This window comes from Silene latifolia, chromosome 10 (genome assembly GCF_048544455.1).
Source record: "Silene latifolia isolate original U9 population chromosome 10, ASM4854445v1, whole genome shotgun sequence".
Classification (NCBI taxonomy): Eukaryota; Viridiplantae; Streptophyta; class Magnoliopsida; order Caryophyllales; family Caryophyllaceae; genus Silene; species Silene latifolia.
Genome location: NC_133535.1, coordinates 41,926,593 through 42,070,771, shown reverse-complemented (window position 1 = coordinate 42,070,771; position 144,179 = coordinate 41,926,593). Strand labels below are relative to the sequence as shown.

The 144,179-nt window shown below is 39.5% G+C and overlaps 6 protein-coding genes and 2 non-coding genes across 9 annotated transcripts; 5 read left to right on the top strand and 3 right to left on the bottom strand.

The window, feature by feature from the left end:
* Nucleotides 1-9,510: 9,510 nt before the first annotated feature.
* Nucleotides 9,511-9,617, bottom strand: LOC141610144 (small nucleolar RNA R71). The gene has a single exon (XR_012528041.1). It is a non-coding gene; the product is annotated as a small nucleolar RNA R71 (small nucleolar RNA).
* A 40,367-nt stretch (nt 9,618-49,984) lies between these two features.
* Nucleotides 49,985-54,877, top strand: LOC141605548 (ABSCISIC ACID-INSENSITIVE 5-like protein 5). 2 transcript variants are annotated; one of them, XM_074424368.1, is made up of 6 exons: nt 49,985-50,164; nt 50,418-51,836; nt 53,231-53,302; nt 53,387-53,416; nt 54,507-54,574; nt 54,730-54,877. In XM_074424368.1, the coding sequence occupies exons 2-6, from the start codon at nt 50,676-50,678 to the stop codon at nt 54,758-54,760; spliced, it is 1,362 nt and encodes a 453-aa protein (XP_074280469.1). In that variant the 5' UTR covers nt 49,985-50,164; nt 50,418-50,675; the 3' UTR covers nt 54,761-54,877. The 2 variants fall into 2 exon arrangements, with proteins under 2 accessions (XP_074280469.1, XP_074280468.1); XM_074424367.1 differs by having other exon boundaries at nt 54,727-54,877.
* Nucleotides 54,878-55,357: 480 nt separating this feature from the next.
* On the bottom strand, nt 55,358-57,265 carry LOC141605546 (molybdate transporter 1-like). The gene has a single exon (XM_074424366.1). The coding sequence runs from the start codon at nt 57,113-57,115 to the stop codon at nt 55,688-55,690; it is 1,428 nt and encodes a 475-aa protein (XP_074280467.1). The 5' UTR covers nt 57,116-57,265; the 3' UTR covers nt 55,358-55,687.
* A 2,358-nt stretch (nt 57,266-59,623) lies between these two features.
* Nucleotides 59,624-63,028, bottom strand: LOC141607504 (uncharacterized). The gene has a single exon (XM_074426859.1). The coding sequence runs from the start codon at nt 63,026-63,028 to the stop codon at nt 59,624-59,626; it is 3,405 nt and encodes a 1,134-aa protein (XP_074282960.1).
* A 25,119-nt stretch (nt 63,029-88,147) lies between these two features.
* On the top strand, nt 88,148-88,231 carry TRNAL-CAA (transfer RNA leucine (anticodon CAA)). The gene has a single exon. It is a non-coding gene; the product is annotated as a tRNA-Leu (tRNA).
* Nucleotides 88,195-91,497, top strand: LOC141605545 (uncharacterized). Its single transcript, XM_074424365.1, has 2 exons — nt 88,195-88,536; nt 90,619-91,497. Exons 1-2 carry the CDS (start codon nt 88,398-88,400, stop codon nt 91,281-91,283), a joined length of 804 nt encoding a protein of 267 aa, XP_074280466.1. The 5' UTR covers nt 88,195-88,397; the 3' UTR covers nt 91,284-91,497.
* Nucleotides 91,498-91,852: 355 nt separating this feature from the next.
* LOC141605544 (putative pentatricopeptide repeat-containing protein At3g15130) lies at nt 91,853-94,218 on the top strand. The gene has a single exon (XM_074424364.1). It carries the CDS (start codon nt 91,977-91,979, stop codon nt 94,056-94,058), a length of 2,082 nt encoding a protein of 693 aa, XP_074280465.1. The 5' UTR covers nt 91,853-91,976; the 3' UTR covers nt 94,059-94,218.
* A 4,268-nt stretch (nt 94,219-98,486) lies between these two features.
* On the top strand, nt 98,487-98,939 carry LOC141607503 (putative mitochondrial protein AtMg00860). Its single transcript, XM_074426858.1, has one exon. It carries the CDS (start codon nt 98,487-98,489, stop codon nt 98,937-98,939), a length of 453 nt encoding a protein of 150 aa, XP_074282959.1.
* Nucleotides 98,940-144,179: the final 45,240 nt, after the last annotated feature.

The following is a 144,179-nucleotide window of genomic DNA, read 5'->3' as shown; positions in this document are numbered from 1 at the left end:
GGACCTTCCTTATTGGAAGACAATGTTTATAAGACATAATTTGGATGTAATGCACATAGAAAAGAATTTCTTTGAGCAACTAATTGACATGATCATGGATGTAGAAGGTGAAAAATGTGATAGCATTGCTTCTAGAAAAGATTTGCAGAAATTTTGTCATCGTCCCAAATTACACATTCGCGGCGACGGGTCTAAGCCAACATCCATTTTCACTCTCGACAAAGCTAAGAGAAAAGTATTGTGTGAGTGGTTACAAAATTTGAAGTTTCCTGATGGGTATGCATCAGATTTTAGTCGATGTGTTGATCTTAAGAAGCTGAAGTTGCAAGGCTTGAAAAGTCATGATTGTCATGTATTCATGGAGCGATTATTACCCGTTGCTTTGAAACACCTCGTGCCGACAAACGTTTGGAATGCAGTTGTTGAGATTAGTCAATTCTTCCGAGATTTATGTGCCTCTTCAATATGTGTTGATGACATGATTAAATGCTGGAAGAGCAAATACCACGAGATATTGTGTAAGCTTGAAATGATCTTTCCTCCTGCATTTTTTAACTCCATGGAGCATCTACCGGTTCATTTGCCATATGAAGCCAAAGTTGGGGGACCCGTCCAATATAGGTGAATGTATCCATTTGAAAGGTAATTAAGATAATCTAACTACTTTTAAATTAAAATTAATAATAATAACTAATCTATTTATTATATGTTAACTTTATTATTAATAAAACTCATCATTAACTTTTATAGGTTTCTTAATCATTTGAAGAAAAAAATTGGTAATAAAGCTAGGGTGGAAGGTTCTATATGCAATGCTTATTTAACGGAAGAGATTGCAAACTTTTGTTCTCTTTACTTTGAAAAACATATAGAAACCAAAGCAAAAAAACTTGAATGTTGAGAAACCGGATGAAGTAGACGGAAGTTTACCCGAATTTTTTCAAACTCAAGATGATGAAGGGTGTTCATCAAAGGGGCAAACAAGATATTTGGATGATAAGGAGTATAATCGTGCCCACCTTTACGTGCTATCTAATTGTGACCTCTTGAAGTCATACGAAACACGATTTGTTAATGATTTCATTTAGAGGAATCCTAATATAAGTAAGGATGATGTTTGGGACAAACATGAGGACCAATTTCCATCATGGTTTCAGAAACATGTAATTGAGTTGAATATTCAAGATGATTTGATAAGAAGTTTGGCTTTTGGTCCTTCAAAAATGGTAAGAACGTGGAATCGATACTCGGTTAATGGGTTTAATTTTCAAACATTCAACCACGGTAAAGGTAAGGCTAGGTGCAATTGGGGGGGTTACTATTTCTTCTCTTGATGACAACGAATACTATGGTATAGTTGAAGATATATTTGAAATTAGTTATAGTGGACGTGACCGAGCTTATAAAATTGTCTTATTCAAGGTTGATTTGGAAGGATAATTCGTATTTGGAATGAGAGTACATGAACAATACAAGCTTGTAGAAGTGAATCGTACTAGAAAATACTCTAAGTATGATCCATTTATACTTGCACATCAGGCTCATCAAGTGTATTTTTCTACTTATCCAAGCACAACAAATGATAGAAATCAAAATGCGTGGTGTGCAATCTTTAAGACAAAGGCACGGTCACAAGTTGATATAACTTTTTTCCAAGAAGAAAACGTTTCAAATGAAACGCTTTTGTCTCCACCCGATGAAATCAACTATGAGCATGAGAATAAAGATGGTGAAGACATGGAAGAGGAAGAATATTATGATGTGGAAGAGAGACTGGCGGGGGAGGATGAGGCGGAGGAGGAGGAGGAGGAGATAAGGGAAGAAGAGGAGGAGAGGAGGGGGGAAGATGAGGTGAGGAGGAGAAGGGAGGAGGAGAAAAGAAGGAAGGACGAGGGGTTTGGAGATGAAGATGATTATGATGATGATGATGACGATGATGAGGATGAGGAAGAGGATGAGGATGAGGACGAGGGGTTTGGAGATGAAGATGATTAAATTGGTATAATTTTGTATTCCTCAAGAGTAAATTATTAAAATTTAGAAGTCTGTATAATTTTCATTTATCATTATTTGTGTTAATTTTTATTTGTATTCTTTGCAGATGGTTTGGAGCGGGTCGAGGTAGGAAGCGTGGAGGCGGCTCAAGTTCGGATAGAGTACGCGTCCGGAGGAGGAGGAGGAGTTTGTGCAGGAGGATCCGATGCGGATGAGACGGTGACGGTGAGGAGGCGACGCTACCGACGAGCCAGCACGGGTGCCGATACGGTACACTTCGGATCATCGGATGATTCTTGAGCCGGCGGGATTATGGTAAGTTTTATTCTTTATTAGTCTACTATTTTTATTTTTATTTTTTTATTTTTTTTGTAAAATAATAATTGTTTGTAATTTTACATGTTCAAAATAAATGCAGGTTTATGGACGATTGCGTGATACGAGGTGTCACGAAAAGCACGAAAACTAATTTCGTGGGTCCAATTCCTACATCGTGGACACAAGCTTCTAATGCACAAAGAGAGGCGTGGTTCAATAACTTTCGGGTATATATTTTCCGTAATTCTTTGTTTTAGAAACCAAATAATTAATTTTGATAAATTTTTTAAGAACCAAGGTTATACTTTTATTTTATACTACTATGAAATTTTGTCGCTTTTTTTTTGTAGCTATCATTTGCTTGGTCACCGTCTCAAGAACAGAATGTCCGTAACAGGTACAATGACGTTGGTACTCGACGATATCGGGACGTGATCTGGAAGGTAATTAGGCGCCCAAAGAAACCAGATCACATGAAAGGTATTTAATTAACTTGTTTTGTTATTTGTATTAATTAGCATATACTCTCTTATATTATAAATAATATCAGTAACTTATTAGTTATGATTTCATATGTGTAATTGCAGGTGACAAGTATGAAGGCTTAATAAAGCATACCAAAAGTGAAGCTTTTCAGAAGAAGTCTAAGCAAGCATCCCTCAACAAAAGAGGAGGAAAGGAAGACGCCGTGAACGAGCCTACTCATTACGCGGGTTCACGGTCGTTCTGGGATAAAGTATTGGGTGTAAGTTTGTCTATTATTTCACACTTTTTTTTGTTTTCAATGCAACATGTTTATTTTATGTTAGATTTTTTGTTGATTTTCTAACATGTATGTTTTTTTTTTCATTCAGAAAGGAAAGAAGAAGTCAAAGCCGATTGCGACAGTGCGATCGGAACCTGTTTTCGGACACGTATTCCGGGTTGACCACAAAGGGGTTAGAACTTGGACTAAGCCAAAAGACAAGCAATTATATGTAAGTTTTCCCTAACACTTAATTTTTGTTAATTTATTCTCTTTTAAAATGTCGTATATAAGGTGGTTACCATATTAACTTACAACCATTTGTTTAATATTGTAGGAAGCATTTGAACAAGAAAAAGCCGCCAATCCAGAAAAACCGGATAATGACATATGGTATGAGTTGGTGGATGGCTTCAAGAAAGGGCACGTGTATGGTACCTGAAGTTCAACACCGGCTTTCTATGAGAAAACGCGTAGAAGATCGACTTCAACAATTCCCAGCAACACGTATCAACCGGGAATTATTAGTCAACTTCAAAGTCAAATAAGAGAGCGTGATGAACGTGATGCCAAACGTGATGAAGAACTTGCCAAACGTGATGAAGAATTCCGCCAAATGAAGGAAAGAATGGAAATGTTTGAGAATTGGTGGCAAGGTTGTAACCCCGGACCTAGATCCAACTACGATCCAAATGATCCGCATGGTCCACATGGGGGGAGTGGAGCCGGTGTTGGCTTCCAAGTAAGATGATTTTAGCATGTAAGCTTGTAAAACTTGAACATTAGAATAGCTTAGCTTGTAAAACTTTCATTTTCAATATATGAAATGAAGTTTGAGAAAATGGGAGGTGTTGGGTTGAAATGTATGGTGTTGTGTGTGTTGAAATTTGGGATGTATGGTGTTGTGGAACATCGGTTTGTATGCAGGTTGTAAATATTTGGCTAGCAATGAAAACGAAAAAAACCACCAAAACATACAGTGGCTTTGGCGACTGAATTGAGATTTGGCGACTGAAATTCAGTCGCCAATTTGGCGACTGATTTATGGTAGTCGCCAAAATGGCGACTGAAATTCAGTCGCCAAATCTCAGTTCAGTCGCCAAATTTCCTCAGCCAAACTGGCTACGTCTGTAACACCCCCATACTCCAAGTGCCTTACCAGGACCACCCAGGTATAAGGACGTTACCATCTTAGTTACCCGAGGCAATGATAATCAAATAAACAATGAAGAAACAACATTTAAATAGAATTACTTAGTGAAAGGTTACAAACTCGAAACCAAAACCAAAAGTACAAATACATGTTCTCAAACTAATCATTTCATCGATCTAATCGAAATGTTATGGAAATACTAAGCTACGTGCGAAAGACTTCTATCATCATATCGTGGCCATCCCAGCTATCCCAGTACTCATCTCATACCTGCTCAAGATCTGCTCACCATCCCCGAATGGATCACCGCAGGTTTTAAAAACATTAAATCGAGGTCAGTACTATTTACACAAGTGATATAATCAACAGTACAGCAACAAAACATCTCAAGCAATCATACACAATCAGGCACTCCACTCCATCTCCGTCACCGATCGTCCCCTGGACGGCCCGCCGATGGGGGACCGCAGCCGTTCCCACCTAAGCCCCGCTCATCATACCGAGCGATAACCCTGTCCCATTAATGTGCACATCCCCTTCCGTGGCGGGTTCCACGAAGGGCGAAACTAGGGCGTGAAGCCACTCCCGCAAGTGACTCCACTCAGCCGAGAACGCATCTCAAGAACCACAGACAAACAATCACAATCACAATATCAACAACCGTCTGAATCAACCAATTACACTAATTATAGCACAATCACCACACATTATGTAAGTAATACTGAGTAGGGAAATCCTACCTGGAAAGCACAATACTCAGACGATCTCACAGCTGATATCAAAAAGCTTCCTCTACGAATCCTCCTCCTAATTATACAAACACATAATCACTACTATGCACATGACACAACAAAATCCCCAATTCCCAATATTAGGGTTTAACTAACTTTGGAGAAATATAATAAAAATGGTATAAAGGTCTTACCCTCGACGCAAGGATCACAACGATGTAAAGAAAGGTGAAATCCGACCTTCCAAGCTCCGGGATTTGCTAACAATGCGATTAAGGTGATGAACGTAGTTTGCTTTCTCTTCTCACAGTGATTAGGTTTTGAAAAGTGATTTAGAAACAATGACGGAAGTGTTTTATACTTTAATCGCATTATTAACAAAACCCGACAAAACAGCCCCCGTAAACCGGCTACTCGATCGAGTAGCTAAGGTACTCGATCGAGTGCCCCCTTACTCGATCGAGTACCCTAGTTACTCGATCGAGTACCCAACAGTCGAAACTATTTTATTTCGCAAAACACCCTTACTCGACAGAGTAAGGCCTACTCGATAGAGTACCCCAAGACTCATAAATACGGAGTATTACAGTCTTCCCTCCTTAAAAAGAACTTCGTCCCCGAAGTTCAAACCACAACAAGACAAAGACTCCCAATACGCACTCCCGACTCAACAACCAAAACAAAACTCAACATAAAACATGTTACTAACTCGAACTCAACCCGACTCAAACGACAACAACCATACCGACACAACATAAAAAGGGTATAAAACTTCTTAAAAACTCTTTGCGATCATCTCCTACCCCCCTAAAAGAAACAAAGTTACGTCCTCGTAACCAAACATACCTGATCGAAAAGGAAAGGGTAGCGCTCTCTCATGATATCCTCTGCCTGCCATGTAGCTTCCTCAGTCTCGTGGTTAGACCAAAGGATCTTAAGCAAAACTGTCTCACCACTCCTAGTCTTCCTAACCTTCCGGTCAAGAATCTGCTTAGGTACCTCAAGATACGATAAAGACTCATCTAGCTCTAAGCTCTCTGCCTCTAACACATGTGACGGGTCACTCACATACTTCCGCAGCTGTGATACATGAAACACATTATGCACTCTCTCTAACGCAGCAGGTAAAGCCAGACGGTAAGCAACCTCCCCAACACGCTCTAAGATCTCATAAGGACCGATGAACTTCTGACTCAGCTTGCCTTTCTTCCCAAATCTCATAACCCCACGCATAGGAGACACTTTCAGAAGAACTTTATCCCCAACCTGAAACTCTATATCTCGGCGATGTAGATCCGCATAACTCTTTTATCTATCCCGAGTTTGCTCTCATCCGTTCCCGATCATCTTAATCTGTTCAACCATCTCATGTACCATCTCGGTCCTAGAACCCTTTGCCTCAAAGACTGTCGTCCCAACAAATCGGACTCTGCATCTCCTCCCATATAAAGCCTCAAACGGTGCCATGCCAATACTAGTGTGGTAGCTGTTGTTGTAAGAAAACTCTATCAAATCCAACCTCTGTTCCCAGCTACCACCAAAGTCCATCACACAAGCTCGTAACATATCTTTAAGAGTTTTGATTGTTCTCTCGATCACCGACTGTCTGTCGCAAGATGAAAAGCTGTACTCATCTTCAAAGTTGTTCCCAAAGATTCCTGCAACTCTTTCCAAAACCGTGATATAAACCTCGCATCTCTGTCAGACACTATGTCCTTAGGGACTCCATGTAACTTAAGCACATTCTTTCGATAAGCCATAGCCAACTGTGCTTTAGTCCATGTATCTTTCATTGGAACAAAGTGAGCTGACTTGGTCAGTCGATCCACTATCACCCATATCATGTTATTACCCTGTTGACTCTTTGGTAAACCCACGATAAAATCCATAGAAATGGATTCCCACTTCCACTCGGGTACCTCTAACGATGAATCTTACCTTGTGGTGTCGTCGCGTTTGTTCCCCTTTAACTCTGGCATGTCAAACAACGGGCCACGAACTCAGCTGTTTCTTTCTTCATCCCAGGCCACCAAAACGTGTTCTTCAAGTCCTTGTATAGCTTGTCTCCGCCTGGATGTACTGAATATGGTGTACAATGTTGATGTGACCATAATTGGCGCATATTTAGCCCCCGAATTACCATTGTTTCCATGCTTTTTAGTGCCTATTTGGGTCATTTCTTATCTTTAGTTCTTTGTTTTGCATATTCTTTGAGATTTTGATCCCTTGGTAGGAAAGGAGTAAGAATCTTGCATTTTCATGGCAAAACAAGGCTAAATTGATCGTATTCAATGACCAAGCATCAAGGAGAGACAAGACTAGAAGGCCTTTGTACATAGCATAGTAGAAGAGCATTGTTGAGAAAGGATCCTTGAGTCCCCAAGGAAATCCCCAAGGATTTTATGAAGAAAAGGGAAGAAAAGAAGAAGAATTGACGCTGCCAGACAATCCGAACGGATTGTACACAATCCGCCTGTCCGTCCAGCCCAATCCGAGCGTCCCGCAAAGGAATCCGCTCGGATTCCCCCTCGCCAATCCGAGAGTCTTGCCCAAGGATCCGCTCGGATTCCTCAGCCCAGATCCGGCCGTCCCGACTCCCATCCGCACGGATTTCAGTACAGCACGTTTTCATTCTTCAAAGCTACGATTAGAGAAGCCCTTCTCTCAAGAAATACCGGAGTCTCCTTGCTCAACTTAAAAAGTGTAATTACTAGTTTAGCCCTTAGTTAACCCTAATGCATCCTCCCTAATTTTCACTATAAATACCCCATTAGTCTAATTAGAGGAGCATGTTCTTCTTATCAATAATTAGTGTAGTTAATATCAATCAAATCTCCCTTTAATATTGTAATCAAGTATTAATCAAGTTTTAATCCAAGTTTTAGTTCTTTAATCTCTCTCTTGTTCTTCCTTTATTTTGGGTAATTGAAGATTATTTGGGTTATTATTGGGAGATTGACAACCTCTCAATCTAGGATTCAAGTACTTCTATTATTCTCGCTTTATTATTGGAATCATTAGTAGGTATAATCTCTTAATCCCTTTTTAATTATTGTTAATTACTTTCATTTATTCATCATGTTTCATTATGTTAGTATGATTGACAACCTTTCTAGCATGATCAATATGATAATGAGTGAGTAGTCTCTTAGCTAGGGTTTAATGGGTGATTAGGGGAAACCAACATGGGGAATGATTCATGCTTAAATCAATATGCTTTCATATCTTATTTGCTTGCTTGTTTTGATCTTAATACATGCACATGTTATATTTAATGAAATGCTAAGCCTATGAATCCTTGCATTTACTATCATCTTCTATCCTTTCAACTTGACTTGTAAGACATAACCCAACTCGAGTCTTGTTAGACCATGCATGTGTTGAGTAGGAAAGATTAAGTCGACTTGTAGGTGTTGTACAATCTAATCGATTCGGTTCCGGGACCCAAACTTTCCTAGGATTGTAAGATATAACCCAACTCAATCCATCACAACAATAATTTGCTTGCTTATAAATTGAGAACATGTTTGTATGATCATATCCCATGAATCCCCTATGAACCCATGACATCCTAGTGCCTTTAATCAATTGTTTACACCCCTTATTTTATTCATCTTGCTAGTTTATTTTCATTGCTATTTTAGTTTAGTAACCTTCTACATCAACCCAATTTGTGACACCCCCTAGACACTACTAGTTACAATAGAATTCTCATTTCAATACCCGTCCCTTGGGATCCGACCTTTACTTGCCTCTTTACTAATTGTAGAGTTGTTTGTGAAGTATAAATTGTGTTTTGTATCGACCATTGACCAACGACCACATATGCTTAATTGTGAACACGAAATGGCCTCGATCAAAAATGGCGCCGTTGCCGGGGACGGTGTTTAATTGATTTAAGATTTCTTGTATTGTTTTTAGTTGTGTCTTTTTCACCTTGGGGAAGTAAAACTCCTCAAGGTTTGTTCTAATTGTTTTCTAGTTGTTTGATATTTTGCATGTCTAGAAGGTTACAAAGAGATTTGTTACCTTTTGACCGTGAAATCGAAAGAACCTTGACGAATAATAGGAGACTTGTTAGGAGGAATTTGGGAGGTGTTGGTGAAGTTGTTCAACCCACTAGTGAGTTTGTCAATCCTTTCGCAATAGAAGGAGAAGAAAACCCATTAAACAATACCACACAAAATCCACCTACAATGCCTAAATTCTCGTCACACTCTATACCCACCGAGGAGGATTTACCAAATGGTACTCCTACACCACAACATCTTACCGGAAACTTTATTGCCAAGTCCGCCTTCATCCAACTAGTTGAGAGGAGCCAATTCGGGGGAATGCCTAGTGAGGACCCTCATTCTCATATGGAAACCTTTTGCGATTATTGTGAAGCTATCTCTCAAACGGGCGTGACTCAAGACCAAATAAGATGGGTCTTATTTCCTTTTTCGTTAATCGGCACCGCAAAGCAATGGTTGAAGGGCCTTGATAAGGCCACCCTTGGAATAGATTCTTGGAAGAAGCTAGCTCTAGCTTTCTACAAAAAATTCTACCCACCGGAAAAGACTAACATGCTAAGAGCTCAAATCACGGGTTTTAAGCAAAGGGATGAAGAATCTTTGTATGAAGCTTGGGAGCGGTTCAAAGGTATTTGTCGCTCATGTCCTCTCCATGGACTTAGCGAATGGTTTTTAGTGCAACAATTTTGGAATGGTTTATATGAAGATTCAAGGAACATTCTCAATATGGGATCAAATGGAATGTTCACCGAAGTTGATGACAATCAAACATGGAACAAGATTGAGGAAATGGCGGTCCATAATTCACAATATAGTAGACCTCGCAAGGCTACTAGAGGAGGAAAGTATGAAGTGGACTCCGTTACTCAATTGGGTGCTCAACTTAGTGCTCACATTGACACAATCAACTTGAAGTTTGAACAAGCTATGGCTAGACTTGAGGAAAACTCAAAATCATCAAAGCATCATGTCAATGCCATGACGACATCCTCATCAATCCCAAGCGGGATATGTGAGAATTGTGGAACCTTGGGTCATGACTCAAGTGAATGTAGGGGAACAACCGAACAAGTTAATGCTTTCCAAGCTTACAAAAGTGGTACCCCTTATTCAAATTTTTACAATGAAAACACCAAGTTCCATCCAAATCTCTCATACAAAAGCCAAAATGTTCAAAACCCTCAAACAACATACACTCCACCACCCATGAGAAATCAAAATCAAAGACCCTTTTACAATCAAAACCAAGGCTACCAAAATCAAAATCCATACAATCACCAAAATGACCAAGGTTTTGATGTCCAAAAAGCGGTCCTCCAAATGCAAAAGAATCAACAAGAATTTTTCACCCAAATGCAAAAAGATAGCCAAGCAAAAGATACCACCATCAACAACATTCTAGCTCACACCAAGATGTTGGAAACACAATTGACCCAACTAGCATCTTCAAGCTCACAAAGACAAAAGGGGCAATTACCACCTCAAAGTAATCCCCCTAGACATGAAACGGTTAGTGCCATTCACTTGAGAAGTGGTACAAGATATGAAGCACCGAAGAAGCAAGTTGAGAATGAAGTTGTGAAAGCTAGTGAGAATGAAGTTGTGGTGCAAAGTCCCAAAGAAGGGGAATCATCAAAAGAAGAAAGTTCAAAGAAAAATGAAGACAAGGCCAAAGAGAAGGAGCCCATTGTGATTAGACTTCCTTTTCCAAGTCATCAAGCCAAGCCCAAATTTGATGATCAACTTGGAAAGTTCATGGAGATTGTGAAGAACTTAGAAGTCTCAATTCCTTTCACGGAATTAATCAATCACGTTCCGGCCTATGCAAAGTACATGAAAGATATCCTCACAAAGAAGAAGTCGATCCGGAAACTTGAGACTATCGCCTTCACTAAGGTGAGTAGTGCAATACTTCAAGGGAGTTCACCTCCAAAGTTAAAGGATCCGGGAAGCTTCTCAATACCGTGTACCATTGGCGACACAACGATCAACAAAGCCTTATGTGATCTAGGGGCTAGTGTGAGTGTCATGCCGTACTCGGTGAGTAAAAGGTTGGGAATGGGAGAGCTTAAATGCACCAATATCACTCTTCAAATGGCCGATAGATCGACGAAGACACCATTAGGGATATGGGAAGATGTCCCCGTGCGAATTGGGAAGTTTTTCATCCCGGTAGACTTTGTCATTGTTGATATGGAGGAAGATTCCAACATTCCAATCATCTTAGGAAGACCTTTCCTACACACCGCGGGTGCGGTGATTGATGTGAAACATGGAGAGCTCACTCTAGAAGTGGGAGATGAAAGCATAACTTTTAATCTTGACAAAACCATGAGAGCTCCTCGTTTGCATGAGCCATGTTTCATGATTGATCATTATAGCCGGAAGGATGAGAGGAAGAAATCGGAACTCCAATGGAAGAAGAAAATTGAAGATGCTCCATTCAAAGAGCAAGTGAATCGTGACAAGGAGAGCTTGCAAAGCTCATCAAAATCAACCAAGGAAGAAGATGATGGCCTCATTGGCCAAGAGAAGAAATTGGGAGAGTTGTCTCCATCTAAGCAAGAGATTTTCAATGATCAACTCAATGAAGTTTGTGGTCTTTGGGACGACGAATTTGAAGGGATCTTTAATCCCTACATTGGGCATGCCATCGATCATGATCAACAACAAGGGCCACGGTCTATTGAGGACCTCTACCATAACAATGAACAAGCTTTTGATTACTTCTTCAAGGTGTTGAGCAACATCAACAACACCTTGAACATGCCCCCTTGACATCTCATCAAGAATGAGAGTTTGGTGGAGTCCTCCCTAAACCACCACTTGTAAATATTTCTAACTCCCTAACTTACATTTCAATTTTTGTATTGCATTTTTTTTATCATTTTTGGATTTTTATTTACTTTGATCAAAATAATTGTCATGAAAAGAGAGAAGTGAGGGAGGGATTAACAATTTTAATTGATGTGTAGTGCTTTACCTTAGTGTGGGGATGGCAAATTGCCTAGGCTATTCATGCCTTAGTAGTGCCCCCACAATGAAGAACACAAGATTTGAAAGAAAGAAAGAAAGAATGATAAGGGAATGCGTTTGTGCACGGATGAAATCAATCCGTGTACACAAGGACCAATCCGAGCGGATTCCGAGAATCCGCCCGTCGAAGAAGATCCGAGCGTCTGCGAGAAGACGCCCGTCTTGGGCATCTTTGAAATTGCAAAATTCTTGATCTGTCAAAGAATCCGAGCGGATTCATCGGAAAGACGCCGTCTCACGTAATCCGTCCGTCTTTCAAGAAGACGCCGTCTTGCAAATCAAGAAAAACAAGGAAAAATCTCGGACTAGAATCCGTCCGTCCTGCACGAAATCCGCCCGTCCCATCACAGAAGAATCCGAGCGGATTCCCCAGAATCCGCCCGTCTCTAGGCGGGATTTTGAAAATTTTGAAGCTGTAGAATCCGCACGGATTGCGCCCAATCCGCACGGATTTTCCCTGCGTCTTGAAAAATCTCGACTTCTTTAAATACCACCCCACCTTCATTCATTCATTCATTCATTCATAAACACTACCCACAACATCAAAACCCTCATCCTCTCCATCTCAAAAACAAAAACCCTCAACAAAACTCACCAAAATCAAATCAAACCATCTTTCAAACAACAAATCAATCACTCCATCTTCAACAACAATCAAAACCAAGCACAAAATCTTCACCCTTTGAGTCGATTTTTGTTCTCATAAAGGCAAAGCCTTTCACCTTCAAAATCGATTTGGGCATTCTACAAATTGAAGATTTTTGACTCTTTACTTGGTTAGTTCATCAAATGGCAAGAACAAAGGGAGCAACAAAGGCAACAAAGGCACCAAAAGCAAAGGCTCTCTCTCAAAGGCAAAAAGCTCTACAAGCAAAGAAAGCTTTGGCAATGGTGGTGTCAACACCAAACTTGGAAGTGCAACAACAACAAACTTCTATGGAAGCATCACCTTCTACTCCGGTAATCGATCAACTCTTGCATTTTCCGGAGGTAACTTTCATTTCCGATACCCATAGAAATATATTTGTCAAGTTTGCTATGAAACAAATTCAATCCACCAAATTCATATGTAAAGATGCTTTGGAGAAATTGGGTGTTCTTGAACAAACAAAAGCCTTTTTCAATGCCATGGGTTTGAAGAAATTGTTTGAAATGAAGGAAGTAACATACCCCTCCCTTGTCTTGGAATTCTTAAGTTCTTTAAAAGTGACAAAAGTTGAGAATAGGGAAAATATTGAGTTTCGTCTAGCTAACACTAGTAGACGCATTACCTTTCCGGAATTGGGTGAAATTTTGGGTCTTAGCGATGAAGAGAAATTTTATAAGCAATATGGGAAGTATGACCCCGAGCCTCTTTGGGAGGCAATCTCCGGGAAGAAATTTGAAGATTTTCATGCTTGTCGTGCTCTTTTGGTCCATCATTCGGGCATAAGAGTATGGCACAAAGTTGTGGGAAATACCATAATTGCTAGGAAAGACACCAATCATTTCACAGGACTCGATTTTATTCTCCTTGAATCAACTTTGAATATTGGAAGAATTCATACCAAGCCTTACAATTCTTTGAGGCTATTGGTTGATAGATGGCTCCATGTAGATAGTGGGAAGAAGGGTACAACCGTTATTGTTAATGGCGGCCTTGTCACGGTCCTAGCCAAGCACTTTGATCCTAATTTCAATAAGGATAGCAAGTACAAGGCAAAGGAAGGTGGCCATCTTATTGATATGTCCATCATGATTAACAAGTTCAAGTGGGTTGCTCACAATCCCCTTGATACCAAGTATGGGTGGCTTACTAGTGAGGCTCGATCATTCACTTTACCCGCAAAGATTTGTCGTCTTAGTGTCCACCGGACCAACTATTTACTTCCCCTATCCAAGGAAGCCGAGTACATCATTCAACAACAAAAGGGTGATCATGAAACCCCCTCCTCTTCCATTGTTATACCGCCTTACCCCTTTGTGTATGAAGAGTTCAAACCGCAAGGAGTTGAAATTGGGAAAGACTATGTCACTCTTCTTATGCAAGCCATGCACAAGCAAGCTTATGAAGATCGGAAGAATGCATATTTGGCTCAATATCCTCCCCTCTTACATCTAGCTAGGCAAGGACTCCTTGATCCATCTTGTCCTTTGCCTAGTTGGGCGGATAAAGAAGCCTTGTTTCCGGGTGCATCTAGGGACGTGGTGGAAGACAATGAGGTTGTTGGAAATGGTGAAGAAATTGATGATAATATTGAGGAAGAAGCAAGTGGAGATGAAGAAAGAGATGGTGAAGATGGTGAAGATGATGATGAGCAAGAAGATGGAGAAAGTGATAAAGAAAGTGCCAAGGAAAGTGGCAATGTGACCACTTCTCATGAGGGAAGTGATGATGATGATAGCATGATGGAAGACTAGCCTTGGAGACTCCTACACTCCCATGGTTTGTCTATATCTCTTTGTATTTTATTTCATTTTGATCATTGTTAGTTTAGTCCTAGCAACATCAAAGGACTCACACCTCGGTTCCATTGAGGTGTTCTTTATTGTTCCCATTTTTGAAAATCCAAAATGACAATCTAGCTTCATGCATAGCATAGTGTGTGCATGAACTATACCCATGCTTTGACATTAGCAATAATGTCTTATTTGGTTTGGGGAAGTTAATGCATACACAACGGGAGGTAATCTAAATTATCCTCTCCGTCATAACAAAACAACATGCATCATGTAGTATAGCTTAGTGTAGAATTGCATTTAGTATAGAAATCATGCATCATTTTTGCATAATTTCCATCATTTTGGCCATTGAGGACAATGCCCATATTAGTGTGGGGATGAGAATTCTAACACTTAATTTCAAAAATCATAAAAATTTGAAAATTGAAAAACCAAAAACAAGTTCATTTCCTTTGTATATATTGTCTTGTATATATTGTGTTTGTTTATCCTTATTCACTTTGATTGACTACGCCACATCCGAGACATGAGGATATTGAAGACCGCATGGTATGATCTTTCCAATCTCCTTTTTCCTCTTTATGTTAATGACTATGTGGCTTTATTTTGATTGATGCGGTAAAAACAATGTGAACTTAGGACTTGCATTTAGTTTATTTGGCATATTAGTTGGTAGAATCACATACATTAGGATGTGTATATGCTAGTTGCATCATGGCATGTAGTTGCATGTTAGAAAAATTTTGCGAAACCGTCTATTTGGGAAGCTTGACAAGTGTATATAGGCCCTAGTAGATGCTTTTTATTCTTAAGACTTTGCTTGTTAGAATACTTGTAAAACACCCTAGGATGTGTCATGCTAGTATCCTTTGACCCATGGTTTAAGGCCTAGTCAAGAATACCTTGCGGTGTGATAACTCCTTCGCTACCGTTTATTCCAAGGTGACCCTTGAAACCATGCACCCATACATCCATCATCCATGTTCTACCATACATTTTTGTCATCAAAGGGAATGGGCACAAAAAGAAATCAATTTGAGTTCAAAGAAATGAAAAGTGAAAGAAAGTTTGCAAAAATGCATCAAATGAAAAGAGGAGCAAAAAAATAGAACTCCTAAGCTTCAAATACAAGGCACCCTCGTTACTAATTGGGGTGACTTTGAAAATGTTCAAAAGAAATGCAAAGAAAAGTTGAAAGTTGTCAAGCGTTGAAATGCCAAAAAATCAAAAAGAAATGGCAAAAAGAAAGTGTTCTCAAATGTCAAATGCCAATGAAATTGGGGGGAAAAACAAAAATGAAAGCAAACTCCCAAAATGAAACTCAAATATCTATCGATCCCTTTATCCATCATATCCATTTTTATGCATGGTAGAGAGGGGACGACCCTTCTTCTTGTCTAGGCAAGAGGGGGAATTCCGCGATCCTCCAGTGTTTCTAACACCATAGGGAGTCTACTCTTGACAAAAGCATTTAACGATTGAGGACAAAGGTACCCTAGCTTGACACCTTTTGGAGGTGATTTATTGGTATCCTTCTAGGCCTAGTAGTTTGAACAAATTGCATCTATGAAGGATTGTGTACCCTTGAATTGCTTCCCTTGTAGATAATTTCCGCCACTTAGATGAGGAAAGTGGCTATTCTTTTTGTAGATGCATCCATTATGTGATTTTTGTGTGCTTAATGTTTGGATGTGTCGCCATTTTGGCAAGACCCACCTTGCCTTGCAAGAAGGCATCCTACCTCATGGTTGTCTTGTTGTGAGTTGAAGGGGCGGAGTGAGACCCGCTAATTGTCTCATATCGGTTATTATTATTAGGTTAGGTTAGTATTGGTCCTAGTCTTTGTCACCTCTTTACTCGGGACGAGCAAAGGTTCGGTTTGGGGATATTTGATGTGACCATAATTGGCGCATATTTAGCCCCCGAATTACCATTGTTTCCATGCTTTTTAGTGCCTATTTGGGTCATTTCTTATCTTTAGTTCTTTGTTTTGCATATTCTTTGAGATTTTGATCCCTTGGTAGGAAAGGAGTAAGAATCTTGCATTTTCATGGCAAAACAAGGCTAAATTGATCGTATTCAATGACCAAGCATCAAGGAGAGACAAGACTAGAAGGCCTTTGTACATAGCATAGTAGAAGAGCATTGTTGAGAAAGGATCCTTGAGTCCCCAAGGAAATCCCCAAGGATTTTATGAAGAAAAGGGAAGAAAAGAAGAAGAATTGACGCTGCCAGACAATCCGAACGGATTGTACACAATCCGCCCGTCCGTCCAGCCCAATCCGAGCGTCCCGCAAAGGAATCCGCTCGGATTCCCCCTCGCCAATCCGAGCGTCTTGCCCAAGGATCCGCTCGGATTCTCCAGCCCAGATCCGGCCGTCCCGACTCCCATCCGCACGGATTTCAGTACAGACGTTTTCATTCTTCAAAGCTACGATTAGAGAAGCCCTTCTCTCAAGAAATACCGGAGTCTCCTTGCTCAACTTAAAAAGTGTAATTACTAGTTTAGCCCTTAGTTAACCCTAATGCATCCTCCCTAATTTTCACTATAAATACCCCATTAGTCTAATTAGAGGAGCATGTTCTTCTTATCAATAATTAGTGTAGTTAATATCAATCAAATCTCCCTTTAATATTGTAATCAAGTATTAATCAAGTTTTAATCCAAGTTTTAGTTCTTTAATCTCTCTCTTGTTCTTCCTTTATTTTGGGTAATTGAAGATTATTTGGGTTATTATTGGGAGATTGACAACCTCTCAATCTAGGATTCAAGTACTTCTATTATTCTCGCTTTATTATTGGAATCATTAGTAGGTATAATCTCTTAATCCCTTTTTAATTATTGTTAATTACTTTCATTTATTCATCATGTTTCATTATGTTAGTATGATTGACAACCTTTCTAGCATGATCAATATGATAATGAGTGAGTAGTCTCTTAGCTAGGGTTTAATGGGTGATTAGGGGAAACCAACATGGGGAATGATTCATGCTTAAATCAATATGCTTTCATATCTTATTTGCTTGCTTGTTTTGATCTTAATACATGCACATGTTATATTTGATGAAATGCTAAGCCTATGAATCCTTGCATTTACTATCATCTTCTATCCTTTCAACTTGACTTGTAAGACATAACCCAACTCGAGTCTTGTTAGACCATGCATGTGTTGAGTAGGAAAGATTAAGTCGACTTGTAGGTGTTGTACAATCTAATCGATTCGGCTCCGGGACCCAAACTTTCCTAGGATTGTAAGATATAACCCAACTCAATCCATCACAACAATAATTTGCTTGCTTATAAATTGAGAACATGTTTGTATGATCATATCCCATGAATCCCCTATGAACCCATGACACCCTAGTGCCTTTAATCAATTGTTTACACCCCTTATTTTATTCATCTTGCTAGTTTATTTTCATTGCTATTTTAGTTTAGTAACCTTCTACATCAACCCAATTTGTGACACCCCCTAGACACTACTAGTTACAATAGAATTCTCATTTCAATACCCGTCCCTTGGGATCCGACCTTTACTTGCCTCTTTACTAATTGTAGAGTTGTTTGTGAAGTATAAATTGTGTTTTGTATCGACCATTGACCAACGACCACATATGCTTAATTGTGAACACGAAATGGCCTCGATCAAATGTGCCTCTGCCATGATTGTCTTTTTCAGCTCCTCATCATTAGGGACACACCACCTACCATCAAACCTCAAACTACCATCTGTGTGAATAGAAAATCGGGACACTGTCCCTTTTTTTACTCCAGCTCTCCACTCAACCATCTTAGGATCTAAAGCCTGTTTACCTCGAATATCATCATAAAGATCAGGCTGCACTGTCAAATCTCCCACAGCATCTTCTCTCTGAATCATATGTATCCCAAACTTCCCCACCTCGTCTCTCAACCTCATCAAAGATAGAGCTGTACACAGGGAGTGTACACTCTTCCTACTCAAGGCATCTGCAACGACATTGGCTTTCCCTTCATGGTAGATAATATCCATGTCATAATCGCCAATCAGCTCCATCCACCTCCTATGTCTCATGTTCAACTCCTTTTGAGTGAAGATGTACTTGAGACTCTTGTGATCCGAAAATACCTTAAAGGTCGCCCCATAAAGGTAATGTCTCCAAATCTTGAGAGCAAACACCACCGCACCCAACTCTAGATCATGTGTAGGGTAGTTCTCCTCATACGGCTTCAATTGCCTAGAAGCATAGGCAATCACCTTACCATTCTGCATCAACACACATCCCAACCCATTCTTTGAGGCATCTGTATAAACCTCCAAGTTCTCAATCCCTTCAGGCAATGCTAAGATAGGAGCTGTGGTCAAATGCTCCTTTAATGTCTGGAACGCTCTCTCACAACTCTCATCCCAACGGAACCTGTTCTCTTTCCTCATCAACGCTGTCATAGGTCTAGCTATCTTGGAGAAATATTTCACGAACCGTCTGTAGTATCCAGCTAAACCCAAGAAACTCCTAATCTCAGCGACATTCTTTGGTGCTTCCCACTTTGTCACTGCCTCAATCTTTGTCGGATCCACAGCTACTCCCTCTTTAGAGATCACATGCCCCAGAAAAGCAACTTTCTCCAACCAGAACTCACACTTGGACAGCTTAGCATACAACTCATGCTCCCTCAAAGTCTGCAACACGATCCTCAGATGCTCCTCATGCTCCTCCTTAGTCTTAGAGTAGACTAGGATGTCATCGATAAACACCACTACGAACTTGTCCAAAAACTGTCTGAAGATTCTGTTCATCAAATCCATAAACACTGCCGGTGCGTTAGATAACCCAAACGGCATCACCACATACTCATAGTGACCATACCGCGACGTGAAAGCTGTCTTTGGTATGTCCACCTCTCTAATCTTCACCTGATGGTACCCCGACCTCAAATCAATCTTAGAAAATACTGATGCGCCACTCAACTGATCAAACAGGTCATCTATCCTTGGCAAAGGATACTTATTCTTCACCGTCACTCGGTTCAGCTCTCTGTAATCTATGCATAACCTCAAACTCCCATCTTTCTTCTTCACGAAAAGAACCGGTGCTCCCCACGGCGATACACTAGGTCTAATGTATCCCTTCTCTATCAGATCATCTAACTGCTTCCTGAGTTCCTCCATCTCTTTAGGACCCATCCGGTACGGTGCCTTAGAGATTGGCCCCGTCCCCGGTTTCAACTCAACGGTGAAATCTATCTCCCTCTTCGGTGGCAACCCCGGAATCTCGTCAGGAAAAACATCGGCAAACTCTCCCACCACTGGTATCTCATCAACTGTCGGACTCTCTATCCGGTCATCTCTCACATGGCACAAGATCAAAGGACATCCCTTCATCAGATAAGACTTCAAATTGATAGCTGCAATCAACTTAACTTTGGGTTTGAATAAAAACCCACGATAAGACACACTAACACCCTTAGGCCCTCTCAAAGACACTTTCTTTTGATGACAGTCTATCTTAGCTTTATACTTTCCCAGCCAATCCATCCCGACTATCATCTCAAAACCGTTAAAAAGAAACTCTAGCAAGTCTACAGGTAGATCAACTTGCCCAACTATCATAGACACATCTCTAAACAACCTCCCACAAGATACAGACTCTCCCGAAGGTATAAAAACTTTCTCACTCACAGACTCATATACTCTCAAACCCAACCTTTTACCATGACTCGACGATACAAACGACTGGGAAGCCCCTGAATCAAACAAAACAAAGGTATGAATACCGTTAACAAGAAAGGTACCGGTGATAACATGTGCATCCTCCTCACCGCTTTCTTGTCCATCATGAACAACTTTCCATGGTCTTCCGTCCACACCTCCTGGACAAGATCTTGGCCGATGTGGCCGGCTTAGCACCCGACCCCCGATTGTTGTTGTTGTTCGTAGCTGGTTTCTGATAAGAATTACCGCCATTGCGGTTACCTCCACCCGATAGCTCGACTTCCCGGTTAGACCATGACCCACTTGGTCCATGTTGCTCGCATAACTCGTGTAGGTCCCCGAGAATAGCTTCCCGAGCTGTTTCCCGAAAAGCTTCAGGGCATACTTGTACACTCGTGTCTCTTGTGGCCCACACCGCCACGCCCAAAACAAGTCATACCCCAACTACCATTGCTACCCACACGGCCACGCCCGAAGGAAGCCCCAAAGACTAAACCCCGATCCAAGAGAAACCCTTTAGCTTGATTGTGGTTGCCTTTCTTGTGACTAGATTGGCCACCACCCTCACTCTCAGCCTTTCTTTTCTCACCGCCTGCCCTCTCCTGAGCCATCTCTACTAACCTCTCAGCTCTCCCAGCTCTCTCATAAGCTTCCTTAACATCAGTAAGGACTCCTACAGGTAGCGTATCCATGATCTTAGGGGTCAACCCCCTCTCAAACCTCAGTGCCAGGTTCTCCTCACTCAAACCCATATCCTCAGCATACCTAGACTTCTCATTAAACTGCTTATAGTACTCAGCCACAGACATGTCAGATGTCATCTTAAACCCATCGAACTCCTCTCTCAGCTTACTTCTCACATGCTCTGGCACAAACTCTTTATTCGTGGCCCTGCGGAACTCATCCTAAGGTATAGCAGGTAAGCCTTGGTTGGCATACATCTCCCTAGCACTCACCTTCACCTTATCCCACCACTCACCAGCTGCCTCCCTCAGGTAGAACGCAGCTTGCTCTACTCTCATCTCATCAGGACAATGAACCAGGTCTAGTATATTCTCCATCTCACGATGCCAGTTGTCAAGAAGGTTTGGTTCCCCGGTCCCTTTGTACTCCTTTGGGTTGAACCTAGCTATGTAAAGGCTGATCTTAGAGTGATCAACCTCCTTATCCTTATTCACTTTCTTTAAGGCCTCAGTAAGAGCATCCTGGTGCTCTAACATCTTAACAATATCATCCGTATTCATAGCCTCAGCTCTCGCATAGTAAGCGTTTCTCTTAGGCGGCATCTTGAAGCTATATATAAGAAAGAGTAGACATAAACACGTGCACTAAACCTCAAAACACGAAAACAGGCTACCCAGGTGACACTCGATCAAGTGCCCCAACCTACTCGATCGAGTAAGAGGCTACTCGATCGAGTGCCCAACATACTCGATCGAGTACCTCGACTTCAGAACACAAACAGACCTTCTGACCTCTAACATACTCGACCGAGTAGCCAGGCTACTCGATTGAGTGACCCCCTACTCGATCGAGTACCCAGAGTTACTCGATCGAGTACCCTAAAACTCGATTCTGGTTGCAAAATCATCAAAAACCCACCCGATCAAGTCAGTCCCACTCGATCGAGTCATGCTAACTCGAATATGCTACCCGCATGCTATAACATATTCTAACATGTAAAACAACTTATAAACACGATATTATTTCATAGCTAAGCATACTATGCTACTCAACTGCTCATATGATTAACAAACAATTATATCATGTTATCAATGCCACATAGTAATCACTCAACATGCTTCTCATTCCAACACAGTTCTATATATATATATATATATATATATCATCAACCTTTCGTCCATATTCTCAACTTCTACTTCAACATCCAACATTTACAGCACACCTCATCACATCCACACACAAGCGAACAAACAACACATACGACTTAACAGATATTCCCCCCATGTGACCGGTTCAAAATTGTAGGGCGAGTTCGCGACTTTAGGACGTCTCCCAAGCCTTTGCATTAGCTCCTACAACCTTTACCCCGGGTTAATTTTAATTGACTCCCTATATTCATTGGGTTCATTGGTTACAGGTTTCAGGATCGTTGCTCTGATACCATTTTGTAACACCCCCATACTCCAAGTGCCTTACCAGGACCACCCAGGTATAAGGACGTTACCATCTCGGTTACCCGAGGCAATGATAATCAAATAAACAATGAAGAAACAACATTTAGAATTACTTAGTGAAAGGTTACAAACTCGAAACCAAAACCAAAAGTACAAATACATGTTCTCAAACTAATCATTTCATCGATCTAATCGAAATGTTATGGAAATACTAAGCTACAAGCGGAAGACTTCTATCATCATATCGTGGCCATCCCAGCTATCCCAAAGACTCATCTCATACCGCTCAAGATCTCGCTCACCATCCCCGAATGGATCACCGCAGTTTTAAAAACATTAAACCGGGGTCGTACTATTTACACAAGTGATATAATCAACAAGACAAAGAACAAAACATCTCAAGCAATCATACACAATCAGGCACTCCACTCCATCTCCGTCACCGACTGTCCACTGGACCAGCCGCCATGGGGGACCGCAGCCGTTCCCACCTAAGCCCCGCTCATCATACCGAGCGATAACCCTGTCCCATTAATGTGCACATCCCCTTCCGTGGCGGGTTCCACGAAGGGCGAAACTAGGGCGTGAAGCCACTCCCGCAAGTGACTCCACTCAGCCGAGAACGCATCTCGAGAACCACAGACAAACAATCACAATCACAATATCAACAACCGTCTGAATCAACCAATTACACTAATTACAGCACAATCACCACACATTATGTAAGTAATACTGAGTAGGGAAACCCTACCTGGAAAGCACAATACTCAGACGATCTCACAGCTGATATCAAAAAGCTTCCTCTATGAATCCTTCTCCTAATTATACAAACACATAATCACTACTATGCACATGACACAACAAAATCCCCAATTCCCAATATTAGGGTTTAACTAACTTTGGAGAAATATAATAAAAATGGTATAAAGGTCTTACCCTCGACGCAAGGATCACAACGATGTAAAGAAAGGTGAAATCCGACCTTCCAAGCTCCGGGATTTGCTAACAATGCGATTAAGGTGATGAACGTAGTTTGCTTTCTCTTCTCACAGTGATTAGGTTTGAAAAGTGATTTAGAAACAATGACGGAAGTGTTTTATACTTTAAACGCATTATTAACAAAACCCGACAAAACAGCCCCCGTAATCCGGCTACTCGATCGAGTAGCTAAGGTACTCGATCGAGTGCCCCCTTACTCGATTGAGTACCCTAGTTACTCGATCGAGTACCAACAGGTCAGAAACTATTTTATTTCGCAAAACTCCCTTACTCGACAGAGTAAGGCCTACTCGAGAGAGTACCCCAAGACTCATAAATACGGAGTATTACAACGTCACCCAAATTTGGCGACTAATACCAAATTTGGCGACTGAACTTCAGTCGCCAATTTGGCGACTACCTCAAATCAGTCGCCAAATTGGCGACTACCATATCAGTCGCCATTTTAGTCATTTGGCGACTGATTTTTCAGTCGCCAAATTTGGCGACCGACTTTAGTCGCCAAAGTTAGAAAAGGCGACTAAGGTCCGCGACTGACGTTTGGCGACTGATTTCAGTCGCCAAATTGATTTTGGCAACTGATTTCAGTCGCCAAAATCAGTCGCCTGTTTTAATTCTTTTTGTAGTGGTATCTTGTATTCAAAGCAAGATGTCTCGTGCCTTTTGGTTGAAAAGGAGATCGAGGTTGTAAATCATTGATCCATAATAGGTTGATCATTTTCTTTTACCAACGATTTAAGTTGATACTAATGTGTTCACTTAATAAGGTAAATAGAGAAATCTTTGAAGAAGTTCAAAGAGTTCAAGGAATCACGATTTAGTCGTGATAGGGGTTATCAAACTGAAGACTTTGATATAAGCCAAACGAAATGTGATATAGTATCACAGGTTAATCTCTCGTAACACGCATTATGGGATAATATGTGGCTGGATAAAGAATTCAAACGCTATTCGATATGGTTTGGACTTTAATCAAGTTACCTTGAGTTACTTGATCCTTTTGGGGAATTTATCATTTTTGTCTAAATTATTTTCCACTAAATCTAAACGAATTATATGAGATATGAAATGGTAATGTACCATGTTTGTAAGCTTACACAAGAAACAAATACTCACCTTTCCCTTTCAATTATCACGAGTACAACAAGTTTGTGGCTCGTGAAGCTGTCTTTCTAAAATACAAGTTTATTTCTAGAAGACAGAGTGGGAGAAATTATTAAAGAGCCACAAAGAATGCTATGTCGCTATCAACCGGTCTTTCTTGGCTACATGAGACGTTTTGTGAAAGACGTTTTTTCAAAACCTAGGAGGTTAAAATCATCACTCGTTGAAGATGATGAATTAGTGTTACTTTTAGAAAGTAAATAGATTGTAACTTACAAAGAAATCATTTGATTCAAGTTGATTACTTCTAGAAAGTAATGGACATATGACTTACATGAGAATGTTTAAGTCACAACTCAATACAAGGCTTAGAGCCATGAAAATCCGAAATTAAAGGCTTGATTAGTTGCAAAGGGTTTTGCACTAATAAAGAGAGATTTCAAAGCTTGATTGGTAGCAAAGGGTTTTACACTAGTTGAAATGCTTAAGTCTATTTGGATCTTCTTAGGGATTGTGTTTCATTATGAAATACATAGCGAGTGAATCTAAAACCCACTTCTTCAAAAGAAGGAATGTATTCAATACATGTCATGAGTTTTATAGATTCTTACAATCCTAAGATAATGTGAAACTTAAGAGAGGGTCTTAAGTAGCACATCAGTGAGTTGGAATCAATGTTTTGATCATATTATAAAACTTTTCTCGATAAGTCGAGAAGTTGTGTTTATACATGGAGTTTAGTGGGAGTTACGGAAATTTTAATTAGTCTTATATGTGGATGACATATTGATCATTGAGAATGATTTAAGACTTTGGAGAAATATAGTACATCTTTAATATCCGGATTTATGGAGATAAATCTACATGATATTAGCGTCAAATAAGAAGTCTTATGTTTATAAGATTCATGACTAGTTCAATCAAGTTGAACATATTTGATTGATTCCATTCGCTTCCGCTGTCGAATCAATTAAATAGGAAATGATGTATAACACTTTATATACTTTGAGTATGATGAATTGTTTCAAAATCGAATTCAAGAAATAATTACCAAGTAGCCATATTGATTACCCTTAAGTGCTTGCAGAAGCATTAAGGATATAATGCAAAGTGTTTTTGATGCAATTTTGTGTAAGGGTATTACACAAGTGACAATTGACAATTGAGATTGCGCATGGTTTCTGATAAAACCATAATCAAAACACATTAGGATGGTTAAGATACCATTGTGGCCATGTTAATTAAGAAGTAGATTTTCTAGAATCGTTCTAGGCAATAAAGAACAATGAGAAATATTTACAATGGAAATTGAGTACACTTGCAATCATGGGATGTGCAAGAAGGATGAGTCCTGCACACTGTGAAAACAGTGGGAGCTATTCTAAGGCTAGAAGGCCTATCTCTTGATTGGATCTCGACACGTACTCAGAAAGTTTTGTAATGCAAATGTATACATTACAAAGGAAAACGAGTATGTAGTAAGGTTGAGTAAGGTACAAGAAGTTGATAAAACCTACTAACCAAAGCCTTCTCATAGGCTTAACATGATAAGTCATGTCATTTCAATTAAATTGAGATGAACAACTACATTCAAGATCAAACTGGATTATATAATATGAAGTAGTAATCAGACATTGACTATTCATATGTGATAATCGCATTTGTCGTTTGAGTTTTACTTTAAAACTCATTTATTATACTTTGTTACATCCAAACGGGTTGTAGAGACAACAGTTAACCCCGTTAAAGTGAACCCGGATTAACATGGTATTCGCCCATAGTCACTTGTATGAGGTGACGTCTCGAAGTGACTAGAGTGTGATGCGATTGATGGCAAGTTCAAGTGCCATAGAGTCATGTGTAGATACCTCATTTCTGCACCTCTCGCAAACCACCCGGTGATGATTGGGCCGCATGTTTGTTACGCGGAATGATTTGTGACAGTTCGTAAGTTTATCATCAAGTGATTGCTCAAATACTGATGTCTACCTCTTAGTTGTCATCTACGTGCCGATACGGTCGTTTTGACAGTAATTAGAGTACATTTGGAGTCCGGGCCTAAAACCGTCTTCATTTTCTGATAACCGTTAAATCCCGAGTCAGAATGTTCTGGAATGTTCCGGATATTTCTATTCCATATTTTATAAATATTTCACAATCTTTAAATCTTTGGTAAACAATTTCTCGTAATATTCACACAAAATATTAAGGAAAACCGAATTATTCCGTCCTTCTATAACTCAAACACGGAAATCTTTCTTCCGCAGGAGGAAACCACTTGGGAACAGACGCAGCAGGTGCTGCGCCTCTTCCAAGAGACGCAGTGACTGCTGCGCCTCTTCCCAAGTTCTTTTCTGCGTAATTTTCGTATCTTTTTCATATCTTTCCGAGATTCACTTCCAAAGACTCTCCGAAACCCTAATTCCTTCACGTGATTAGTATAAATAGGAGCCTTCGCTCCTCATATTTCTCACGCGAGTGTCCGCCCTTCTCTTCTCCCTTTGCATTCTAGACCTTTGTTCTTACTTTTTGGGGTCTACGTGCTTGAACTTTCGACCACGTAAGCTCGGATCCTTCTAAGTACCGGCCTCGTTTGTATGACCGACGAATTTGACCAACTCCACATCAATCAACTTAATTAATCTAATTGTTTTCCTCTTACGAGGACACTTTTATATTTGCATTATAGTTCGAGTCGAGCATCGCTAATCGATAACTTAGTCCTTCTCGTTTCGTCCAACATGTAAGTCTGAGGGTGTAAATCTCCCTTTTATTTATTGTTATTTATCTTTTTGTATCATCACTATTGTAAGATTTATGTCGAAAATACCAATTAAAACCGATTTCTAAAATCGTGCTTTAAAACCCTTTTTTACGGATTTCCAGAAGACAACCCGTCGAGAAAGGACGCAGCAACTGCTGCGCCTCTTCGAAGGAGCGCGATTCTCGCCTGCGCCTCTTCGTGAGGGGCCGCAGCCTCGCTTCCTTTCTTCTTCCTTCGTCCTCTGTAATTCGTTCAATTTTTATTTGTTTCGTTTGTTTCTTGTTAATTCTTTGGCATAATAGTATAATAATCTCACATGTATGTTATTTATCATCATTAACACGTTGAATTCATCTTTAAATCCGACTTAAATCCCTTATAGTCTCATATTTGCGGGTTTTCGTCATTAAATTCAATCCGGGTTGTAGAAATTCGATTCTTTCATATTGAGTTTCTGGAATTCGATCCTTTGATATATTTTCATCTGTCTATTGTCACATGCATCGCATGTTCATCATTAATTTGTCATTAATTCGTCATGTTTAACCTATTTCATTCACTCCTGTCACTAATCAATCATTCGTTCATGTAAATAATTCTTTAATCCGTCTCATCCATGTTTATTGCTTTTATGACCATTAATCACATGTAAATAATCTGTTAATTACTTTCATCCGAGTCGAATATCATAATTAATTCTTAAACTCACCGATTAACATTAACGATTTGCGGTTCGGCTACGGCCCAGAACTCACCCTTGGAAAGACGCAAAGAATCGCTGCGCCTCTTTGCAGGGCGCAGCTCTGCTGCGCCTGTTCCAGGATGAGTTCTGTCTCTGAACTCCGTTGTTGCCTAACCTAGTTTATTTAGCTTACGTATAATTAACTATTATTCATATTATCACCTTCTGATTTGTTCGTTGATTCATTCTTTTATTCGTTTTTCCAAATTATCCGTTTTGAAGGTATTTTCGACATAAGTCGCTTAACTCATTGTAATTATTGTAATTCTCCTATTGCATGTATCATTGTATCTTGTATCATTTGTATGTTTTCACATGTAATTGAACATTAAATCCTACCTCGACATTAATTGTATGTTAAATTACGTGTCAACCGACTTTGCCTAATTCTCACATGCTAGGATTAAAACTTGGATGTTGCATTGCATGCATATAATCGACGATATATCGAGTATAAATGATGTCCCTAATCATTAGTAGAGGCCGCTATCGAGGCGGGCGGGATTAGGTGTTCGATCAAAAGAGCTTCCTAATACGTACCCTTACCCCTTACTCCAGATCTCTGTGAACATCCGTGTTCATTGGCATCCACGAGAGTCATTCTAGACATAGAATGCTAAGGGTAACGATTGCTTGGTGTTCATGTCTCTACTTTGTGTCTTGACATGGCACGAGGTATTCGAACGGTTCCAATTTCCCATAAAAATTGGTGGCCCCTCCAACAAAAATGCAAACGCTTGTTCTCTTCCTCCCAAGCGCCCCCGTGGGCCCCCCGCTGTCCACATCATGTGAGATGACTAGTCGATCACACAGGCAGACTGTTAGGAACACTTGGTCGGGCAGTGACCGCTTATAGAGTTCTGGCAAATTTATATAGCCTGGTCGTGGCGAGAGCTACTATAGTATTCTAATGAGTCGATTCTTTTGACTAAAGACTGTTCGCCTAAGATGCTCACACTGTCCAGCTGAAGAGCGTTCACGTCCCGCCGGTAGACACCGTGAGAGGAGTGCTTGCCCCTCGTGCGACACATCACCCAATCCCTCACAACGGGATAGGCCTTCTCCAGCGGCTCCGTCCTCTTGGGCGAGAGGCTCGGAAAGTAGGAGTACACCCACGCCTGTGAATCAAGATAGTCAATAAACGATCTTTCGTAATTCGATAAGGAAAAGAAGTGATTATTAGTCCAAATGAAGGTTCTAATGGAATATGTGTCCTCCGACAATAATGCGATCACAATTGTCGATCATAATGATCACATGTTTAAATCTCATTTTAAGAATACATGTGGGATGTAATATTTTTACAGTCAACTGGTCCACACATATCGGTAATGATTGGCTGACTAGAGTTTGATATTACTTTCGTGCGACGGTGGTGATCAGTTGATCCCCTTAGGTCATACCTATAGGGAAATACTCTTAATTGATTATTTAATTAATCGTATACCGATACGAGTTAATTAAATTGCTTAAAATTGACGGATGATTTTGTGAGTATAATTAACGTATCTTATTGTAATATGATTAAATGAGACACGGTCTAAGTAATCGAATTGTTTTATTACTTAGATGAAATTATTGTTTACAGAAACAATTGAAACGGAATGAATAAATTGTTATAAATACAGAATGTTGTAGTTTATAATTCGGAAACACTTTACGGTACAAGTAATTATGAATTACTAGGTTAATTATATAAGTGACATATTTTATTAATATGTTGATTTTTAATTGTTAAAAATACATTTGATATACCTAATGTCATGAAACATGTTACATGTGACAAATTGACAACTTAATGTGTAAAATGGATTTTCCATTTTACATCATATGTGCCGAAATAAGGAGGGAGTATTAGGCTTATTATTGTGTTAATTTTTAGTGGAAAACACAATCATGAAAGCTAACTACTAGCCATGCAACCCTATAGCTTTTGAGAAGAGCAACTATTGCATGCATAGGCTCCCCATAAAGCCCCCCCCCCCCCCCCCAACCGGTTTTCCATGTGAGGAACCCATATGGTTTTCTCTATTATTATTCATTCATTTTAACAAAAACATTTTCTAGTGTAAGAAAGGTGTTTATCTCTATCTTTTGTGAAAATCCTAGAGAAATAAAACTCCATCATCTATTCTCTCTAAAACCGAAATACATGAGAGAACAAAAATTATTTTGTGTCATATTTTAAGTAAAACTAATATTGTTACTAGATCTAAATAATATTGGTTATTATGAGTTTTCCTTGGGTATATGCTTTTGGGAGGGATTCTATACTTGAATCCTTGTTCTTCCATTTGGAGAGCTCAAGAATAAGTGAGTAGGAGAACTCACTTGTGCCCATATATCCGAAAATCATATGGTGAGATAACGATTTCTTCACTTATCTATTTTTAGTTTGCATGCATAAGATTTGTAATTAATTTTATGACTAAATTAATTTTGAAACATATATGAATATGTTGAGTAATGAGATATAGATTTCTAACAGGTTCATACCTCCAACAGTAGTCCAGGGCCGACAGCACCAGGAGAATTCCCCTTCTCCATAAACTCCGGACGAACCATGGCCCTCATGAAGCGGATGATGACCGCAAAACCAGCAGTGACCCAGTCTCAACGCCCTAGGGAGCTCAGGTCAGAAAGGAAGGGAAGAAGCTTCGTCGACAGCCTCTCTCCCTTGTCTCCGAGGTAGATCGAAGACAGAAACCACCAAAGCCACAAACGGACCCTATGCTCAGCTGTACAGGGAGGAGGAGCCGTCTCTCTCCCGTCGATCACCACCAGCGCCGGGGTCTTCCCCGTAAAGTAGTCTCGGACATAAGAACTAGGCACCAAACCAGGCACTGTAACAGCCTTCGGTGCCAAGTTCCAGCCGATCAACCTCCTAGCCTCGGCCGAGTCCACCCTCATGGTAGTCTCTGGCCACTCCACCACCTCGGTCCCGCAAGGCAGCCCAGAGATCATGCCGTAGTCCTCCAACGTGACTCCCACCTCACCAAAAGAAATGTGAAAAGTGGAAGTCGTATCCCAGAATCGGTCCAAGAAAGCGCGGACCAGGCTAAGGTTAGCCTGCAGCTTCCTCTTCGCGATATCCCTCCAAGCCTGCACCAGGGCGCCGAACGCTCCCCGTTCGATCATGGCCCGCTCCTCCGCCGACAGCCTCTCATAGCACTCCATAGCCGTCGTGTAGCCCGAGAACGATCTGATGTTCCCGGCCTCCTATTGTGATTTGAAATAAAAGCTATCTTTAGTTTGAATGAAATTGGAAAAGAAATTGGAGCAAATGAAATGGAAGAGTATGAGTGATGAGTAATGAATTCAAGGATTACCAAACTCTTCACCGCCCTGTAGGACAGGTGACCCTCCGCAGCCCAAAGCAAGTGCCTGCTGTCCCAGGTCTAAGCCCACGCAGGTGCTCCCCTCAGCTGACGACCTCCTCGCCCCACATTGGCCCGTCTCGGGGCCTCCTCCTCCTCAGCAACCTCCTTCTCGAGGATCTCGTCCTCAGCAAACTCCCCGGCTGCCCTAGCCGCAGCAAAAGCCTCCTCGAGAGCACGAGAAGCATCAACAGCAGTGTCTATCTTAATGGGAGCCCTCCCAGAAGTAGAAGCCTCGTCACCTGCAAAATTAAAGTAATTTTAGGCCGCGTCAAGTGACGACGAGCCTTGATTAGAGGATTTTCGAGTTTTAGAAGCCCAAAATCGCTCTTTTCTCGCCATCTTTGGAAATTTTCCCACGAACCCGATCACTCATGTGGTAATTTGGGTTAGGTCAAGCCTAAGTTGAAGCCTAGTCATGGGTTCGAGTCGAAATTTCGGCAGCATTTCGTTATAACGGCGTTTATGCCCTAGAAAAGTGTCCTGAAAAAGCCGTCACAAACCAAAATTCCGAGATGGTAGAAAGTTTACCCATAATCCAAGGATTCCAAATGTTAAGTTTCATCGCAAATGGGCAAGCCTAAGGCCATTTTCGAAGCGATTTACGGTCTAGCTGTGAAACCGTCTCAATTTTACTTGAATGCTCAAAACTCAGCGAAAATTCGAAACGAATACGTGGTTATGATCCTTATACTACCAATTAGCCATTTACATGGTCAATTTTGCATGGCCAGATCATTTGGGAGAAAAGCCCCAAATTTTCGACATTTTAGGGTTGAAAACCCTAAATTTTGTCGATCCAATTCGTCCATTATAGAAGATTAATGCAAGAATGATATACATACATCGATTAGTCATGGCGAATGTAAGCTTTTGGATCAAATTTTGGCGGAAATGGTTGAAGTTTGAGAGAGAAATTGATGATTTATGTTACGACGCAAATGAATGAAACCCTCTGTTTCATCGCGTTTTTACGCAGAAAAGACACACTAAGGAATAGACGCAGCAGGTGCTGCGCCTATTCAAAGAGACGCAGCTCTTGCTGTGCCTCTTCCTTAGCTTCCCTTCATACGAATTTTCAAAAATTCGTTATGAGTTCGTTATTTGTTGGCCCATCTTTGGTGCGCCTCTTCCCCGATGTCATTTTATCTTTTTGGTCCGTTTGACGATAATTCTTCGTTCAGACCCGCATTTCTAAGCCAACAATAGACTGTTATGCATTATTTATTGCTTCAAAGGCCTTGCTTGTCACAATGAGCAGGTATTCTTTGACAGGTGTTTCGACACGCCTCTATTATATTCCCCCAGCGAGAGTAAGCGGATAGACAATCCCTCTCGAGACATGGAGATAAATTCCTGATAAAGTTTCTCCAACGAGAGTTCGCGACATACAATCGTCCTTCTCGAGTTCTTCTGAAGTTTGTTTGAAGACGACCCAAGCAGATTTCTCCCAGCAGTTCCCGCCTGTGTCCTGCTACCCACGATATTTCTTGTTTCCCCATGGGAGTTCGATAAAGGTGTCGTTCTCCAGAAGTTCCCAGACCAGCATAGTTCTTACACTCAAGCCTTAGTTACCCCTCAGTTTGAAATCACATTTTGGGCCTCCTTCCCGTTGATGCTTTCCTTTGGGATCCCACACCCTAGCACAATCCTTACTTATCTTTTAGGTCTTATCCTTTAGCTCCTACGCTTATCCTTTAGCTCCTACGCTTATCCTTTAGCTCCTACGTTTACCCTTAGCTCCTATGCACCTCCGGAAACGTCTCTCAAGAAGTTTCAGGTATGATCTCTTCTTATGGTTGGCGAGCCTCCTTACGTAGTCTAATGGACTTTAAACGACCCTCCCCGATAGCCGACAGACTCAAAAATGTTCCCGACGACAGGTCCTTGGCTCAGACCCCTTGAACCGCCACGCGTCGCCATAGTCGTCAGGTTGTAATCTTCGATTGACCTGATGGCTATACTTTGACTTTCGCCTTGTCCAAGCCTCAGTCAAAGTGGGGGCTCTGTAGATACCTCATTTCTGCACTTCCCGCAAACCACCCGGTGATGATTGGGCCACATGTTTTGTACGCGGAATGATTTGTGACAGTTCGTAAGTTTATCGTCAAGTGATTGCTCAAACACTGATGTCTACCTCTTAATTGTCATCTACGCGCCGATACGGTCGTTTTGTGATAATTAGAGTACATTTGGAGTCGGGCCTAAAACCGTCTTCATTTTTCGATAATCGCTAAATCCCGAGTCGAATGTTCGGAATGTTCCGGATATTTCTATTCCATATTTTATAAATCTTTCACAATCTTTTATTCTTTGGTAAAGAATTTCCGGTAATATTCATACAAAATGTTAAGGAAAATAAGATTAATCCGTTATTCCATAAACCAAACACGGAAATCTTTCTTTCGCAGAGCAAGCCACTGGGGGAACGACGCAGCAGTGTTGCGCCTCTTCCAAGAGACGCAGTGACTGTTGCGCCTCCTCCCAGGTCCTTTTCTGCGTATTTTTTCGTATCTTTTCATATCTTTTCGAGATTCACTTCCAAAGTTTCTCCGAAAACCCTATTCCTTCACGTGATTAGTATAAATAGTAGCCTTCGCTCCTCATATTTCTCACGCGAGTGTCCGCCCTTCTCTTCTCCCTTTGCATTCTAGACCACGTTCTTACTTTTTGGCGTCTACGTGCTTGAACATTTGACCACGTAAGCTCGGATCCTTCTGAGTACCTGCCTCGTTTGCATGACCGACCAATTTGACCAACTCTACAATCAATCAACTTAATTAATCTTAATCGTTTTCCTCTTACGAGGGCACTTTCGTTACATTCGAGTCGAGCATCATTAATTGTAAACTTAGTTCATCTCGTTTCGTCAAACATGTAAGTCTGAGGGTGTAAATCCTCTTTTATTATTGTTATTTACCTTTTTGTATCATTAATGTAAGGTTTATGTCGAAAACACTTCTTAAAACCGATTTATAAAACCATGCTTTAAAACCCTTTTTACGGATTACCAGAAGATGACCGTCGAGAAAGGACGCAGCACCTGCTGCGCCTCTTCGTGAGGCTGCCGCAGTTCCTGCTTCCTTTCTTTTTCCCTCGTCTTCTGTCAATTCGTCGTTCATTGTTTGTTTTCGTTTGTTCTTCAATTGTTTGACATAATAGCATAATAATTTCACATGTATATTATTTATCATCTTTAACACATAATATTCATCATTAAATCCCGACTTAAATCCCAAGTAATCCAATATTTACGGATTTTCGTCATTAAAATCAATCCGGGTTGTAGAGATTCGATTCTTTCATGTTGAGTTTCTGGAATTCGATCTTTGGTATATTTTCATCTGTCTATTATCATATCCGTCATTAATTTGTCATATTTAAGCTATTTAGTTCACCTATGTCACTAATCAATCTTTCATTCATGTAATTAATTCGTTTACGTTCGCCTCATCCATGTTTTGTTGCTTTTACGACCCATTCGCATGTAATTAATCCGTTAAATCACTTCCATCCGAGTCTAATATCGTAATCAATCCTTAAATTCACCAATTAACATTAACGATTTGCAGTTCCCGCTTCACAGCCAGAACTCACCCTTGGAACAGACGCAGCAACTGCTGCGCCTCTTCCAGAGGGCGCAGCTCTGCTGCGCCTGTTCCAGGTTGATTTCTGTCTCCGTACTTCCGTTCTGCCTTGACCTAGTTTAGTTAGCTTACGTACTTAATCAACTATTAATCGTATTATCGCCTAATTCATGTTCGCTTATTCCTTTATTTTGTTCTTTCTCAAATTATCCGTTTTTGGAAGTATTTTCGACATAAATCAATTGAATCCATTGTAATTATTGTAATTTTCATTATTGTATTTTATTGTATTTCTTTTATTGTACCATTTGTATGCCTTCATATATAATTGAGCTTAAATTCCTACTTCGACCTAATTGTATGCTAAATTAATTGTTCACCGACTTAGTTAAATCTTCACATGCTAGGATTAAAACTTGGATGTTGCATTGCATGCATATAATCGACGATATATCGAGTACGAATAAATTCCCTAATCATTAGTAGAGGCCGCTATCGAGGCGGGCGGGATTAGGTGTTCGATCAAAAGAGCTTCCTAATACGTACCCTCACCCCTTACTCCAGATCTCTGTGAACATCCGTATTCATTGGCATCCACGAGAGTCATTCTAGACATAGAATGCTAAGGGTAACGAGTTCTTGGTGTTCATGTCACTACTTTGTGTCTTGACATGGCACGAGGTATTCGAACGGTTCCAATTTCCCATAAAAATTGGTGGCGACTCCACAAATGCAAACGCTTGTTTCCCAAGCGCCCCCGTGGCCCCATGTCCACAGGTGGGAGCTGATTTCCCAGTAATACAGGGCATAAGACGGCAAACCCCGCACTCAGCTGGGATGTCATGGAGGGATTCCTTGGGAGGCTTGGCCAAACCAAGGTGGGAGGCAAACAGGTCCATGGTTAAAACAAAACTGGTGTTCATAAGACGGAACTGCACCGTCTGCTCAGTCGGCTCGTATTTAAATGAGCTCATGAACTCCAAGGTCAGAAAAGCATATGAATGCTTCCGCAAACGGTATAGCCCAGTGAACCCCGAAGTCTCAAAGATATGACGTACATCTATTTCAGTCCCCAGGTCCTCTAAAAGAGTGGTATCCACACAGCGAGTCGGTCTCATCTTTCGGGATTGTAAGGCTACAAACCTTTACCGTTGTGTAAAGTCTACAAAGACCACAGAAGGATACTGTGCAGTGGTACCACTGGTCCACTACCCTCCCCAACTTCGGGTGGGAAGCCCTACCCCTCTTACTTTGTCCGGTCCCCAAGTTTAGTCTCAGATCTGTTTCAACATATTATTTAAGTACACCAACGCATATGCACCAAAACATGCTAATTACACAAATTAAGCCATGAAAGAATCATCTAAGTACACACTATCACCAACAATTTCCCAAATTACAAATAAAATTTCAATTCCTTATATCTCAGACGGTCTCTACAGCTGTGAAAATTTCATCATAATTAACACGAATTAACTCAACTATTACAATCTTTAGGACTTAAATCTTCAAAATACATCCATGTACAACACAAATCCCCAATCATATGAGACGAATTTCAGTTTAAGGCGCTTTTAAGACGGAGTTTTAAGACAAATTTTGAGGTGGAAATCACAAAAATTAACTCCCCACATGATATAGACAACATACATTGCCCAATCTTTCCCCTTTTACATGTAATAAGCAACCAAAACTCACTTCAAGTTACCAAACCCTAGAAATTTCGATCACAAGCATTTGCAATTTCTATTCGATTTTTGTATTATAAACAACAATAATCATAGAAGGGAAGCATCTAGATCATATTACAACAATTACAAGCAAATTTTCTTCCATATGAATCGATTTTTCAGATTTTCTATCAACCTAATTTTCTTTTTAATTGATGAAAAGCATTAAAATAGGAAAGAAATCATACCTTAATCAAATAAGAAGTAAAAGCACAAATAAAAGCTATGAAAATCACCAATTAGATCACCACAAACACAAGAAATCAAGGGCTTGAGAGAGATATAGGGGTTAGGGTTTGAGAGATTGTGAGGAAGAATAAGAAGAAAGAGTAAAGAAAAGGGGTTTATGAACCCGTGAGATTGCCGGTACTGTAGCTTACTCGATCGAGTGTCTCGGGTACTCAATCGAGTGCCCTCTACTCGATCGAGTAGGCGCTATTTGATCGAGTATTCGTAGGAAATTCCTACTTCCTCGACGTCATAGCTTCCTAACTAGATCGAGTGAGGTTTACTCGGTCTAGTAAGCACTCACACTCGGTCAAGTAAGGTTGGGTACACCGTCGGAATAACGAGGTTAACTGAAGATTCCTGCAAAACAACATCACGTGTCGATTCCAAACCGAGTTCGGAAATCGTCACCGGTTATCATATTCATTCACATTATACCATTACTACTCAATTGTACCACAACGGTTTCACCAACTAGGATACATATCATGTTATTCTATAACGAACTCCACACAACATAGTTTACCATGCTATTAAATCATTCATGTATACATTTAACGCATTGTTTCATAACTAAACCTTTGTTTACAATTCCGCTAATAAAATTATAATCACATTACTCTAATCACTCCTTTGACATTAAATTTACAGGTATTATTCAAGTGTACTAGCAACATAATTATGCTTCAACACAAACAATTAATCTACTCAAATTAACCACGTCACCTGCGGAAGGTTTCAACCATTCATATATTACATTCACCCTGTTGGGAAATGTGTCCTCAACAATAGTGCGATCACATGATTTAAATATCATAATTAAATCTCATATAAAGAATACGTAAGGGATGATTCAATTATATAGTCAACTGATCAACATTAATCGGTAACGATTGGCTTGCTAGAGTTTGACGTTACTGTCGTGGGACGGTGGTGTTCAGTTGATCCCTTAAGGTCACACCTAAAGGATGATGCCCTTATCTATAAAGTTAATTAATTGTATGTCAATACAAGTTGATTAATTCCTGAAAAAATGAACAATTTATTTTTAATAAGAGGAAATATGTATCTTATGTTAATGTGATTAAATAAGATCACATTTAGTGGATTAATATGTTAATTCACTAAATTATGTTGAGGTTTTATAAATGTTTCGAGGTAGAGGTAATTAGTTATTTACATTTACAAGAGGTTGTGAATTTAACTAACTAGCTATTATGGGACCCATTATATGTTGATATAATGATAAAATATTACTCAATAAGTTGAGTGAATATATGTTTATTAATTTGTGTCATAATTGTTGTATGATCAAATTAATATTTAATTATGTAAGATAATTAAACATAAGACTTATAAGCATTTGTGGGACAAATATTATAAGACAAAAATGGACCATAATTAGTGCATAGGCACCGATTTTTGGAGGTCATAGGACACTTGTCCTATGTCTTCTATTTTGTCTAAAAAGCTTATGACAACCACAACACTTGTCATGCTCACTCTACCATATATGAGACTATCAATAAAGCTTTTGAAAAAGAGTTTTTGAAAAGAAAAATTGCTCTTATTAAGAGCATAGGGGCCGGACCACTTTTGTGGTTAGAAGAGCTTTTGTTCTTATTTTTCTTTCTATCATATTCTCAAAAGATGAACATGCAACAAAACCTCTCTCTTGTTCATAGTTTTTCCTCTAAAACTTGTGAAGTTTGATTCAATTTGTTCATAAAGATTACTAATATTATTAGTGTAATATATGAGTATTAGTAATCAATTTTAAGGTAAACTACTAAACAAATATCTAGCAAATATTATTTAGTGGGGATAAGGGATAATCTTGGGTGCAATCAAGAGGAGTGACTTCTATACTTGAGGTCTTGGAGGATCATCCTATTACTCATCATAGCTCAAGAACAAGTGAAGGTAGGAGACCTTACTTGTGCCCATAAAACCGAAATCAACAATGTAAGGGAGATTGTTTTCTTATAAATCTTTCATTTTGTTATGCATGCACTAGATCTAAAGAACATATAATTAACAAGTTAATTTGTTCACTATTAGAGGAGTCTAATAATAGGTATATGAACCTAACACACCCGTTACTATTTTGATAATTCTCATTATAATTCTACAATTCTTTAGCTATCATTATTATCACCATTATAAAACTTACAGATTCTTATAGGAACTACCATTTCTAACAGCTTGAAACAAACACAACCATCGCCACATTCCATATCTTATCACACGTTTCTAACCCTTTTCACACACACACACACACACACACACTTCTATCGCGCAAAACGTTTCACGCTTCTCATTGGCATCACCCATACCTATTAGTTCCATTAGGAACTTAATCACATATGACTCTAACATGACCCTGACACACATACTAACTTCATCAAAGACTCGACAACAATAAATTCTAACATAATCACCATACACATTAGGCACATAATTGCCGACTCAACATTCCCATACCCAGTGAATGGCTTAAGCATAGTGGGGCCAAGATTTTGAAATGAGGGCGCCTTCTCACCCAAAATCTAGCATCGGCTGGGACTCCCAATATACATACACCAGGTTCATTTTATTAGACTCAATGCGTTCATTAAGTTCACTTGTTACAGGTTCCAAAATTGTCGCTCTGATAACACTTTGTGACACCCCCATATACAAAGGAGCCTTAACAAGACCTTCCCTAGCATATAAGAGCATCACCATCTCGGTTGCCCGAGGTAAGTAATCATCAAAAGTCGATAAAAGAACATATAAAGTTATTTTACAAGTGATACAACCCAAACATCGAAAGGAAGATACAACTCGTGAAACTATATACTACTACTGTCGATACTCGTGAAGACTCATCCCTGCCAGGACTCCAGCTACCATCCAAGACAACACCTGCTAAGACAGGCTGCTCACCATAAGGGATCACGGCGGACACAACAGAACAAACAAGACAACCACACAAGGTCAGTAACTGAGGTATGACACAACAAACAATACCAACACATTACAAACACAACCAAACACACATACACAGTCACAACCACTCCAACCAATCTCCGTCACCGATCGTCCTTTGGACCAGCCCGCCGATGGGGGACCGCAATGATCGTTCCCACCTAAGCCCCGCTCATCATACCGAGCGAAAACCCTGTCCCATTAATGTGCACATCCCCTCCCGTGGCGGGTTCCACGGAGGGCGATACTAGGGCGTGAAGCCACTCCCGCAAGTGACTCCACTCAGCCGAGGACGCACCTCGAGAACCAGAGACAATCAATCACACACAGGTGCAATACAACCACAACTAACAAAACAGTGTACACCAACCGATTACCATATATACTCAGTCACACGGTCACAACAAAAATACGACAACCGACACACTAAACAACCAACAGAAACTGAGTAGGCGAACCTACCTTTAACCAAAAGCAGCGATTCCTCGATCAACCATACGACATCAACCAAGCAAGAAATCCTTATACAAACAGCATACAAGCCTATTACTACCAAAACAACCCTACAAGGAACAACCAAGACAAAGATGATGATGACGACATACCTACGCAACTCACAACGGCGTTAAGATCGCTACCCGACTCAAGCAACTCAACCTCAAGGCACTAGCATCCTCAAAGGCTCCCATGGAAGGTATTTGGTGAAGGAAAAGGAGGGAGGCGACCTATAGATCTGAAGGAAGGAGGCGAAAATGATATGCGGTTTTAACAAAACATGATTATAAACCCTCGCTGAAAAGACGCTACTCGATCGAGTAACCCACTTACTCGATCGAGTGGCCCCTACTCCATCGAGTACCCATGCTACTCGATCGAATAGCCTCTACTCTATCGAGTACCACTCACTTCTAAAGGCAATTATGGCACAAGGTAACTCTGGCGCGCATCACTAAGGGCTTTTACCTGCTCCCAAGATTGGTCAACGGGTCCTTAAAAGGACGGGTATTACACATGGAACAAAAGGAACAACACCAATAGCTATTGATTTTCCCATGAAAAATCAGAATGACAACAACTCAAGTAAAACATATTTTTCAAGAAACAAACCAAATCTTTGATAATCTCTATTCACTCAATGGGCTGTTTTTGTATTTGTAAAGTAGTTGGGAATATAATGAACTCACAAAGGCTAGAATCTACCCAAGATTAACACAAGATGGAATTGTGTTATAACCTAGCTCTTGATGCCAAATTGCAGCGTAATGGTGAAGGTCTTATGTTTTGAGAGACTCAAAGCTGAAAACATCAAACTATAGGGCTGTTTAGAATCAGAGTAGTAGCACTTTAAAAGAAGGACTAAATTCTTGGACAAACAAAGGAACTTGAGACTATTTTTGCGGGATAATTTTATGGAATAATTTGCAACAAATAAAAGGATATAATTATCAACTTAATTCCTAAGCAAGCACAGGAAATTAGGCTAACAATTTGGATAACTTAGGCTGAAATAATCAAGCAAGCACAGATTATTTCAGTTTAAGCTTAACAACAAAACTCAAACAAATCACGCAAGCACAGATTTGTTTAAGCCTTGCCACCAAGTCCGTAATCAATACCTAATCAAGCACAAGGTATCACTAAGCCTGACTCTTAACTAAGCAAGATGCACAAGTTAAAGAGATTCAATTTTGAGAAAATTCTCAGTTTTCCATTTCAACAAAATCTGCCTTTTACAATGGAAAGAAGGCTCAATATATAAAGCTCTACAACTAATCTCTACCCTTGAAATAAAGCAACATCTAAGGGCTCAAAAGCCTTACAAAAAGAAGTTCAAACTTTCAGAAAGTCTTCTAATAAGAACAAGTAAAACTGATGCAGAAACAGGCTGCTGAAAACTTTGGAAAAGCAACATTAAAGTAGTCTTGTCCCTTTCCTGAAATAGCAAAACAACTTTGGTATCTTCAGGCTTGTGTTGGACTTCTTTGCTGCTTGTTTTATGCCTTGATAAGGACCTCCATGACCCTTAAATAGCTCTATCTTGAGATTGGGAACCAATTATTTAAAAGTAAGGAGAATAATATTGATAAATAAGAACATCGTTGGCTGCTCCTTAAACTGGACCCTGAACTTGTGAATCTGATAGAGGACTTCCCGAGCCTTCTTTGCTTGACCTTTCTTGGAGTTTATTGTAGCTTAGGATATTAGGAATGGTGAAAAAAATAAGCTGGAGACATAATTTGAGCAGTTGCCTTGAGAGCTCAGGTCATTTCATTGATGATTCAGAAACTGATTTATTCATAACATTTCAGGATTCAGCCTTGTCTTCAAAAATTTGTATCTCTTGATCCAATTTGAAATAAATGGCTTGTGATGGCTTGAATGAAAGCTAAGGATGTTAGCTTCCATTCCCAGAAGGAATTAGCCCTTGAAGTGGCCTAGAACTCGAGATATGATTTTCTGACTAAGAGCAAGTCAGAAACCAACATTCAGCATTCATCTTGCATAGCTGCAGTGACTTTGAAAAATCATAGCTCATAGCTTAAGAAGGTTAAAAATATCCAACATATATCAAATGAAAGCTAATGATGTGTGCTTTCTCTGCCAAAAATACCCAGTGGATTTTGAGTTATTCAAGTCTGAACACAGACAGGTCAGTTTCAGAGACAACATTGCATTAAATCATGACAGTCTTTGAAGGCTTATTGTGAAAAATCCACACATTGAATATTGTTGATTCCAACTCCATAGGAAGTAGACTTCTTCAAGATTTTATCCATGTAAAGAACAAAAATGTTCATCGTCTAAATCTCAAGATATAATCAGTTAAAATCCGACCCGAGATTCTGAAGTGTTGGAGCATTTCAGATTGGTCTGTCTCTTTTAGATAATGCATTTCTCGCAAACAAAAATAGCTTTTGGCCCCAATCCAAAGCTCATAGTTAGCTAAGATCATAAACCTTCTAAGGACAAAAGATTCATCAATCTCCCTTGAGCATAGCTTGAGATACAAATCAAATAAATTGACCCATGTCTGCTGATCTTTTCAAGAATGCATTCAACCCCCTGAATTGTTCATTTCTTGCCCTTTGGAGTTATTTTTCTTCTTCTGGATTTGGGACCTTAAATATGATCCTTGACAATTATGGAGATCCCTATCTTGGAGTAAAAAGTGAAAGACCCATGCCCCCAACTCCTGTTACATAACCTCTTCCCAACATTAATGGAGTATATTATCTACTAATTCAAGAAGAGAAGCAAAGAGAAATATCTTCTCAAAATGTTCTTAACCTAGAGGCGTCTGCTATGGCTGCTAGGGGGTACAACAATAAAATCAAAAATTCTTATAATTACAGGAACAATGGTGGAAACTCAAATTTCAGAAATGATAACAATAAAAAGGAAATGGAAGTTATGCTAACAGGAATTTGAACAACAAGAATGGAACTCCATACAGGAAGAACAACTACCATTGTACTCATTGCAACGTGGATGGTCACAGTGACTCGAGATGCTACATTTTACACCCTGAATTGAGGAACAACAGGAGGATACTTGCCACTGCTGCTGTCAATAGGGAATCTGAACATGGAGGGTCCTCTAGTACCAACAGTCATGTGGAATATGAGCGAATTCTGCAGGATCTGAGTAAATTTAACCTCAATTCTTCCTATTTGGACTTGCTATGATGGCAGGTAATTACGAAATCCCTAAGAATGCTTTACAACAAGAATGGATCATTGATAGTGGTGCATCCAGCCACATGACTCCAAACCTGCACTTCTTTGACAGTTATACTAAGTTAAAAGAGCCTTGTTATATCACCATTACTAATGGAAGCAAGGCTCAAATTGTTAGTATTGTAGTCATTAAATTCATGCTTAATATCACTTTAAATAATATATTACATGTACCCGACTTCCAATTTAACTTGTTGACCATTAGTCAATTAACAAAAGATCTTTCCTCACCTGTCATTTTTACTCCTAATCATTGTTTTATTCAGGTTTCATCCATGACCAAATTCTTACTCCTTGGTAGTCAAAGTAAAGGCCTCTATTTTGTTGATTTCATACTCAAATGCTGTTGTTTCAACCCCAAACCAGACATGTGCTTGATCGGTCCGTTTCGTGTTCACAATTAAAGGTGTGGTCGTTGGGTCACGTCCGAATCAAAACACAATTTATAGCTTCACAAACAACTCTACAATTAGTAAAGAGGCAAGTAAAGGTCGGATCCCAAGGGACGGGTATTGAAATGAGATTTCTATTGAAACTAGTGGTGTCTTGGGGGTGTCACAAATTGGGTTGATGTAGAAGGTCACTAACTAAAATAGCAATGAAAATAAACTAGCAAGATGAATAAAAAGGGGTGTAAACAATTGATTAAAAAGCACTAGGGTGTCATGGGATCATAGGGGAATCATGGGAATTGATCATACAAACATGTTCTCAAATTATAAGCAAGCAATTATTGTTGTGATGGATTGAGTTGGGTTATATCTTACAATCCTAGGAAAGTTTGGGTCCCGGAGCCGAATCGATTAGATTGTATAACACCTACAAGTCGACTTAGTCTTCCCTACTCAACAACATGCATGGTCTAATGAGACTCGAGTTGGGTTATGTCTTACAAGTCTCATTGAAAAGATAGGAGATGGTAGTAAATGCAAGGATTCATAGGCTTAGCATTTCATCAAATATAACATGTGCATGAGTTGAGATCAAAACAAGCAAGCAAATAAAACATGAAAGCATATTAATTTAAGCATGAATCATTCCCCATGTTGGTTTCCCCTAATCACCCATTAACCCTAGCTAAAAGACTACTCACTCATTATCATGTTGATCAAGCTAGCAAGGTTGTCAATCATACCAACAAAATGAAACATGATGAACAAATGAAAGTAATTAACAATAATTAAAAAGGGATTAAGAGAATTATACCTACTAATGATTCCAATAATAAAGCAAAGATAAAAGAAGTACTTGAATGCTTGATTGAGAGGTTGTCAATCTCCCAATAATAACCCAAATAATCTTCAATTACCCAAAATAAAGGATGAACAAAAGAGAGACTAAGGAAATAAAACTTGTATTAGAACTTGATTAATTGTTGATTACAAAACTAAAGAGAGATTTGATTGATATTAACTACTCTAATTGTTGATAAGAAGAACATGCTCTTCTAATTAGACTAATGGGGTATTTATAGTGGAAATTAGGGGGATGCATTAGGGTTAACTAAGGGCTAAACTAGTAATTACACTTTTTAGATTGAGCAGGGAGGAGCCGGTATTTTCCGAAGGAAGGGCTTCTTTCTTCGTAGCTTGGAGAAGAGGAAATCACGTTGTAGAGGAATCCGGGCGGATTAGGGTCGGGACGGGCGGATTCTGGCGATGGAATCCGAGCGGGTTCAGGAGAATCCGGGCGGATTTTGGTGATGGAACCCGAGCGGATTCAGGAGAATCCGGGCGGATTGTGGTCATGGAACCCGGGCGTCTTGGTGGAAAACCGCACGGATTGTGCAGGTGAAGGACGGCCGGATTGTAGACAATCCGCACGGATTGTGCCTCAGCAAGGCTTCTTCTTCTTTTCTTCCCTTTTCTTCATAAATTCCTTGGGGATTTCCTTGGGGACTCAAGGATCCTTTCTCAACATTGCTCATCTACTATCATATGTACAAAGGCCTTCTAATCTTGTCTCTCCTTGATGCTTGGTCATTGAATTCGATCAATTTAGTCTTGTTTTGCCATGAAAATGCAAGATTCTTAATCCTTTCCTACCAAGGGATCAAAATCTCAAAGAATATGCAAAACAAAGAACTAAAGATAATAAATGACCCAAATATGCACTAAAAAGCATGGGAACAAGGCTAATTTGGGGGCTAAATATGCGCTAATTATGGTCACATCAGTGCTGCTGCAACAAATGCTTCCATTTCTCTAGATTGATGGCATTGTAGGCTAGGACATGTCCCTTTTTCTAATTTAAAGTTTTTATCTGTAATAAGCAATTGTAAACAGCAAGCTACTTCTTCTATTTGTCAGATTTGTCCTAAGGCTAGACTTCATAGAATGTGTTTCCCAAATAGTACTTCTAAATCCAAAAATACTTTTGAATTATTACATGTAGACTTATGGGGACCATATCATACTCCCACTCATTCTGGATGTCGTTTCTTTCTTACCATTGTGGATGATTTTTCTAGAACCACATGGACTCATTTACTTGGATATAAAAGTAATGTCTTACCTATGCTTAAAGCTTTTATCACATACATAGAAAACCAATTTCAAGCACATGTGAAAATTATTAGAAGTGATAATGATTATGAATTTAGTGAAGTCCAGACCCTAACATTCTACGAGTCTAAAGGCATACAACACCAAATATCTTGTGTAGACACCCCTCAACAAAATGGGGAAGTCGAGAGGAAACACAAGCATCTTCTTGAAACTGCAAGCAGTTTATATTTTCAAGCTAATCTTCCTATCAAATATTGGGGAGAGTGTCTCCTAACTGCAACATATTTAATCAATAGAATGCCTTTATCTGTCTTACATAGTAAGGCACCTCTTGAAATCTTATACAAGGAAACACCATCCTATAACCACCTTAGATGTTTTCGATGTTTATGCTTCGTGGCTACTCCTAAAAGAGGTAGGGACAAATTCCAACCAAGGGCTAGCCCTTGTGTTTTTCTCGGTTATCCAAATGGAAAGACGGCTTATACAGTTTTGGATTTACAAACTCAAAGGATATTTCACAGCATGGATGTTGTTTTTCATGAAAATATATTTCCATTTCACACCACAACTTGTCCAAGCATTTTGATCATGACAGCATGCCATCTCCTCCTCAAGGCATGGCAAATCCTATATTCTTTGGCAATTCAGACATTCATATGAATGAACGGAACTTGGCAGAAGACATTGAGAACCAAGTTCCCGTATCAGATTCCCCTACTGTGTCTCCTAGTGTGTCTGTGGAGGTTCAACCTACTGGCAGTGAAAGTGATAGTGAAATTGTCACTACTGTGCCTCATCACACATCTGCCTCTACTAGAGACAGAAGACCTCCTTCATATCTGAAGGATTATGAAGTGGATTTTCCTCACTCCAGTCAGTTTGCTTCCTCTTCAAATCAATCCCAACAAGTTCATTGGTGCAACTTTGTCCCATTCAATGTTCTTCCAAAGCCTGCTCAAAATCACATCAACAACCTAAGTTCTTATTCTGAACCTTCAAACTATCATGAGGCATCTCATGATGAGCATTGGAGAAAATCCATGCAACAAGAAATCAAAGCTCTCCAAGACAACAATACATGGGAATTAGTAGAGTTGCCCAAGGGAAAGAGGGCTATATCCTCAAAGTGGGTTTTTAAGGTCAAGTTAAATTCAGATGGCAGCCTAGAAAGATACAAGGCTAGGCTTGTAATTCGTGGATGTAGCCAAAGATCCGGGATAGACTATCAAAAAACAATTTCTCCAATTGTCAAGATGACAACCATTAGAGCCTTGATCTGTGTTGCTGATCATAGAGGTTGGAATATATTTCAAATGGACGTCAATAAGGCCTTTCTCCATGGAGATATAATTGAACAAGTTTACATGAAACTACCTGAAGGCATGCCTAATCCCACCAATCGGGTTTGCAGGCTAAAGAAATCTCTCGATGGTTTAAAGCAAGCGTCCAGACAATGGTTTTCTAAGCTAAGTGATTTCCTCAAAGGCCTTCAATATGTTCAGTCCAAGAATGACTACTCCCTCTTTATCAGGAACAACAAACAAGGCATCACCATCCTAGGGGTTTATGTTGATGACATAATTGTCACTGGATCTGACCTTGATCATATTCAAGTTCTTAAACAATCTTTGCATTCCACTTTTGGTATCAAGGATCTAGGTAAACTACACTATTTCCTTGGAAATCAAGTAAGTTACGTGCCACAGGGGATAGTGCTCACTCAAAGAAAATTCACCAATGAGCTTTTGCAACAAACTGGATTTACACGGGCAAGTAGCCATGTTACACCTTTGCTAGTGAATTACAAACCTGACTTCAATGACAAGACCCTTTAGGATCCTAGCTACTATAGGATGATAATTGGAAAGCTTAATTTCCTTACACATACCAGGCCAGATTTATCATTTGTTGTCCAAACTTTGAGTCAATTTATGCAGGCCCCAAGTCTTCCTCACATTTAGGTAGCTCACCATGTCTTGAGGTATTTGCAAGGCACCTCTGGACAGGGCATCATCCTAAAGGGCTCACCTCATCTCACCCTCCAAGCCTTTACAAACTCTAATTGGGCATCCTGTCCAATCACTAGGAGATCCATTAGTGGATGGCTCATCCAACTAGGTCAATCTCCTCTTAGCTGGAAAAGTAAGAAACAAAGAACCGTCTCCAAATCTTCTGCTGAGGCAGAATACAGAGCACTTTATCAAGCTTCAGTAAAGATAACATGGCTCGTAAAATTACTAGATGAGATGGGCTGTGATATTGCACTGTGATAACCATAGTGCTCCTCATATAGCCAAGAACCCTGTGTTCCATGAACGCACCAAACACATCGAAATTGACTGCCACTTTACTCGAGACAATATTCTTGAGGGTCTTATTCAACTGAAGTATCTACCCACCACGGAACAGATTGCAGATGTCTTCACCAAGGTATTACCATTCCAGCACCATTGGTATCTCCTTCACAAGCTAGGAATGTTACATCACCTTCCAGCTTGCGGGGGGTGTTGAATACTACTGAAAATACAAATGTTAATATCAACAGTGGTCCTGATAACAAAAGGCTACAGCTGGCAGATGACCCACCAAAGAAGGTTCCTGATCCAACGTAGTGTAATCTGTCATTTCCTTTTCCCTAGGCCCATTGTAGCTTTATTCATCCTAGGTTTTTCATCTTATACATCACGTAGAGGCTAATATATAGACCATCACGTACATAGGCGCATCATGAAATAACATTCTTCATCAATTAATACAACTCAAACTTTCACAACAGTTATTCTGCTTATTTCATCTTTAACACTTATTAGACTATATTTATAGATTGGGCTAAGTAGGTATAGGTCTTGAATAAAGACAAAAAGTAGATGAAAAAATAAAAGCAGAAGAAAAAAAAGCGAAGACCTGGTTTGGCTATTTGTGTTCCAAACGTTCTATATTGGAACGCATGGACCGAGTTCAGGAACTCAAAGCATCACACTACCCTTTCCATGTGGCCGTCACTGACTAGATTACAATTTCTTTAAAGAAACACAAATGTATCATCAACAATTTAACATGCATGAGGGACCTCTGGACATAATGACTTAATGTATCAACACATTTAGTAATCTTTTCTCTAATAGGCTATTAATCCTCTTTTAGCAAGATATTAACTGAAATGGTGTTTTTTTGCATTAATTGTTCGTATTTGATAAAAATTATTTAACTACATATACGTATTTAACGTATTTTTAATTGTTCTTAAATTAAATGTAATGTTAAGATTAAAATATGATATAGTGTGGGGTATAGCAAGTAATGTATGAAAGAATATTTTAATACATGAACTAGGTCTAACTAAGGGCTTGATAAAATATCAAAAATAAGAACTAGGTCTTGTGGTAGGTTAAGAAAGATATATTAATATTTTAATATAAGAACTAGGTTTAAGTAGGACTGCTGAAACTACGGATAAACATGGCCTTATGAAATCTCATTACAGAATTTGTCATCTAACAATCAATTCCCTTCCTATATTCTGAGAATTATTATAAATAAGAGTAATTCGGTCGCACACATAATATGGATTGTTTTGAATGGGCCGGCAAAATGAGAGCTCGACGACTTGAGGTTGTGCAATGCGACGTATGCAACTCGACATGTTGACTCACAAAATGTGGAGCTCTTATGGTTCGATGAGTTTTAAGCCAATTCGAAGTAGAGCTCATGAGTATAGCCCCCCCTAGACCACTCAAAAGCTTAATTAATCTTATTTCTCACGTGGGAGTGGGGGCAGGTGGACGACTAATAAAAGTATCTCATCTCTTCTCGCGCAAAATAATTCAGTCCCCTTCACTTTAATTATATTATATTATCTCCACCGTTGAAAGTTGTAACAAGTGTCCAAATCCTTTATCGACGCGTGTACGACACTACTAACTATTTTTAGAAAAATTTAAAAAATTAATTTCTACAACTAGTAAGCCTTTGCCTTTCATATCTTCCTCTCAATTTCTTTCTCTCTCTCTCTAACCACATTTCACCTTTATTTTTCATTTCATCCTTTTTTTTGCAGCCCTTGAATGTTGTTGCTATCAGTGGCGGAATCAGGATTTTACCATAAAATTGAAATATTTAACTATTAATGTTAAAATTTTCATTCTTCAGGTGAGCCACCGTCCCTACTGACCCCTAGATCCGCAACTGGTTGTAGTAGTTGTTGTTGTTGCTGCTTCTATTTTTGGATTAGTTTTGTAGTTTTCTTTTATCTTTTTTGTTTTGTTTTTGTTTTGCTGCTAGAATGTTATGATTGTGTTATCTTTTTAGTTTTTCTTTGTTGTTATTGTTATATTTGCAGGGGTTTAAGAGAGAATTAGCTGATTGATCTTAATTGTTTTGTTGAATTTTGACTAAATTGTAGGTGAGGGTTTATAATTGGTATCGGAACTGAATTTGAAGTTGAAAGGAGTTTGATTTGGAGATTGTGTATACCTGATACAAGGGTTTGATGCTATTGATAGAGATAGTCAGAGTTGCTGTGATCTAGTCCATCTAAATTATTGTTTGCTTTTCGACGAAATTGCTGGGTTAGGGCTAGCTATTGGAATTGGTTCCAAAATTGAAAGTGCTGTGATCTAGAGAAATACTTATTGTGTAATTAGAGTACAAGTTCTAGGATATGGGGAGTAATATCAACTTTAACAACTTTGAGAATGAGCAGCCTCTTGGAGACAGTAATGGGAGACCACCAGGCTCCGGAAATTTTGGGTTAATTCGTCAATCCTCAATATACTCGTTGACATTTGATGAATTTCAGAATACACTAGGTGGTATAGGGAAGGATTTTGGGTCCATGAATATGGATGAATTGTTGAAGAACATTTGGAGTGCTGAAGAGGCTCAGTCTATCTCAACAACTACAACCATCCCTTCTAATGGTGGGGGTACTGGTCCAGAAGGTGGAACTCAGGGTGGAGGGGTTTTGCAGCGACAGGGATCGCTAACGTTACCCAGGACAATTAGCCAGAAGAAGGTTGACGAGGTATGGAAGGATATAGCCAAAGAGTTTGGTTGTGGAAAAGACGGTGGAGATGGGGCTAGTGTGCCTCAGAGACAACAGACTTTAGGGGAGATGACTTTGGAAGAGTTCTTGTTTAGAGCAGGAGTTGTTAGGGAAGATGCTCAACCACAACCCTTTGGAAAGCCCAATCTTGGCGCTGGTGGAATTTTTGGAAATTTAGCTCAGTCTGCTAATAATGGTGATTCAGGGTTTGGGATTAATTTTCAGCAACCTGGTCGAGGTGTTGATTTGATGGGTAATCGACTGTCGGAGAGTAACCAAATTAGTATGCAGTCTACCAATTTGCCCTTGAATGTTAGTGGTCTACGAAGTTCTCAGCACACAACACAAGCTCAACTGGGCCAGCAGCCACCTCAGCAGCGACAACAACCGTTGATGCCTAAGCAGCCAGCTGCCTCTTATGTGTCGACTATGCTATTGCCTGGTAATGCTCAGTTAAGTAACACTGGAGTCAGAGGTGGTATGACTGGATTAGGTGATCCGGGAATGAACAACAATTTGATGCCTAGTTCAGGATTGCAAGGTGGAGGCATGAACATGATTGGGCTGGGCCCTGCTGGATCTCCAGCAGCTTTGTCTTCAGATGGGCTTGCAAAGAGTAACGGAGATACTTCTTCAGTGTCACCAATGCCATATGCCTTTAATGGAGGTTTTAGGGGGAGAAAATCCGCTAATGCTGTTGAGAAAGTTGTTGAGAGAAGACAAAGGCGAATGATAAAGAACAGAGAATCCGCGGCTAGATCACGAGCACGTAAACAGGTCTATCTTGATCCTCTCTTGTTTTAGTTCCATCTCTTTCCGCCCTTTTGATCCAGCAACATCATGTTCTACAGTGTATACTACCTCCATTCAAAGTCTAAAAACCATTACACTACCTTTGTAAATCGCTCTCCCATATTTTGGAAAAGCCTAAGAGGTAGTGAAATGATTTGAATGGAGGGAGAATGAGATGCGTATCATGCTGTCTTTTTTGTTGAAACTACTTGCTGTTCAAATATATTGGTGTTGGCGATGATTACGTTAATATCATGTTGAAAAATCTGTGATATAATCTGGTTGGAACGTCTTTAGAGCTTGTTCGCATGAGTAAACTGTTGAGAAATCTGCGAAATGCAAGTTTGATGACGAATAAGGTCACAAGCTTTGCCATATAAGCTGGCTTATACATTTTTTTTTTTTTTTTTTTTTTTTGGTGTAAACCGGGGTGTCCACCGTCGACAACAGTGTATAATCCCCTCGCCGCGGATGCTCTCACGAAGAGGTAAACGGCTGGCCAAAGAGTTTGCTCCATTCCCATGGGCAGGGATCGAACCCCTGACCTCATGGTTAAGGGATGAAGTGAGCAACCACTACACCAAACCCATTTGGTTATAAGCTGGCTTATACATTGGTGTGTAAATAAACTAATAAAGTACTGAATTAAACGATAAGTTTTAGAGCTTGTTCGGATGGAGAGAATTAGTGAGGAAGGAAAGCAGGGGTATGGAGGGATGCAAATTATCTTATCTGGTTACTAAATCCGATTGCAGGGATATGGAGGAAAATGTCATCCATTTTCCATGCTCCTCGTCTAATCAAATTCCTTCCAACATAGGAATTATTTAGAGGAAAAACTCATTTACTCCTTCCGCTCTCCCTTCTCTCCTTCTCTATGCTACCTAAACACACCTTGTGACTTTTCAGTTGTCATCTTGGTGTACCTTTCTAATGGGTACAATAGTTGTATTTATTTTCCAACGATTATGGACTTTTTCTTTGATGTCATATATTCTTTCTCCCAGAAACTTTACTTTGAGACTCAAACTACTCATTAGTGACGCATATTTTCATTTCACTTAAGGGTTCATTTGGGCATCCTCTGATTTATACATGTCTCTGTTTCAGGCAGGTGTTGATTTCCCTTTGTTATCTGTTTCGTGTAGTCTGCTCATGTGGGGTTTTTAGGCATTGGAAAAGATGAATTATGTTTTTTTTTTTTTTCTTTTTTAGTTTTCTTTATACCAACACCCAAAAAGATTACTAAAAATGGAACTGTTTTTTTAGTGTGCTGAATTGCTGATTGATCAAAGTCATTTATGCAAATATTATGTACTCCGGAGAAATAACTATGATTAGTATTCCAGTGCTGACCTTACTGTGTATATTCTCTCTAGGCGTATACGATGGAGCTAGAGCAGGAAATTGCAAAACTAAAAGAGGAGAATGAAGAACTGAGAAGGAAACAGGTAATTTTGTGGTTTTGGAAGTATGTACTTTAACAAAATTCATGTGTTGCATACCATTGATTTGCTTGACTTGTTTGATTGCAGGCAGAAATTTTGGAGAAGCAGAAAAATCAGGTAATACTGTAGTGTTGTGTATTTGTACGCTCATTATATATTTTACGTATTTGGCACAAATATTTTGAAGATCAAGTTGGGTGAAAAATTAGTAAAGATAATAATGGAATGATGAGGGTATATTAGGAACAAGAAAATAAAAGTGTGTACTTAATTATCTCTAATGGTAAAGAGATTACTCCGATTTTAAATAATTTTCCACATTCACTTCGTACAAGAAATAAGAAGAGCGTATATGGGGTGACAAGCCATAAGAATCACAAATTATAGACAAATAAGGAAATTGCAACATCTTTGTGAATTTGTCATTAGACAACTGACTTTATCCCCAAGAGGATAAGACTCATGCAAGCCGTAACACAAGGCTTGGGATACACTCTATTTAATATTCCAAAGACTTTACCCTAGACTTATGAATAGTAAAATAGGAGTGGAAAAGTTTGTCCGGTCCCTCTAAATTGTAAGAGATTTTACAGGAGTCTTAAGTTTCGGTTTGGATATAGAAGTAGCCTCATTGAGAAGTGGAGGGAGTATTTTAGATTCATTGCTTATGTCTTTTTTGGCATTTTGGTTTCTGCAAAGTTCACAGATTTTCTTTTCGAAATTCTTTGCTTCTCAAGTACTTTGAGCTTCGGAGTAATCTGCTAAATGGTCCATACTTATACTTGATGAATTAGTTTCTGTCAGTATGGAGAATAAATGATAAAACAACATTGGCTTAAAGAGATCCTGTCTGTTACAGGGCGAAGTGGGTCAAATGTACACATAGAATGTTTATAAATTGACCCATACTGAAAATTGCATTGATATTTGAATAGGAAATCTTCACCGTTTCTTTCAAATATCATCTCTTATGTTCATTCTGTGTTCAGTTTAGAAATCTGCACCATATATTTCAAAACTCTGCATGAAGCGTTATTGACTACACCTGCAGTATGATAGGCTTGTTTACTTGAAACCTAGAATTATGTTGCTCAGATTCCAAATATCTTTTGCTAGTTGAGGTATTTTTGGACTTTTAGGAGTATTAATTTTGAGTCGTAAATGTTACGAGACTTGCAGTAACTTGACCAACTTATGCGATTAACAGGTGCAAGAGATGACAAATGCGCAATCTGGACCTCGAAAGCGATTGAGGAGGATGCATACTGGACCATGGTGAGAAGTTGATATAAGTTAAGAGCGCATTTTCTGTAAATATTTCAGGAGATGAATGAATGTCTTTTTTGTTGTTTAGATGAGTGTATTAGGTTAAAATGAATTCTCAAACTTCCATTTTTTTCTTTCTTTCCTCTGTACATTGTGGCTAGCAGGGAAGAGGGAGAAGCATTACCTGTCCTCTAGGTAGCACCAACACGGACACGGACACGGACATGACACGGACACGTGATACGGCATCCCATGAAATTTAGGACACGGGACACGCTATTTAAATTTAATAAAAAAAACATATTTTATGGTTATAAATAACGTATGATTTTATTTTGTAATATATTTGATTCTAAATTTAATGTATTTGATACTAAATTTAGGTAGCTGAAGGTAAAATTCGACTTTAACTATAACTAATTCTCATTTCTCACCCAAACCAATCTTTTAATCAATTTCTTTTGACAATTTATTCCTTGTCTAAACTATAACATTTTTAGGCATGTATCCAACGAGTGTCGGGTGTCCGACACAGTGTCGGACACGGGACGGCTAGTTAGGAGGAGTGTCCGTGCTACCTAGCCTGTCCCTGAGATCGATTGATATGCTTACAGGGCATTGATTTTAGTACTAATATTTATGAAATGGTAGCTACTAGCTTGCAAAGTTATATTTCTGTTTTTATTATTGCCCTTCATTCTCGAATGTGACGGTTTCTGTTTATTGCACGTCTTTCTCAAATGTGAGTTTATTTGACCTTTAATATCTCTCAGAATTATCTGTAAAACATAGTGAAACAAGTATACAGCTTACATATATATTGGTTCAATTTACAGCCATACTTAATGATATAGTTTTACATTATTTTGGCAATGTTTCAAAATATAAAACTCAAATCAGTTGCCTTGATTGTACACATACATGAAGTAATTATATACGGATTACGGAGTAATTATTACATGTGTTAGCAAAAGCTAACTGTCCAATAGACTGGGTACTCTAAGAAACAGAGAGCTTAAATCATCAATCAACATGAGCCTTGATAAAACCTAATCTCCTTGAATCAATACGAATACGATCATAATTTCACAGGACGGTTTAACGATAAGAATTTGGGTAGGATCATTGGGGTCTTTGCATCCATAAATTAGGGAAAGATTGTAGCTTGTCCATGATCCTAAGTTTAAGTAGAAAATGAGTGATAATTCCGCACAGAAACCCAAGTGATGCTCCTGATGCAACAAGAGAAACAGCAGTAACCAACAGCATAACAAACGATTCCTCCTTTGTATTCATATCTCTACAAGCCATAGCTAGCTCAAGACCAGCAAATAATAGCAATACCCCTAGGACTCCGACCGGGAATTGGTCCAATAATTTTATGATTGAGCCCCCTAAGACAATGCCTAGTATCAACTTAGCTGTACCCAAAAGCGCGACACACCCTCCACTCCTACCTCCGAACTTGTACTGTCCTGCTAGGCCTCCAGCACCATGACAACATGGCATAGCACCAAACCAACACCCAACTAAGTTCATCATCCCTACTGTCGCTGAGATAGACGTGGCTGTGAAATCCTTTTCCGGAAAAAGATCAGCTGACAATTTACACACAGCGATAACAGAGTTTAATACCGACAAGGGCAATTGCGGAATTGTACCCTTGAGAAACCCGTCTTTCCATGCTTGCTTAGAGATGTTGACAAAATGGATAGAAGAAGGTCCAAACTTGAAACCCTTCCCTATTTCCTTTGGTCCAGTAGCAATTGCCAAAATTACCCCTAACATGAAGATGATAAAAGCACTAGGTAGAGCATACAAAACCCTCCTAAAACCCGTCTTTTCGCCTTTATCATTCCCATTATTACCCAAATTATACTCATCATCAGTTTCCCTCTCCTTTCCACCACCATTCACAAGAATAATAAAACAAGCACAAATAATAGCCAACAACAAACCATCCAAACCCAACCAAGGTCTATCACCTACACTCTTAGACTTAACAAAATCTTGATTAGATCTTATATACTTGACAGCAGACATTGCAAATGATAACCCTTGTGACAATTGAATACCTCTAACAACAGAAAGAGGAATTAACCAATACACAAGTTGCATAAGTTGTGTTACACCCAGAACAAATAAAATTCCACCTGTGCAAATACCAGCAGCCATGATCTCAGGGATACCAAAGTCAGGATTGGCTATGGCGACGGCGGCGATAGACTTCATGGGTTGTACAGGCATTGGTACACCATAGATAGCACCAGTGACTATGTTATAGACACCAGTGAAGATAAGGGTAGTACCCAAATCAAGATTTCTTGCCAATGTTAAGGCTAGGACTATAGGGATAAAAGTGCCCAAATCCCCCATTGCACCGTTTAGTTCCCCCCATTTGGACTTAAAACTAAGGTTTTGTTTAAGAGTAGACCATAGATTGAAGGGGAAGGTTTGAGTGTTTGAGTTGGAAGCCATGGAAGGTGGAGTTCCAGGTGCAAGATGATATGGGGTTTGTGATATTTCTTCTTGTTGGTTTTGGGATTCCATTTTGGACTTTGGGAAGTTCAAAGGAATTGGGGAATTATGTCGATGAAATCAAGGTATTTATTGTTAGGGGTAGGGCGTACTTGTCAAGTTCTTCCTTTTTATTAGTTAAAAATTAAAAAAATGTTCATGTGTCTTTCTTTTCGATTTGGATTATCTAATGACCCTTTTAAGAGATGAGGGGTCATTTCATAAGGGCATAAATATAAATTTGATCCTCTTGATGAGAGCAACTAATCTCTGAAAGAATCAGGTCGAGAATTTGACAAGTGTCAATGGAATTAGATACTAGTAGCCGTTATTGATCGACTCGAAAATACGATACGAATTCGACGTAGTAGCTAGATGGTTATTGTGGTGACGCTTAAGACTAGAGCTGGCAAGTCTGAACCGACCCGAATCCGAGCAAATCCGATCCGACAAGTGTCAATGAAATTAGGTAGCAATTATTAATTCAAAAAAATAGGACATGAATCCGACGCGTAGTTAACGAGTTAGTGTTAAACTTAGGACTAGGCTTGGTAAATTAACCCGACCCAAACTCAAATTCGAACCCGAACTCGAACTCGAACTCGAACTGAGGATCCGAATCTCACTTGATACCTCGAATTAACCCGAACTTATTCAAGCCAACCTGAATGTTTATTAACGGAAATTGAATGTTATCCCAAAAAACCTGAAAAAAAACCTACTCGAAAATGACTCAACCAAGCCCGAATTCTTTTAAGTCGAACAGCCCGAGCCAGAATTGACCCGACCCAAACACAACACGAATGTCACGTCTACTAAAGAGGATGTCACATACCGTCTTTAAAGATGGCAAAAACTGACCAAACCTGCCCGAAACCAGACTCGATAGAACTCGATAATTGGGTGAACCAAAACCGACCTCAGCCAAGGCTAAATCGATAACCGATAATAGTCTTATTTTTTCAAATACTTCTACCGTCTGGATCTTACTTACTCCATTGGGGCTCTAAAGTCCGAACCATTGTTATCTTGGATGATCTTATATTTGACCTCCTTCCCGTCGATTTTTCCTTTAGACTCTCACCCGACAATTCTTCACATAAGGTAAAACCCTAAACTCCGTAGCAACTTCAGAAACATCTTAAAAAAGTATTTCAGGTATGGTTTCTTCCTTCGTATGGCGAGCCTCCTTATCTAGTCTAATGGACTTTAAATGACCATTTTTTATAATCGACATACTTTAAATTGTTCTCGACGACAGGTACTTGGCTCAGTCGCCTTGCGTCGCCATAATCTTTGGGGTTGTAATCTATGATTAACTTGAGGGTTATACTTTGACTTTTGCCTTTTCCAAGCGTCAGTCAGATTCGGGCTTTGTAGACAGTCATATCTATACCTCGCAAAGCCGACCCGATGATGATCTGACTCTTAACATGCTAAGACAAATGTGATAACAGATGACGACTCCATAAGTCGATTTAAAAAGTTGTTCATAAAGTATTGTAAATGCCTAGGTCGTAGTGTGGGTGTGATTACAGTCGTTTTGACAGTAATTAGGTCAATTCGAACACCTGATCCAAAACCGTCCCCAAATTTGAAAAACGAGCCCTAAACCCTTTTCGCATCAAGACCTATGAGATACGTAGCTTTTGTCAAGGAAAAAAAATTAGATACCAATAATTCCAAAAAAAAAGAAAAAACCATTTTCATTCCGTACAAATTCAATATAGACCGACCTGGCAAACGGGTCATCGGGTCGGGTTCGAGCCGAGCCAATTCGGGTCGAGTCAGTTAGGGTTTTTCATTGACTTCGATTTAATTCTGGTCGGGTCATTTGGGGTTTCAGGTCTATTTTGGTTTTTTTGGTTCGGTCTGTTTCGGGTTATTTCAAGTCGGGTCAATGAATTAGAGAGAAAAAGCCATTTCAAGTCTTTTCGGTTCAATTAGAGTTATTTTTGTCGAGTCATTTTCGGGTTAGGTGGTTTCGAATCGGATAATTTTCGGGTCGGGTCAATTGTGGGTCAAGAAAGCTCCGGTCATGTTTGGGTCTAATCGGGTCAATTCGGGTTTTCTGGTCACGTTCAGATGATGTAGTTCGGGTCAATTTCGGGTATCAGGTCAACCTTTTCGGGTCGGATTGTTTTTACGAGGTCTAGATAGTGTTTAAAATAGTAAAAACGGAAAGGTAGACCTTCTTCAATCCCACAGAATCCACGTCAAAGCATAACTAAAGAACACCAACACAAATTACACACCAACAATAAGAAGCTTGCTAATACATGCAGTGTGTAGCTTGGAAAGACACTTCTCGGCATGGGTAACCGCTTAATCCATGACAAAGGACAATTGAATCAACAAAGGATTTGTAAACATAAGAAATTAAAAAAAGTGAGCATTTCATTGTAAGAGCATCAATTTGTACAGACCCAAAATTAAATCAACATTATACTCACAGCTCATAATGATGCTTCTACATATCAACAAGTACGTCTCTAACACTTTTTTTTTTTTTTTTTTTTTTGCAACTGGCAAAAAAGATTCCTACGCCATAGTCATGGCCCGTCTCGCTAGGAGGTGAGCCTCCACATTATTTTTCCTACATACATAGCTAAAACATAGACAATGAAAGCTTGGCGTTAGACAGAGAATGTCTTCTAGAACTCCTTTAGTCTGGTAGTGCTTTGTTCCTAAACCTGCACATTGAAACACAAATTGAAGGCAATCGGATGAGAGCTCCACATGAAGGAAGTTGTTACCGAGAGCCCACTGTAAGGCCTTCAAGACCCCCAAAGCCTCCGCTTGTAATGGTGATTCAGCACGCCCCTTCTCCCCTCCTTTATAAATCACATTCCCATGTTCATCATAAACCACCCATCCCCAAGCAGCCTGCCAAGTTTTTTCCCAACTCGCATCCACCATAACCCGCACTAAGCTACACGACCCAAAGCCCCCAGTCACATACACCGGGTTTCCACTCCACACCAAATCACCCTCAATATCCGGTAGATCGTTGTTATCCAGACTACCGTGCTCCGTCAAATTGGCTTCACCTCTTTCAACAAATCCTTTCATAGCACAGGTGATCAGTTGATTATAAGCTGGAAAGAAACCCTTGGGATTAAAAGACTCACCTCTAAAAATCACATTATTACGCAAATTCCAAATGGATACAATGATTGCGCTAAATTGAATGAGCCGAATCTGCCAATCATTCAAGGTTCTCAAGAATTGAATCCAGTTGACAATCCAGTCACCGACTTCCAAATTATAAGCTTGTTCCGAGTTAATCCCAAATTGTGACCCCGCCCAGATCCTTGCCGTAATACTACAATCTTTGAAAAGATGGTCAACCGTTTCAACCGAATCCCTAGTACTACTGCATAAAGGGCAGAAAGGGCTCCACGTCAGGTTTCTCCTAACAAATTCCCCTCCTACAGGAAGAGAATTCGTAAGGATTTTCCAGATAAGGATTTTCCACGACTGTGGAATTGGAAGGTGCCAAAGCCGTTTACCACAAAACTTTTTCCTCCCTTGATTTAATCTTGATCTGTCCAGGAATGTACTTCTCCTCATAAACATTTCATTAAAAAGTACCCCATACCCGCTTTTAACCGTGTAAACTCCAGTTGAGGAGAAAGGCCAAATGATTTCGTCCTCCCCATCATTAATTCTCAGCGGTATAGCCAGAATTCTTTTTGAACTCTCATCATCAAAGAGCATATTTATCAAGTCCTGATTCCATCCCCCTCTATTTAGACATAGATCTCTTATTCGTAAATCTTTAAGGAAATTAAACGCCGGATCCAATAAATCACCCTTAGGCTCAGGTGCCCTCGTATCAACCCACCTTGAAGTCCAGACATTTAGATTTGAATTCGTACCTGGTTGCCAGCTAAATTTCTCCAGAATAAATGTCATTCCATGAAAAATACTTTTAACTCCCCAGGATGCATTCCCTGTAATTCTTGGAGTCAAAATATTCCCCGAAGTAGAACTGCCAAAGACCTTTTCTCTGAAAATTTGACAAAAAATCGAATTTTCTCCGGTCACGAGTCTCCACGCATGCTTGGCCAGTAATGCCTTATTAAGGCATTCAATATTTCGTATCCCCAGGCCTCCTTCCCTCTTTGGAAGACTAGTGAACATCCTACTACACCAATGAAGGGACTTACCCGATTTGCACCCGGCCCACCAAAAATGTGACAAAAGAGAGTTGATTTTCTTTGTCACACTTACCGGCATTTTGAATACCGATAGAAAGTAATTTGAAATGTTTGATAGGACAGAGTTGATAAGGGTAAGCCTCCCCGCTGGAGTTAGAAACACACCATTCCACGATGAGATCCGTCTTGTGACATTCTCAATTAATCCTTTGAAAATTTCCTTCTTGGATCCATGAAATTCCGTTGGCATGCCAAGGTATTTCCCAATTCCTTTATGCCTCTTAAGTTTGAAGACTTTTATACAAGTTCGTATTTTACGGAGCTTCATGCTTGGGCTATAAAGAACACCACATTTTTCTTCATTAAGTGCCTGTCCCGAAGCCTCACAATATTTGTCAAGAATGCGTTTAAGAGACCTTATTGCATTTCCCCTGTCTTTAATGAAGAAAATTGAATCGTCAGCAAAAAATAGATGAGTTAGTGGCCGCACCCCTTGACAAATCCTAATCCCTCTCAATATCCCCACTTCTCGAGCATGAACCATGTTAGCTGATAGCACTTCCATACAAAGCAGAAACAGATAGGGGGATAATGGATCCCCCTGTCTCAGTCCACAAGCAGGTTTGAATTGTTGTAGGGGTTTACCATTGAACAGGACCTCATATGACACAGTGCTCACACAAGCCATAATAAGACGAATCATCTTTTCAGGAAATCTAAACTTAAAAAGAACTGCTTCCAGAAAATCCCACCGTACTCGGTCATACGCTTTACTCATATCCGCTTTGAACGCAAGACTTCCTGATACTCCTCGTTTATGCGAGTTAATCTTATGAATGGCCTCATGTGCAAGAAGGATGTTGTCACTTATACTCCTTCCTGCAATGAAGGCATTTTGATGATCTCCCACCAAATATCCCATGATTTTGGATAATCTATTAGTAATGCATTTGGTTATTATCCGCATAAACACATTACAAAGGCTGATGGGCCTATAGTCCTTAACTTCCTCAGGGCTATCAGTTTTCGGGATTAGTGCTATAAAGGTTCTGTTAACCTCTCTTAGAACCAAGCCCGAATTAAGGATTGATAAAACAGCCTTAGTAAAATCTTTCTTAATAACATACCAGCATTTTTGGTAGAATATGGCAGGTATCCCATCAGGCCCCGGAGATTTCATAGGTCCCATCTGAAAAACCGCCTTTCTAACCTCTTTAGCAGTAAAAGGTTTTCCCAGCATATCCAAATCATCCTCTAAAACCTTGGTTTTCAAATGCTTTAAGACTCTTTCAAACCCATACTCGGCAGTAGGAGGTGTAACATTCACATGCTCACCTGCGTTGTGAGACCTGTTGGAGTAAAGTTTGACAAAATAGTCTTGAAAGATGTCACTAACCTCTTCCTCCTTATAGGACCAGGCACCATCATTTCCTTTTATCCCAAGAATGAAATTCCTCCCTGCTCGCCCCTTAACCCAATTAAAGAAATATTTTGTGCAAGTATCTCCGTCAACCATCCATTTGATTTTTGCTCGTTGTTTCCAATAAGTAGCCATAGCAGTGGCAAAATTCCGCACCTCCTCGTTGACTCTATCATATTTCTCAGTGCTACCCCCCCTCAAGGCTATCTCCATACCCTCCTCTAATCTTTTATCAAAATCATCCCATTTTCCGGACCATTCCTCACGCTTATCCATTGACCATTTTTTAACAGCTTGCCTAACTCTTGAGAGCTTTCGGACCACCTGGAAAGCCGGTGATCCAATGTCCCGAATAAACCACATCTCCTTAATCCGAGTTAGACATTCCGGATACTCCAAAGCCCATGCGTCAATTTTATACGGCTTCTTACACGAGTTCTTTAGTCTCTAACACTAAAGCATGGTGTTCTGTAAGATTGGCTAAACTATGATATTTTGAGGCACACGATGGCATGTCGTCCAAGAATATTATTCGGGTTCTCAAAATGATCAACTACCGGTCATTGCAAAGAGTTGCTTTAAAATAGCAATAGGGAGTACTTACTATACCACATGTTAAAAAGAGCAACTAGGAGCCCACAGAAATTGAATTGAATTGCTGAAGACGGATGAAATTCATCAGCGCCAAGGCAGACGTGACAAGACTTGTAAGAATGCACAAGCTTGGGTTTCATAATCCATTCTTGTCATTTCATGTTTTTGTGTTGATTAAAACAATTTACAAAGACGTTCTGCTACAACCACAAATTGCATATAACGAATTAAGAATAAGCACAATATATGCATTGCACACAAACAAATTCTTTGACGGGTTTCAACTTCCAAGCGCCTTCAGAATTCATGCATGTTGACTCACATCTATTTTGGAGTATTTTATTTGACAATACGAGAGAAGAAACTACTTTTTTCTGGTCGGGTAATTTCTGTTATAAGATAAAATTTTGTTTCGGGATTCCGCTCATTTTTTTTTGGGTCGCTCCGTCCGGGCAGGGTCATTTTGGGTCAGTCATTATGAGTACAAGCCTGGTCATTCTAGGCCATGTTTATTATGTGTTTGTCATTTCTTAAGTTGAAAAAACGGGAGATTTTTTAAAATAAAATAAAAAAGAAAAGTAAAATATTAGACGCTTAATTAGGAGAACAAATAAAAGTTAGCAACTCACACTAAGTGTCACGCATACGAGTAGTAGTACTAGAACTGGCTAGCTCCCTCGCTGCCGTCTTAAAAAGAGGATTCAGTACAGGCTCTGTAAAGATTAAAAAAGACAATCGTATCATATACTAAGTATTAGACACCACATGAATCTCACCCGAAAGCAGAGTTAAAGGGGCACTTGGGATGAGGCGCTAGACAAAACCCCATTTAGGTCCCCCTTTTAGGTAAGGGGTACACTACTAGTAGGCAATATCTAAGTTATCCTTTTGTAGATGTGTAATTATAACATTCAGGGTGTCCCATTATGCCTACTTAGATAATACGAGAAACAAGCTATGGGTGAACAGAAAAAGAAGAAGACAAAGAGGTAGTAGAAGTACCTAGAGGGACGCAATTAGAAACATCGAATTTGCAATCAATGTTAAAGTGTTGGCAAGAGATAAAGGTGATTAGAGGGTCCTCACTTTGAGGGATGCGTTCAACTTTGAATTTGACAAAGCCAAGCTCAGTAACGGGGTTGTCAATTTCAGTGATGTAAGAAAAAAAAAGCAAAAGGTACCAGGGGGCTTCAAAGGAAATAAACACACATATACGGAAAAAAGAAGGCTAGGATCGAAGTTGGAGATGACAGGTTTGAGGTATCGTCTGGCATTTAAATCAAAAGCCATAAAACAGGCGGGATAGTCTGGGTCGTGAAAAACAAGGAGGCCATCATGGAGAAGAACAAGTGGATGCCATGTCCCAAAACGGGAAACCAGACACTCCCAACGAGACTCATCAGGATAGTAGGCATAGAGAGAGTAATTGTGTGAGAAATGGACAATAATACGCTTGTTATCAACGTCAGCAAGTGAGGGAGAACTAACATAATAACCCCAATAGACCACATCATCATCATCATAATAACCCCAATAGACCACATCATCATCATAATAACATAATAAGCCCAATAGACCACATCATCATCATCATCAGAAGGTGAAGGTGGAGGCAATAATGTAACACCCCCATTTATTTAAGGGCCTGAACTAGGACTCCTCAGATAAATGACGGTGTTACCATCTCGGAAACCCGAGGCAGTAGATAACAAAGGAAGAAACACAGTACTTTAATAAAATGTTTATAGTGAGATTACAACTGGAATTAAAACAAAGCCTCCAAAATATGACCAAAAGATAAAGTCTGATAAAACTACTAATAAAAACTAAGGTGGGCTAGGCACTAAGTCAGTCATCCAAGCTCTCTCCCCGCCAGCTCCCATCGGTCTCGAAATTACTGTCAACTGCTCCCAATAATTGGATCATCACAGGCGTACACGAATACACAGGGTCAGCCGCGAAGCTGAGTAGGGAAAACAATGCAACAATAAAATATGATATGCATGCTCCTCCGTCACCTCCATCTCCATCTCAACTCATATCTCATATCTCATAACCCGGAACGCCCAGCCATACCGATCCCCGGTAGACTTTATATATCGACCGTAGTCGATCGCCACTCTTGGTGAGGACACAGGGCAAGTCTGCAGAACCAGCCTGGGCCTTATCACAACATCACATCGTATCTCAACACCGTCACCACCACACCATCCTCCAACTCCAATGCATATGCAATGCTCAACAGTAATCGATGCAACACAATATGTATATCAATGAATGAAATCATGCCAGCTATCAAAAGGTTGAAATAACATACTCCACACGAACAATTCAGACAATCACTTTCCCGTATATGAATCATAACGTAATCAACAACCATGAACCAAGTCAACACAATTTAACAACAACGATAACAAGTCAAGTGTATTTCCCTACCTCAAAGTGCCAGCAATTCCAATTAAGCGGTTTAAGCGAGTCCGAAAATAAAGCAATGAATTTGATAATTGATCCTTCACGAATTCGTCACCTCAAACAATTATAATATTTATAATTACTAACTACTAAATATAGAAATCTCCCAAAATGGAAACTTTCCCGATATAGTAACTTTCCTCTTTTAACAAACCCACTCAAAAACCCGTCTTTAATTAATTAATTATTATTTTATTTTAAGTAACCCGGAACTTAGACCAAAACGATAATTAGAGAATTAAACGAATTATACGATGAACCGAATCAAGTATTTGAATAACTCTAACAATCCCGACTCAAAACCGTCTTTAAACATTTTGAATAACCCGGGAGTTAAAATAAATAACTAATTTAAATGGTTCGGGAATTAAATTGAATAACCAAAATGATAATTAAAGGTTAAATGAATTATACGATTACGAAAACCCGAATCAAACACTAAAAGAACCCGTCATAAACCACGTCCCTTCACACGCATCCCCGCACTCCCTCGCGCCACCTCACCACCGTGTCAACCACCAGGCCCAACCCCCACTCGACCCGACCACCAACGGGCCCCTTTGGGGGTCGACCGTCGCCGCGAGCCAAACCATGGCCGCCATGTGGCCTGGTTCACCACCACGGCTCACCAAACACCCCCTGTTCTCCCTTTACCACCACCGCAGCCAACACCTACACCCTGCCTCACCACCACCGTGCTGCTCACCGTCATCCCACGAACCCAGACACCGTGGCACCACCACTTCGACCTCCCCCGAGTCCACGGTGGTGCCACCCCAAACCTAGCCACTCTAAACTCCCCTGAAAATCGCATCTGAAACCCGTTGCTGCACCCCCCGTCGCTGCCACCTCTCACCGCCACTAGCACCACCTAAAACCACCATAACCACCACCATTTCACTCGTCCCCTACCACTCTACTCCTATACCCTGTCAACAACCCCCATAAACTCCCCTATCAGACACGACACAACCACCAAAACCCCGACAGAAAATACGAAAACAGAGAAAAGGGTTAACTGCTTACCTTCCCGCCACTACAACGGCCACCACGGCCACCCATAGTCGTCGCCATTCGCCCCTAGCTCCTCCCTGCTGCACGGTCACCACCCAGGCTCACTCTCTCTCTCTCTTTATGCGTGAAAGCTGAGATGGGATCTGAAGAAAAGAGGGAGGCGGGTTGAGGGAGTGTGAGATGAGGGAGGCGGTTTTGGGTAGGGTTATTGGGGTTAGGGTATACTATTAGGGTTAGTTAGGTTTAGTTGGGCTTAGGGTTTAATTGGGCTGAACAGTTAATGGCCCAACTCAAATGGTTAGCTCACATTTCGAATCCTATATAAACCCGTCTCAATTAACTTGTATCGATACAACGCGAGTTAAATAAAATAACTTAACATAATTATCGACCCAACAATTTACCCGACTTAATTAGGGATATAAAATGTATAATAAATAATATTTAATAATAATATCCATTTAATTAATTTTATAAAAATACGGGGTATTACAGTCTTCCCCCCTTAAAATGAACTTCGTCCCGAAGTTCGCTCCCGTACCCAAACCTCTGAAGGGTATTGGATATCGTACTTACGGACGTCACGCATTTCTAACTCGGTTAACACACACTTTTGACACAACAATTAACAGAACAAATACGGAATGTTACATTCCGCCCTCCTAAAAATAAACTTCGTCCCGAAGTTTAACTCATCTTTACTTAACCCAACTAACTGCGACTAATAATTACCTGGGAACACAGATATATAACAACTATATAATCATCTGAGAACACCGTCATCTTCCATCTAAATTCTGATCTCAAACTCAAGTAACTCAATAACCATGGTCGACTTTGGGACCGTAAACATAACTCCGTAATCATCACTCGGCTCATAGGCCAACTCATAACTCATTACCAGTAGTTTAATCACACCCTCCTTTTTCACATCAATCAACTAACCGAAGTAGAAACAAAACATATAGAACTCATTTGCATAGGTACCCCACAACTAAACGTCAAATTGGTCAACTATAACCTACAGACAAGTGCAAATTAAGCATCAAGATTTTACAATCCTACCCAACTAAAAACATGGTTACGTCCTCGTAACCACCATTATACCTATGCAACAAAATCATTATCAACCACATGTGACAGGAAAGAATACATGATAAGAGATTGCGCATCAACATTAAGGTCGAAACAAGGTTTTATTAAGGAATTAACTGGTTGTCAACAGGTAACATTTATTACTAGCTCATGCGTAACTTAAAAACACAACATCAAACTAAAAGAACAACAAGAAAGGAATCATGGTTTACACGGTTTCACAACTAAACAAATTTGATGATCAATTATAGACTATGAACGAGCGAGAGCAAAATCAACAAAACAATCTAAGGACTTCTCACATTTGTAAACATATCACAGAAATAGATCTACCACTACTATCTATCACAATCACAGGATCTTATTGGCATGTCCATACAACCATTTACTCACTCACTGGTTTAGGTCACGAATTAGGTCGATGAATTTAAGCAATCAACAACATACTCATAATTCATATTTTAAATTATAAAAATTGTTTGCACGATATCAATTCTGAAAACATGTTTCCCAATAAAAGTAACTACATATGATCAATGACAACGACATCATTACTTCCATATCACACCTATATTTCACATTTTAGCAACCATATCATTCAATTGTGTCCAGCAACTTAGTATAATTCATTTTCAGCAAAACAAGAGATATTGTATAAATAGTTTAAACATATACATTTGCCATCATATACTGTGTAGAACACTAGCTATGATAAAAGATTAGCGACTTGAACAACTTCTCTGATTTGCATGATTGAATAATTAGGCAACTCGTAGGCTCAATTAAATGTAACTATAATGACTATCATTTAAACCAATGCATATCATGTGAATCATCAAAAGAGTTATCCCATTATAATTGTCAACATAGTTATCATAACAATCTTTATTATATTATAATTGATAGTAACGACTCGAGAATATAGATATGCCAATTGTCGTGTTATATCAAACAGTTTCCTTTATATCACACCCATATAATTGCAAGAATCACTTTAGCATTTTATAACATTGTAATAACGAACATATTCAATAAGGAATAACAACATTGTTTATTATCATGTTATAGTTTTAGGTCCAACTGAAATAATTCAATGTGATGAAGGTAATAATTATAACTATTGGCACACAACTCATATGAAAGACATTAGAACTTAGATGCATTCTACATGTGTGAACATTTAGACACACTCATTACTACCATCCATGTGTAACTTTTAAACATAACTATTATAATTATTCATGCGAGTATATTAGAACAATCAAATTAACTTTTAACGCCATCAACTTTACCAAGATATGACAACATAGTTTTATATTTATATATATCCGACCATCATGCAAATATGATGAACATACTAGAGATAGTACAACATGCCAAACATACATAAAATATGCAACAACTGGATTGGTATAAAATATTTCACCCTTGACTAAGAATCAATTTAGGCTATCCAATTTTACTCACGCTATCATGCCAACAATGTTATCAACTAAGTTTTAATTTTTTAATCACTTGTTAAGATACATAACTACTGAACAAGCGTGCTACTATCGTCATATAAAGCATTATAAATTCGCATTACTAAGGCTCATGAATTATTCAAACAACTGCATGAAACTCAACCTAGAACACACATTTTACAAGTCATGTTTCACGTTGTAACTTTCAAAGATCACGAATACATAACCGTCCGATTAAAACTTGATTCATATTATTTTTATAAAACACGGAGAGTTAAAAAACACAGGGGAAAAAGAATTAGGTCCAAAGCACAAAAATTTCATTTTTTTTTTTTAAAGAATTTTACAACTCAGTTGGTCCAAACAAACATGTGACAGTAATTGGTCCAAGACTTGGGTCAGTTTGCAAAACCTACCGTTTAATATAGAGGCATCAAGAATTTTCGTGGTTTGTTAATTTGAAAACATATGCGAATCTTCTGATCGATGGAGTTGGAATTATGCAAAAATTATTAATACAGTTTAAATGAGGATTTTTACAAAATCGTTGGTCAAAACATCACTGCACAGGAACTTCCTGACCACAGCCCACTAAAATATTTATTACTCCTAATCCGTACATCATATAAGCATGAAACCAACGCCAAATGAACACTAACTCACGAGGCTATCTTCTCATAAAATTTTCATCCATAGGCAATAAACAGAAAAGAAATGGCAGTAAGATCAATTCGAGAGTAAAATCAAACAACGTGTTTCAGCACTAGGTCATTCATTTCCTATGTTTCAAACTCTTACAACCATACTATCGATACTAACTCATCCTAACTTAAATCTCACACTGTACTTTCGTAAACATCTATCCCGTAGAATCCCTTCGCATCTCGATCTACTCCTTACATCTAAATCACGATTGCTATGACTAAAAACATGCAATTCAACAGTGTTTCTAATTACTATCACAATACTATACTAGCATGGCTTCGGGATCACATAACCGCATATTTCTAGGCATAATAGTATAGTCAACACATCATTCAACATCCAACTAGGTAACTATCATCGACTCGCAATTATTTTCATACTCACGGCTACCACAACACTTCATTGATTATTAACCTGAACTCGAAAATTTTATTTCTCATTTCCACAACATCATATGCTCACGTCATCATTCATACAAAATACTTACCGTAGCGTTGTCCTGCAGAATGGTTAGAATATATGGGTCTCAAGGTATACATCAACTCTTTTATGCAATAATCAATGTATCAATCAGTTAACACTTAGGCAACGATATATGAATTTCATGTTCGTCCTCAAGCAACTTTTCTACCCTTTCTCTCATATACACTCAGGGTTTCCGGGTCAAACTGAGAGGGCCGCTGGTTCGGTGTGAGGGGGCCCCTAACTCATACCTTACCTTAGTGTGCTCCTAACAGTTCTATCCCGGGGTTCATTTTAATTAGACACTTCCTATGTTCATTGGGCTCATTGGTTTAGGCATGAGGATCGTTCGCTGACGATACCACTTTGTAACACCCCCATTTATTTAAGGGCCTGAACTAGGACTCCTCAGATAAATGACGGTGTTACCATCTCGGAAACCCGAGGCAGTAGATAACAAAGGAAGAAACACAGTACTTTAATAAAATGTTTATAGTGAGATTACAACTGGAATTAAAACAAAGCCTCCAAAATATGACCAAAAGATAAAGTCTGATAAAACTACTAATAAAAACTAAGGTGGGCTAGGCACTAAGTCAGTCATCCAAGCTCTCTTCCCGGCCAGCTCCCATCAGTCTCTGAAATTACCTGTCAATCTGCTCCCCAATAATTGGATCATCACGGCGTACACGAATACACGGGGTGGTCACGAAGGCCGAGTAGGGAAAACAATGCAACAATAAAATATGATATGCATGCTCCTCCGTCACCTCCATCTCCATCTCAACTCATATCTCATATCTCATAACCCGGAACGCCCAGCCATACCGATCCCCGGTAGACTTTATATATCGACCGTAGTCGATCTGCCAGCTCGCAGCTGAGGACACCAGGGCAAGTCCAGAACCGCCTGGGCCTTATCACAACATCACATCGTATCTCAACACCGTCACCACCACACCATCCTCCAACTCCAATGCATATGCAATGCTCAACGATGAATCGATGCAACACAATATGTATATCAATGAATGAAATCATGCCAGCTATCAAAAGGTTGAAATAACATACTCCACACGAACAATTCAGACAATCACTTTCCCGTATATGAATCATAACGTAATCAACAACCATGAACCAAGTCAACACAATTTAACAACAACGATAACAAGTCAAGTGTATTTCCCTACCTCAAAGTGCCAGCAATTCCAATTAAGCAGTTTAAGCAGTCCCGAAAATAAAGCAATGAATTTGATAATTGATCCTTCACGAATTCGTCACCTCAAACAATTATAATATTTATAATTACTAACTACTAAATATAGAAATCTCCCAAAATGGAAACTTTCCCGATATAGTAACTTTCCTCTTTTAACAAACCCACTCAAAAACCCGTCTTTAATTAATTAATTATTATTTTATTTTAAGTAACCCGGAACTTAGACCAAAACGATAATTAGAGAATTAAACGAATTATACGATGAACCGAATCAAGTATTTGAATAACTCTAACAATCCCGACTCAAAACCGTCTTTAAACATTTTGAATAACCCGGGAGTTAAAATAAATAACTAATTTAAATGGTTCGGGAATTAAATTGAATAACCAAAATGATAATTAAAGGTTAAATGAATTATACGATTACGAAAACCCGAATCAAACACTAAAAGAACCCGTCATAAACCACGTCCCTTCACACGCATCCCCGCACTCCCTCGCGCCACCTCACCACCGTGTCAACCACCAGGCCCAACCCCCACTCTGACCCAGCCACCAACGGCCACCCCCACTGGGGTCGACCGTCGCCGGCGAGCCAAACCATGGCCGCCATGTGGCCTGGTTCACCACCACGGCTCACCAAACACCCCCTGTTCTCCCTTTACCACCACCGCAGCCAACACCTACACCCTGCCTCACCACCACCCGTCTTTGCTCACCGTCATCCCACGAACCCAGACACCGTGGCACCACCACTTCGACCTCCCCCGAGTCCACGGTGGTGCCACCCCAAACCTAGCCACTCTAAACTCCCCTGAAAATCGCATCTGAAACCCGTTGCTGCACCCCCCGTCGCTGCCACCTCTCACCGCCACTAGCACCACCTAAAACCACCATAACCACCACCATTTCACTCGTCCCCTACCACTCTACTCCTATACCCTGTCAACAACCCCCATAAACTCCCCTATCAGACACGACACAACCACCAAAACCCCGACAGAAAATACGAAAACAGAGAAAAGGGTTAACTGCTTACCTTCCCGCCACTACAACGGCCACCACGGCCACCCATAGTCGTCGCCATTCGCCCCTAGCTCCTCCCTGCTGCACGGTCACCACCCAGGCTCACTCTCTCTCTCTCTTTATGCGTGAAAGCTGAGATGGGATCTGAAGAAAAGAGGGAGGCGGGTTGAGGGAGTGTGAGATGAGGGAGGCGGTTTTGGGTAGGGTTATTAGGGTTAGGGTATACTATTAGGGTTAGTTAGGTTTAGTTGGGCTTAGGGTTTAATTGGGCTGAACAGTTAATGGCCCAACTCAAATGGTTAGCTCACATTTCGAATCCTATATAAACCCGTCTCAATTAACTTGTATCGATACAACGCGAGTTAAATAAAATAACTTAACATAATTATCGACCCAACAATTTACCCGACTTAATTAGGGATATAAAATGTATAATAAATAATATTTAATAATAATATCCATTTAATTAATTATATAAAAATACGGGGTATTACAAATAATAAGTCCCATTTGCCAGTCTTAGGGTCAAAAACCTCACCGCAAGCCAGGAGACCATAGGTTGGATTAGAATCTGGATCAGTGTTGTTGCCGCGGAGTAGATAAATCTTAGCGTTGAAAGAAAGGGCATTAGAACTGGGATGAAGGGATCGGAAACGAGGGATGGCCTTCCAACCATCCTTGTTGTCAACCATATTAATGGTGGAAGCCTTGGAGTGAAAGTGGTGGTCCGCAACTTTAGCAGCAATAGCATTTGTTTTACTAACACGACCAGTTTTGTAAATATAACCGCCAAGTATGTAGATGGAATTATCTAAAGCAACCATTGAAGTAGTATCGTCATCCATGATAAGCTTACCAATAACACACTTAGAAATAATACTAGTATTTAAATTAACAGTATAGAATTCCCCATAAGAATGTTTTTTCATGCTTGGGATCTTCCTTCTTTGAATTGTGTGCACCACTATCTCCATCTCATCATCATCATTAACCAATTCAGGGATTTCAAGGGCCACAGACATAATTGTTGGTTGGTTGGATGGTTGGTTGGGGTTTTGGAATGAAGATGAAGATAACTTTGATTATCAGATTTAGGGTTACAACTTACACGCTCGCTGCTTTTTCTATCCATATCATACTTGATTTCCTGCCCCGGGTCATTTCACAATAATGCTTCAAGTAATTATCATGAGGTCGGCCTTTTGATATCCATTTTTTCCTAATTAGCGTCAGATTATAATATACTCCCTCTATTTTTCTATATATGAGTTTCTCACATTTCAAAATACACATTTCTTTCTTCAATATCTCTCAAATTATATGCTTAAATATAGTGATATGTATACTCATATGAAAGAGTTTTTCATAAGGATTTTAATGGTATAATTTTTATAATTTTTTACGAAATATATTTTTGTAAATATTAAAGTCAAAGGCTCGCCTCGAAAAAGCAAAACGTCATATATTAAAAAAATGGAGGGAGTATTAGGTCATATATTAAACGTCATATATTATCTCGCGCTTTGCGTGGCCTGTTTATTTTACTAGTCTTAAACCCTTGCAAAGTGCACGGGTATGCTATTTCAATTTTGTTACTATAAAAAGTTCATAACATTTTAGATCATTTTCATATTGATTAAGTATCTCATTTTAAAGTTAACAATCTTTTGAAATAAAGTTATAATATAAAGTGATAAAATCTTTCTACGTTTTGTTAAGTAATTTTAAATTTAAATTAAAGAATAATTTAAGTTTTAAATTTGAATCATAAATTGCATGGTTGAAAAGTTGTTGTCTTCCGATATGTCGTCTTACTTAACCAAACTTGAGTTTGTATGTACCTTGTTTTATTACTTAGACAGCTTTATACAAACCCCACTTATTTTTCCTAGATATTATTAGGAAGAAAAATAACACAAAGTTAGTAAAATTGAACGGGTCTAAATAAAGTTGCAAACCCGTGCAATTGTTAAAGCTAATTTTCATTTTGTCCAACTCAAACATGTTTGTAGAACCTAGGCGTGAACAAAATGAAAATTTTGACCCGTACACTTTTCGAATGTCGAAATGTTAAATATTATTCAAACCCGTGATATTATCATATAAATATATATAATAGTTAAAAAATAAACGACAATATTATTATCCTTCATAAATTTTACTAAAATAAAAGACACGCTATAAATAACATTATATATAAAAAAATTGTTTATGCAATCCATTTATATACTTATATAAACAAAAAAATTGACAACTATTTTAACCATTTTTTAGGGTTTTTTTGATAATTTTTACTACATATAATTCAGATTTTACCAACTGCTACCAAAGTAAAATTTCTTTAAAAACTGCTACCAATATTGTTGGTTCGATTTAAAACTAACTACCACATCAGGTTCGAAAGCAAATAGAGATGATCTCCGCCATCCATTTCAGATTGTCAGCTTAAGTTCTATTTTTTCTTCCTTTAATGCCCTTACCCTCATCCCTTATATGTTTGTAACTCATTCATTCATCACACCTCCATTTATTTTCAATTTCACCAATTTCAATTGTCATTCTCATTCTCAGTGACCCTCTCTATATTTCAATTCTCATTCTCACTGATTCCCATCTTTTAGGTCAACTTTTTCATCATCAAGTTCAAGTAATTTTTCTCTCTTATTTTTTCTTTCTCTATATGATATACCCATCCCAAACTAAAAGAATAAGAAATCTATAATTTTTTCCCACCTAACTTAATGCTGCTACAAATGGGCTTTCTCTTATGTTATCTTAATTCAATAGATTAAATATAATAGGTGGGCCAATGGTAAGCTAAATTTAATGTGTAATACATCTCAACATAGAATGAAAATATGTGGGCCCAAACACTGAAGGAAAATACAAAATGGAATCTCATCAAGTATTGAAATAATATTTGTCATAATTGATTTTTCGATCCTACTTTAAAATATGAAAATTTGTGTGTCATCCTCTATCTACTAAGAGAATGGGTGTATCTAGAGATTTAGTCGTTCAAATTACTGTCCTACGAGTTGGGCTTAACATTTTTGGATATTTTATATAGTTGGGTTTTTTATATACTCTGCAACTCTTATGTGTCAATCTTCGTAGAAAAATTTATTCTACCAATTATTTTAGACTACCATACATTTTACATTTTCTATCATATACTTTCAAACTATGTATTTTACTAATATTCATTTATTATCAATTTTATTTAACCATAAATGTATCCAACATTTAAGAAATATAGACTACAACATCAAATTTAACAAGTTAATGTAAATTTTACCTCTTAATACAACACGAAAATAGAAATTAATGTAATTTTTACCTCTTAATACTATCATTAATAATAATAATAATTGTAGACTATAATATTAAATTTAAACTTTAATTGCTAAATGCTACTGTAATTTTTTTACATATTTACAATCTAAAAAAAACCGTGCATTTGCACGGGATCAAAACGCATATCTTATCTAATTGTATTACAAATGTCATTATTTCACGTTTATATTGCGCCTTTAGTAGATACAATGATATAGCAACAATATTTTTTAAAATAAAGTTAATAATAAAGCTTCAGTAAAACCGAGAATCTTATTAGGAGTAAAAGTTTTAAACCTTCTCTTTTCTACCTCTTCTCTTATACCTCTATCTAAGAAACCGCGCGAGCGCGGGATCTATACTAGTTGTATATTGTCAAATTAGGGTTCTTCATTTTTCATTTTCTGGTTTGTAGCAATGTTGAATGGGCGCAATGGTGACAGAATTTCATGGCAATTAAATGTCGTGGTGATAGTTAGGAAGGAGGAGACAACAATGCTCACTGAAAAAAGGGAGGATTTTGGGGAAGAAGCTAAAAACGTATCATCATCATTAACCAATTCAGGGATTGCAACGGCCACAGACATAATTCAGGGATGAATGAATGGATGGTTGGTTGGTTGGGGTTTTGGAATGAAGATGAAGATAACTTTGATTATCAGATTTAGGGTTACAACTTACACGCTCGCTGCTTTTTCTATCCATATCATACTTGATTTCCTGCCCGGGTGTCATTTCACAATAATGCTTCAAGTAATTATCATGAGGTCGGCCTTGACATCCATCTTTTTCTAATTAGGGTGAGCTTAGACCATGTTTATAACTAGGTTTTGCAGCCTACTCATATCAATCAATCATCAATACTATATACAGTATTAAAGAATGTAATTTATTTTCGCAGTACACATTTTACTCATATCAGTACATTTTACATCAAACTTTCCGTTTATCTACCCTTGACTAAAAAATATCAACCTAATTCTCTCTACCTTCTCTCTATTGTTACATCCTTGACAATCTTCAACCTTTGTCAAATAATTCACTAATCCGTTACTAATAATCAAATTGACACATCGACTCTTTGTTATAGGTTTTTTTTTTAATTAGGATTTATGTTCAAATTATTTATTGGTAATTGGTGGGATGATGGATATTGGTGTAGTCGGATGTCACCCGCGATAAGGACTATCGGTGGTCACCGGATTCCGTTCAACAAGCATCTATGTAGTACATTTAAAAAAAATAGCAAAGAATGATGTAGTACACTGGGCGGCAAGCATATATAGGGCATTAGTGCAAATGTACTATGCAGTGCAGCGCAATGCATAAATTAAACAAATTACAAAATTCCGTTCGATTGGGCATAAAATAGTTCATATGTATGTCATAGTAATGTAGTATAGAGTGCTACACCGCCTGCGATCTAGTAAGGCTTGAAATTATAGGGGAATGAAGGTTTGAAATAGTGGATTTGTAAAATTAGAGGAGGATGAAGGTTTGAAATTAGGGAGAATACAATAGAGAGAAGTTAGAGAGGGAAAATGAAAGGGGTATAATTGTCAACATTGTACTGAGTTGAGTAAAATGTGTACTGCGAAAATCAGGACCCACTTAAAGAAAGATACAAATTAATTATACGTTTTAGATCAATAGCACTGTGTGATGACCCGATTAAGGGCTCTAAATGAAAATGTTATATAATTTAGCTTAAAATTAAATTATATAGAAGTTTGGTAATTTTCCTAAACATTTATAAGAGACTAAAACATGGCCAATTTCCTTAAAATAAAATAATTAATTAAGATGGTCAATTTCAAGGAGACTAAAAGAAAAAAGATACTTGATAATTTTCCTAAATATTTATCAAATACTAGAAGATGGTCAATTTCCTTCAAATAAAATAATTAATTAGTATAAACATGCACACTTATGATATTAATTATTATCATCATAAAATTGTATTTTAAATTTAAAATATATGCAGTTTTATTAAACTTTATAGTTTATTAGATGTATAGAGATGTTAATTATTTAACATACAAAAAAATAATAAGTAGGTTATAAATAATTCAAGTTAGATTCTGATGGGGCATATTCTGCACCCGCTGACCAGTCAGCATATTGAGCAAGGTCAAAGATATCCACAGCAAGTCAACGGCTTAGACAGCCTAACCGACGCCACTTGTCGGCCTGTCTCCTGTGCCTCGGCGGGGACAACTAGCCAGCCGAGGCACACATCCGCGAACTCATATCCAAGACCCCTCGGCGGTGAGTCAACAGGGCCTGCCGCCCTGCCATGGGTCCCTCGGCCGAGGGGTAGATCAGTCTTTCCACCCGCTAGCCACTTGGCCACTTGGCCACTACGTGACAAAAGGTGAAAGTCTATAAATACTCCTCAACTCTCATTGAGGAGGGGATCGACAATTTAACCTAAGAATCACTATTCATCTGGTAATATCTTCCTTATCTCTCTACAATATATACCTCGCCAAGTAACAACAACTTATCTCTCTAAGTTTACTGACTTGAGCGTCGGAGTGAGTTCGCTCGGTCCAAAGCCGAGCCCTCAGTTTGTTCATCGTTTCAGGAGACCGCAAGGAGGATTCAACTAAAGACGTCATTCTACAAGCGCGGGTGGTAACGTATAACTGCTCTGGAATTACACCCGGAACAATTGGCGCCGTCTGTGGGGAAAAGATACTAGAAGCTAGTCACATTCATTCCCGAACAAAAAAAAAAAACAAAACAAAAACCCACCCAAAAAGCTAAGAAGATGTCAAAACAACAAGAGGTATTCGAATCGACTTAAACCGATTCTCGCCAAGATGATACCATCCACAATTCTCGGAGTTGCGCGACCCTCCACCGGCCGGGTAATTCAACCGAGTACGGGATGCCAATAATACCAGATACGTAGTCGTCACAACCAGGTCACCATCATGGGACATGTGGTTGATGTAGCAAAACTGAAGCTACTCCTGGACCTCATTGGTAGTACGTCGGCTCACACTGTCACACCGACAAGAGCGGCGGAACCCGTCCAGGAGACCAGGGCCCAGAATGTGACTCCAAGAGACTTGAATGGAGCACTGGAAGAGGCTGGCCCTGTCAAGACGCCGGAGGAGCCCAGAATTCTAGTGGTAGACCTGAGTCCTTCCCGCACTCGCGGGAGGACGGCGTCGCCGCAGCATCGACGAGGCACCCCCCAGAGGAGTGAAAGAAGTCCGACTCGCCAGAGTCGAAGAAGAAGCCCGACTCACCAGAGTCGGAGAAGAAGCCCGACTCACCAGAGTCGGAGAAGAAGCCCTTCCCGCCACGGGGAGAGGAGCCGGACTAGGAATGCGAGGAGCCGATCACCGCGTGTCGTTCGACACGTGGTCAGACAGCCCCTCAATGCCTACGTCCTTGAAACCGCCGTGCCAACCAAGCTAAAGTTGCCGGCGTTCACATACAAAGGGGATAGCGACCCCACCGACCATGCCGAGGCCTTTGAGTCGTACATGTCGGTGTAGGAGCAACCCGACGAAGTCTGGTGCCGAGTCTTCCCAACGACACTGCATGGGATGGCACAAAGTTGGTACAAGGGGCTACCCGACGGGTCGGTATACTGTTACGCCGACCTAAGGGACGCCTTCTTAGCTCAGTACTCTTGCAATAAAAGGAGGGCCGTGGAGACATCGGACCTCCTGACTATCAAGCAGGAGGGAGGCGAGTCTCTCCGAAGCTATGTAAAGAGATTCGACGCCAAGGTTCAGCAGATTCGTGAGCCGAACAATGAATGGGCACCTTCGCACGATGAAAGGCCTCCCAAGGGGAGACTTAAAAAACGAGCTCATCAAGTGCGGCGGTTTGGGCTTAGACGCCGCTAGAAAGATGGCCGACCAGGCCATCAAGGTGGAAGACTATCACAAGACCTGGGTAGGCCACAACGAGGCTGGGCACTCAGAGAAGAAGAGCCACCGGGAGGACAACCCGGATGAAAGACGCCGTGACAATAATAGGTCACGGTCTGATAGATCTGCCAGGAAGCAGAGCTCGGCGGGCGCCGGGGGGAGTTCGGGAACGTACCACCAAAGGCGGTACAGTGATCACACCCCCCTGGTTGTATCTGCCGCCGAGGTCTTCGCCCTGAGCAAGGGCGAGGGCCAGAAGTGGGAAAGGCCCCCCAAGCCGAAGGGGGACGGTGACACGAGCCAGTACTGTGAGTACCACGGCCACACCGGTCACCTTACTGACAACTGCCGGCATCTGAAGAATGCCATTGAAGAGCTAATCCGGAAGGGGAGCCTCGGCAAGTATGTTGCCAAAGGCCAAAAGACTGAGGCCGGCGGTTCAAATAAGAAATCCGTCTTTGAACGGATAGGAGTGATCCATGTTGTCATCGGAGGCAACGAGAACGGTGGGTCCGCTCATGGGCATAAACGACACCTGAACGAGCTGTATCAGGCCATCAACTTTGTGCCCAAAACAGCGGTCCCCGCCTCCAACATCCCCGACATGACTATTGGGAAGAAGGACTACGAGGGAGTCATCGCCCCTCACAGCGACCCACTTGTAGTCCACTTGGACATATCCAACCACCTGGTCAAGAGGTGCCTGATTGACACAGGCGCCTACACGAACATCATGTTCAGGGAGTGCTTTCTCAACCTTGGTCTGAAGGTTGAAGACTTGAGCCCCTGCACCAATCCGTTGTACAGCTTTTCCGGGGCCGGCCTGGTACCCCGGGGTTGATGGGATCACGGTGATGTTCGGCGAGGGAATGCGGCGAAGAATGTCCTATCTGAGTTCGTGGTCATTGACGGCTCGTCCGCCTACAACGTCCTCATAGGCCGCGTCACTCTGAGCGAGGCTGATGCAGTAATGTCAATCCGGGCCCTGACACTGATGTATGTCTCGGACCGGGGGGAAGCGCATAAGCTCGTCTCCAAGGACGAGAAGGACGAGGTGGTCAACACCCGAGATATCCGCCGCAGGGTGCAACATGCAATCCTCAAAGTGGCGAAGAAGTCAGGGAAGGGGAAGAGCCCATCCTCGCAGCAGGAGGGCGATCCGATGAATACCGACGTCGGCATGGTTGAAGGAACCCCGACCGACCAAGAAGAGCCGCATCCCGGCGTATGGAAAATAACTACTGACGGGTCCCCCGGCGGCACGGCTCAGAGCGCCATTCTTATCACCAGCCCAAACGGGGACGTGTTTGAGCACGCCTTGAAACTTACCCTCTCGACCTCAAACAACGAATCCGAATACGAGGCGGTGATAGAGGGAGTCAAGTTAGCTAGGGCTACCGGGGCGGAGCACGTCGTGGTGAAAACATGCTCACTATTGGTGGCCAGCCAAATCAGAGGAGAATGTGAGGCTCGAGACGACGGGATGGTAAGATACCTGGAAAGGGTAAAAGCCGACACAGCCAAATTGAAGTCCTTCCAGATACAGTACATTCCCAGGTCCGACGCTCCCTCAAGACACACCGGCTGATAAACATGGAGGGTGCGCCTTTGATAAGCCATTGGGACGGACAATCTCGGAAAAATTTTGTATAGCGGCGGAGGTGCCCGAGGCAACTGTGGGCACCCCGACGCATGTTTATTTCTAATGAAGAAAGGTCCCAAGTTTTCCATCAAAGTGTTCATTTCCCCCCATAGTCACTATCAAGAAGCAGGCGCCGTCGCAGTCACCCCAAGAACTAGACGCTACGGCAGTCACCCCAAGAGGTAGACGCCGCAGCAGTCACTCCAAGTGGTAGACGCCACGGCAATCACTATCAAGAAGCGGCGCCGTCGCAGATCACCCCAAGAAGTAGACGCTACGGCAGTCACCCCAAGAGGTAGACGCCGTTAGCGATCACTCCAAGTGGTAGACGCCACGGCGATCACTATCAAGAAGCAGCGCGCCGTCGCAGTCACCCCAAGAAGTAGACGCTACGGCAGTCACCCCAAGAGGTAGACGCCGCAGCAGTCACTCCAAGAGGTAGACGCCACGGCAGCCACTACCAGCGCAGTTGATACTCGCAAAAGCGATCAGCATGCCTCAGGAACGTTAAACACAGTTGAGATACGCATTCTAACTGCCCCAGCCAGACCGAGGTAGAAACAAAAGAAGCGCTCAATTAATAACGTAAGAAGACAACTCAGACGAAGACAAGAAAAGTCCTCGGCCAAGCCAGAGGCAAAATAAGCAAACTCTTATTAAAAATGATCAGGTTACAAAGTGAGGAAAATACAGACGACGGCCGTCCCCATAAGGATAAGCCAAAACACAACCTACCAAAGTTGTACAAAATACAAGGAAAAGAAAGGCAAAAGGTTACAGATATATCATTTAAGCGCCAAAAGATGGCAGGGAGGAAAGGCTTAATAATTGGCCCCCGAACAGCTAAAGCTATCCGAGGCGCCGGGTGAGCCTGGTAATGACCGCCCGTCTCCCTATGCCTGTTGCTGCTCGCCATCAGCAGCGTTAGCAGCATCGTCCTTAATGGGCGACCCAGAAGCTGTCTCAGCAGCCTCAGCTTTCTTGGCAGCCTCAGCCTCAGCAGCCTCAGCTGCCTTCATCCTCTCGGCTTCCTCCATGGCCGCCTTAGCCTCCTCAGCAAGGGCCGCCTTCTCCGCGGCCGCCTCTTCCTCCTTCTTCACCCTGACCTCCTCCTTGGCCTTTTCCTTCGCGGCTTCCTCCTTAGCTTCGAGCTTGTCATCAAACAGCTCGTCAAATCTGCCCCATGGAAAGGAGCCATCAAGAGGGAAGAGCTCCTCAAGCACTTCCCTGGCAGCTTCTTCGGCCAGGTCCCGGTATTGGGCGCACATGTTGGGGAGAAGAACGGTTTGGAGTCTCTCAATGTCCTCCTCCCTTTGAGCGATGATAGCGTCCCTGTTCCGGACCACCTTCCCCTGGGCCTGGAACAAGCCCCTAAATTCGTTCCTCTGCGTAAGGTAAAGGTCGGCATGCTTCTGAACGAGGTCACGCATCTCCCGCAGCTTAGCAGCTTCAGCCGCCGCAGCCTCGGCCTTGGCTCTCTCAAAGAAGGACTTCCTTTTCGCGTCCTCCCGAGTTTTCTCTCAAAGACGAATCGCCTCTTCAGCCTCAGCCTTGGCCCTCTTAGCCTCCTTGTTCGCCGCGTCGAGTTCCAGCCTTAGCCGCTCGAGCTGTGGGGCAGCTTCAGCCATGGTCTTCTCTTGCTCCATAATGTGGGAGCCGGCTAGCTGAGTCCATTTCGCTAGCCTCTTGCCTATTCTCATCCCCTCTGCCACAAGCTCGGTGGGGGAAACCTTCTGAGGTAGGGGATCGACGGTGACATTCCTATCACCCGCCTTCTCAGGCTGCTTCTCCAATTGCCGCACAAAGGAGAACGGCGCCGCGCCGACGGTTGATCTACAAAAAGTCAATTAAAACATCCGTGTCAGTATACATAGACGTGTCGGAGAGCCTGTCATCAGGAACGCCTAATTAACCGGCTAAGTCTGAGCCACAGGATATATCTGTACCATGCTTGGCCTTCTTGCTAGGAGGACGCATCTCATCGCCGGCAACATTTGCAGCGGTAGCAGCAGAAGTATCAACAGCAGGGGTGAACTCTTTCCTCTTACGGATAAGGGGAGATCCCTCCGCATCAGAGTCCCCCCCATCGGTAATGTCAACAATCTCCACCGTCTCCTTCTGGACTGAAGGGATGGAAGGTGGAACGGATGTCGACGTCGTCGCCGCCGAAGACTTTGTTTTCCGCGTTCGGCGCGGCATGTTACTAGCAACCCTCGCCTGGGCCGCCTCCACATTCAGGCCTTTCAGCTGCTGATCCATCAGATCATTCGGCGACGTCCTGCGATCACGGGCCAGAGCCTTAGGGTGCAAATCAGCAACGGTCTTATCCTTGTGCAGCCCCATCCTCCGAAGGATATCCTCAGAAAGGTACGGTCCAAAGTGGTCTGCAAAGGAAGCAAAGCAAGAGTTAAGTAAGTAGAAGTAAATCGAAATTCAAGAAACAGAAACGTTGAGAGCAGAGATGGGCCCCACACCGACCCCACTCACCCTGCGCTAGGGCCGGTATGAGGCCGACATGGCAGAGCGGTTCATCCTGAAGAATGATCTGCGTCGGAGGGATCCATCTTTTCGACACCCCACTCTTGTCCGTCTCAAAGAGCCTCATCGCCAGCTTCTCATCCTCATTAAGAAGGACCTTGTCAAGGCGTCCATCTTAAGCTTTTTCCGGTGACCCATCCGTCATGCTCCGCCGCGTCTCGCACCGCAAATTAACTTGGTGCTTTGGAAGGACCGGGCAATGGATAGTCATCCCAAGCACCTCAACGTACACCCACCGATCTTTCCAGTCCTTGCAGGAGGAAAGCTTATCAACGGAGATGTAACCCGCTCCACTTCGCACGCCGTACCATCCGACACGACCGGGAAACGACGGCCGAAGGTGGTGAAGCCGACGGAATAAATTAACCGTTGGGACCTCCCCCTTGAAGAGACAGAGCCAGACAAAGCCGACTATGGTCCTAATAGCCAACGGGTGCAGTTGGGCCACGAGGACGTTCATGGCTCTAATGATAGCCATGACGTAATCATTCAGCGGAAATCGGAGCCCGTACTCCAAGTGCCGGATGTATACGCCGGTGCAACCCGGTGGAGGACAACAGATGGCTCGGCCCTCCTCGGGGATAACAATCTTGTACCCCTTCGCCAAAGTAGAAATGGCCCTCGAAAAATGTCTCGCCGGAACAACCGGCGAACTTATGGGTCCAGACACGGTCCAGGCGGACCTTACGTGCCTCGCCGTGATCCATAACGTCATCGCTCCCCTCATCGGGATGAGCCCTTTCAAAGCATCATCACCAAAGCATCATCACCGTCGTCATCATCATCATCATCGTCCTCCCAATCCTCCAAAGCTTTTGGATCGACTTCGGGAGACGGAGACCTAGGGCCCCCAGACCTTATCGGGATGGCATCTAGCATCTCCTCCTCATCAAGACGCGGCGGGGAACCCCCCGGCGCACAGTTACTAGGACCGGCATCAGCAGAAGACATGATTCACAACGAAAACTTAGTGAGAAAAATTAAAAATTTGATCGTTTACCTTGAAGAAAAATGCCACGCCGGAGTAACAAGTCTGAAAGCTAGAGAGAAGTTTCGTCAAAGAAGGCTAGAAAGAAGAAAATTTTATAGAAAATGAAATTGGTGGCCAATTTCAGGGACTAACTGCCCTATTTATAGGAAAAAGCCCATGAAGAAGGACCAATCAGGGCGTAGCCCATGAAACGTCAGCCAATCAGCAAACAGACACGTGTCAGACATGCAACCACGGGATGTCAATCGTTGCAACAGTTGAACGACAATCAATGCAACAGTGACCAAGCGTCTTCAACACGCCCCTTCATATCTCTCTGCCTGTTCATCTTCCTCAACAAATTCCTAAGTATCCGTTTCTCCGCCGGCCACATGATCAACCAAGCCAGAAAAGCACCGGCCAGGGGGCAATCAAAAACAACCGGCACTCTCCACCCTGGTCTCAGCCAGCGTCATTGCCCTTTCCACATCGGATGTCCATTACACAACCATGTGGAGGGGGGATATGGTACGGCCTAAGCAGAGCCACGCCGAGGTAGAAGAAGCCGGGGCAGAAATTTTTACTTGCGCAGAATATACGCTCAACATACATCGGAGCCCATACCACGGCATAGACTACGCTGGGGCAAATTGATGGGGCATATTCGACCCGACCGATCAAAGATATTGAGCAAGGTCAAAGATATCCACAAGAAGTCAACGGCTTAGACAAACCTAACCGACGCCACCTGTCGGCCTGTCTCCTGTGCCTCGGCGGGGACAACTAGCCAGCCGAGGCACACATCCGCGAACTCATATCCAAGACCCCTCGGCGGTGAGTCAACAGGGCCCGCCGGCCTGCCATGGGTCCCTCGGCCGAGGGGTAGATCAGTCTTTCCACCCGCTAGCCACTTGGCCACTTGGCCACTACGTGACAAAAGGTGAAAGTCTATAAATACTCCTCAACTCTCATTGAGGAGGGGATCGACAATTTAACCTAAGAATCACTATTCATCTGGTAATATCTTCCTTATCTCTCTACAATATATACCTCGCCAAGTAACAACAACTTATCTCTCTAAGTTTACTGACTTGAGCGTCGGAGTGAGTTCGCTCGGTCCAAAGCCGAGCCCTCAGTTTGTTCATCGTTTCAGGAGACCGCAAGGAGGATTCAACTAAAGACGTCATTCTACAAGCGCGGGTGGTAACGTATAACTGCTCTGGAATTACACCCGGAACAGATTCCATAATATATAATATTGCATAATTCGTTCGATTTGATTTAATGCATATATGTAAAATATTTTTATAAATATATAATCATCTTAAAATTGCATGCCTAAGTAGTAAAAGTAATTTCGTTAGTAAAGAAAATAGTTATAGTAACATTAGATATAGTTATATGATAATGACTCATTTGAATAGTAAAAGTAACAATATTACCAGCGAGATTAGTGAAAGTGTTAGAAACAACAACGGGAGCAGTAGTGAAATAATCAATATTAATGCGGCAATAGTGATAGTAACAATGGCGGGAGTAGCGAAATTTCAATATTAATGCGGCAATAGTGACAGTAACAATAATTACGGCGGGAGTAGTGAAAGTAACACTGTTACGGGCAAGTAGTGAAATTTTATTACTATTATTTCATTAATAAGAGGAAAGTATTAATAGCGGGAGTAATGAATTTGTCTCATTTTCCAAATTTATTTCATTGTAATTTTAGGATATGTCATAAAAAATATATTAATGATAAATTTATGGGTTATGCAACTTTAATTAATTTTATTTAATTAATTTTTTTTAATGGTAAGTAGAGGTAGCCCGGGCGAAGCCGGACACCAATACTAGTATATTATATAAAAGTAACAACCGGCTACCCCATCGTATGCCATGTGTCACAGGCTCACAGCTCATTTAATCACCCCATCGTTGAATTTACTTCGTTCGTAGGCCTTAGATTGATCGCTTTAACTCACAACATAAATTAGTAATTCGGTAAATTTTTATCAAAACAACTATCCCTTAAAATAACAGCTTCGCAATCTCTTAAATCGAAATGTAAAACATGGAATTAGGATGATAACTAATGCTAGCAATCTAAAATAGTCTAATCGATAAGTTACTCGTAATGCTATTATTGCTTCCCCCTAATGCCCATCAATACTTGACCGTAGTTGATCTGTAGGTCTTCCAATATTGGTTTTTAATAACGTGAGAAATTTGACAAAATAAAGGGGTAACATGTATGAGAAATTTCCACATAATTTAGTCATTACATATGCAACTTAATTACGTGTAGTAACAATTTATTATCGTTAAATGGATGAAAAAAATACTATTTTTTCCGTTTCATTTGTTTCTTTGCGTATTGCTTTTTAGTCCGTTCCATTTGATTCTTTACATTTCTTTATATAGATATCACTTTGCCCATTAAATGACTATCCTATCCTTCTATAATTTATGAGGTCCACACACAACAATATATCAAAATAAATATTACATAGCTCATTTGCTTCCACTTTCTTAACCTTAGTGTTTTTTGTAAATAACCTCCTTATATGTACCATTTTTTTGTAAATAACTCCCTTATATGTCTACTTTTATTAATAACCACCTTAAATTTTTCTTAATCTAAAAACTTAACACCTAAATTGGATTACGTTAACGGTTTTTATAAAACCCGATCTACGCCACGACATTACGACTTTAACTTACCTAAACTACCCAAACTACCCTTAATTATTTCACTCACCAATACACACTTGTTAAAACCCCAAATGACCTCCTCTGAATCTCTACCTTTAAGCGAAAAAGAAACGTAAAGAAATAATAGCTAGTCTTACTTGTGACCTCTCACAAAAAGAGGAGAGGGGATAAGGTGGGGCACTCCCATGTGCTTCCCACTCACCTCTCACGGGTCATTTGTGAGAGGAAACGATATCCGTCACAAGTTTGTGACAGATATCGCCGTCACAAATGAAATTTTGTGAAGAAAAAAATGAAACGGAGGAAGTATTATAGAATGATCAAGTGAGGGGATAATTATAAGTGTCAGGATGGCCGAGTGGTCTAAGGCGCCAGACTCAAGTTCTGGTCCTCTAACGAGGGCGTGGGTTCAAATCCCACTTCTGACATTTTCTGTTTTTTCCCTTAATTATTTTACAGTATATTTAACTATGTGTAACAAAAACGAATATTTACATTACATCAGATTGAAACTGGGGATATTCATTCCTTCGTTCGTTCGTTCATCCATCCATTACTTCCACCTCTGTTTAATTTTTTTGATTTGTAAAAAAAATGGGGGAAAGTGGAAGAGATGCAAGACGACGTCGTATTCTACAAGGTGGACAAGATCGTCTAGCCCTAATCACCGGTCGTAAACCTAATAATGATCCCGGTTCTTCTCCACCCTTTGATCCCTCCCCTCTTCCTTCTGGTATTCTTTTTTTTTTTTCTTTCCTATTTCATTCTTCCATTCTTATTTGATTCAATTAATTTCAATTCCCAAAAGTTGTTAATTATGTTTTCGCCCTTGTTGGAATAATTTTTCGCATTAATTGAGGATTAAAATAGCCGAGTTAAATGGGTATTTGATTTAAAGCCTATCAAGTAGTTGAGCTTAGTCATGTTCGACGTTGTTAATCTATGATGCCTCACTGCGAAAGAGGCGATTTCGAGGAGTTTATTAATTTCCATTTTGAAGGAAGCAGGTAGCTTGAATAGAAGAAGACAAAATGATACCAAAAAGTCCAATGGGTACATAATACATTGTTTCATCTTTTATGGGATCTTGGTAATTCGAAAACTACGATAAACTGCATCATATGATTGATTGCGACGAAGTTAATGTTTTTATGACCTTCAGCTTTTATTTTCAAGGAAGCATGTAGCTTCAACTAGTTGCTTTCTCTTGTGGCTAGCGTTGACAATCTCTATTGTGAAAGGATTAGGTTTTCGGGGGATTTTAGGATTTTGCCTTTAATATTCTTTGTGACGATGCTGAGACCAATATGTTTTGCAATATACCCCTAAGCCTTTGATTCTTGCCCAAGCTTTGCAATTTACCTTTTGTGTGGATACAATAAGAGTAGTGGAGGGGGATGGAGGGGAAGGAAAGGGAGATAAGAGTAGGGGTGGGGGAATGGAGCAAGGGAGTTTTCCCTTCAAATCCCTCCACACCCCTATTTGCTAACCATATACGGAGATTCCTACTCCTCCCTTTCCCTTCAAATCCTGTCATCCAAATAGATAGTCAAAGATTGTCCAATAACAGTTTTGGTTTAGCATTCTTTGGATGCCTATGTAAGTTCTACAACGTAGAGTAATTTAGAAGAAACTTGGAGAAGTTCTTAAAAACAATGATAGATACTTTCTTGGAAAATGTTTGAACATTTTGGTATCTCATTTTTAATTGTTGAACTACTTTCTTTCTTGGAAAATGTTTGAACATTTTGGTATCTCATTTTTAATTGTTGAACTACTTTCAGTTTATTTCGAGTTTAGACGCGTTTCGAATGTTTATGGACAATAATTTTTTCGTTTTCGAAAAACAAGTATTCTTACATTCTTCATAAGGATATCATGAATTTTAGGTCTGTCACTGCCAAATTCTATATATGATAAGTTTGATTTCTGAAGTATTTATGATTATCAGATTATGAAGGCTCGTTAAGCTTATATCATGTTACCTTGCTCTCCACTTTTAATTGGAAAATTTGTAATATTATTGCAACTCTGATCTATGGTACCACGTTGACATTGATACTACAACGGCAAAACCGTTGTCCCAGAATGATTGGGTAACGACTTGTTTGATATTACAGGACAAAAGAACAGACATAAATGACAGGCAAGAAAAATGGGTAAGGGTGGAGGTTACAGTTTCATTTGGCTGGCCTCTAGTGTCCAATTTTAGGCGTATTGGTTACCTATATTGCTCGACGAGGATCAAATGTATAATCAAAAGCCCAGTTTTAGTCTTCTTGTGCTAGCAATATTTCTGTAAGCTATTGGTTTGTCATAACTCATAACTTGTGTCTGTTAAGTTTATCTGGTCTTTTTCGACGAGGGGGCGGGTGGTGGTGGTCGTGGATAGAGTTAAGCTTTCTGACGTTTCAATTTTGAGCTTTTGGCTGTTATTTAAACCAGCCACAAAAGGTATAGCCATCTTTTGTCTATCTGGTCTATAGTAACAAATGTTAAGGAACTCACTATCGGGCAATTGGCACTATTATATAGGTTGAATCGATGTTTTCATATCCGACCTAAGCTTTGACTCATATCTCACTTGATTTGATATTGCTTGAGTCGAACCTGTACTCCACTCGAAGTAGAACTAATCAATACCATTATGAAATGAAATAGAAAGAACCAATTGAAAATAAGGCATACTCGAATGACCCTATCCGAAATAAACCAATCAAAACCCAATCTGATTAAACTGTTTGCGCAATGTTGTGGTCTGTTCCAGGTTGAAGTCTGTTGCTGATGCTTAGAATTCTGTCTTTTGTTATTGCAGTTTCTCAAATCGAGGAAGACACTTCCTCATACATTACCCCAACCAGGGATCATCTTCCTGCTAGACTTGGTCAGGATGATGCATTAGATGGCCGAAGTAACGAACAATCATTTATGAGAAAATCCGGGGCAACAAGTGAGCCTATGAGAGCCTTCATATCTCAAGATAGAGGCGAACGAGATCCTCCTTCAGTGGCACAAAAGGTAATTCTAACTGCTACAGATGTCATACTACGAATCGCCCAACAAATTCCCATTAGTAATGTGACATCAAAGCAAGTAAGTGCTGCTGTATTGATTACAGAGCATGACCGGTTTTTGTGTGCTGTAGCTATGGCAATCTTGGTTGTCTTGTCATATGCTGGATTTCCTATAGTTGGGAGCAGGATATTTAGGTGGATCATATTATTTCGGCCGCTTTTCCTGGTTCTAATAACCAATATAACATTGATTGTTCGGAGACTTCTTCCGGATAATCAGAAGAATTTGTCAAGAGGCGATAAAGATAATAACAGTTCTCTTTTGGGTGATGGGTATGCTTGGGCTGAAGATGCTGGTAGGGCATTAGAGCTGGGTTTGATGTTGCAGAATGTCGGCGGTGCGCTGTTCTTGGATTGCAGTGTGTACGTTACCATTGTCATCTTTGGCCTCTCACTGTTCGGTTGAAACTTAAGCATGAAGTTATCCTAGGGTCAAAGGATCAAATTTGCTCAGCTGCTGTACTAGTTTTTATTCTGTCAATTCTGATGTATGAACTTTACTTTAAGATTATACACCAGAGCTTGTTTTTGTGAGGTTTACTTTGTAAAGATTTGTGATCTCTTTGACTTTTGTATTAATGAGTAAATTATGATGGCAGAATCTACGCTCTGATAAGAAATGGATCTTGAATGACGAGTCAAGTAATTATATTAAGCTACCTGTACCCTTTCTTTTTTGTAAACGAGAGCTCTAAGTTTTTTGCTGGGAAGAGTAATTCGTGTTAGTAAAGTCTGGTTTGTTTAAAGTTGGCTGCCACAAACTTATCGCAAATGTCGTCCTCCTTTGTATCGTTATGGTCTTGATCTACTGGTAGAGACTGGATCTCGTGTATCATATTGTCGGCGAAAATGAACTGTCACGCTTTTACTCGGGTTGAATCTGGTAGAGAGATATAGGTATTCCCAGGCAGGTGGTGTGCTGGTGTGGGTTCCCTTCTTAAAAACCAATTTGGGATTTACTAACCACCACAACGTCTGAACTTGAGCGTTTTCACTCCCTCAACTTCTGCTAATCGTGTAACTTTCGTACTCGTCCGCGACAAATTTCAGTCTTTTTACCAAGTGGAACAAATTATATTGAGCTCGATCTTGGTTCGCAATGAACCAATCCTTAAGCTTATTAAGAAGAGAACAGTTGAAGATAGCAAAGCTTTTGAGAAATTGTTCAAAGAATTTGCTGTTAGAACAAGGGATGCAGGTTCATGCATCTGCAATTAAGCTTGGGTTTTTCGATGACATGATAATATGCAATGACCTTATTGGTATGTATGGAAAATGCCAAAGAATGGACAGTGCATATAAGGTGTTCGACATAATGCTCGAAAGAAATGTAGTAACTTGGACTGCTCTCATTTGTGGGTGTTTACACCAGGGCGATGCTGAAAGAGCATTGTCTCTTTTTCATGAGATGGGATTTTCTGATGTTAGACCAAATGAATACACCTTCTCTGCTTGTTTTAAAGCATCTGGGCTTCTGGGTATTCCTGAAAACGGTATGCAACTTCATAGCTTATGTCTGAAAGACGGATTTGATAAATTTTCAGTAGTAGGTAATTCTCTTATTGATATGTATGTAAAGTGTGGGGCGATTTCAAGAGCAGCTCAATTGTTTGATGAGATGAATTTAAGGGATCGAGTAGCTTGGAATACTATCATAGCAGGTTACAGCTCCCATGGTGACGGGAAGGTTTCAATATACTTGTTCTCAGAAATGCAGAAACAAAGAGTGATGCCTGATGAATTTACTTTGACTTCAGTTCTCAAAGCTTGTGCCACTATCAAGGCTATTGCCAGCGGTACTCAAATACATGCTGCCTTGATCACTAGAGGGTTTTTGATATCAGCGCATGTACCTCTTATAGGAGCACTAATTGACTTGTATGTAAAATGTGGGTACTTACCTGAGGCGCGTAAGCTATTTGATCACATGGAAGACCGGAGTTTAGTGTCGTGGGCATCTTTAGTTTTAGGTTATGCACAGGGAGGTGATTTGTTAGAGAGTATGAGCTTGTTGAGAGAACTTAGAGTGAGTGGTATACAAGTAGATTCATTCACTCTTTCTGGATTGATTGGTGTCTTTGCTGATTTTGCATTTGCAGAACATGGAAGGCAGCTTCATGCTTACGCCATCAAAATCCCGACTGGTTTAGAAGTAGAAGTAGGCAACTCTATTGCCGATTTGTATCTCAAATGTGGATTAATGGAAGAAGCAGAGAGAACTTTTCAAGAAATGCCAGTGAAAAACAGGATTTCTTACACTGTCATGATTACTGGTTATGGGAAACATGGTTTAGGAAAAAAAGCTGTGAAACTTTTCATTAAAATGACAGCAGAAAACATCAGACCCGAAGGGATAACTTATTTGGCTATCTTATCAGCGTGCAGCCATTCGGGTTTGATTGAGGAATGTGAGGAATACTTCTCAAAATTGTGCAGCAACCGCTGGATTAATCCACAGGTAGAACATTATTCTTGCATGGTTGATCTCCTAGGTCGAGCTGGGCGACTAAAAGAAGCGAAGAGCCTCATCGATAGCATGCCAATGAAACCTAACATGGGTGTATGGCAGACATTGCTGAGTGCCTGTAGAGTTCATGGAGACTTGGACCTCGGAAAAGAAATAGGAAATATCATCTTGGAACTGGACGGAGATAACCCAGTTAATTATGTTATTATGTCACAAATTTATGCAAATGCCGGCTACTGGAAGGAGTGTCAACAGCTGAGAGAGGCCGTAAAGAGGAAGGGATTAAAGAAAGAGGCAGGTCAAAGCTGGGTCGAGATCGACAAAAAGGTCCATTACTTCTATGGTGGGGATGATACTCATCCTCTTATTGGGAATATCCATGAAACTTTGATCGAGATGGAGAAAAGGTTGAAAGAAGAGTTGGGGTACACCCACGAGGTCAGGTTTGCATTTCACGATGTCGAAGAAGAATCGAAGGAGGAAAATTTGAGAGTTCATAGTGAGAAGTTGGCTATTGGTCTGGCATTGCTGTCTGAAGGGAAGGGAAATGAGAGGAAAGTGATACGGGTTTTCAAGAACTTGAGGGTTTGTGGAGATTGCCATGAGTTCATCAAGGGTTTATCGAAGGTTTTAGGGAGAGTGTTTTTGGTGCGAGATGCAAACAGATTTCACAAGTTCCAGGATGGTGTTTGTTCTTGTGGAGATTATTGGTGATGCAAGTAAATTTGATGCTCCTATAAGGTGCAATCTCTGTTACTTTTACGGTACAGGGGGCATACTGCTCTATTAACTCATTATACAAGACATGTAGAAATACACCAGTAAAACTGTGCAAGTGTAACCGCTTATTCCTCCATAAACTGAGTTACTGAGCCGTTGAGAGATGGAGACACTTGGGTAATGGTGTTATTGACTCATAATATGTCAACTGGTAGGCCTGATTATTTGCAAAGAAGACTGAGATTTAACCTATTTGCAGTTTAATTGTTTTCTTCCATGATTTAAACCTTAAAAGAGGTCCATTTTACTGAATACAAACTCACATGTATGGAAACCATCCTTGATGTCGGAAGATTGATCGTGGGACACTATAGTGGTGCTCGGTTCATGATGACATAAATTTGGTCATTAATCTGGGCTCAAAATGTCAGAACTTTGGTCACGAGTCTAACAAGTCATGCTCTCTACAATGTCGAAACATTTGTTGTAATTCTGTGTTCCTACTTCCTTAAGTATACTTATCGAGTCTCGTGCTTTGTGCCATCACTCTATGGTGGTCTTGTTGTTTATTGTTCTTCTCATGATCATATGATAAGTCGAAATTTTATGTTTTGCGTGTATGTTGCATTGTTATCTTGTAATATGGATGTGAGGACACCCGTGTCACTCATTACTGACTCTCGCATTCATGTTTATGAATGAATGACAACGACGAAGCTAGAGTAAAATTATGACCTGGGCCGATTTTCACTTCGTCCCATGTCTATTCTCATTTACATAGATTTTATATCATTGTTTTAGCATCTTCGATATTTTTTTTTGAAACATACAAATTAATAATTATTTTTATGTAACTATTAAATAATACATAGACTTCATCGATGAAATAAATCCAAACATAAATGATAATAAACCTATTTTAAGACGGTTCCCATTGATGCATTTGAAGTCGAGGAAGTCACGTTAGGTCCAACAAATGAACACGAGCTGGTTACTACTAGTTCTCGAGTGTTAGCTTATGTGGGCTCGCATTTTCAAGTCCAAGGAGTCGGGGTTCTAATTATCGATGTTCCTTGAGCTGCTTATTGGCGTGTGGAAAAGCTGTTGGTTAAGATCTAGTATTTATTTGCTTATTCTAGCTTTAAGATATTTTCTTATTTCCCTATTTTCTTATTATCTTTCTTTTTTTTTTGTCAAGAATAAGTTCTTTTAAGATCAGCTATTGTAACCTAGAGTGTGGCCTATATAAGGCATAGGTGTGTGCTGCGTATTTCCTCATTAAACGTTGGAAGTATAATTCCAGAAAATCGATCAAGCTTTTGATCACAAACCCTTTGATTTGAGACCGTACTTCAGATCAACCCGCGACTGTAACTTGGGCTTCGAGTTCCTTCGTTATTAGGCGCGAATTCAGGTCGAATCTCAAAGCTAAATATCCCACGTGTTACTGTTCACCGTGTTACTATTCATCCGTCACTATTCACAGTGTTACTGTTCATCGTGTTCTTGCATCGTTTCTGTTCGTTTCGTATGGTCGCTAGTTCGTGTTATTTCGATCCTATTGCTGTTGTTAATTCCACAACATAAACCCTTGTTATTTTGCTACTGCAATCATCGTTGAAATCTCGTTGTTTATTGATGTTTGTCACACTGAAACTAACGAATCCAGGTTGGTTGTACTTGTTTATTCCGTCTTTGGTTGTTGCTGGAATTCAAGTCTAAAATCTTTGCTTACAATTTATCAATTGCTTCCGCGTTTTATATCATTTGTGGTAACCAGAGCAAGGTTCTTATCCGATGACAATGGCCTTAGATGAGGATTCTGTTAACAGTGTGCGCGAGGCCTTGAGGCACATCCCCGAGGCTAACCCTAGATGGCAGTCAAGGCGTGAAATTGCAAAGCCTGTTGACGAGTTAAAGTAACAGAGCTGCCAGAATTTGATGGTAGTACAGATCCGGAGGTGTACCTTGAATGGGAACGTAACATAAACAGGATGTTCGAATTCAAGGATGTTCCGGATGAGAAGCGCTGCAAGTTCGCTATTCTGAAATTGGTGAAGAATGCTTGTTGTTTAAAAATCTAAGGTCCAAATGAGCAAGGGAAGGCAAGGAGAAGCTGAAAGCTTGGGATGCCCTAAAACTAAAGCTCAGAAAGAGGTATGTTCCGAGAAGCCATAAAATCGCTCTATATAGGAAAATTGCTGAGTTGAGTCAAGGTAGTTTGTCTATTGCCGATTACATTGTTGAATTCAAGAAACTCGCCTTGATGAGTGAGATAAATGAATTGGAGGAACAAAAGATGGCGAGATTTTTTAGGGGCTGAATAAGAACATAACTTTTACGATGGATTTAGAGAATTATGATTCGTTTGATATGCTTTGTCAATTATGTTTGAAAATTGAAAGACAAAACAAGGCGAGCCGTACTAGCACTAGTTACACCTTTAAGAGGGCTACGTGGTGCAAACCCGATGAAGATAGGTTTGGCGGTTCTGTGTCTACAGTAGTCACGGCTGCCCCCACACCTAAACCGCTCATTCATGACAAACCTGAATCGAGTAACAAAGAAAAAGACCTGACCAAGGTTCGTTGTTTCAAATGTTAAGGGTTTGGTCACTTCCGAAGTGATTGCCCTAATAAAAGGAATATTACACTACGGGAAGCCATGGATTTGCGTGATGAGCTATAGTATGATTTGGCTGTTGAGGAGGAGGGATTGTTTGTGTTGAACAAAGAGGAGGAGACCAGGGATGAGGAGTTGTCATATGAAGCACCTATGTATGATACCTTGGTCTTACGACGAATGTTTCACTCTAAAGTTGAACCGTTGGTAGTAGAACAACGTGGCCAGATATTTCACACAAAATGTCAGGTGGGTGATAAGTGGTGTAGCGGGATTGTCGATGGTGGGAGCTGCACCAACGTGGCTGCTACGGAGCTAGTTGATAAGCTTGCTCTTATGACCACACCGTATTCAAAGCCCTATACTTTGCATTGGCTTGATGACGGAAGCAAGGTAAAGGTTTTGAAACAGGCCCGAGTGAGTTTTGCAATGGGTCCTTATAAGGACGAGGTTTAATGCGATGTTATACCTATGGATGCGTGCCATTTGCTAATGGGACGTCCTTGGCAATTTGTAGTGAGTAGTCTTCTTTATAAGGTTAATGTGGGATTAGGGGAGTAATTATGGGATAGATCCATGCTTAATGAGTTCACATGAATGATTATTTGTTGTGGTTTCAAATTTGGCACATGTTATGTTTGATGAAATGTTTGATTGACAACCTAGCATGATTCTCTACCTTTTCAACAAGCCTCGTAAGACGTAAACAAACTCAAGGATTGTTAGACCATGCATGATATTGAATAGGGAGACCCAAGTCGGCCTATCTAGGAGCCGTAAGAGATAAACCAACTCGACTCCAGAGACCCAAATCGACCTAGGAACCGTAAGATCTAAACCAACTCGGTTCTAACCCAACACTAACCCTCTTTGTGACTCATTTATGTGATCTACCATGATTTCCCCTATGATCCCATGACACGCTAGTGCCTTTTATGATTTGTTTACACCTTTATTTTATTGCTTGTTTTTACCTTTGTTGCTATTTATTACTTTTCATTAGTTTAGATTTCAAACCCAATTTAATCGTGACAACCTTAGCACAACTACTACTTGATCGAATGATTTGAATACCCCCGTCCTTTGGGTTCGACATCTACTTGCTTGCTATTCTAAGTTAGTTAAGATATAAATATTGTTTGATGGTGGACAACAACTCGCTCATCGTCAGTCATACTCGGTCGTGTACAACCCACTCGACCGAGTAACCAAAGTCCAAAAAGGCGTAGTATTATACCGAAAGAGTTGGAGGAGTTGAAGAGACAGTTGAACGAGTTGCTGGATAAAGGGTACATCAGGCCTAGTGTGTCACCGTGGGGTGCACCAGATTTATTTGTGAAGAAGAAAGATGGGAGCTTGAAGTTATGTATCGATTACAAAGAACTGAATCATGTTACAGTTAAGAACAATTACCCATTACCAAGGATTGATGATCTATTTGACCACCTAAGTGGAGCTGGGGTGCTCTCGAAGATCGATCTGAGATCGAGATATCACCAGATGAGAATTAGAGACGACGACGTTTCTAAGACAGTATTCCGATCGAGGTATGGTCATTATGAGTTCGTGGTGATGCCATTCAGGTTGACTAACGCACCAGCTGTATTTATGGATCTTATGAACCGAATCTTTAGTCCGTTTTTAAACAGGTTTGTGGTGGTATTCATTGACGACATTTTAGTCTACTTTAAGACTAAGAAGGAGCACGAGGAGCATTTGAGGCTGGTGTTGCAAACCTTGTCAGATGATTAGCTGTATGTCAAGCTATCTAAATGAGTTCTGGTTGTTGAAGGTGGCTTTATGGGCCATGTGATTTCTAAAGAGGGGGTGGCAGTGGATACGAGTAAAATTGAAGCGGTGTCAAACCAGGAAGCACAAAAAAAAGTGGCTGAAATTCAGAGTCTCTTGGGTTTAGCCGGGTATTATAGGCGGTTCGTAAATGATTTTTCCAAGATAGCACGACCTGTGACAGCACTTATGAGGAAAGAGAACAGGTTTCGTTGGGACGCGAGTTCTGAAACATCGTTCCAAACCTTAAAGGAGCGTTTGACTACAACTCATATTCTAGCTTTTCCTGAAGGGAGTGAGAATTTTGAGGTTTATACTATTGCTTATAAGAATAGTTTGGATTGTGTCTCAATGCATAATGGGAAAGTTATTACATATGCGTCGAGGCAGCTGAAACCGTATGAGGAGAATTATCCTTCTCACGATCTAGAGTTGGGTGTGGTTGTATTTGCTTTGAAGATTTAGAGGCACTGTCTATATGGGGAGACCTTCAAGGTGTTTTCAGATCATAAGAGTTTAAAATACATCTACACTCAAAAGGAATTGAACACGCGGCAAAGAAGATGTATGAAGTTGATAGGTTACTATGATATGGAGATTATCTAGCACGAGGAAAAGGATATTATGGTAGCTGATACGCTGAGCAAGAAGAGTGTACATTCTTTATGCACGACTTTATCACCGATGATATTGAAAGATGAAGTGGAAAAGACGGGGATACAGATGATTCGGAAGGGGCAATTGTTCGATCCTAAGATCCGGGAATAGAAGGAAGTAATAGAAAACGGTACTACATTGAGATTCGTGATTCATGCTGACGGTATTGTCTGATTTGATAATAGATGGTGTGTGCCTAGTGACGATGAGCTGAAAAAGATGATCATGGCCGAGGCTCATTGTACACCTTATTTTGTACACCCAGGAGGTGACAAATTGTACAGAGATTTGAAGAAGACATTTTCGTGGCCGGGAATGAAGAAATAGGTAGCTGATTTTATCGCTAGATGCTTGCCATAGGGTCAAAGGGAGCATCGGAGACCGCAAGGTTTCAGTCACTTGAGGTACCAGAATGGAAATGGGAGTCGATATCCATAGACTTTATTGTTGGGTGACCAAAGACAGCGAAAGCTAAAAACATGATTTGGGTGATCGTTGACCGATTGACCAAGTCAGCTCATTTTATTCCGATGAAAGATACTTGGAATAAGATCGAATTGGCTATGACATATAGGAAGAATGTAGTGAAACTATATGGAGTATCGAGAGATATTGTATCGGATCTAGACTCTAGGTTCGTTTCTCGATTTTGGCAAAAGCCGCAGGAATCGATGGGGACTACTTTGAACATGAGTATAACTTTTCACCCACCATTCGATGGACAAACTGAGAGGACGATTCAGACTTTAGAGGATATGCTGAGGGCCTGTGTGATGGAATTTGGTGGTGATGTGTTCATTTTATATATACTTTTACCCCTCATTTTAGCTCGGTTTTCATTGCAATTCATACTTTAATTAGTATATTTGTGAGGTAATCTTGTGTTCTAGGTGTATTGTTTGTATTTGTTACATTTTATAGGAATATAGGCATTTAGAGGCTTTTTCCTATCACATTAGCAAGCACCAAGTTCACTAAGCTAAATGGAAACAAGATGGACCAAGCATGACCATGGAAGATGTGTTTCCAAGCCCAAGGAAGAAAGTATGGAGCAATGGATTGATAAATGCAAATGATCATACAAAGTCAAGCCCAAAAAGTAATCCAAAGACCAAGTCAATTAGCATTCTTAGGATACTCTTTGGATGCTAAATATCACATTTAACCAGGTGATTAAGGAGGCTTAATTACGTTTTTATGGTGAAATGTGAGTATATCATTAAAATAAAGCACAAATATGGCATTACAACCCAATTCTAACAACTACCCATGACATAGTTACAGTCATGCTTACAACATTCCCAGACTCTTGAAAATACCTAACTCATAACAGACCCAACCAGTGCTCGTCCTTACTCAATAATGGCGGGGATAGCAACCTCAAAACACGAGCATGAATCAGTTTCCTAATGTTCATGACCAAAAGAACAGGTCTCTGAACATTGAACTTTAGTCTGCATCTATTTCTTTCACACGATATGGCATAGTAGCACGTCATTTTAGCCATGTAACAAGTCCTTCTCTGTAGTTTACTCTGTGCATTCGTCCCATGAATTCGTCTTTTCAACCATAGTTCAATCATCTGAATCACCTGACAGCTAAATGCAAACTCAGTGAATAAGTGCTTATGAGACTCCTTAGCATCCTCACATAGCACACAAGAGTCTGTGTTACTGATCCCAATCCTGAACAGTTTCTCCCTTGTGTTCAAAGCCTCTAACTTGATCAACCAGCCTATCATAGAGTGCTTAGGGACACACGAAGGATTCCAAACCTCTTTGTACCACTGGACAGGTGGGTGTAAACCCTGCAACCAGTGGTACCCTGACCTAATGGTGTAACCCCCTGGTGTGGCACACCAGAGGTTGTTATGGTAACCAGACGAAAAAATATCCTTAACCTTACAAACATTCCTCCAATTCCAATTGGAATACAGGGGAGGAGTGTAATCAGTCCACTGTTGCCCTTTTAAATAAATGTGATCCACCCACAGGACCCAAAGTCTATCCGTTTTAGTAAACACCCAATGAACCAATTTGCCAACTGTTGCCACATTCCACACCCCATCTTGCTTGATTCCTAACCCACCACATTTCTTACTGCAACAAACCTTATCCCAGGCCACCAAAGGGGTTCTGGTATACTCAGAACCACCATCCCATAAGTAGTTTCTACAGGCTCCCTCAATTCTCTTAATCACTTGCTTTGGGATTAGGAAGATAGAAGCCCAATAATTATGTAAAGTGTTAAACACAGATTTGATCAAAATCACCCTACCAGCATAACTCAACTTCCTAGCCCCAATACCTCTGATTCTGTTCACTATCTTTTTAACCAAAATGTTGCAATCCTAAGTAGTGAGCCTGCCTGCCTGAATAGGAATTCCTAAGTATTTAACAGGCAGCTCACCCTGTTTGAACCCAGATATCTGCAGAATATCATTCCTGATAGTCTCCTGCACCCTATTGAAGATTACCTCAGATTTTGCATCATTGGCAGTGAGACCAGAAGCTGCTGAAAACGTAGAGAACCTCCTTAACAACAACATGATAGACTGCACATCCCCTTTGCAAAACATCAACAGATCATCTGCAAATAGGAGCTGAGTAAGTTTCAAGCCTCCACACATTGGATGATATCTAAAAAACCATTTCTGAGTATCATACTCCATCACTCTGGTCAAGTATTTCATGCAAACAGTGAATAGGAGGGGAGACATAGGATCACCTTGTCTCAGTCCTCGTTTCCCCTTAAAATAGCCAAACTGAGCCCCATTCAAGCATAGAGAGAATGAAGGAGTAGTAACACAAAGCATAATCAGTCGCTTAAACTTTTCACGAAATCCCAAAGCCACCAACATTTGATCTACAAACCCCCATTCAATAGAGTCATAAGCCTTTTGTAAATCCATTTTAAACATGCATCTTGGGGAAGTATTGCTTCTATTATATAATCTGGCCAAATCCTGGCATATCAAGATGTTTTCAAGTATGCTCCTACCTTGAATGAATGCCCCTTGGTTCCTACTTATCACCTCAGGCAATACTTTGGCCAATCTAGAACAAATAAGCTTAGAAATGATCTTGTATTTAACATTGCAACAAGAGATTGGCCTAAAGTGTGTCACACTAGTTGGCCTATCTATCTTAGGAATGAGAGTTATTGCTGTTGCATTGATCTGTTTAAGAAGTTTACCAGAAGTGAAGAAGTCCTGCACATCTGCACAAACATCCTCTCCTACAGTCCCCCAAGCATCCTTATAAAATTGACTGGTATAGCCATCAGGACCAGGTGCTTTATCTTTTGGAATGCTGAACACACAATGTTTAATTTCCTCATTTGTTACCTTCTTGTTAAGAAACTCAATATGCACCTGTGTACAGCATCTACCCCGCCTTACTACATTCATATTCACATCAATAGTGGTGCTATTAGACCCTAGGAGGTCTAAATAATAATCCAGAAAAGCCTGCTGGATGTGATCTCCCTCAGTACACACCACACCATTTTTATCCTCAATCATAAACACCTTATTCATCATATTTCTCTTTTTTATAGCATTATGAAAATAGGCAGTGTTAATATCACCATGGAATGACCACTGAACTTTGGCTTTTTGAATTAGAAAACTGTCTCTGGCAGAAATAAGTTCCTTCAACTCTTGGGCCACATCCATCTCCCTTTGCATTAGATCCAAATTACCAGGGTTTTCCACAAGTTCTCTCTGAATTTTCTCCAAAATAGTGCTAGTAAGATTGGTATTATTCTCTATATCAGAGAAGCAATGCTTATTTAGCCTCTTAAGTACTGGCTTTAATTCTTTCAGCTTCTTCACAACTTTGAACATAGGTGTACCAAGATGATTCCTTGTCCAAACAGATGCCACACATTCTGCAAAGGATTCTGCCTGCCCCCACATATTGAAGTACTTGAAGCCTTTCCTCCCACCAAAGTCAGCTGTCCTGTTAACTATAGTGCAGGGACAGTGATCAAACACTCCCTCAGGGTGGAAATGAGCCAGATAATTACCATACATATCTAGCCATTCCTGATTCCCCATTACCCTATCTAGTCTAATATAGACTCTATCACTAGGCACTTGTTTATTCGACCAAGTGAACAAAGCCCCATTAGCCTGAATATCCTCCATATTGCAAAGAGAAAAACACTCCTGAAAGTGTTCCATTTCTGCATCAGACGAGTTGCCCCCTAATCTCTCAACAGGTGATAAAACAGTGTTAAAATCACCCATCTAGAGCCAAGGGTCTACACAATTAACAACAACCTCCTTCCGGAAATTCCATAGTTCTACTCTCTTCTGAAGTCCATTGAAGGCATAAATAACAGTTAACAAGAAACTCCTTGAATCAATACTGGACACAACCCTCATATAGATAAATTGAGCCCCATAAGCCAAGAAATGAACATCAAAACACTGAGGTTTCCGAGGGTTAATTACATTTCATGGGATTCCTTGGAGCATTAAAGCAAGAATTGAAGAAGAATACCCGGAAACCCACGCCCCCGATCAGGGATGGCAACCCCGATCGGGGTTGACCCCTTGTTGGACTTTTACGTTTTGCCCCTATTTTAATATAAATAGGGGCCTTAATCCGTCATTAGGGACATCTTTCACACGTCTTTCATACACTATTTCACTCTCATTTAGCCTTAAGCAAAATTCTCTCTTAGTTTTCATCTTTAGTTTTTAATATTGTTAAGCATTTGGTTGTTAAACATTTGGTTCTAATTTATTCAAGCATTTGGTTCTCAATTATTCTTCCTTGCAAGTTCATTTCCATTTCGGTAATTCTAAATTCTAGTTTATTAGTTTACATTTCTATTTTAATTATCATATAGTTTTATCATTAGTACTTTAGTTATATCACATAGTTTAATATTACATTTTATGTTCCACCATTTAGTTTATATCATTTTTATAAGCATGTCTAGCATTTCTTACATCAATGTTTGTAGTTTACATTTTAACATGAGTAGCTAATTTACCTTAATCTAGGGACTAGGGAAGTTATGCAATAACTAATATATGTAAAATGATAAATTAGGTTGATATAATATTCCCTAATTGTTTCTATCACATGTTTGCATCGTCACGTTTAATCTTTGTTTAAAGGCCTTATTCATTGATTAAGTTTGTTAATTCGTTCTATAAGTCGAGAGGCACGGAATCGGATTAGACTTAACATGTGTAGTAGGACGACCTAGTCATAAACGAGAGTTTCTCTAGGACCCGGTCTATGGTTGACACTAATATCGTGAGGTGAGTGTCTTTAAGCCTAAACAATTGACAATGTTATTATCTCCGAGTTTAACATGAATATATATTTATAATTGCATGTGTGACCCGACTCCCCTAAACTCCTTTAATCATATATTGTTATATCACTTTATTTGCTAATCATCAAACCAACCAACAAATCAAACCAAACGTAATCGACCTTGATAGAAATCTTTTCATAGTATTTCATAGCGCAATTCCCGTCTCCTTGTGTTCGACCCCTATTACTACATTAATTTGTGTCTAGGGAAATTATATTTATTAGATGTGCGACTTAGCCTATCAAATTTTGGCGCCGTTGCCGGGGAGCACGGTTTTATTGCGTTTAGATTTGTTGATTTCTATCTTGTTTTCTTTTGTCTCAAGGAACACTTGTTCCTTGAGACCGTTACTTATCATTTTCTAGAGATTATTGTCTTATGCCCAGGTCTTCTCGTAGTGGAGATTTGCTTTCACTGGATTCCGAGCCTGAGAAAACCTTTCGGAGAAGACGACGTTTTTGGAAAGAAGTGAAAGAATCCGCTTCTCCCGTGCAAGTTGAAAGTGCTAGAAAGTCTTACCTAGACGATCTTAAAGCTCTTGAAGAGGAGGAGGTTTCTAGTTCATTATCTCCACCACCACCACCACCATCTCCAACTAAAAAGATGGTGAAACTTTTCGATCACTCAAAGCCCACCGCGGCCATGCTTCTGGCCGGTATTACAACTACTCAAATTACCGCGCCGAAATTCGAGATCAAGCCAACTTTCATTAGCCTTGTGGAGAGGAAGCAATTTGGGGGAAGTCCTTTGGAGGATCCCAATTTGCATGTGCAAAACTTTTGCGATTATTGTTCCATGATTCGGCAAACGGGCGTCACTCAAGCCCAAATAAGGGAAATATTTTTCCCTTTCTCTTTGAAGGACAAGGCAAAGCTATGGATTAGTAGCCTTGATCGCACCGCCATGGGAATCACAAATTGGGATATATTGGCTTTTGCTTTCTATCAAAAGTTATGGATTACTAGTCAAATCATTGTTTGTGAAGGTTGCGGGGGTGTGGATCATTATGCCGCTCATTGCCAAGCTACTATGGAAGAGGTATGCGCTTATCAAACTTTTAGACAAAATTCATATCCACCGGGTACATTTTCAAACACTTATAACCTGAATTCAAGATTTCACCCGAATATGCCTTATAGAAGTAATAATGTGCTTAACCCTCAACCTCAACCTTAACCCCAACCACAACAACAAAATGCTTACGTTCCACAATAACAAAAGTATAATTCCCCACCGGGCTATCAAAGTCAAAACCAACAACAAAAGCCACCTCAACAAAATTACCAACAAAATCAAGGTCCACCACAAAATAGCCAACAAAACAACCAAGGAGGAGGTAAACTTGAGGCTTTGATGGTTCAAATGAAAAGAGAATTGTTGGCTCAAATAAAAAAGAATGACCAAGCTCAAAATGCCGCAATTAAGATGCTAGAGCAACAAATGGCTCAACTAGCCGCTTCTAGCTCTCCAAGAAAAACGGGTTAATTACCACCTCAAGGCGAGCAACCACATGCCCCTTAATGCCATCCCCTTAAGAAGTGGTACGAAATATGATGGACCACCCATGCCCAAGGAAGATGAGGAGGTACTTGTTGAGTTGGAGATTTCTCCTAATGGTAAGGAAGGTGAGGATATTCCAAAGAAGATGGATGACCCACTTGTGGTTGAAGAAGTCAAAGATGTGGAGGATGCTCCTCCAAAGAAGGATGTTGAAACAAAGGTGCCGGAAAAAGTCAAAGTGCCTTTTCCACATATATTGGCAAAGCATCAAAAGAATTCTCAATTCGGTAAGTTCATGGAAGTTGTGAAGAATCTCCAGGTAACCGTTCCATTTAACGAATTAATCACTTAAATTCCGTCTTATACTAAGTTCATGAAAGACATTTTAACTAAGAAGAGGACTTTTGACGAAGTTGAAACAATAGCCTTCACCGCCGAGATGAGTGCTCTTTTGCAAAATAAGTCCCCTCCTAAGTTAAAAGATCTCGGAAGTTTTTCCATTCCATGCACAATTGGCACCTATCAAATTGTTTAAGCTTTATGTTATTTAGGTGCTAGTGTGAGTGTAATTCCTTACTCTATTTATGCTAAGCTTAATATGGGAGTCTTAAAATGTACTAGTGTCACATTGCAAATGGCCGATCGTTCTATAAAACGCCCTATGGGAGTTTTGGAGGACGTTCTCGTGAAGGTTGGTAAGTTTTTCATTCCGGTTGGTTTTCTTGTTCTTGACATGGCCGAAGATGCCCAAATCCCAATCATTTTGGGAAGACCCTTTTGACATACCGCGGGTGCGGTAATTGATGTCAAGAATGGTAAAATCACATTGGAAGTGGGTGACGATAAGGTCACATATAATATGAATAGTGCCATGAAGAGTCCTATTATAGAAGAGTCTTGTTATTCTATTGATGTTTTGGATGTTGTTGACATTGTCATAGAAGACTCTACACCTCGATCTTTTTTTAAAGATCCCTTGGAGGCACTCTTGCTATTAGAATCATTTGCAGGTGATGATGAGATTGAAAATGAGGAGATAGATGCTTTGGAGCATGAATGGATGGAGAAGAGCTATCATTGGAGGAAAGCTCACACTTTATAGGTTTGGTGTCTACACCTCAAGAACTTGAGGTACAAAAACCCGAACTTAAACCCCTACCCTCCAATTTGAGGTATGCTTTTCTAGAAGATGAGGAGATGTGTCCGGTAATTGTTAGTGATAAATTGAATGAGAGTCAATTGTCTAAATTGCTTCATGTTTTAAGGTCTCACAAGAAAGCCATTGGATACAAACTTGATGATTTAAAAGGCATAAGCCCCGAATTTTGCATGCATAGAATCAATCTTGAGGAAGATCATAAACCATGTGTCCAAGGTCAAAGACGACTAAATCCTAACATGCAAGAAGTGGTGAAAAAGGAAGTGCTTAAATTGTTGGATGCGGTAATTATTTATGCGATTTCCGATTCTAAATGGGTGAGTCCGGTCCAAGTGGTTCCTAAGAAAAGAGGAACTACCGTAGTCAAAAATGATAAAAATGAACTAATTCCAACTATAATTGTGGCGGGTTGGAGAATGTGTATTGACTATAGGAGGCTAAATTTAGACACCAAGAAAGACCACTACCCATTGCCTTTTATTGACCAAATGTTTGAGCGGTTGGCATACCACAAGTATTTTTGCTATCTAGATGGTTATTCCGGGTTCTTTCAAATACCCATTCACCCGGATGACCAAGAGAAGACCACATTTATATGTCCGTATGGTACTTTTGCTTACCGTAGAATGCCTTTTGGTCTTTGTAATGCCCCCGCCACTTTCCAGCGTTGCATGATAAGCATCTTTTCCAACTTTATCGAGTCTATCATGGAGGTGTTTATGGATGATTTTAGTGTCTATGGTTCTTGTTTTGATGCATGTTTGGCTAACTTGTCTAAAGTGTTGAAGCGTTGTGAAGAGGTTGACTTGGTGTTGAATTGGGAAAAGTGCCACTTCATGGTGAATGAAGGAGTGGTACTTGGTCATATTGTCTCGTAAATAGGAATTGAAGTGGACCGTGCTAAGGTCCAAGTTATTGAGCAACTACCCCCACCGGTAAATGTGAAGAGTGTAAGGAGTTTCTTAGGCCATGCGGGATTCTACCGCCGTTTTATTAAAGATTTTTCTAAGATTGCAAAACCCCTTACGGAGCTTCTTTTAAAAGATGCTCCCTTTGTGTTTACTAACGGTTGTCTTGAGTCTTTTCATAGGATCAAGAAAGCTTTTAATTCCGCACCTATCATCCAATCACCGGATTGGAACTTGCCATTCGAGATCATGTGTGATGCAAGTGACTATGCGGTAGGTGTCGTGCTAGGACAAAGGAAATACAAGGTTCTCCATGCTATATACTATGCTAGCAAAACCTTGGATGCGGCTCAAATCAACTATGCCACCACGGAGAAAGAGCTACTTGCCATTGTCTATGCCTTAGACAAATTTCGCTCTTACTTGATCGGTTTCAAAGTCATTGTTCATACCGATCATGCCGCACTAAAGCACCTCCTAGCCAAACAAGAAGCTAAGCCAAGGTTGATACGATGGATCTTGCTCTTGCAAGAATTTGATCTTGAGATTAAAGACAAGAAGGGGGCCGAAAATGTTGTTGCCGATCACCTATCCCGTTTGAAGTTTAATGATGAAGGTATTGAATTACCTATTGATGAATACTTCGCCGATGATGTCTTGATGATGTTGGAAGCCAATACTCCTTGGTATGCCGACATAGCCAACTATCTAGTTGGAAGAGAGTTGCCACCTAATCTTTCATATCAACAAAGGAAGAAGTTCTTACATGATGCCAAGTTCTTCCTATGGGACGATCCATATCTTTTCAAACATTGCTCCGACGGGCTATTCCGGAGATGTATCCCACATTGGAATGTGAAAGGGGTGCTAGAAGGATGCATTCTTCTCCTTATGGTGGTCATCATGGACCATCCTAGACCGTTGCAAAGGTGTTGCAATCCGGCTTCTATTGGCCAAATATGTTCCAAGATGCCAAAGATTTCGTGATGGCTTGCATTGCTTGCCAAAGGACGGGTTCTATATCAAGGAGGCACGAGATGCCTTTAAATGGTATCTTGGAAGTGGAGGTATTCGATGTTTGGGGAATTGATTATCAAGGACCGTTTCCTTCATCAAAAGGGAATCGTTATATTTTGGTTGCCGTTGATTATGTCTCTAAATGGGTAAAGGCAATTGATACTCCAACAAATGATGCCCGTGCCGTGATCAAATTATTCAAGAAGATCATATTTCCAAGGTTTGGTGTTCTAAGAGCGGTCATTAGTGATCGTGGTACTCATTTTGGTGAGAAACAACTTGATGCCTTATTGGAGAAATATGGGGTCTATCATATAAGAGGCTTTGCTTACCATCCACAAACTAGTGGCCAAGTGGAGGTTTCTAACCATGAGCTCAAGTCTATACTTGAGAAAGTTGTTGCCAAATCACGAAAGGATTGGAGTATGAAGCTCGATGCTACCTTGTGGGCCTACCGTACCGCATATAAGACACCTATTGGTACCTCACCATATAGGTTGGTCTATGGAAAGGTGTGCCATCTCCCCGTTGAGTTGGAACAAAAAGCTTATTGGGCGGTTAAAGAGCTTAACATGGACCCAAAGTAGAATGGAGAAAAGCGGTTGTTGCAACTAAATGAGCTTGATGAATTCCGCTTACAAGCTTATGAGAGCTCCCGTCTTTACAAGGAGAAAACGAAGAGATGGCTTGACAAGAAGATCTTGAACAAGGAATTTTAAATCGGTGATAAGGTGTTGCTATTCAATTCCCGCTACAAGCTATTTCCGGGAAAATTACGATCACGGTGGTCCGGTCCGTATACCGTCACAAGTGTCAACAAGCTCGGTTCCGTTGAAGTAATGACCACCAAGGGCGAAAAATTCAAAGTAAATGGCCATCGTTTGAAGGTCTACCATGAGAATGTGATCGTTGGAGTGATAGAGGAAGTGACCGTTCATCCTCTACTTAAGAAAGCTTAAACCGACTTAAGCTTTTACGTTGTGCGGGACGTTAACCCAGCGCTTCTTGGGAGGCAACCCGAGCTTTTTAGTTGCTTTTATTTATTTTTGTTTTTAATTTCCCGCAATTTACTATTTTTCGTAGAATTAGGAATAAAATACTAGACTTGACGATGTTTGTTTTGTGATTTATAGGTGAAAATGAAGAAAATGAGGCTTAAAGGAGAAAATTCACGCTTCCCCATGAAAAAACCCCATTCGGGGACGTAAGTTTCAAAAACAGGACGGAAATAAAAGAAATATGGAAGAAAAAGAAAAAAGGCGATGGACTGGTCAACCCCGATCGGGGTTGCCAGCCCCGATCGGGGACGTGGTTTCCTAATTTGCTGGCAGCTCTTTTAGACGGGTAAAAAAAAACGAATTTTCATTCTATTATTCCTCAAACCCGACGGTACTCTCCTTCCCCCTTTCTCTATCATTTTCTTCATTTTCTTCACTAAAATCACAAGGAAACATCTATTTCTTCATCATTTTGCAAGAATCATTCATCATTTCTCATCATCAAGTAAGTGTTTCTCTCTTTTCTCTTTAATTTCATCCATTCTAATCAAATCAATCAAGTTTATCAAACCCTAACTCAAATTGGGGGAAATTGATTTTGTGCTTATTTGTACTAGAAATTGATTGTATTATGCTTTATTAATGTTTATAGGATGAATTAGTTCTCTAATTTGTTTTATTATACTTGTTTGGGTGGATTTTGGTTTGCCTTAAGATGAATTGTTGTCTTAAAATTTCAGAAAAATGGCACCAAGAAGACCTCCTACCCAAGGTGCTTCGAAGAGGAGAAGAGGTGATGCGGAATCCTCCCGAGCTACGGAGGATGTGCAAATGGAAGAGGTACCGGAATGGCATGATCCGCAATTTCCCGGTGTAATATTTAATTGCAAAAAACGGTGGGATAATTGGGTCATCTTACGCAACAAAGGTATGAAACCGACTAAGTTCATTAATCAAGCTTCTTTATGTTGGAGTTAGTGTCCTCCACAATAGTGCGATAACATAATAAATCTCATTAATGGAATATCATCAGATATTTAATTATTTGATCCTCGTCAGTTGATTAACGTAAATCGATAACGGTTGGCTGACTAGAGTTTGACGTTATTGTCGTGAGACGGCGGTGATCAACTGACCCCTTTCGGTCACACCTAAAGGAACGAACCCCAATTGATAACTAATTAATTGTATGAGATACAATTTGTTTAGTCCCTTGATTTATAGACTAAGAGGTTAGTCGATTATTTTTAGAGAGATTTCGAGTTGCGAACTCGAGAGCGGCAATTATTATTTAATTATGTGATAATTAAATAATAAGTTTTGGGAAACGGGTTTTAGTTAATTAACTGTTAATTTACTAAAATTGTACTAATTGATTACTGTGATTAATATTAGTACGTAAATAATATGTGTAGTGGTACACGTATATTTACGGAGTGAATTGGACGAATTAATTATGGAAGTATTTAAACATGATACGATGTTTAAAATAAAAATTACACGGATTTGTGCGACAAATATAAGAACCAACATGGACCCGTATATGGTCAAGTGGACCGTGTAAAATAAGTGTAGTGGATGATTACTCACATAATCATTTTACCTTATTTTGTATACTACCATGATATATCTTATACTAGATTTTGCATGTGCTGTAAGATAAAATTATAAGACAAAAATTGTCCACTTGAGCACTCTTCCACCCGCCACTTCCCTTCCCTACACTCCATATATTGTTCACATTTTTACTCTACCTCTCTTACACACTTCACTACTTTGCATGTGAACATTTTTCTCTATCTCTCTACAATAATTCATCACTAGTATACATTAATAATATTACTAAGATTAGTTAGTGATATTACTAATTATTATCAAGGGTTCATATTAACAAGTTACTAGTTCAAACTTGTTATTATTATTGGGTTAGTTCTTGGGTGCAACAAGAAGGAGATCTTCTTATTGAAGATTTGCAAGGAGAATCTTCCATTTGGTTTAAGCTCAAGAACAAGTTAGTGAGGTGAACTAGCTTGTGCCATTTTTACCACAAATTCAATGTAAGGAAATTGTTTTTCCTTTTACTCTCTTTTTATGCTTTCATATTAGCATGCATGTTACATAGATCACCTAAATAACAATTTATGAGATAAATTAATTTTATTAGAGAGTCTAATATGGATCTATGATCTTTCAAGTGGAATCAGAGCTTAGGCTTGTGTGGACAGCGGGCCGCCCACGGGGGCGCTTGGGTTGGAAAAGAGAAACAAGCGTTTGCATTTTGTATGGAGTCGCCACCAATTTTTATGGGAAATTGGAACCGTTCGAATACCTCATGTCATGTCAAGACATAAAGTAGTGACATGAACACTAAGCAATCGTTACCCTTAGCATTCTATGTCTAGAATGACTCTCGTGGATGCCAATGAACACGGGTGCTCACGGAGATCTGGAGTAAGGGGCGAGGGTACGTATTAGGAAGCTCTTTCGATCGAACACCTAATCCCGCCCGCCTCGATAGCGGCCTCTACTAATGATTAGGGAAGTTATTCGTACTTGATATATCGTCGGTTATATGCATGCAATGCAACATCCAAGTTTTAATCCTAACATGTGAGAATTAGGCTAAGTCGGTGAACAATTAATTAGCATACCATTAATGTCAAAGTTGGATTTAAGGTTCAATTACATATGAAAACATACAAGCAATAAAAGAAATACAACAATTATAAATTACAATAATGAAATTACATTAATTACAACGGATTAGGCAATTTATGTCGAAAATACCTTTAAAACGGATAATTTAGGAAAAAAGAATAAAAGAATAAAAAATAAAAGAATCAAATAAATTACGAACATGAATTAGCGTGATATTACGGATAATAGTTAATTAATACGTATGCTAATTAAACTAGGTCAAGGCAGAAACAGAGTTCAGAGACAGAACTCAGCCAGGAACAGGCGCAGCAGAGCTGCGTCCTCTGGAATAGGCGCAGCAGACGTTGCGTCTGTTCCTTGGCTCAGTTCTGGCTGTGAAGCCGTAATTGCAAGCCGTTAATGCTAATTGGTGATTTTAAAGATTAATTAAATTATTTACTCGGATGAAAGTGATTAATAGGTTATTTAACATATGAATGGGTCATAAAAGCAGTACAATATGAATGAGACGGAATTAAGATGAATTAATTACAGAAGTGAATAATATTAATGAGTCCAACAAATTGATTCAATTGATTAGGTTAGATATGGTGGATTAATGACGAATATGCAATGAACATATGAACAAACAGATGAAAACTATATCAAAGATCGAATTCCAGAAACTCAATATTGATGAATTGAACTTCCACAACCCGGAATTGAATTTAATGACGAAAACCCGCAAATATTGGATTATTAGGGATTTAAGTCGGATTTGTGATGATTAAGACATATTAATGATGATGATTATAATATACATGTGAATTACATACTATCATGACGAAGAAATACAGACAAAAGGAATTTGGAACGAATAACAGAGGACGAATGAAGAAGAAAGGAAGCAGGAACTGCGGCAGCCTCACGAAGAGGCGCAGCAGGTACTGCGCTCCTTCGAAGAGGCGCAGCAGTTGCTGCGTCCTTTCTCGACGGTTATCTACTGGAAATCCGTAAAAGGAGGTTTTAAAGCATGGTTTTAGAAATCGGTTTTAATGGTATTTTCGACGTAAACCTTACAATTGTGATACGATAATTAAAATACAATAAATAAAAGAGAGATTACACCCTCAGACTTACATGTTGACGAAACGAGAAGGACTAAGATATCGATTAGTGATGCTCGACGCGAATGTAAAGAAAGTGCCCTCGTAAGAGGAAAACAATTAATTAATTAAGTTGATTATTGTGTAGTTGGTCAAATTGGTCGGTCATGCAAACGGAGAGGCTGGTACTCAGAAAGATCCGAGCTTACGTGGTCGAAAGTTCAAACACGTAGGCGCCAAAAAGTAAGAACAAAGTCTAGAATGCAAAGGGAGAAGAGAAGGGTGGACACTCGCGTGAGAAATATGAGGAGCGAAGGCTCCTATTTATACTAATCACGCGACAGAATTATGGTAAGACTAGGATACGGAAGGAAAGATCCGGAAATAACCGACTTAGGTTAAAACACGGAAACTTGGACAAAAAGAAAGCCCTGGGAAAAGGCGCAGCAGGTGCTGCGTCCCTTGGAAGAGGCGCAGCACTTGCTGCGTCCTTTCCCGGGTAGGTTCCTTTGCGCGTAGAAAACGCGTTTGACAGCCTGTCGTATTTTAGGCATAACTTTCTCTACAAGACTCGGAATAAGGTAATTTCGGTGGCGTCTGAAAGCTAAGAGAAAGATCTAGAACTTTCTGTGAAATAGGCCTGACCCAACAAAGTTGTTATCACCTCGTAAAACGGGCCTAAAGGTCGGGTTGTCATTTTAACTAAATGAAATGCACATTTTGTAATGTAAACTTTAAGTTCAGACCAAAGAAGTGACATGGGACTCGAAATGAGATATAATCTCAACATTTATGACATCCTAACCTTAGGTAGACAAGCACATCGCCTTGACTCGGGATTTGACGGTTTTAGGAAATGAAGACGGTTTCGACCGGACTCCAAATGTACTCTAATTATCGCCAAAACGACCGTATCGGCGCGTAGATGACAACTAAGAGGTAGACATTAATGTTTGAGCAATCACTTGACGATAATCTTATGAACTGTCACAAATCGTTCCGCGAATCAAACATGCGGCCCAATCATCACCGGGTGGTTTGCGGGAGGTGCGAAACGAGGTGTCTCTGAGCCCCCACTTTGACCGAGGCTTGGACAAGGCGAAAGTCAAAGTATAGCCATCAGGTCAATCGAAGATTACAACCCGACGACTATGGCGACGCGAGGCGGCTCAAGGGGGCCGAGCACGGGACTGTCGTCGGGAACATTTTAGAGTCCGTCGACTATCGGGGAGGGTCGTTTAAAGTCCATTAGACTACGTAAGGAAGCTCGCCTTGACCATAAGAAGAGACCATACCCGAGATACCCCTGGGTGAAACGGGACTGAAGACGCTTCGGCAAAACTCTTTGGTCTGAAGATAACTTGGTGTCTGAAGGAATTAGGGGTCACAGGGATACTGAAGAAACTTCTTAACACTTTCGAAGGCTAACTCTGAAGGCTACCTCTCACTAAAGGGAAGGCTGAAGGATAATTCTCTCCAAAGGGAAGGCTGAAGGATGCTTCTCTCTAAAGGACTGAAAGGGGACTTAACTGAAAAGGGGTTATCTGAAGGGAGGAAGACTGAAGGAAGGATTATCCTGAAGGTTATCTAAAGGGTTGTCTGAAAGATTAAGGCAAGTTTCTGAAAGATATGAAGGGTTTATCCTGAAAAAGGGGTACCTAAAAGATATGAAGGTTTATCCTGAAAAAAGGTTACCTAAAGATATGAAGGATTATCCTGAAAAAAGGGGTATGAAGGTTTATCCTGAAAAAGGGGTACCTAAAGATATGAAGGATTATCCTGAAAAGGGTTACCTAAAGGGATGAAGGATCGCCTGGGGGTATCTGCCTGTCTCTGTCCTCAAGCAAACTCTCACTGGGGAATAAAACGATGATTTTGGGGAAGACAACAGGACACAGTCTGGAACCGCTGGGAGAAATCTGCTTGTGTTCAGCTTCAAACAAACTTCAGAAGAATTTGGGGTCGATGTTGATCTCCATGTCCCGAGAGGAAGTGACTGTCGGTCGTGAACTCTCGTTGGGGAACTCAATCGGGAACTGATCTCCATGTCTCGAGAGGGAAAGTCTATCCATGTACTCTCGTTGGGGAACAGAATAGAGGTGTGTCGAAACACCTGTCAAAGAAGAACCGCTCGTTGTTGCAAGCAAAGTCTCGGTAAAGTACTGCTTCTGATACTTACCTGCATGGTTAGTAGCCACACAAGAATGCAATCTAATATATGCATGTAGACGATTATCACATGGACCTCGAATGAGGAAACACATAGGCTTTGCAAAAGTTGTTTCTTTTTTTAAAAGTCGTTTAAAACTTGTTCAAAGAAGTTTGTCGTTTGTAATGCGTTATGCCTATTCAACGGGCTTTAGACACGTGACTGACGGGACGTAGACCTTATATGGACGTGACGCGAAATGTAGACTTAGGTTTGACTGACGCGACACTAACTTAGATTTGACGCGACACAGGGATGACTTTGACAGACTTTGCTTAAGCATGCGCAACTCCTAGCCAAGTGTGGGTGGCAACGCGTATCAGTTCCAAAGGTAGAAGAATTGCAAGAATGATGAAGACATATAAAGGCAAGGCATGAGCCATGGATCATCTGTCTACTAGGACGTCTTTTAACACCGGTTGCTGTAAAAGAGACCCCTCTTGAGGCACGATAACTTGGAGAATCGATCTAAGACCTTTGTCATTGTCCGGACCGAGTACTAGCTAGTCTTAGAGGAATAAAGGAAGGGTGTCATCTTGGAAGAGAAGCCCCCAGGATGAGAAGATGACTCTGGACTTTGGTAAAAAAGAGACTGAGCGACAATAAGGAGCCCCCAGTATAGAGGTAAATTTGGTTGTGGAAGGGATGTTAATTGAGGTTGGAAGTTTGAAAATTGAGGTTGGTTGAGGTGGTTGATAATTGAGATTGAAAGTTGGGATGGTTGGGTCCTTGAGGACTGCCTACGTATTCACGTGAAGTGAAATCAAACCAGATCGTAGTTCTGAGGTTTGGTTAATTTTGTTTGGGTGTTGTGGTTGTATCCTTCTTGTGTAAGAAAGGACTGCCTACGTATCCACCTGAAAAGGTGAAATCAAACCATGCTCGTAGTTCAAGTGTGTGCCTAAGCTAAGTTGTTAGGGCCTTAAAGTGCATGGGTCAGGAGAGTAATTTCCTTTGGTGACTCGAAGAATTGATTTGAGATAACTCCCTCTGATCATAGACCGAAGAGGTATAATTAAGTTTGTAAAAATTTCCTTGTCATGTGAGCACACTTAGTGGACCCTAAGGATGATATGGGTATGTCCCGTCCTAGGTAGCAAAGTATTTGAAGACTCCGTGTATGGGTCAAGGTGAAACTGGATTGGATATTTGGAATGTGGAGCTCGGAAATAAGAGGCTTTGATGAACAAATCTCTGGAGCTTGATTTTGTGGTGTTAAGGCTTGATGGGATTATGGCTCGTAATGTGGCTTGGAAATGGAGTCTCTTGGCTTGATGTAGCCTGAGCACGTAAAGGTAGGTTAAAATGACGTGGGTTCAAGTTTCCATGTCTTGGCCCTAAAGGATGGGTATATTTGACGAGCTTGACAGGATTCTCAAAATTCCTAACTATCTCCCCATAACGGTCTCGAGAAGGACTTAGGGTGTTTGATGTGTGAAAGGCTAAGTGAGGGTGCTAGATGACCATCTTCATTGATGTCCTCGATTCTACCCTGTAACTTGATTCTATATACACTTCAGCAGCATTCCGTTCAGCATTTGATTTCAGGCTTGTTCTTGATTCAGACTCAGATTCTTGGTCTAGAATATATCTCGGATTTTTTGCTCAGATTTTGTGATCCAGGTTTTTGAGGATAACTTTGTCTTTGGATATTGACTTGCTTGATTGAACCTCTTCTTTTGACTCTTTTGTGTTGGATTATGGGCATAATTGTGGCCTTGGATATTGACCTCGGTTTCTCTTGATTGAGCCTTTGTCTTTGATCATGGCTCGTATCGTCTTGGATTTGCTTGCTACCATGGATTTGGGTCAGACTAGCACCTTTGGTGTGAAACGGGTTGGTCTTTAGTAACACGGTTTTTTTATTGTGGGGAATGGGCTTGCCTTTCGTCATGGATTGTTAACAAGGGAGATGGTCGGGATTCGTCCTAGAATCTCTAGAGATAGGCTCGTGCTAAACTAGGGTTATATTGTGGTTTCTATTGCCAGACATGGAATAGGTAAGGAAAATAAACACGGAGTTTCAGGTCCTCTACAACTTGGAATGGAACATCATTTAAGTGCACTCACATCGACTTGGATCGTGTTGTTGTTGTTCGCTTTAAAATGTCTCAAATCAATTCTTGTTGTCACAGGAAATGGGATGAAGGAAGAGATGTGGATAGAATATGTGGATGGAAAATTGTACTTTTATTGAAAAGGATAATAAATGTGTGTAACATAGATATGAGAAGACACGTGACTCATGGGACAGCCCCCAGGTTGTCACTAGGAATGAAAATGGAGAAAGATACTAGAACAAATATGAGATAGAAAGCCTAAGACTCGGACTCAGACTCAGACTTTGACGCGATCTTAGACCTAGACTCGTAATCATCGGCCCATGCTTGAACATTTTCTCTTCCAGCAATTGGCTTCGGCATCTGGCTTTGAGAATTCACCCATTTGAGCACCCCATCCTCGTCATTGGGAACACTAAAAGGGTAATAATCAAGAAAAGTTTCTTGATAAGTGGTATATCCATGAGGATTGCCTAAGCTACCTTGTGGGTTAAAGGTTGAGAGGGACAACCTCCCGTTTTCGATCATATCCTGAATGACGTTTTTTAATTTGTAACATGTCTCTGTATCATGCCCTTTGCCTCTATGGTATTTGCAGTAGGCATTCTCATCCCAGAACTTGGATTTCCTTTCTGGTTCGGGGGTAGGTCCTATAGGCTTCAACATTCGTTGTTCCATGAGTCTCTGAAAGGCATCGGCGTATCTAATACCAATGTTGGTAAATTTCCTAGGAGGTGTGCCCTTATTTTTGGAAGCCTTTGTAAATGACCCCGAAGGCTCCATGAGGTTGCCTTTGTTGATTTTGATTCTTGGATGAGAAGAACTAGGAATAGATTGTCCATTTGTTGCTTTCTCCTTAAGACTGTTAAGCTGAGGGTTTGTCTGGAAACTTTTCATCTTGAGAGGTGGGGCATCAAGCTTCTTACTCATTTCAGCAAACTGTTTCTCCATGTTGGAAAGTCGGAAGTTTAGGCTATCAATAGCTCCTTCTATTTTGGAAAATTTGTTGTTGAAGGCCATGGAATGCATGAGCATTCCATTTTGGATATCTTCGTCTTCGAGGACATTGATTTCTCCGTCATCATAAGGATCGAGGAGATGAGAACAATCCAGGAACGATTCTTCATCATGTTTAATGATATTAGACCCAAGAGGGTCGGTCTTCTTGGATTTCTTGGCGGAAGGTGGCACAGGAAGCTTGCGATCCTCGATCATATCCTGAATAATATGCTTTAGACAAAAGCATTCCTCCGTATCGTGTCCCCTACCTTGATGGTACTGACAATATGAATCGCCCTTCCATCTAGGGAATATCTTTTCAGGGTCTGGGGTTGGACCGATTGGATGAAGTTTTCCCTGGGAAACCAGTCTTCGTAGAGCTACTTCATATGTGGTTCCGAGGTCAACGAATTCCCTATGAGCTCGTCCCGGCCTTCTGTGTGGAGTTTCCAAGAGGTTGACTCCCTTGCCTTCATTGGCCTTCTTAGATGGGTGAGTCGTGTTGAAGCTATAACTTGGCCTTGGGGTATGAGAAGATGGTAAAGGTTTCATCATGTCTATCTTGTTTTCCATATTGATGACACGAGCGCTCAAGTCTTTGACGGTGGCCTGAAGCTTAATGATTGCAGCACTTAGTCCCTTGACGTCGACCGATAAACGTTCTTGAACACTTTCATTGGAAATTGCGGAATTCCTACCGAGAAGAAAACGATGCGCGTTACAACTTGATTTGACATGGGATCACGCATACTAGAGCAACAAACAAAGGAAGGGATGAGATGACACATCTAGACTTGACTTGTGAACTCTTGAAATGTCGTGAACGACTTCTCGTGTTCGAATTCACGGTGTCTGACCTTGACCTTTAGACTCGAGTGTTGACTTTGACAGAGTGATGTTTATGTGATTGACCTTATTGACGGGATTGATGACACGTGTTGATTCTGGACTCGAGGTTTGCTTATAGGTGTTAAGAAGACTGTTGTAGTTTAGACTCAAATATGAGGCCCATTGAGACTCGTGTGTTAAGCCTCGGAACGTGTGACTCGAGTGTTTAGATCCTAACTGAATTGGGGTAGGGGGTCCAAAATGACGGCGTGACGCCTTAGGACTTGACTTGAATTTTGAAAAGACCCAAAATGTAAAGGAAGATGGGTTCATGACTCGACGGAGTTTCGACTAGAACATGGTCGGTTTGGATTTTGACTCTAACTTAGCCCAATTGAATTTACATATTTACGTTTACATGTTTTGAAAATATTTTGGGTTTAATCTTTTTTCTTTTTTTTTTCGGACCCTTTTTTTTGTTTTTTTTTTTTTTCGTTTTTTTTTTACAGGTTTTGAAATGGGTATTAGGCCCGAAGTTTGACTCGATATATGGACAGAGTTTTGACTCGGTTTTGCGCTAATCATGGGCCTTTTCGAAATTTTCATGTTAAAAGGGATTTTGATTTTTCGAAAATCGTCATGGTTTTGTTTAAAAAAGGGTGATCACGTAAGGTATACACATTTATACAAGCATTATAACGGGATGTTGAGTGCATTTAAAAGGGTTTTGGTTTAAAGGGTGGGTTGCCATACCGAACCATCAAACCCGAAGTCTGTGGAGAGGCTCGTGCCAAACAAGAGTAAGGCCGATTCCTAGTCCATTTCCTCAAGTAGTGAAGGCCCTTGATACAAACAAGAGTAAGCATCATGGTACGGATGACGTCAATCGCTATCCATCCTTAGGCCCAAATAAGAATTAGGACCGTTTAGACGGGACGATTGGTCGAATGGGTTGGGTTGGGCCTAGGAAGGCCGAATAAAACGGTCTAGGAAGACCGAGTTATGAAAACCGACAATTGTCTTGTACAAATTATTCCCTAACCTTGTTCAAGTTTCACCCTTAGCTACACGTAAGTGTATTTTCCCCAGCGGAGTCGCCAAACTGTGGACAGCGGGCCGCCCACGGGGGCGCTTGGGTTGGAAAAGAGAAACAAGCGTTTGCATTTTGTATGGAGTCGCCACCAATTTTTATGGGAAATTGGAACCGTTCGAATACCTCATGTCATGTCAAGACATTAAGTAGTGACATGAACACTAAGCAATCGTTACCCTTAGCATTCTATGCCTAGAATGACTCTCGTGGATGCCAATGAACACGGGTGCTCACGGAGATCTGGAGTAAGGGGTGAGGGTACGTATTAGGAAGCTCTTTTGATCGAACACCTAATCCCGCCCGCCTCGATAGCGGCCTCTACTAATGATTAGGGAAGTTATTCGTACTTGATATATCGTCGGTTATATGCATGCAATGCAACATCCATGTTTTAATCCTAACATGTGAGAATTAGGCTAAGTCGATGAACAATTAATTAGCATACCATTAATGTCAAAGTTGGATTTAAGGTTCAATTACATATGAAAACATACAAGCAATAAAAGAAATACAACAATTATAAATTACAATATTGAAATTACATTAATTACATCGGATTAGGCGATTTATGTCGAAAATACCTTTAAAACGGATAATTTGGGAAAAAAGAATAAAAGAATAAAAAATAAAAGAATCAAATAAATTACGAACAGGAATTAGCGTGATATTACGGATAATAGTTAATTAATACGTATGCTAATTAAACTAGGTCAAGGCAGAAACAGAGTTCAGAGACAGAACTCAGCCAGGAACAGGCGCAGCAGAGCTGCGTCCTCTGGAATAGGCGCAGCAGACGCTGCGTCTGTTCCTTGGCGCAGTTCTGGCTGTGAAGCCGTAATTGCAAGCCGTTAATGCTAATTGGTGATTTTAAAGATTAATTAAATTATTTACTCGGATGAAAGTGATTAATAGGTTATTTAACATATGAATGGGTCATAAAAGCAGTACAATATGAATGAGACGGAATTAAGATGAATTAATTACAGAAGTGAATAATATTAATGAGTCCAACAAATTGATTCAATTGATTAGTTTAGATATGGTGGATTAATGACGAATATGCAATGAACATATGAATAAACAGATGAAAACTATAACAAAGATCGAATTCCAGAAACTCAATATTGATGAATTGAACTTCCACAACCCGGAATTGAATTTAATGACGAAAACCCGCAAATATTGGATTATTAGGGATTTAAGTCGGATTTGTGATGATTAAGACATATTAATGATGATGATTATAATATACATGTGAATTACATACTATCATGACGAAGAAATACAGACAAAAGGAATTTGGAACGAATAACAGAGGACGAATGAAGAAGAAAGGAAGCGAGGCTGCGGCGGCCCTCACGAAGAGGCGCGCGGCATGCTGCGCTCCTTCGAAGAGGCGCGGCGATTCTTTGCGTCCTTTCTCGACGGTTATCTACTGGAAATCCGTAAAAGGAGGTTTTAAAGCATGGTTTTAGAAATCGGTTTTAATGGTATTTTCGACGTAAACCTTATAATTGTGATACGATAATTAAAATACAATAAATAAAAGAGAGATTACACCCTCAGACTTACATGTTGACGAAACGAGAAGGACTAAGATATCGATTAGTGATGCTCGACGCGAATGTAAAGAAAGTGCCCTCGTAAGAGGAAAACAATTAATTAATTAAGTTGATTATTGTGTAGTTGGTCAAATTGGTCGGTCATGCAAACGGAGAGGCTGGTACTCAGAAAGATCCGAGCTTACGTGGTCGAAAGTTCAAGCACATAGGCGCCAAAAAGTAAGAACAAAGTCTAGAATGCAAAGGGAGAAGAGAAGGGCGGACACTCGCGTGAGAAATATGAGGAGCGAAGGCTCCTATTTATACTAATCACGCGACGGAATTATGGTAAGACTAGGATACGGAAGGAAAGATCCGGAAATAACCGACTTAGGTTAAAACACGGAAACTTGGACAAAAAGAAAGCCCTGGGAAAAGGCGCAGCAGGTGCTGCGTCCCTTGGAAGAGGCGCAACACTTGCTGCGTCCTTTCCCGGGTAGGTTCCTTTGCGCGTAGAAAACGCGTTTGACAGCCTGTCGTATTTTAGGCATAACTTTCTCTACAAGACTCGGAATAAGGTAATTTCGGTGGCGTTGGAAAGCTAAGAGAAAGATCTAGAACTTTCTGTGAAATAGGCCTGACCCAACAAAGTTGTTATCACCTCATAAAACGGGCCTAAAGGTCGGGTTGTCATTTTAACTAAATGAAATGCACATTTTGTAATGTAAACTTTAAGTTTAGACCAAAGAAGTGACATGGGACTCGAAATGAGATATAATCTCAACATTTATGACATCCTAACCTTAGGTAGACAAGCACATCGCCTTGACTCGGGATTTGACGGTTTTAGGAAATGAAGACGGTTTCTGACCCGGACTCCAAATGTACTCTAATTACTGCCAAAACGACCGTATCGGCGCGTAGATGACAACTAAGAGGTAGACATTAATGTTTGAGCAATCACTTGACGATAATCTTACGAACTGTCACAAATCGTTTCGCGAATCAAACATGCGGCCCAATCATCACCGGGTGGTTTGCGGGAGGTGCAGAAACGAGGTGTCTACAGCTTGTAATTTGCATGTTGATTTTAAGCATTTTAATGAATTATGAGATAATTAGTAAAAACTCAAAAATTGTGTTAGAAGAGGTTTTAGCACGAAATTTTTGAGACATGCATACCTACTGATCTCAAAAGGTTTGTGGAATTGTTTGGTGATTTTTGAAGTTATTTTGCTATTTTTAATGATTTTTGATAGCAAACCGAGTCAAAATGTCGCATTTTAGTGAAACATTGACTAAAATTAGTTAAATGTTGATTCGGTTCATGGATTGTTTTATGGTAGTTCATGAATGTTTTCTACTGATTGTATGCAAAACGTTGAAGGTTGGTTCGGATTTTTGCATGTTTATTGATTTTTTGAGTAAAAAGTCGATAAAAGTCAAATTAATTAATCATAATTTCGAAATTTTTGATTCTGCCCATGATAAATTTATGTACATTTAAGAATGTTATTTAAATGTCAAAAGTGATTTTGCATGTGTGTTTTCACTTTGTTTTGATGTTTATTTGTTTTAGTGGTTAAAAACCGATAAATATCGATCTTTTTCTTCATAAAATTTATCCGGAATTTTTGGGCAATTTTTCTGACTTTTTGGTGTTCTTGGGAGTGTTCCAGAATACTAAAAATTTTTGTTTCAATTTTTTGGGTAATTTTTCAAATATTTTGGGTTTTTACTTAAATATTATGATTTTATCAATTAAATTAGCAAATTATCACCAAATCAAACTAATAATTTGTCATGAAATTAGTGAGGACTAATTTTGAGGTTCAAAATAGTTTGGACAATTAGTTTGGACTTAAATGAGATTTAAGAGTTAATTATTGATTTTTACATGTTAAAAATCGATTAAATCCACAAAAACCGAGATGGATACCAACGAATGATAGATAGGGCGATTTTGGCATCTTATTTACAGCATTTTAAGCATATTTATTTAAGTTGAATGAATGATTGTCATTTATTTAAAGTATTTATCTTTTTGTACCTAGTATGGCCTAGTTAATTTTAATCGTTATTACCCGAAATGAATGGGAATATCGATTTGTTTGTAATTTAAATACGATCTCGTATCGTCGGTTTGTAATTAATTAGTAGTTTTATTTATTTTATTAATTAATGTATAATAGGAATAGCTATGTAATTCATTTGTAATAGTTATTTTTACAGGCGTTTCCAAAAGACGGATTACAACGAGACGGAGTCTATTTTTGGAAGGTGTTCCAAATCCCACAAGAGCCACTTTTGGAATGAAGAGGCAAGGGACCAAGGAGTTGGTTTCCGAAATGTAATAGACTAGTTTTTATTAACTAGGTGGCCATACTAGGATTTATTCATATGCTTACATGTTTGCTTGTTTTATTTTCGCGCATGCCAAAATCGCCATTCACATGCATTTTATTTTCGCGGTTGTCAATTCACGTCATTTACATTCACCGAATTAATTAACTTATAAGGAATTTATGACTAAATTGACAAGATCTTTCACATAACTAAAATTGAGATTAGCCTTACCAATTAGTAACACCTATGAATCTCGTGTTCATTAGAGCCACGCTCGCCCAAGCGGGGTGTTCTCTTTTTACCTTGGGTAAGTAGGGTGGTAAGCGGTTATCACACACTAATATTGGTTGGACTCAACGGGATATTAGACGGTCTTGTGTTCCGGGGCTAGTAGATGAATTTGAGGAAATTCGTCGACCAAGAGTTCTAGAGGTAGAATTAGTCAACGTGACTTACCGAATTTACGCAATTATGGGATGTTTCGCCCAAGCGATGCTCATTTTTGTTTAATATTTGGGTCTTGGAATCATTTATATAATTTAGTGGGAGGTCATTATATAAATGCTAAAACTTGCTAAACATGTTTTTATAAGTAATTTTTAAAACAATGAATGTTAATTTTTCCTTTTTGTTGTAGCATTTTAATTCGCAATGGCAACTTCATCAACTCCATCGACTACTTCACTAGGCAAAGATTCATGGCTAAGGTCCGTAATGGACAAATGTATTTTAAAAGATGACGGTAGTAACTTTCTTGAATGGGAATCCAACATCAAAAGTGCCGCGTTGTCCGACAATGTGCTCACTTACTTGACCGATGCTCCTCCAATTGAGCCCGGTGCAAGAGCTTCATCGGCGGTGCGGACCGCCCATGATGACTATGTGAGGATTTTGAATGATATCAAGAATGTGTTGATATGGTCAATATCGCCAAAGCTTAAGCTATCATGCATTTCTTTAAATGCTTACGAGATATTCACTCGTATGATCACTATGTTTTCACAAACACCAAAAGTCCGTCAATACGATGCGGCGGCACGCTTCTTTGAAGCTAAGCTTGAGAGGGGCCAAAAGGTTGGTCCCCATGTACTAAAAATGGTCGAATATGTTGACATCCTAGAGCGTCTAGGGTGTAAGATTCCTAAAACTCTTGTGGTGGATCGAATCCTCCACTCACTCCCCACCAAGTTTGCCCACTTTAGGGTAAACTACAACATGAATGACATGGATAAGAGTTACCATGAAATTCATGCACTCCTCTCCCAAGCGGAGAGGGATATGGAGGCTAGTGGGAGTGAAAAGGGAGATGTTTTAACCATGAAGTTAAAGAACATGTCTCTTGTGTAGATCTATATACATATTAACATACTCATATATGTTTAAATTAATTTGTCATAAAATTAAATACGGATTTTATGCATGCAAACAATAAAACAAATAGAGAAGAAATCATGTTCTTACATTGGTGATTTCGATTTAATGGGCACAAGAGAGATCACCTTTCTCTCTTGTTCTTGAGCTTTCCAAATGGAAGAACAAGGATTCAAGAGTAGAATCCCTCCCAAAAGCATATACCCAAGGAATACATCTTAATAAACCAATACTATTTAGATCTAGTAATAATAATGGTTTTACAATAAAATTGATACAAATAAATTGTATTTGGGCTCTTGATTATTTCGGTCAAGAGGGGTGTTTTTGTGTGATTTTATTTCTCTAGATTTCACAACATTTAGAGAGTATATTAATTTTCTCACACTAGAAAATTATCATATTGAATGAATGAATTAATTAGGAAAAAGAAAACCATCTCTTTTCTTTCATCTTGGCCGAAAAAATGGCATTGGGTAGGTTGCCCAATAGCTTTCATTTTTGCTCTTCACAAGAGACCAAGCATGCAAAGCCTACTACCTAGTTTCATGATTGTGTTTCCATTTAAAATAAATAACACAATATAAACTATATACACACCCATATTTTCGGTTTTAAGTATAAAATGGAGAAACCATTTTATTTTGTCATTTGTCAAATTTGTCACATGTAACATGTTACATGACATGTTACAATGCAATGTATTTTTATCATATTAAAAATCAACATACTCATAAAATATGTCATTTACAAAATTGACTAGTAATTCGTAATTACTCGTACCAAAAAGGTTTCCAAATTATAAACTACAACATTCTGTATTTATAATAATTTATTCATTCCGTTTCAATTGTTTCTGTAAACAATAATTTCATCCAAGTAATAAAATAATTCGAGTACTTAGACCGTGTCTTATTTAATCATATTTACAATAAGATACGTAAATTATACTCACAAAATCATCCGTCAATTTTAAGCAATTTAATTAACTCGTATCAGTATACGATTAATTAAATAATCAATTAAGAGTATTTCCCTATAGGTATGACCTAAGGGGATCAACTGATCACCACCGTCGCACGACAATAATGTCAAACTCTAGTCAGCCAATCATTACCGATATGTGTGGACCAGTTGACTGTAAAATATTACATCCCACATGTATTCTAAAAATGAGATTTAATAATGATATTTAAATCATGTGATCGCACTATTGTTGAGGACACATTTCCCAACAATCTCCCACTTGTCCTCGACAAGTGTGCGTCACCAATTCTCTTGTCCTATTACTATCTCCCACTCAATGCAAGGTGTCTTTCGGGTCGTACTTGCAAGTGATCATATCGAGAGTGGTTTCCTCGATCCGGAGAATAAGCGATTGACCGGATTTATCCACTCGGATACCTTCCGAGCGTGGCCACGCATTTCCGATTCATTACTCCTCGAGTGGCCCCGAGATATTGTTTTAACACGACAAGGGGATGGACAATTCCTATCGCACTCATTCCCTTCGACTAGCCACAGCCATCATAACCCAAAATATGCCCATTTGACCCCATTTACGAAGGTCGTAGTAACACAAATCAAAGTTAATCTAAAACTGAGCCATCTTAGGTGAATAGTCTTTAGTCAAAAGAATCGACTCATTTGAATACTATAGTAGCTCTCGCCACGACCAGGCTATATAAATTTGCCAGAACTCTATAAGCGGTCATAAGGCCCGACAAAGTGTTCCTAACAGTCCGCCTATGTGATCGACTAGTCATCTCACATGACTCTATGGCACTTGAACTTGCCATCAATCGCATCACACTCTAGTCACTTCGAGACGTCACCTCATACAAGTGACTATGGGCAAATACTATGTTAATCCGTGTTCACTTTAACGGGGTTCAATTGTCACTACAACCCGTTTGGATGTAACAAGGTATAAAAGGAGTTTTTCAAGGAAAAACTCGAACGATAAATGCGATTATCACATATGAATAGTCAATGCCTGATTACTATTTCATGTTCTATAATCTAATTTGATCTTGTATGTAGTTGTTCATTTCAATTCAATTGAAATGATATGACTCATCATGTTTAGCCTATGAGAAGGCTTTGGTTAGTAGGTTTTATCAACTTCTTGTACCTTACTCAACCTCACTACATACTCGTTTTTCTTTGTAATGTATACATTTGCATCACAAAACTTTCTGAGTACGTGTCGAGATCCAATCAAGACATAGGCCCTCTTAGCCTAAGAATAGCTCCCACTGTTTTCACAATGTGCGGGACTCATCCTCTTGCACATCTCATGATTGCAAGTGTACTCAATTTCCGTTATAAATATCTCTCACTGTTCTTTATTGCCTAGAACGATTCTAGAAAATCTACTTCTTAATTAACATAGCCATAATGGTATCTTAACCATCCTAATGTGTTTTGATTATGGTTTTGTCGGAAACCATGCGCAACCTCAATTGTCAATTGTCACTTGTGTAACACCCTTACACAAAATTGCATCATAAACACTTTGCTTTACTTCCTTAATGCTTCTGCATGCACTTAAGGGTAATCTTTATATACTAGGTAAAGATTACTTAAATTCGATTTTGAAAACAATTCATCATACTCAAAGTATATGAAGTGTTATACATCATTACTCATTTAATTGATCCGGCAGCGGAAGCAAGTGGAATCAATCAAATATGTTCAATTTAATTGAACTAGTCATGAATCTTATCAACATAAGACTTCTTACTGACGCTAATATCATGTGGATTTATCTTCATAAATCCGGATATTTAAGATGTATTATAATACTCCAAAAGTCTTAAATCATTCTCAATGATCAATATGTCATCCACATATCGGACTAATTAAAATTTCCGTAACTCCCACTAAACTTCATGTATAAACACAACTTCTCGACTTATCGAGAAATGTTTTATCACATGATCAAAATGTTGATTCTAACTCATTGATGTCCTACTTAAGACCCTCTCTTAAGTTTCACATTATCTTAGGATTGCAAGAATCTACTAAACTCAAGACATGTATTGAATACATTCCTTCTATAGAAGAAGTGGGTTTTAGATTCACTCGCTATGTATTTCATAACCTCATAATGAAACACAATCCCTAAGAAGATCCAAATAGACTTAAGCATTTAAATTAGTGCAAAACCCTTTGCAACCAATCTTGCATTGAAATATCTCTTTATTAGTGCAAAAACCCTTTGTCACTAATCAAGCCTTTTATTTCGGATTCTCATGGCTCTAAGCCTTGTATTGAGTTGTGACTTAAACACTCTCATGTAAGTCATATGTTCATTACTTTCTAGAAGTAATCAACTTGAATCAAACGATTTCTTTGTAAGTTATAAGCTCTTTACTTTCTTAAAAGTAGCATGAATCCATCATTTTCAACAATTTGACGAATTTAACCTCCTAGGTTTTGAAGAAACAATGTCTTTCACAAAACGTCTTATGTAGCCAAGAAAGACCAGTTTCTTGCGACATAACATTATTTGTGGCTCTTTGAATAATTTCTCCCACTCTGTCTTCTAGAAATAAACTTGTATTTTAGAAAGACAGCTTCATGAGCCGCAAACCCGTCGTACTCGTGATAATTGAAAGGGAAAAATGAGCATTTGTTTCTTGTGGAAACTTACAACCATGGTACCCTTACCATGTCATATCTCATATGATTCGATTTAGTGGAAAAATAATTTAGACAAAATGATAAAATCCCCAAAAGGATCAAGTAACTCAAAGTAACTTGATTGAAGTCCAAACCATATCGAATAGCGTTTGATTTCTTATCCATCCACACATTATTTCATAATGCGTGCTAAGAGAGATTAACTTGTGATACTATATCACATTTCCTTTGGCTTATATCAAAGTCTTCACTTTGATAATCCCATCACGACTAAATCGTGATTCCTTGAACTCTTTAAACTTCTTCAAAGATTTCTCTATTTACCTTATTAAGTGAACACATTAGCATCAACTTAAATCGTTGGTAAAAGAAAATGATCAACCTATTTTGGATCAATGATTTATAACCTCGATCTCCTTTTCAACCAAAAGGCACGAGACATCTTGCTTTGAATACAAGATACGCATATACCATTAACAATCTAATGGTTTCAAGAGTATTCGATAACTCTTTGCGTTCATTATTCCATCTTTTAAGGTTTAATCTTGGGTTACCAATTTGAATCTTATATCATCTACATGATATGTCATTCTAGTTTGGTTTAGAATATAATCACCTTGATAATGAGCTAGCCATTCATCAAATCGTGGTGAATAGGGTCACAAAAGTGAAAACCTCTTTTGTCTCTTAACAATTTTATATTCTTATTTAGAGTTTATGCACTTAATAGTCACAATTAAGTACCACTTTAAATCCAAAAACTAGATTGAGTACACAATTACTCTATCTCTCGACATTATTGTTGCTAGTCGTCATATTCTAAGCATCCTATGTATCAAGTACAATGATGAAAACCTCCATTAGTTTCTAATATTGACGAAGTAGTACTAGCAAAATTTTATGTTTAATCAAATAAACATTTAAAGAAGAAGGTCCCATTAGATGTCCCACAACTAACTTGTTGATTCTTCAATAATTTGGGGTAGTTTCCTTTCTCGTGTCCAACATTTAGGACAATGGAAACTATATCGGTCGGGATTGATAGGTTTAGCATCGTCATTCTCAACAACTTTACCTTTAACATTACCTTGTATCAATTCCATTATTATCTTTACTTCTTGAACATCGTCCTCATCTTAACGGTTTAAGAGAATGCTCCCACTCATTTCAATGAGTCTTTGCTTTGAGAAGCAAAATTGAATTTATGAAGATTACTCTTCATTTGTTCGTTTTAGTCTTAAAACTTTCATTGAAGTGGTTGCGTTATTTTGGTCAATTACGAATTCTGAAAATCTAATCACCAAAACAATTCATCGCTTCAAGATACTTAATTCAATTAAGTATATGAAAAACAATCCATTGCAAGTAGATGTGTTAGTCAAGAATCAAAAACCTGTTTGATATTGAATAACTTTAATCTATACTCTTTACAAGAGATCCTTAGCAATGGTTCATTTGAGGTTTTTTAGAAGCAAACTCATATTTGTCTTTAGTTACGATATTTTAATGGAGATTTGAATCAAAAACGAAATGATATCGTATATGAATTGTGGTAAAGAAATAGAACAATATAATAACGGAATAGTGGAAAACTTAACATTCATCGTTTTATAAATACTTGTAAACAAGTATAGCATTTACATAGTGACCTCTACCCAACTATGATAAATGATTCCAAGATCCAAATTCATATTAACTTAGGCACGGGGTAGCCGATGCAACCTTCATCAATATAACTCGGTGGATTAACCTTTTAATCGTTTCTACTTTTAGAACTCTTGGTCGATAAAATTACTCTAATGTTTATCTATAGCCCAAAACACATCAACAAGGGCACGGGGTAGCCGATGCAACCCTTATTAAATACTTTTGTTGAGTTCAATCCAAATTTCGAATAAATGTGTCCATTATCCAAACCCATATCAACTTAGGCACGGGGTAGTCGATGCAACCTTTATCAACATGAATTCGGTGGATTAACATTCATCACCCACTTCCCCTACGTAACAAGGTTTGTACCCCGGGGTAGCCGAGCGCACTCCCTCGCGAAATAGGTTTTCATGGTTTCTACTATTTGGTAAGGCTATGTCTCAATTAATTGTTTTAGCGAGAGGTCATGTCAATTTATTATCTATCACGTTTTAAGTGAACCAAAGCGGTGAACTACGATAATTCTAATTGACACGGTCGATGAACTCGATAAAATAACAATGCATGTTTAGTTATGGCGATTTAGCGATGCATGTGATATAAAATAAAATGCAAGCATAAAAATAAATAAATCCTAGTATGGCCTTTCCTAAAATAGAAAAACTCTTTAACTATTACAAATTCGGAAACCAACTCCATTGGTCCCTTGAACTTCGGTTGTGGCACGCATCTCGAGGTAACACCGTCTTTATGTATCGCCATTCTTGAAGAAATCCGTCTTTGGGAACTCCGGAATGAATAAAATTACATAATAAATTACATAATTTCCTATTATACATTTGTAACTAAAATAAAATAAATCTATTAAATTACAAAACGGTGATACGAGATCACAATAAAATTACAACCGAATCGATATTCCCATACATTTCGGGAAATACCAATTAAAATCTAAGGCCATACTAGGTAAAATTACATAATTCAAAAATTACATAAATTAAAATTATGACAATCATAAGTAAAATACAGCATTATAATATGTATGAACATGCTTCATTTTATGCTAAATCGCCTTTAATTAGCCAATATCGTATATTACTCGGTTTTTACGGATTTGCGTGATTTCAACATTTTATTATCACAAAAATTACATAAATTCATATTCATGTACTAGTTAATTACCCTAACCACTTAGGACTCAAAATTTAGTCTTCACTAATAAATTGACCATAATTAACTTATATTACAAAAATTGTTCATTAATAGTCCAAAAAATACAAAAATAAGCTATTTAAACTTCAAATAAATCACAAAATTTCAAATAAATTCAAAATTTGAAATTTAAACTCATGAACATTCTGGAAAAATACCATGACACTCATAATGTTCAAAATCTTAGGTTAAAAATTTCAAAATTTTCCGGAAAAACAATGTTGCGGTTTATAGATTTTAACTAAAAAATAATCATAAAACATGAGAAAAATTATATCCATTAACTTTTCAATTTTAGATCTGAAAAAGATAATAAAATGCAACATATGATGTTTTTCCTAAGTCATAGATTATGTTTTATTAATTTTTCACTAATAATGTCACTATTTATGCTATTTTTCTTCAAAAATCCATAAATCATGCAAAAAGACTTCTTTATAGCCAATTATTTTACACACATCTTGTAAAATTGAATGTGACAACATATTAAAAAAACTATGACCAGATTCGAAATTTAACTCATATTAACCTATTTTTCACCTAAATCCGAATTTAATAATGAAAAATCCATTTTTCGAGCATAACAAGTCCAAAAATTATGAAAATTTACAGGTTATCTCAAAATAATATATGTGACAACATATCCAAAAATCACTGGAAAATTCGAAGTATAGCAAATTTTAGACCAAAAATGACATTTTTACTCATAAAATCATATTTAAATGTCATTATTGTATAATATGAACAATAAAAATCCGTAAAATTAACCAAAATATCCTAAAACATTTTAGGACCAGAAATATTAACATGCATGGATGAATTTCGTGATATATCATAATAACACAAAATATACAAGTTTTATATGTTATTCTTTATAACTCGGAAAAACTTTTAACCGATTTGCATGCAAAAACCGTGGCTCTGATACCAATTGAAGGAAATGTAGATCTATATACATATTAACATACTCATATATGTTTAAATTAATTTGTCATAAAATTAAATACGGATTTTATGCATGCAAACAATGAAACAAATAGAGAAGAAATCATGTTCTTACATTGGTGATTTCGATTTAATGGGCACAAGAGAGATCACCTTTCTCTCTTGTTCTTGAGCTTTCCAAATGGAAGAACAAGGATTCAAGAGTAGAATCCCTCCCAAAAGCATATACCCAAGGAATACATCTTAATAAACCAATACTATTTAGATCTAGTAATAATAATGGTTTTACAATAAAATTGATACAAATAAATTGTATTTGGGCTCTTGATTATTTCGGTCAAGTGGGGTGTTTTTGTGTGATTTTATTTCTCTAGATTTCACAACATTTAGAGAGTATATTAATTTTCTCACACTAGAAAATTATCATATTGAATGAATGAATTAATTAGGAAAAAGAAAACCATCTCTTTTCTTTCGTCTTGGCCGAAAAAATGGCATTGGGTAGGTTGCCCAATAGCTTTCATTTTTGCTCTTCACAAGAGACCAAGCATGCAAAGCCTACTACCTAGTTTCATGATTGTGTTTCCATTTAAAATAAATAACACAATATAAACTATATACACACCCATATTTTCGGTTTTAAGTATAAAATGGAGAAACCATTTTATTTTGTCATTTGTCAAATTTGTCACATGTAACATGTTACATGACATGTTACAATGCAATGTATTTTTATCATATTAAAAATCAACATACTCATAAAATATGTCATTTACAAAATTGACTAGTAATTCGTAATTACTCGTACAAAAAAGGTTTCCAAATTATAAACTACAACATTCTGTATTTATAATAATTTATTCATTCCGTTTCAATTGTTTCTGTAAACAATAATTTCATCCAAGTAATAAAATAATTAGATTACTTAGACCGTGTCTTATTTAATCATATTTACAATAAGATACGTAAATTATACTCACAAAATCATCCGTCAATTTTAAGCAATTTAATTAACTCGTATCAGTATACGATTAATTAAATAATCAATTAAGAGTATTTCCCTATAGGTATGACCTAAGGGGATCAACTGATCACCACCGTCGCACGACAGTAATGTCAAACTCTAGTCAGCCAATCATTACCGATATGTGTGGACCAGTTGACTGTAAAATATTACATCCCACATGTATTCTAAAAATGAGATTTAATAATGATATTTAAATCATGTGATCGCACTATTGTTGAGGACACATTTCCCAACATCTTGGAGTCAAGAAAGTAAAAGGGAAGAAAAGTCCCAATTCAAGAAACCGTCAAAGAAAAATGACAAGGGAAAGGGGAAGGCCGTTGAGAATGGCAATCCCAAGGCAAAAAGTGTCAAGCTCTCCGAGGCTGAATGTTTCCATTGCAATGGGAAGGGGCATTATAGGAGGAGTTGTCCCTAATACTTGGAGGATCTCAAGGAAGGGCGTGTGACGCCTATTGGTATGATTTCCTCTCTCTATGTGATAGACGTTCATTATGCTTGTACTTCCACTTGGGTACTTGATACCGGATGTGGCTCTCACCTTTGTAACCATTTGCAGGGTATAAGGGACGTACAAGCACTAGCAAAAGGTGATGTGGATCTCCGCATGGGCAATGGAGCTAGAGTAGCCGTCGTTGCCGTAGGGACCTATGTGCTCACTTTAGCTAGTGGTTTAGAGTTGTATTTAAATAAGTGTTATTTTGTACCAACTTTAACCAAGAACATCATCTCCATTTCCGCGTTAGACGCGGAAGGCTTTTGTTTTATGATTAAGGACAAGTGTTGTATTTTTTTTATGATGTGGTTTATGGCAAGGCCATTTCAATTGGAGGCATTTATGTTTTAAATGATGTTAATGACGTTTATCATATGGAAACTAAAAAGCTCAAAAAGGGTGATCCAAACGAATCCTACCTTTGGCATTGTCGTTTAGGCCACATAAACGAAAGACGCATTAAGAGACTTGCTTCATCAAAAGTGCTCAAACCATTTGTTTTCGAATCTTATGGTACATGCGAGTCTTGCCTTTTAGGCAAGATGACTCGTGCACCTTTTGCGGGAAAAGGGACACGAGCTAGTGAGGTTTTGGCTCTCATACACACGGATGTGTGTGGACCATTAACCATCACCGCTAGACGAGGTTTTCACTACTTCATTACTTTTACTGATGACTTAAGTAGATATGGGTATGTCTACTTAATGAAGAATAAGAGTGAATCCTTTGACAAGTTCAAAGAGTTTCAAAAAGAAGTAGAGAACCAATTGGATAAAAAGATAAAGACTCTACGGTCCAACCGTGGTGGTGAGTATCTAAATATTGAATTTGATTCACACCTAAAAGATTGTGGTATAGTATCACAATGGACTCCTCCTGGCACACCGCAATTAAATGGTGTGGCCGAAAGGAGAAACCGAACTTTACTTGATATGGTTCGGTCCATGATGAGTCTAACTGAGCTTCCTAGTTCATTTTGGGGTTTTGCCCTCTTGTCTGCAGTATTTTCACTAAATCGAAGCCCGACTAAAGCGGCCGATAAGACTCCATATGAGATATGGACAGGGAAAGTCCCTCATTTGTCATTCATGCGTATTTGGGGTTGCGAAGCGTACGTTAAGATCAAGTATGACAATAAGCTTGCACCCAGGTCTGACAAATGTCTTTTTGTAGGATATCCAAGGGAAACACGTGGCTATTACTTCTACAATAAACACGAGAACAAAGTGTTTGTGGCTCGTGATGCTGTCTTTATAGAAAAAGAGTTTATTTCTAGGAGACAGAGTGGGAGAAAATGAACTTGAAGAAGTTCGAGAGCCACAAACCGAGAATGAGGTAGAGGAGAACGTGGAGGAAAGCATTCCCTCTTCCTCTGAAACGGTAATTGTTCCTAGAAAGTCAAGTAGGATTTCTAATCCACCTGACCGTTACCTTGGAAACATCGAAGAGGATGGTGTTTTGTTACTTTTTGAAAGTGATGAACCCACTACCTACAAATCGGCCATGTCTAGTCCCGAATCCTCGCTTTGGCTAGAAGCCATGCGGTCCGAAATGGATTCCATGTACGAGAACCAAGTATGGGACTTGGTGGATTTACCTGAGGGAGTGCGACCCCTTCAGTGTAAATGGATATATAAAATTAAGCTCGGCGTGGATAAACATGTGGATGTTTACAAAGCTAGATTGGTGGCAAAAGGTTTCACCCAAGTTCATGGTTTACACTATGACTAAACCTTCGCTCCAGTCGCTATTCTTAGGTCCATTAGGATAATCTTAGCGGTTGCCGCATTTCATGATTATGAGATTTGACAAATGGATGTGAAAACCGCCTTCTTGAATGGGATTCTAGAAGAAGAGGTGTACATGATACAACCTGAAGGTTTTGTGGATACATCTAACCCTAAGAAGGTGTGTAAGCTTAAAAGGTCCATCTATGGTCTTAAGCAAGCATCTAGGAGTTGGAATCATCGCTTTGATCATGTCATTAAACAATACGGTTTCACTAGAAGTGTGGAAGAACCGTGTTTATACATGAAGTTTAGTTGGAGTAAGGTTGCTTTCCTTGTCCTATATGTGGATGACATATTGCTCATTGGGAATGATATTCCATCGCTCACTTCCGTTAAGGAGTGGCTAGGGAAACACTTCCAAATGAAGGACTTGGGAGAGGCACAACGAATCTTGGGTATCCGGATCTATAGGGATAGGTCCAAAAGGATACTAGCATTGAGTCAAGAAGCTTATATTGACAAAGTTCTTGACCGGTTCAATATGAAAGACTCCAAGAGAGGATTTCTATCTATGGGCCAAGGGATTACTTTGAGCAAGTCACAGTCTCCCTCTACCCCTAAGGAAATTGAACACATGAAGACCGTCCCTTATGCTTCCGATGTTGGGTCTATCATGTATGCTATGATTTGCACTCGCCCCGACGTTGCGTATGCCTTGAGCATGACAAGTCGGTGTCAAGCCAAGCCTGGTGAGAGTCACTGGATAGCCGTAAAAAACATCCTTAAGTACTTGAGAAGGACTAAGGATTCGTTATTAGTGTTTGGAGGAGAAATTGAGTTGCGTGTAAGAGGTTACACGGACGCAAGTTTTCAAACCGATCGGGATGACATGAAATCCCAATCCGGCTATGTGTTTATGCTAAATGGAAGAGCTATTTGCTGGAAGAGCTTCAAGCAAAGTGTTACTGCGGATTCTACAACAGAGGTTGAGTACCTTGCAGCGTCTGAGGCTGCGAAGGAAGCTGTTTGGATTAGGCAATTCATGGAGGGGCTAGGAGTAGTCCATTCCGCCAAAGATCCTATCACTCTATATTGTGATAACAGTGGAGCTATTTTTCAAGCCAAAGAGCCTAAGTCTAGTAACAAATCTAGACACATTGAAAGGAAATACCATGTAATTAGAGATTATGTGGAAAGGAAGGAAATTGACATTTGTAAGGTTGGGACAGATGATAATATTGCTGATCCTTTAACCAAGCCTTTATCAAACGCTAAGCATGATGGTCATGTCGTCACTATGGGATTGAGACGAGTACCAGATTTTCTTTAGATTATGGATATGTAATAATTGGATAGTGTATCTTTTATTATATATATAATAACCACATTCATTGTTTTCACATTCATTTCTTTTATGAATTTTTTATTTAGTGTGACTAAATTTTAATACCTTGTTTATCTGAATAAGTTGTGGAGACAATGTTGAACACTATTCAAGTGAATAAGATTAACATTGTATTTTGTCCCTAGTCACTTAATGAGGTGACGTCTCGGAGTGACTAGATTGTAAGTCGATTGATGGTTGTTCAACACCATAAGGTCATATGTGATGACTGGTCGATTATATAGGCAGAGTGTGTGACACTTTGCCGGACAGTGACAATTTAGAGAGTCCCTAAGTTCTATTATAGACGCCTGGTCGTGGCGGGGATCTCTAAGATGTTCTAATGAGTCGATTCTTTTGACTGGAGACTATTATCTGAGCAGGTGCAGTTTCCGAGTGACTTTGGTTTTTGTCCTAGGTCGTGCCGTGAAAGGAGGCCAAAAGGGCATTTACAAGGTCATGGTGAGCTGTATTGTGCAATAGGATAGATAGGGCATACATGAATTGTCCACCCACGTTGGGTAACTATATCTCAAGGCCACTCGAGGAGTTAATGACTACAAATGCGTGGCCACGCTCGGAAGTAATCTGTGAGAGATTTTTCCGGTCAGGTAGTCATACTCCCGATCGAGAAAACCACTCGCGATGTGTTCATGTGCAAGTGCGACCTAAAAGACACCTTGCATTGAGTGGGAGATTAAAACGGACAAGAGAATTGGTAGCGCACACCTTGTGTCGGACAAGTGGGAGATTGTTGGAGTTAGTGTCCTCCACAATAGTGCGTTAACATAATAAATCTCATTAATGGAATATCATCGGATATTTAATTATTTGATCCTCGTCAGTTGATTAACGTAAATCGATAACGGTTGGCTGACTAGAGTTTGACGTTATTGTCGTGAGACGGCGGTGATCAACTGACCCCTTTCGGTCACACCTAAAGGAACGAACCCCAATTGATAACTAATTAATTGTATGAGATACAATTTGTTTAGTCGCTTGATTTATAGACTAAGAGGTTAGTCGATTATTTTTAGAGAGATTTCGAGTTGCGAACTCGAGGAGCGGCAGTTATTATTTAATTATGTGATAATTAAATAATAAGTTTTGGGAAACGGGTTTTAGTTAATTAACTGTTAATTTACTAAAATTGTACTAATTGATTAATGTGATTAATATTAGTACGTAAATAATATGTGTAGTGGTACACGTATATTTACGGAGTGAATTGGACGAATTAATTATGGAAGTATTTAAACATGATACGATGTTTAAAATAAAAATTACACGGATTTGTGCGACAAATATAAGAACCAACATGGACCCGTATATGGTCAAGTGGACCGTGTAAAATAAGTGTAGTGGATGATTACTCACATAATCATTTTACCTTATTTTGTATACTACCATAATATATCTTATACTAGATGTTGCATGTGATGTAAGATAAAATTATAAGACAAAAATTGTCCACTTGAGCACTCTTCCACCCGCCACTTCCCTTCCCTACACTCCATATATTGTTCACATTTTTACTCTACCTTTCTTACACACTTCACTACTTTGCATGTGAACATTTTTCTCTATCTCTCTACAATAATTCATCACTAGTATACATTAATAATATTACTAAGATTAGTTAGTGATATTACTAATTATTATCAAGGGTTCATATTAACAAGTTACTAGTTCAAACTTGTTATTATTATTGGGTTAGTTCTTGGGTGCAACAAGAAGGAGATCTTATTATTGAAGATTTGCAAGGAGGATCTTCCATTTGGTTTAAGCTCAAGAACAAGTTAGTGAGGTGAACTAGCTTGTGCCCTTTTTACCACAAATTCAATGTAAGGAAATTGTTTTTCCTTTTACTCTCTTTTTATGCTTTCATATTAGCATGCATGTTACATAGATCACCTAAATAACAATTTATGAGATAAATTAATTTTATTAGAGAGTCTAATATGGATCTATGATCTTTCACTTTAAACAATATTGGTATAGAAAAGAATGTTAAGGCATTGTTTAAGAACCTTGGTATGAAACATTGTTACACCATGGACTATAAGACCTTTCCCGAACTCACACTTGAGTTCTTGAGCTGTTTTGAATTTCATAGGTGGAAAAGATAAGGTTATACACATTTTGTAACTTTTCGGTTGTTTAATAATGATCATAGATGGGACCTAGCGGATTTTGCTAACATTTTCCAATTGCCTCATCAAAACTTGCCCATTGAATCACCCGAGTCTTACAACCCGGTTCTTACATGGAATTCCATTTCTCACTTCCCTTTTAAAGATTGGGACCATGTCCCTCACCAATACATTCACTACCCGACATTCGTGTTTGGCAAAGGTTTATGGGGTGGACTTTCTTTGGGAGAAATGAGCCTCATTCGGTGAGGAAAATAGAGGTTGAGATTTTGGGTGCTTGTTTTAATGTCAATGGTGATGATAAATGGGGGATAAACATCCCTTAACACTTTGTGGTTCATTTGACCAAGCAATGTAACCCGAAAAATAGTTCAATTGTCTTAGGAGAATTGGTTACAAAAATTGCTCAACACTTATGCCGCTTCAACCAAGAGACCACCGAATTGAGACCATTACTTATCACCAAGGAAAAAGGGGTTGGCCTGGACTTGACTATGAATACTTCCTATCTTGCAATTGGTTTAGGGATTCTCACCCTAACATGGTTTGGAAAATTGGTAGACAAGACTCCATTAGTCAACCGAAAGAGAAAAAAGAAATCAAGGCCTTAGTCCATACCAAGCCCTATCATGGGAGTGCCCCTTTTACTAGACCTATTTATCACTTGCCTCTACGAGGTGAGACACGTACCACCATTGAGCGGCGTGAGGGAGGTTAATCCTCTCAAGCACGCCATTCCACCTCTAGTCTTCATTCTCCCTCTAGTCTAGAAATGATGGATATGATGCGAGACTTAAGCTTAAATGTTAATACCATTCGTGATGACCAAAGACTTGCATTGCATCCCATATATGATCATTTTGCTAGACAATGAGTAATTCGACCCGAGGGGCCACACCCTTCATTTTATACTTATCCCCCGGGTGGATTTCCTCCTCCTCCTAACCATGATGCAGGTACTTTTACTACATATTCTCCCAGTCCGGATTTTTGTGGTTCAGATTATGGAGTTGAGGCATTACATGGAGGGTATGGTGGGTATGGTGGTTATAGTAGCTATGGTGATGGTTTTGGTAGTGGCCAAAACATTGGTGAGTGTGTCACTCCTCTCCAAGATGATGATTCTAGTGGGAGTGGTCAACAAGGTGAAGCAACCGGAAGTGGAAGTGGTAAGAAGAAGAAAGGAAGGAAGGGGTTCAACTTTTGGCCCTTTTCTTAGACGAATGATAAAAGGAAGAGTCCCCCGTATACATACTAGCTTGGGGGGAGGCTAGCTAGTCTAGTAAGTTTACTTTGCTTTGCACTTTAGTTTATTTCTCGGAACCCATTAAATATGACCCCTTGTCCTTCTTGTTTATGTGCTTTGAGCCATTTTTATGGTTTAGTTGGATAATTTAATTGTTGGCACATTGAGGACAATGTTGTGTTTAGCCTGGGGAGGGATTGCATTTGCATTGTAGTGTAGTTTTCATGTAGAAAATTTGAAAATTTTGAGTGAAATTGTGTGTTTTTGCTTGCTTTTGGCCTACTTTCCCTCTTGTTTATCCTAATGTAGCTTATAGCTAATGATTTATTCTTATATGATGGGATAATTGCTACATGGGAATGTCTTGACATAGTAGCTGGGAGATGAAAAATGAACCGAATAGGCATGATCTTGACTGTTAGCAAGCTAGAAAATTGGTAAGGTAAAACCTCTTTGGACCGATGCATCCATATCCGGTCTCTCTTAGGTGAGTGTAGGTCTCCTTATGGTGTGTGTTTCATCAAAACGCACAAGTATGGTCTTCATTTCATCTCTTTATAAGCATGCATTCATATGTTGTTAGCATTTTGGAGCCATTCACATGATTAAATTTGCCTTTTTGAACCCCTTCACAAAATTGATCCCTAGCTACATATAAAATTGCCTACCTTGTTGAGCTAGTGGCTTTGATTAGTTGTGTTTGGGTGCTCATATGAGATTTATTTTATCTTGAAATATCATTGTGTGCTTGGTCTTAATGCTCTTGAAGAAGAAATAAGAAAAGAGAAAAAAAATGAAAAAGAAAGAATTGGAAAAAAAATGAAAAATGATGAAAAGAAAGAAAGAAAAAGATGAAGAGAAAAAAAAAAGCATGAAATGAAAAAAAAAAAAAAAAAGTATGATTTGAATTAAAAGAAAAAGAAGAGGTTGTTGTAAGAAATTATCATATTTTATTATCATCTTTTGGAGAATTTTCTTATGGTTTGCATTACAATATTGGGTTAGTTTCGGGATTGAGCATCCTTTCATTTTGGATAGTTGCTAGCTTAACTTAAGCTCCACATTCCCATAATTCATTTGTTCCCCTTTCTACCCGTGTCTTTTATCTTTCTTCTTACCCATTTGACTTCTTTTTCATGCTTGCATATGATTGTTTTTGGCTTGTAGTTTTGAAATGATTACCATATTAGATTGCGGGCACATTCTCATGAGTCAAGGATAAGTGAGTAGTTTCACACAAAATATCCTTTCACATACAAATGAGTTTAGTGCATCGTGAGAGTCCATTAGTCAAAATATCATGCAAGAGCTTAAAGTTCATTCAAAGTCTTCCATGCCACGCCGTCATGTAAAGCTCATCCATGTTTTTACATTATTCCTTTTGCCAATGTTGTTTCGGATTTTGAATCATTATGCTTAACTTGTTTTAGGATATTGCAATGGATGGGATATGGTTTCTTGCTTGGGGACAAGCAAGAGTTTAGCTTGGGGGAGTTTGATGTGTTCATTTTATATATACTTTTACCCCTCATTTTAGCTCGGTTTTGATTGCAATTCATACTTTAATTAGTATATTTGTGAGCTAATCTTGTGTTCTAGGTGTATTGTTTGTAATTGTTACATTTTGTAGGAATCTAAGCATTTAGAGGCTTTTTCCTATCACATTAGCAAGCACCAAGTTCATTAAGCGAAGTGGAAACAAGATGGACCAAGCATGACCATGGAAGATGTGTTTACAAGCCCAAGGAAGAAAGTATGGAGCAATGGATTGATAAATGCAAATGATCATACAAAGTCAAGCCCAAAAAGTAATCCAAAGACCAAGTCAATTAGCATTCTTAGGATACTCTTTGGATGCTAAATATCACATTTAACCTGGTGATTAAGGAGGCTTAATTACGTTGCATGAGATTCCTTGGAGCATTAAAGCAAGAATTGAAGAAGAATAGCCGGAAATCCACGCCCCCGATCGGGGTTGGCAACCCCGATCGGAGTTGACCCCTTGTTGGACTTTTACGTTTTGCCCTTATTTTACTATAAATAGGGGCCTTAATCCGTCATTAGGGACATCTTTCATACGTCTTTCATACACTATTTCACTCTCATTTAGCCTTAAAGCAAAATTCTCTCTTAGTTTACATCTTTAGTTTTTAATATTGTTAAGCATTTGGTTGTTAAAGATTTGGTTCTCAATTGTTCTTCCTTGCAAGTTCATTTCCAATTCGGTAATTCTAAATTCTAGTTTATTAGTTTACATTTCTATTTTAATTATCATATTGTTTTATCATTAGTACTTTAGTTATATCATATAGTTTAATATTACATTTTATGTTCCACCATTTAGTTTATATCATTTTTATAAGCATGTCTAGGATCTCTTACATCAAAGTTTGTAGTTTACATTTCAACATGAGTAGCTAATTTACCTTAGTCTAGGGACTAGGG

Coding starts and splice junctions, on each gene's coding strand:
- LOC141605548 (XM_074424367.1), top strand. CDS start 50,676: ATGGGGAGTAATATCAACTTTAACAACTTTGAGAATGAGCAGCCTCTT. Junction 53,303..53,386: donor AAGAACTGAGAAGGAAACAG/GTAATTTTGTGG, acceptor GTTTGATTGCAG/GCAGAAATTTTGGAGAAGCA. Junction 54,575..54,726: donor AGGATGCATACTGGACCATG/GTGAGAAGTTGA, acceptor CATTGTGGCTAG/CAGGGAAGAGGGAGAAGCAT.
- LOC141605546 (XM_074424366.1), bottom strand. CDS start 57,115: ATGGAATCCCAAAACCAACAAGAAGAAATATCACAAACCCCATATCAT.
- LOC141607504 (XM_074426859.1), bottom strand. CDS start 63,028: ATGTGGTTTATTCGGGACATTGGATCACCGGCTTTCCAGGTGGTCCGA.
- LOC141605545 (XM_074424365.1), top strand. CDS start 88,398: ATGGGGGAAAGTGGAAGAGATGCAAGACGACGTCGTATTCTACAAGGT. Junction 88,537..90,618: donor TCCCTCCCCTCTTCCTTCTG/GTATTCTTTTTT, acceptor TTGTTATTGCAG/TTTCTCAAATCGAGGAAGAC.
- LOC141605544 (XM_074424364.1), top strand. CDS start 91,977: ATGAACCAATCCTTAAGCTTATTAAGAAGAGAACAGTTGAAGATAGCA.
- LOC141607503 (XM_074426858.1), top strand. CDS start 98,487: ATGGGCCATGTGATTTCTAAAGAGGGGGTGGCAGTGGATACGAGTAAA.